General features: G+C 53.0%; 1 protein-coding gene and 1 long non-coding RNA gene across 6 annotated transcripts; one reads left to right on the top strand and one right to left on the bottom strand.

Moving 5' to 3' along the window:
- Positions 1-58,065: 58,065 nt before the first annotated feature.
- LOC125149689 (uncharacterized) lies at positions 58,066-62,147 on the bottom strand. The gene is made up of 2 exons (XR_007146012.1): positions 61,966-62,147; positions 58,066-58,950 (listed from the first exon to the last, which is right to left on the bottom strand). It is a non-coding gene; the product is annotated as an uncharacterized LOC125149689 (long non-coding RNA).
- Positions 62,148-64,985: 2,838 nt separating this feature from the next.
- TBX5 (T-box transcription factor 5) lies at positions 64,986-111,041 on the top strand. Of its 5 annotated transcripts, XM_047828849.1 has the most exons (10): positions 65,647-66,483; positions 66,645-66,745; positions 67,165-67,349; positions 69,020-69,114; positions 71,281-71,400; positions 72,185-72,332; positions 76,021-76,173; positions 84,061-84,152; positions 99,824-100,050; positions 108,856-111,041. In XM_047828849.1, the coding sequence occupies exons 3-10, from the start codon at positions 67,203-67,205 to the stop codon at positions 109,431-109,433; spliced, it is 1,560 nt and encodes a 519-aa protein (XP_047684805.1). In that variant the 5' UTR covers positions 65,647-66,483; positions 66,645-66,745; positions 67,165-67,202; the 3' UTR covers positions 109,434-111,041. The 5 variants fall into 5 exon arrangements, with proteins under 5 accessions (XP_047684808.1, XP_047684807.1, XP_047684803.1 ...); XM_047828852.1 differs by lacking the exons at positions 65,647-66,483; positions 66,645-66,745 and adding an exon at positions 64,986-65,267; XM_047828851.1 differs by lacking the exons at positions 65,647-66,483; positions 66,645-66,745 and adding an exon at positions 65,135-65,473 and having other exon boundaries at positions 108,859-111,041.
- Positions 111,042-140,882: the final 29,841 nt, after the last annotated feature.

Here is a 140,882-nt window from a genome sequence, read left to right as displayed (position 1 = left end):
AGCAGACATTCAGGGGCCATCCCCCACGTCCCAGGTGCCCTGCGGTCCCACCTTTTATTGGGAAATTCTTCATATCCCTCATGGGAACGCCACTAGCCCTGCCTTCCAGAGAGAGGAGTCTCTCTCGCCAGCGGGTTGAGAGAGGCACAGAGTTAAGGGGTCTCCCCATGGAGAAGGTGGGCAACCCCTCGATCCTTGCTACCAATCCATCATTCTTCAGTAGAACCTTCTCGTCAGGTGTGCGGGTGGCCCTCGTGGGCTCAGATCCCAGGAGCCAAGAATCCGCTGAGTCGTGGCCAGCTCTCCCAGGTCCCCCCTGGGGGACGGGGGCTCATCGCACAAGGTTAAGTGCCCAGCGGGACCAGGACCCGGGAGCTGGACAGGCTGGCACAGGCTTTGGGGCCACCATATGGCAGCTCAGCCCCCCAGGATCACCAGGCTGCGGGGGGTGCACGCTCTGGACTCAGGTTGCTGGGTTCTCCACCTGTTTCTGCAGTCCTCTGTGGGTGTCCCTCACTGTCGCGCGCCCTCTCTCTCTGCTTTATCAGCTTCTGGTTCACTATTCACCGTGTCTTCGTTTTCTTTGTCTCTGTCTCTTTCCCTGATGCTCCTCTCTCTCTGTTTCTCTCTCTACATCTCCGCCTTGCACCCTCCACCAGTCCTGAGCTGATAAACCTCTAGTGCCTTTCCCAAAGCCGGCCCCTGGGGGCAGCCGTCCTCAGGGACCCCAGAGCCCCTTCGCCAGCTTTGCCTACCTTCCTCCTGCAGCGTCAGCACCGGGACGCTGGAGAGGAAGGGACAGAGGGAGCTCAGCCGTGCACCGGCTCGACCCAGCAGCCACTTTCTACTGCCCGGCCCCAGGGTCCCTTGCCATCAGGAGATCAAGTCAATTCAAAGCAATTCGAACTAGGCTTTCCACGACTCCTACCCTGTGTATTTCAAGCCTTTTGGTCTTGGTGCAGCCTGAAGAAGGCTGGAAGGTCACGCTATCAACTTAAGGTGCATTTCCCAGGCCTTTCCAGGGGCCAGTCCTCTAAAGAGATACCTTTGTGCGTCAGCCAGAGTCTTTCCCGTTTGATGCCTTATTTAAAGGCAAAGGGAGGGAGATGGGCCAGATTAGAAGCCCCGCTGCCTCAGCACCCCGCGTCGGGAGTGAAGGTCTCCGGGGCCCTAAAGGAAAGGACTAGGAGGCGCCGGGAGCGCCAGGAGGGGGCCTCGCCGGAAGCACCGACGCGGGAGGAGTTTCCAGCGCGCCCCGGGCTTTCCAGCTCGCAGTGTGGGCTGCAGCCGCGTCCCTAGCTAGAAGTCATGCCTGCCAGTTCCTGCCTCCCCCAGAATATGGCTGCATTTTTTTTAATTCCAAATAATACTTTGTAACAGTTAGGTAGAGATTACTCCAGGCAAACCAGACTCGTCCAGATCGTCACTCGGGGAGAGGGTCGAGCTCCAAGGCAAATGGCCCTGCAGAAGGTTTTGCAAAAACTTCCCCAGATTGCTCACAACCGGTGCCACCCGCCCGCCCTCCACCCAAAGTGAATGCAAACGTGGCACGCCCCTAAGAAGCACCGCTTCCAGGGGAGGGGGGGTGTGGGGGGGGGGTGGAGAGGGTCCACGGAGCTCCTCAGCTTTTTTCAAAGAGCCTCGCGGAGCCCACCAGCACCGCTGAAGGGTGAAAAGGTTAAGGATCCTCACAAAGGTGGCCGGCGCTGCGCGCCGGGTCGGAAAGACCCCCTCCCGCTTATTTTTAACTCCCCTCCCTCCCCTCCTCACCCCACCCCCTTTTCCCTTTTGCAACTTTGCTCTGACATTTCAAAGCCCCCTCTCCTGGTTTCGATTTGAAGCTCCCGGATAAAATCGATCAATTTCAAAAAGGGGAAGGAGGCCGGGTCTGGAATTCCAAGCTCCCCGCCTCGGGCGAGGGCGGAGCTGGAGCCAGAGGCAGGAGAGCATCAAAACTTCGCCTCGGCACCTCATTTCCCCGCCGCGTCCCCCCTTCCCCGGCTTGTCTCCCCACCCCACCCCCCTTCTTAAAAAAAGAAAGCGATCAAAGAAAAAGGTTTAAAGTTCTGGACGCGACGGCCCCGCGCACCCGCGGCGCTCCGGGGGTCGGTGCAACATGCCCCCGCCCGCTTGGCCGCGGGAAGCACCCCCCCCCGCCCCCCCCCATCTGTTTACTACCTGTCCCTGCGACCTCAGGTATTTGAGGAAGCCAGCCCGACGACTTTAAAAGGCTGCGAGGTGGCCAAGGTCATAAACTGGAAGACAGGAAGCGATTCTTGGAGCTGGGACCTAATTCCTGTTTTCTGGTTAAGGAGAGGAGCCTACATAGTTTCAAAACAAGATGGAAAAAGCTGGATCGTCCCACCCGAACCCTCCCGCGGGCCTGCAGCGGTCCAAACAGCCTCTGTGTTCTCACCCCGGCTCACCTCTGCCGGGGAAGGGGGTGCCGCAGGCCGGGAAGGTGGAAATTTATGGCTGTGGCCCTTACAGGAAATTCGGGGTGGGGGGGGAGGGGAGGCTGAGAGGGTGGGGGCAGGAGTTAATCTCGTGCCTTTTTCTTACAGTGTGGGCTGCAGGTGAGAGGGGCCATCCCAGTACCCAGTCTCTCTTCTGTTTCAAATGCTGCCTTTTGGCACCTTGGACTTTTTTTTGCATGAATTTTGAGTTTTTAAATATATCGCATAAAAAAAAAAATATATATATATATATATAAATCTTGATCCCTGAGGGTTTTTTTTGGGGGGGGGGCACCTCGCACGTTGTACCTGAAGCCTGGTTGTAGTCCCAGCCTTGGTGGCAGGACAGCTGAAGGGGGTCCGGAAGGTCCAGTCTTGGGGGTTGGGCCACTGCAGAGAGGCATAGGCTTTGGGGATGGGAGGAGACAGTGGGGGGCAGAGAAGGGTTCCAGGGTGCTGAACTTGCTTCCCCGACTGGACCAAACATCTCCCTTCCCGCCCCCCACCCCCACCCCCCAGTCACACGGAGGCAAGAGAGAAATGCCATTTTCTTCCCCTGGGACGCGGCACAGTCCCCTGTAACATCACTGGCTCTGGTGGAGAACGGGGAGCCTCAACCGTCCGATGTGGGGTCGGAGGCCTGGGTTTCGTTTCGAGCCCAGATCCAACTTACTGTGTGGCCTGGGCCTGGCTGGTGTGGAGACTGTGGCCTCCTTGGGGAAATTTTTTTTTTTTTTCTTTAATGGAAAAGACCAGCCAGATACATCCAGAACATGTGAAATAAAACAGTTTTCCAAAATGCTTCTTGGCTCATGAGTGTGTGCCTTTCTTTTTTGTTTTAAATCCCCAGAAAGCCTCTATTTTATTAAAAGGCTTATAATAAAGGCTAGGATTTACGGGGTGTTCACCCCAGGTCGGACACTTTGCCAGCACTTTCGAAGCATTATCTCTTCCAACCCTCGCGAGGAGCCCAAGGAGATAGGATCAATCTTTCAGCTCCACTTGATGAATGAATGTAGGATCAGAGAGGGGAAGTAAGTTGCCTCGGGTCACACAGCAGCTGATTAGTGGGCTTCAGAGACCAGGTGAGTCGCTTCCAAAAGACCCAGTTCTCACGCACTGCACTTAGCTATATTTGCATCTGAGGACATTTAAGGACAAAAGGAGCCAAGAATAGATTCAGAGAGGTGGGGCCACTTGCTGAAAGTCACAAAGCCAAGAGACTCTGCTGCCGCAGATTGGCCTTCGAAGCCGATCCTCGCCTGCCCTGCCCTTGTCCCCCAGAATGGACTAAACCGTGATCCAAACCCAGTTGCTTTGTAGCCAGTAACAACCTAGGCATGTACTCTATGTACCAGAGTCATTTCAATTAAGCCACAGATCCTCCGGCTGACAGAGAAGGCTCTGGAAGTCCGGAGCCAGGGATGGGGGACGAAGCAGACTGAAAACGTGAAAGGAGAGGCGAGGAAGAGAGAACGTCCTGATTCCGCCTCGAGTTCCAGGAAAAGGGGACCCAGTGATTAAAGCAGCGGTTATAAGCAGCGTTCCCTAGAGAGGGAACGAATGATTACTTCTTAATAGCCACTCATGTCTCTAGAGTATTTGTTGCTGAAGAGGAAACAGCTGTGACATTATGAGTGAAGCAACTCTGTGTCCCACAGAAGCTGGGACACATCTCGTTTCATGGGACGTCTGCAGGGCAGAAGCCAAGAAAGCGATTAGACTTTCAGCTTTTCATATAAACCACGAAGGGAAGGCATTCGGGGGGAAGGTCCTAGATTCGGGGGTTCTAATTTTCGGTTCAGAAGACAAGGTCATCAGCGATCAGACGGGCGGCTGGAAATGGATGACCTATTAAAAAAAAATCTGAAACATTTTCCCCTGTTGCTAATGATAGTAATAACTTTGATTCATAGAGCGTTTGCTCTTAAGCACTTTCAAACACGTTTTCCCCTTGTCTTCGCCGCGTAGCTCTCTGTGATGGATTAGTGGGTCCTTTCACCTGGGAAGAAACCAAAGCACAGCAAGGTTAAGTGACTCGCTCAAGGTCACACAGCCAGTACAAGGAAAAGCTTAGATTCAACCAGACTTTTTGTTGAACCCCAGACGCCATGTTAAGTAAGACCCGTGCCAGGAACCTTTCGGCCCCGGGGCAAAGCTGAGGGAACATACCAAACATTTTGCAAGACTGTCCCGGGAGCCTCAGAGATTCCAAACACCAAAGAAATGCCAGACAGAGCTTTTGGAACCAGACTGAGAAAGTTCTCTCTGTCCCTTTTCCTGGACGGGAGGCAAGAGAGGAGGCATGTTCGGGGAGTTGAAAGTTGGGCTGTTCTGAAGCATGGACCCGGGCAAGTGCTGAGGGGTGGACTGAGACTGCCCGAGCGATACTGTCCCCCAAACCAGATGCTGTATGAGATACATGGCCAGGAGAGACACGCTCATTCAATGACTTGTTGGAGCCAGAACTTAACAGGGCAGCCAACATTTGCTGAAAATCTGCGAGCCACGTCCGTATCAACGTGCTAAGAAAACACTTGGCAGGCCGTCTCAAATTTTCGCTTCCCAGCAATACAGGGAAGAATTATCGGGCTGCTATGCACAGTTGTGTAGGTCATGCACTGCACAAAGGAGATGCCGTTCGCAGCCCCGCCTTTACCCGTTTGTATTTATTACAACAGCTTTCCAGCAGGTGGCAGTAAAGCGTCTTGTTTTACTGAAATCGGTATATTAGGACAAATTTCCAACAAGGAAGTACGGTGGCTTGAGGAAGGTGTGCCTTTTTCTAATTTTGTACAGGCACAGTATGAGCCAGAGTGGCCCCGGCTGTGATCAGCCCTTCCCTTCACAGGTGGGTACACTGAGGTTCAGAGGGGTAGAGTCCCCCGCTCGGCCACAGAGGGAGGTAAAGTCAACTTAAACATAGGACCGGCTGTAGTCTGGGCATCAACCACTGCATTCGGGAGGTTGGGAAACAGGCAACCCAACAAGATGGGGAGTTACTTCCTGGGACAGTCTTCTGGTCGTCTTCTGGAAAGGAATGGAAGCCTGGCCAAAGGGTAAACTCCACTTTGGGTCTACAAGCCTGATACCAGAGGCAGCACCAACTCCCCCCATAAGAGATCTTCCAAAAACTCACTTAGGTGCTTCTTTGGGCTGCCTTCCATGTCAACCATGCTGTGCAGGGATGAGCTCTCATCGTGCATCCCTGTGTCAGATTCGCAGGCCTGCCTTCCGGATTTGAAAATCTTTGCAAACCGAGGGACGCAGCCCATCCGGGTCATAGAGCATCGCGGTTAAGGGAACGGGCTCCAGAGGCATCCAGATCCGGGCTGGACCTAACGTCTCCTGCGTAAAGCTGTCGTCGCCTTGAGCGAGCGCTTTATGCCCTCTGAGCCTCCGTTTCCACATCTGTAAGATGGGAGTGATAACAGTCCCTACCACAGGAAAAGCGGGATAATACGAGTGAAGCGCACAGCTCCATATCCCACGTACAAACGTTGGCTGGCGTTACTGTGAATCGTGCCTGGATCCCTCGCTTCGATCTATATGTCGCATGGATCTCAGACCAGACCCAGGTTTGCCCATTCGGGGCGCTTTAACATGCTTTCTGAGTCGTCGGGGCTTCCTGGAAGGGTCTCTTGGTTGGGGACATGCTGTCATTCCTTTTTTTTTTTTTTTCCAGCCCCCTTTCTCTTCCGTCTGCAGTTGGACGTGGAGAAATTATTGGGGGAGGGGGCACTGAGATAATTTGTGCAGCTGTGGTTGCCTTGGGCTCCCTTATGGGGGGAGAAGATGGGGGGGGGGGGAAGGGAGGAAAGAGGGAAGGTGGAAGAGAGAGATGGTCAATCCAGAAACTTCCCTGAACCCCTAAATTTATTTTGCAAGCAAGGACTTTAATAATCCAAGCCCAGCAACCTCAGCTGAGAAAGTCTAACGCCACCTCATTCAGCACCTCGGTGACATTTGGAATTTAGAAGCCTGTCCTCTCCAGCCTGATGATGTCACCAGATGCAGACGATGGAATTTCCACACCCCCCCACCTCACCCCGGCCCTCTCCCCACCGAAAAGACGTTATGGAGGACGCTGGGGAACTTAACAATTTTTAACATTTATTATATAATTGTTATGATTATTACCACTCTAATTTATTTCCCTACTTAAAAACGTTCTGGCAACTATAACTCATTTTAGGCCAGTCCTCACAAACCAGGAGACCTTGGGTTATTTACAGAGAGAGAGAGAGAGAGAGCATTTAGCCAGGTGCACGAGTCTCAGATTTCCTCGAAACTCACCGCACGGCCTCACTCAATAGAGAAATAAGCAAAGAACAGTATGTGCATTATATCAATATTATGATAATGTGCACAGAACGCAGATCATAAGTGATTAATTCGGTCGTTTTCCAAGTTTGTCCCCCCCGGGGGGGGTTTCGATCCCAGCGAGCCCGTGAATGAACGCACGCACACACATAATCCCATCGTCCTAGGGCTCCGTGGAAAAACACCTCGATGCAAACGGGGTAGAGACAGTGAGAAAAACAGCTTGTTCGCTGTGGGCTCAGTCTTGTCTCTCACCTGCATGGGGGAAGGGGGAGAGAGAGGAGAGACTCAGGAGGCACAGAGCCAATAAAAATGGCCAAATCCATTTCAATATGACACACATGAAATGCTCTTGTGGGGGGAAGTTTCCATCTGAGGTGGACCGGGAGTATTGGGTCTGAAAAGCCTCTGAGCAGACAAAGAAATCGGACTCCTTCGTGGACGGTTAAAATACCAGCGGGTGTGTATTTTTGTATGAATTGAGCCATTGAATGCTTTATGTTCAGTAAAGGTGCTACCCTGTTATAATGATGATAATAAGAAGGCGAGTTCACTCAGCATCCTTTGGGGGAGGATGTGGTTGTGTTTGGGACTTTTGCCTGGGGGGGGGGGTCCTACTGGCGTCTAGTGGGTTGAGACCGGGAGGCCGCTAAGAATCTTGCAACACACAGGACGACTCCCCACAGCAAAGAGTTATCCAGCCAGGGCGTCGGTGGTGCCGAGGTGAGGAAGCAGTGGGCTAGGGGCTCCGCGGGTCTGAACCCATTTAATATTGGCGACAATTCTCCAGGCCCAAGTGTGCTCTGTTTACAGATGGGGAAATGGGGTCTGGAGACCTTCCAAGGGCCATCCAAGGTCGCTCGAGGACTTGCTGGAACCGAGAGGCACACTCAGGACACTTACCTCCGGCCATGTGTTGAACCACCTGTCGGCCCGGGTCCCACCACACCCGGTATGTGCGTTTACACGTGTAGCCCGTGCACTGAGCAGATCCCGGAAGGACGGACCCCCGTCTCTCAGTGCTTCTCTCTAGGTTCGGAAGAGAGGACGGGAGACTTTATTTTTCGCTTTATTCGTATACGGTGCTTGTATCAATTCCATGATCGGGACGGAAGGTGACGTTCAAAAATACTATGCGGGAAGTCTGTGTAGCTGTGTGGGAGAGAATCTACCATTTGCTAACTGGAACAAACAGAATAACAAAATGTATCCACCAATGGCTACTCTTGGCTTTGGGAGAATGTGAGCTGGGGATGTGAGCCTAATCACGCTGATGGAGGAAATTTTGGAGCTGGAAACCGCATCTCTGGCGTGAGCTAGGAAACAAACGTTTCCCCCTCTTGTCCACATTGTCTGTTAAATGGTACTGTAGACCCACAGGGGGTTTTAAGTGTTTATTTAGTTATGAGAGAGAGGGACGGAACAGGAGCAGGGAAGGGGCAGAGAGAGAGGGAGCCACAGAATCTGAAGCAGGCTCCAGGCTCCGAGCTGTCAGCGCAGAACCCAAAGCGGGGCTCAAACCCACGAACCCTGAGATCATGACCTGAGCCAAACTCAGATGCTTAACCTACTGAGCCACCCAGGCGCCCCTAATTATTTTTTAACATAAAAGAATGTATGTTTTCCTGACGGGTCTTCATAGCTTTTTATAGATTCTCAAAGAAAATCTCGAAGACGCTGACCACCCAAATAATTACTGCCAGCAGCGAGTATTAAGCACTAAGGTTGTTCCAAGAATTATGCCACATGCTTCACAGACATTAGCTCACTTACTGTCTCAACAACCCTATGAGGTCCATACTATTTTTATTCCTATTTGACAGATAAGAGACACAGGCTCAGAGAGGGTAAGTCACTTCTCTAAGATCCACAGCAGCCGAGGCAGATTTTGAACCCAGATCCACCTGACTCTTAGAGCTTTAATCATGCACCTCTTTAAGTCAAGAAGCAGGGAGCCATGGGTGGCTCAGTTGGTTAAGCGCCCGACTTTGGCTCAGGTCCTGATCTCACGGCTCATGCGTTCAAGCCCCGCGTCAAGCTCTGTGCTGACAGCTCAGAGCCTGGAACCTGCTTCGGATTCTGTGTCTCCCTCTCTCTCTGCCCCTCCCCTGCTTGTTCTCTCTCTCTCTCTCTCTCTCTAAAAAATAAATAAACATTAAAAAATTTTTAAAAAAAGAGTTAAGCACAGGATTCAGTTATTCCTTTAGGGCTCTTGCCAATGTGACATTTTATTCTTTTCCAAGGCGGTCTTAGAAACACGCGGAATCATCACACTTAGGAGGTAGGGACTATCAGTGTGTGCACGGTCAGAAAAAGATGCAAATCTTGTCTCTTTCCTGCTGGGAACCGGGTGGAGAAACAATCCCGGGGGGTCCCTAAGGTGCCCGCCTGGAGCTGGCGGTGGTAACAGAGGAAGGCAGCTTCTATCAGGTTAGAAGGAGGTGGGGAAGGAACTCAAAGAGTAAACAGTGGAGATGAGCATTTGGAACGGCTATGGATATTTTAAAGCTGCTTTAAAAACACTAGCAACACTCAAGGCAGCCTCGAAGTGTGAACCTGTAAATTAAGGCCAGGATTGTAAATAGTGTGTTCCCTGTTGGCGAGACTCCTAATTAACCACAAGCCACCATCTCCTAAATTTGGACCACGTCTTCTACGGTGGCTCCTTGAAGGGGGGAAGAGGGTGTTAAATATGTCGGTGTGGTGAGAGCGGACGGTGGGAAAGCCTTCAGTGGGTTATTAACCTGGAAAATCGTGACCAGCTCTGGTTATCCTGAGGCAGGGTTGACCCCAAGGCAAAGCAGGAAGATGACTGAATTTGGATGTGGTGCCAGGACTAACATTTCACTACCGCAGATTTGGAGGGGAGGCACCACAAAAAACTTCAGTAATCGAGATAAAGAGTCGTTTAATGCCATCTTTTTTTAAAAAAATCAAAATTAATGGAAAGTAATCTATGATTTTATATTTTATTTGAAACGCAAATGAAAACAAGATCTGACAGGTCCAGGATTAAGGTGAGAAGTAAGGGCAGGGCCAGACCCTGATTTTGTTTAAAATCATTGCTGAAGAATTTAAAAGAAACCCCAGCCATCGTGCTATGTTATCCTTACATACTTCTGTGGGCATCTTTAAAGAACATGGACGTTTTTCTTACATAACTTCGACGCTATTATCACATTAACAGACTTTGTTTTTTCAGATTTTATTTTTTTAGGGGTGCCTGCGTGGCTCAGTCGGCTAAGCGTCGGACTTCGGCTCAGGTCATGATCTCACACTCGGTGAGTTCAAGCTTGGCATCGGGCTCTGTGCCCACAGCTCCGAGCCTGGAGCCTGCTTCGGATTCTGTGTCTCCCTCTCTGTCTGTGCTTCTCCCCTGCTCACGCTCTGTCTCTCTCCCTCAAAAATAAATAAACGTTAAAAAACTTTTTTTTTAAGATTTTATTTTTTTTTGAGTAATCTCTACACCCAATGTGGGGCTCATACTCACAACCCTAAGATCAGGAGTCACATGCCTATTGGGGCGCCTGGGTGGCGCAGTCGGTTAAGCATCCGACTTCAGCCAGGTCATGATCTCGCGGTCCGTGAGTTCGAGCCCCGCGTCAGGCTCTGGGCTGATGGCTCAGAGCCTGGAGCCTGTTTCCGATTCTGTGTCTCCCTCTCTCTCTGCCCCTCCCCCGTTCATGCTCTGTCTCTCTGTCCCAAAAATAAATAAACGTTGAAAAAAAAATTTTTTTTAAAAAGAGTCACATGCCTACTGACTAAGCCAGGCAGGTACCCCCACGTTAACAAATTTAACAAAAATTCTTTACTATCATCTAATACAAATTTGAGAATCAAATTTGCCTGGTTGTCTTAAAAGAAGTCTTTTAGAGTTGTTTTGTTCTGATTAGGGTCCAAACAACGCACACATTTACACTTGGTTGATATATACCTTGGGTATCTTTCCTAGATATATATACCTAGAGTACTCTCCGCCCAAGTCATTGGCTCATTGCAATAGTAAGTCAGACAAGATAGACAAGGTCCCACATTCCTGATTTGTCTGGTTTTTTCTTGTGCATCATTTGGTTTCATTTACTTTCTCTGTTGATCTCCTGTTGTGCATTTCACTGAGTATTGCTTTCAGGTTTATTTTTTCTTTCGCTCTAACGACTTTGGAATCATTTTATTCTTCTAGTTTCCTCAGGTGGAAGCTTAGATTGTTGATATTAGATCTTTCTTCTGTTTTAATATATGCATTCAATGCTACAAATTTCCCTCTGAACCTGCTTCCATTGCATCCCCCACAGTTTGGTAAATTCTGCTTAGATTTTCATTTAGTTGAAATATTTCTTAATTCCTCTTGAGACTCCTTTGACTCATGTGTTATTTAGAGGTGCTGTTTAATAGACTCTTAGATTAATCTATTGATCTATTAATGTGCTATTTAGAATGTGTTATTTAATCTCCACGTATTTGGGGATTTTTCCAGCTATCTTTCTATTATTGATTCCATTGTGGTGTAAGAACATTGATCGTATGGTTTCTATTCTTTCATGCATGCTGAGGCGTGTTTTATGGCCCAGAATGTGATTTGTCTTCATGAATGTTCCATGTAAGCTTGAGAAGAATGTGTATTTCACTGTTGCTGGATAAAATAGCCTATGGATGGCAATTATATCCGCTTGGTTGATGTGTTGTTGAGTTCAGCTAAGTCCTTTAAGATTTTCTGCCTGCTGGATCTGATCGAGGGTGCTGAATTCTCCAACTGCAACAGTGGATTTGTCTATTTCTCCCTGCAGTTCTATCATTGTTTGCCTTATGTATTTGGAGTCTCTGTTGTTAGGTGCATACATGTTGAGGATTGCTATGACTTTTTGGAGAATTGACCCCTTTATCATTATGTGATGCCTCTGTGGTGCTATTTAATTTGTTCTCCAGTCCCTTGTGTTCCTGGTAAATATGAGCTCTAGAGACTTGTAGTGGATACTGCCTTGGCCCTATTCGTGTCCTCTTGCCCATATCACTTTAGCATGAACTGGGAGTGCTGGCATTTCTGTGCCTGGAGGCTCTCTCAGCTACCAGAGTCCAGTGGCCAGAAGTGCTGGAGGTTCAAGCCCCCACCCTCAGGAATAGCCTGTAACCAAGGACTTACAGGAATTGCTATGTAAATACTCCAGCTGTGTCATCCTTTTGGTGGGATGACTCTGTGGGGCATAGTTTACTCTGATTCCATGGGCTGGAAGGTGGCAGAGCCCATGTTGAAACCCAACTTGACTTTACCTAACCCTTCTATTCTACTGCCTGCAAGCCCAGATCAGCTTCCCTAGTCTAGGCATGAATTAGGAAGCTTTCAGCACAAGTACCAAAGCCCAGACTGGTGCCAACAATGAAAGTGTTATTTCACCCAGTGAGAAGTCCAAGGTAGGGTGGGTTTCAGGGCTGGTTGATCCAGCAGTGCTCCAAGGCCTTCAATGACTCAAATTCTTTCCTTCTCTTTGTTCTGCCATTCCCAGTGCGTGGAACTTGCCTTCAACAACTAGATCTTTTGTATTCCCAAGTTCTCAAGTCGTTGAGACCTGATGTGTCCAGAGGAAAGAAGGTGTGGGAGGCATCTTTCTCTATATCTCTTTCTTAGAAGTAAGGAGAATTTTCGAGAAGTTTCTCTTTCATGGTTCCTTGAGTTGGCTGGGTTCAACGGGCCAGTTCTCACTTGGGGTCTCTCATGGAGATTGCAGTCAGAGGACCATTGGGGAGGTATCATTTGAGTGCCACTTGCCCTCAGTGTCCAAGATAGTTTCTTGCCTAGTGCTCCGGTCAGGATCGGGGAAGAGCTAGAGGTTGGTCAGGCAGCTCTCTCTCTCTCTCTCTGCACAGCCTCTCCATATGGCTCACTTGGGCTTCCCCACAGCATGGCGGTCCCAGGGAAATCAGACTTCACGTGGCAGCTGGCTTCCCCCGGAATAAGAGACGTGGTTGGGAGCTACAAGGTTGCTTATGACCTAGGCCGTCCCCTCAAGTCACACAGCATCACTGTTGCTGTATCCTATCAGTCAAAATTAAGTCCCAGGGCCAGTCCAGGTTCAAGGAAAGAAGACAACATAAGGGCAATAAACCAGACCTTCCAGACTGGAAGGTCTGGTTTATTGGTGGGGGAGGCATCTTTGGAAACTAGCCCCCTCCCTCCCCAGAAAACTTCTGCTTATATGTCATTGGCCACAATTGTGCCACAGATCCATTCTATGACCACCTATCAGTGGCAAGGACAGTGGATTTGAGGGAAGCACCACGATGAGGGGTCAACATCATTGTATTAGGAGAAATCACCAGGGCAGGCTGACCCTCGCTTACTACCCCTCATTGTTGTGAATTCGTTGTGGTTAGTTCTTACAATGATCCCTTCCCCCAAGGTCCAAACACCTCCTTATCTTCCCCAAGACAGAGCAGAGAGAATCAAGAGCTTAGCCCAGTTCCGGACTGTTGTCAATCCCCTGCTGTAAATCACGTGAAGGCTACAGCGAGGTTCTCTTCGGTGCTTTTTTAAAGTGCAAGGTGTCCTCTAAGTGGCATGGGCCATCTGACCGTCAAGGACCATTTAAAGAAATTCTTTTAATGTTTATTTATTTTTGAGAGAGGGGGAGACTGAGTGTGAGCAGGGGAGGGGCAGAGAGAGAGAGAGAGAGAGAGAGAGAGAGAGAGACAGAATGTGAAGCAGGCTCCAGGCTCCGAGCTGTCAGCACAGAGCCCGACGTGGGGCTGGAACCCACGAACTGTGAGATCGTGACCTGAGCCGAAGCCGGACGCTCAGCTTCCTGAGCCACCCAGGCACCCCTGGCAAGGACTATTTAATAATTTGTTTGGTTCCTGGACCAGAAGTCAGAAGACCCCTTCTTAGCCACGCGATCTTAGCCAAGTGGCCCTGTCTTCATAAACAATAATGATGAGGGCAATCGAATACACAGTCGTTGAGAAGTCTGAACGAGCTATTATCCAGAAAAATATGCAAAGATATATAACCGGGAGCCACTCTTCAGAGATAGCAGATAGTCTCACGGTCTGAGGGCGGGCGGTAGAATCAGCAGCCCAGGATTTGGGCTCTGCCCCTCCCTCGCCGTGTGTGTCCTCGGGCAAATGACACCACCCCGCTCATTCTCAGTTGCCTTATCTGTAGAAGGAAGGGGTGGGGTATGATGTTCGGATCTGTCTCACAGACCTGGGGGGGAGTGCCGACGAGATGAGAGATGTGAAGGAGATTAGAAACCCATCAAATCCTCTGCTGATGGCAGTTGTCCCGCAAGACGAAGCGCACGAGAGCAGCAGAGCCGTTTTTAAAAGGGCGCGCGATGAGGTTGCGGCAGATGTCTTAGGCTGGGTCGCCAGACGCGGAGCCTGAGACAAGGCTTTAAGTGCAAGCCGTTGATCTGGGAGGCGATCCCAGGAAAAGTTGCAGGGAGGGGAGGAGAGCCGGTGGGGAGGGGAGGAAGTCAGTGCCGGGTTCGGAGTCCAGCGGGTTACTCCTATGAGCTCTGGAGCTTGTGGGAATCAGTGTAGACAATACTCCACAGAGGAGCCCGCCCCGGGGGCAAGAAAGCTACGGTATTATATACTGTGTTCCCTTGGTACTTGATTAAGGGCGCCCTGGGGGCGCGGTTGGGGCATGAATTCCCTGGCGATTCCAGTTTGCCTCTGAGCAGCCAGAGCAGACTCCGGAGGCAAGAGAAATCCTTCAGCCAAGAACTTCAGGTCCTGATACTTGGAAATTCAACCAGCAAGCTGAAAATGAACACGGGAACACATACGAAGAGCGCCTTTGTACATAGATGACCACAGCGGCCTCTAAGATCTTCCCTACTGGCAAGACGGTATAGAGAATGTAGCCATGGTCGGTTCCAAGGGTTGTCTACTGCTCAAGGGGTGTTATCTCATTTTATCCTCACAACAACCTGCGAGGTTAAACAAGATAATGTGCAGAGAGTGTTTTGCCCAGGGTATGGCATGGGTAAGCGTTTGAATGCGATTAGACATTCTTCTTGTCATCACAATCACTGCAAATGAAGGGGCTCTCACCTTCGTTTCCCCTGAGTGGGGAAACTCAGACTCTCTCCTCCCTGGTCATAGGTAACCTTTGAGGAGCCTCATTCAACATCTGACCTTCTTCATCCTTGCAAGGGGATGCTGACTGCTTCTCTCCTCTCTCCCTTTTCTCACTGAGCTATTGTCATGAGCGCTGGGCCTTTGGGGTCCCTTGGGAAGGAGGTCCAGGGCAACCACAAAATTCAGAAGTGCATCCGGGGGCGCCTGGGTGGCTCAGTTGGTTGAGCGTCCAACTCTTGATGTCGGCTCAGCTCACGATCTCCCAGTTCGCGAGATCGAGCCCTGCGTCAGGCTCTACGCTGACAGTGGGGAGCTGAAGGAATCCATTCCATGGAGAGAGAAGTAGGGAAAATCATTTTCTTCCTTCCTTCTTTTCTCAAATAGCTACACAAGAACCCCTTCTACGTGCATTTCAGAAACATCAGAAAACATGAACACACCAAAGAGAAAAACTGCAAAAGCATCCACAGACCCAGGGACCCAGAAAGAGCCAATTCATGCATGTTTTTAAAGCAGTGTTCTAAGCAGATTCACAGGTGGTCTTTGACCGTATATATTTTCATGTACTTTCTTTTTTTTTTTTTTTCAACGTTTTTTTTATTTTTGGGACAGAGAGACAGAGCATGAACAGGGGAGGGGCAGAGAGAGAGGGAGACACAGAATCGGAAACAGGCTCCAGGCTCCGAGCCATCAGCCCAGAGCCCGACGCGGGGCTCGAACTCACGGACCGTGAGATCGTGACCTGGCTGAAGTCGGACGCCCAACCGACTGCGCCACCCAGGCGCCCCTTCATGTACTTTCAATAGGAAAACGTTCACATGGCTCCCATATCCGTTGCTACAAAGGCACAGAGAGTAAAAAAAATCGACCTTTGGGGGCTCCCGGGTGGCTCAGTCGGTTGAGAGTCCGACTTCGGCTCAGGTCACGGTCTCGCGGTTAATGAGCTGGAACCCCACATCGGGATCGCTGCTGTCAGCGTGGAGCCTGCTTCGGATCCTCTCTCTGTCTCCCCTCCCCACCCCCTCCTCTGCTCGCACTCTCTCTCTCTCAAAAATAAACATTTAAAAAAAGAAAGAAGGAAAGAAATTGACCTTTGTCTCCTGCAGCACCGTTCCCCAGCCCAGAGCAACATTGTCATCACTTCCTTGGACATTTTTTCTCCTTTTTTTTTTTTTTTTTTACCGGTTTTAAATTTATTTTTGATAGAGAGAGCACAAGTGGGGGAGAGGCAGAGAGAGACGGAGACACAGAATCCGAAGCAGGCTCCGAGCTGTCAGCACAGAGCCCGACCTGGGGCTCGAACTCACAAACCGCGAGATCATGACCTGAGCCAAAGTCGGACGCTTCACCGACTGAGCCACCCAGGCGCCCCTCTTCTCCTTTTTTTTTTTAACACACATTCACACATACTAGACCCACCGCTAAGGGTCTTAGCTTTTTCTTTAGCAACTTGTCTCACACTTTTCCCCCTTTCTCCTTTGAATGGCTACATAGTATTCCTCCACAGGGATTAAACCCTGAGCTATCTGACCAGGTCCCTACAGTTGGTTATTTAAAATGTTTCCAATTTTATCTTATTCTAAACAATGAATGCTGCAGTCACTCTGGGTGTAGATACATCTTTGTGCAAGTTTGCAGGCGGGTCTGGATAGGAAATTGCTGGGTCAGCGTTCGTGTGTGCTGCTTGCTATTGTGCTAGAACATTTGGATACTTTGAAGAAAATACAATCAAACTATTTTGTAAAACCTGTTTGTATTCCCTTTAGGATACTTGTGTATGTATGTATGTATGTATATGAGAGAGAGAGAAGGAGAGAGAGAGGGAGAGAGGGAGACAGAGAATACGGATGAATGATGTTTTACAACATCAGGGGTGTTAGGCATACCCCACTTTGCAGATGTATCATTGTTTATTTAAGCCGCCTTCGTTTTGGGAACGGTAAGCCGGCTTCCAACTTTTACAGAATTAAAAATCACCAGGGAATCGGGGCGCCTGGTTGGCTCAGTCGGTTAAGCATCTGACTTCAGCTCCGGTCATGATCTTGCGGTTCACAAGTTCGAGTCCCTTGTCGGCCTCTGTGCTGACAGCTCAGAGACTGGAGCCTGCTTCAGGTTCTGTGTCTCCCTCTCTCTCTGCCCTTCCCCGCTCACGCTCTCTCTCTCTCTCTCTCTCTCAAAAAGAAACAAACAGAAGACATTTTAAAAATTAAGAACAAATAAATAAAAAGCATCAGGGAATTAAAACTGCCTTGTGGCAAGTGAGAAAGCCATTTCCATTTGCGAGATTCAGTTGGAAATGGAACAATGAATCAGAATGCCTCTAAATCCGGCATTAAGGAGACGGAACAGGAGGAGAAAATCCCACGTACAGGGACTCGAGGTTTTATTTCTGTTTATTTTTAAATCAATAAAGTATGAGAGCCGCTTTCTGGTTCTTGTTTTTCCAGTAAGGACCCCCTGCTTTAGCTCACACCGTGCACATAAATTATTTATAAATTACATCCCCCGCTTTCAAAAATAAACACCGCTCCTCCAGAAATTTAGATAAATAAAACGTCATCTATTTATCAAATTGACTCTTCATGCCTAATAACCCGGGGCCTAGCTAAAGGAATTGTTATCTAACAGCCAGGTCAAAAGTGCGAGTCCGGACTTATTAATTCTAAGCCGAGCCAGGCCATTGATTAGCTCTGTTGAGGGAAGAGTGGGAGAGAGCGGCCCGTGGTCACTTCGGTTCTCTGGGTGTTCTCCCCTCGAAGATGATACCATGGTCGCTGGCCTCGGCTTGGGCGTTTAACAATGTTTGTGTAGTGCTCAGATAAAAGGCGCAGGGTGAGACTTAAGTGGTTGTTAAAATTGTCCGCCCCAAAGTCATCAGAATTCCGATTGATAACCCGCACTTACAGAGAGGGGAATTTGGGGTTTTTGTGTGTGTGTTTTTCTTTTTCTTTTCTTTCTTTCTTTTTTTTTTTTTTTTTTTAAGGAGGCTGATTTTCCCTTTTCAATGGCTGGGAAAATGCCCGAGTCCACTCGCACTTTGGGGAGCTGTTGTCACCAGCACCCTAGATTTTATTAATCTGTTGTTATTCCCTTCTTATGACAAGAACCGAGCCTCTGAGCTCGCAGAAGGGCCTCATAGACCGTCTGAACTGGAAGATTAGGAGAGGTAGGGTTCAGGAACACAGGGTCTCAGAGTGGCGTAGGGTCGTGGAAACTGAGGCCCAGGCGGGGCCCGTGAGTTGGGGTCAGCTCTAGAATCGGGACCTGGTTTCTTCACTCTTGGCCCATCGTTCTGGCCCTTGGTGGTTCCATCAGGGGCCCATGTCACAGATGGATTAACGGAGGAAGAGATAACCTCATAAAAATTCCAGGCAAGCATCCAGAATGCCCAATCTTTGCTCTGTATCACCTCTGCCCCTCAGAAACCTTGCAGCCTATTTCCATATTCCACCAGACCAACGGTCAGTCTAGGGTTTACAACTTTCTAGCTACATAAGAGAGAGTTCTGGGCTATGGCTGGAGAGTGGCCTGATTCCCACATCACATCCCGGAGGCGGTAGAGCTGTGACTTGGGGCCCGATCCTGCTGCCCCGGCTTCTTGGCTCTGTGGCCACGGGAAACGAATCTCCCTGGACCTCAGTTTCCTCATCCATAAAAGGGGGATAATAATGGTGCTTACCTTATCGAGTTGTGGGAATGAAGTTAAATAACCCACGTCAAGTTAAATTACATGGATTCGATTTAAAAAACGTTAAAAATCTACGCTTCGCACGGTGCTTGGCTCCCCGGGTGCCCTGAGTAAATGGGACCTGTTACCGTTAGGGTGGCTGTGGTTGTCATTGTTGTTGAAAGGTGTATGCCTTTGGACAAGTCACAACGCTCCGTTCCCTGGTCAGGTCTACTGCCTCCTGGAAGGGACTGTTTGAGGATGAAATGAGTTAACACACACACATTTCTCGACACCGCGTCTGACACCTAACAAAACTGAAATAAATGGTAAGTGTAATATTTACCTAGGACATCTCCTATACTAAACACAAAATACACTTGACCTTAGCCAAAAGGCCGAGAAGTGATTATAATACACACAAAATAAACGGTGGGAATAATGTTTATGGCGACACGGCTTCGGGCAGCTTGCTTCTCTCTGCCTGCGTCCGGATCTTCTAGAAGCGAGCAACAGTGATGCCTACGGCGGTGTTCTGATTGCGGGGAGCATGAGAGCGACCCGGTGTGAGTGTGAAAATTGCACCGGTGCTGCAGCTCGGAGATCCTGATTCGGAAGTTTGGGGCGGGCCCTAGGAATCAATGTGGCCCACCCATCAGGTGACGGGATCCCAGATGCACACTTGGAGCTACGTGGCAATAAAGGTGGGGCCATTTTGCACAAAGAATAGGGATCAGTATGTTTGTACCTCGAGTAGTTAACTGGCGGCCACATGTTCTAGGCACGAACTAGCCACATAGAACGGGGGGCTTACAGGCTGCCATTCTGGCTGCTGAGCGAACGGGCTCTGTCTCTAGCTGTGAAAATTTCCCCCTTCTCTCCGAACGCCAGCATGCGGGTTCCTGCAGCTAATGGGTGTGAACGTCTGTCTGCGTCTGGTGGTTCCTTTAAGGATGCCGGCAAGAGAGGGCAATAATTAACTTGCTTTAAAATGGCTCAGTGCCTAGAACCTCAGCCCCTTTGTAATGGGACCTCTGCCCCCCCCCTCTCCCATTGCCCCGGGGTCTCAGTGGCCCGACTGTCAGAGCTTTCAAAGACCATTTGGAATTACTTAGCCCCAGGGTCATTGGGCCTCTCTCCAGCCCACTGAGATGTCCAACTTTGCCATTTTCCTGTTTCAGCTTTACTGGGTTTGTTCATTCATAATAGCAACCAAATGTCCCCCGGGCCTAAAAGGCCCTCGACACTCTCCTTGCCACGAGCCTCTCCTAGGTTAACTCCCGGCCTCTCAGAATAACCTTAGTGCAAACCCACCTAATTGACTTTGCCAGACTCTGCCCCTTCTCCAGTCCCCGCTGGGTCGTCCTGGCCCGCTCATTACCGAAGCGCAAGTCTGAGTAGGCGGCTGCCTCCTGCTCCAGCCACGGCCCCGCTCAAGGTTAGCAGGGCGTAATTGGGTTTACGAACCCCCCGAATCCGGAGTCCCGGCTGCCACGGGAAAGGAAGTTCTGGGGAAGTCCTCAAACAAGAGCCCCAGAGGAAAACTGAACTCGAACTACGTCTCTTTCTCGCTTGGCCACACTTAGGGAAAACATTGCATCCCTATCAACACAGAAAGTATCTTATTATGGAAAAACTTCAAACGTATGCAGAAGTAGAAAAGACAGCATTATATAAACCACCATAATTGCATCAGGCAGCCATTTGGAGGCACAAACCCTCCCAAACTCTGTAATCCTACCCCTCACTGTTAAACATCTTGAGGAACACAGGCCACCTTTGTGAAATCGAAGGGTAACTGACACATGCCGAACATTCTGTGTCAGGTGTACAATGTAACGACTTGAAATCTATCTACGCACCGGCAGATGATCGCCCCTGGTAAATCTAGTTACCATCCAGTCACCACACGGAGTCACAAACGTTTTGTTCCCAGGGTAAGAAGTTCAAGATCTCCTCCTGCAACAGTTTGCCGACACGCAAAACAATGCTATCGACTATATTCGCCGCGCTGCACAGAACATCCCCGTGACCTAATTTTTTTATATATATGCAACTGGAAGTTTGTACCGCTTCACCTGGTCACCATTTTACCCACACTCCACTCCCCGACCCTCTGGTGGTCACCAATCTGTTCTCCGTATTTATGAGTTTTCTTTTGTTCGCTTGTTTTGTTCTTCAATCGCACGTTTAAGTGCAATCGTCCATACGCCACCTTCTTAATGCCCGTGTAATTCACACACGCAGATGCACACACACAAAGAAGATGGAATCGTAAAGACACATACGACTCTCCGTCTGTTTTTCTCACTGAAACTTGGATTTTTAGCGACTATGTGGTATTCTATCTATAGATACAACATGATTTTACCCAACTCCTGCTTTTGTGCACCTAAGTTCTTAACTATTTTTGTCGTGACCTATTTCACTGCTATGGACAGTCTTTTTTTTTTTTTTTATTGTTTTCAAGCTTTATTTTTGAAAGAGAGAGAGAGAGAGAGCGAGCAGGGGAGGAACAGAGAAAGAGAGGGAGACTCTGAATCCGAAGCAGGCTCCAGGCTCCGAGCCGTCAGCACAGAGCCCGACGCCAGGCTCGAACCCATGAACCAGGAGATCATGACCTGAGCCGAAGTCGGACGTTCAACCGACTGAGCCACTCAGGCGCCCCTGCTACAGACATTCTTACAGATAGTTGCTCACATTTCTGGTTATTTCTTTAGAAAACATTTCTAGAAATGAAACAGCTATGCATGCACTTTTAAGGTAAACTACAAGCTGCCCACGCCCCTCCACCAGGGCTGTTTCAATTTACAGTCCCCCTCATATGGTGAAAGAGACTCACTGTTTCAGTTAGAATCAGCTCCCCAAAGCCCCTGAGTTGGAAGGCCCCAGAAGCTTGGCATGCATTTCTCATTATAATTCTCCCTCCCCCAAAAAGGGAGCTCTGAGGACGGAAGGAAAGAGGGAATGAGAAAGGGGATGGCTGGACAGGGAAGACAGGATGGCAGGTAGGTGAAGGCAGGAAGGTAGGAAGGGAGGGAGGAGGGAAGGAAGGAGGGAGAAAGGATCACACAGGGGCAGAGAAAGAGACAGTACGAATAAGAGGCGGTAGGGGGCAGAAGAAGGCCAGGAGAAAGGGGACATCACTATTCTTTTTTTCTTTTTTCTTTTAGAGAGAGAGAGAGAGAGAGAGAGAGAGCATGAACGGGGTGCAGGGGCAGAGAGAGAGAGGGAGAGAGAATCTTAAGCAGGTTCCACGCTAAGTGCACAGAGCCCGATGCAGGGCTCGATCTCACAACCCTGGGATCATGACCCGAGCCGAAGTCCCGAGTCAGATGCTCAACCAACTGAGCCACCCAGGCGCCCCCAGGATGTCACTGTGCTTGACTAGCGAGCTACAAACTGTGGGGCAGGAGACAGGGATGGGCAGACAAAACCACAGCTCATTACTAAAGGGACGGGGCGCCCGGGTGGTGGCTCAGTCGGTTGAGCGTCCGACTTCGGCTCAGGTCACGATCTCGTGGTTCGTGGGTTCGAGCCCCCTGTTGGGCTCTGTGCTGACAGCTCGGAGCCTGGAGCCTACTTCCGATTCTGTGTCTCCCTCTCTCTCCGCCCCTCCCCCGCTCACGCTCTGTCTCTCTCTCCTTCAAAAATAAACAAACATTAAAAAACAAATTTACAGATATTGAGGGTCCAGCAACTCTTCACCACGGTGTCACCCTTTGCCTTGTATTCTGGCCACTCCAGCTTCTCCGAATGGGTTCCAGGAAGGCACCGGCCCTTCCTGCCCTCCTGCCGCCTGGGGGACAGCCTGGAGGCGGGCAGCTGGGGCTGCGCGGGTTTGTCAGGAAGATGCTCTGTGTGTATACACCCGGAAGAATGAAAACACAAACACCGTTTGGGGCGATTTGAGCCAAAATGCAGACAAGGGGGATTTATAAAAAAAAAAAAAAAAAAAAAAAGGAGGTGGTGAGCGTGCTGGGGGTGGGCGGGAGGAATGGAATGAACATGCTGAGGATGCCTTAAACTTGCCTGTTCCCAGGCGGGAAGGTCACATGGGAAGCCAGACCCAAATAGGCAAGCCTTATCCCCCCCGCCCCGCGCCTGTCGCCCTGCTGGTCTGAGGGCCCTTAGTCCCTCCACCCAAAACAGACAGTGGATATGGCTCTGCCCTGTCTCTCAGAGACCATTTAAGGCTTTGAAAATCTCCCGCTCTGAGATGCTAGTCCAGTGACACCCCCGTGCCAAGAGCGGATGAGCATATTTTGTTCCTGGGACATCTGCTATCTCCCACTGGAATGTCAGAGATGTCAGAGCGTTCCAGAACCTCCCTCCGGTCTCTCCATTGTCTCCCTCCCTCTCTCCTCCTCTCTCCCTCCCTCCATTTCTGTCCCTAAGCAGCTGAAATGACCCTGAGCAGAACTTGACCCTGCTCTGTCCCCCCAGGAAACCAGCCCCACCAGTGCCCTTTTCCGTCTGCTTGTTTGGAACATTCTCCTTTGATGTGCAGTGATTAGCGATCGGAAGCCCCTACTTTAAAAAAAAAACAAAAAACAAGAAACGCACCCTCAAGTTAACCAGATAATAAAAATACGAAGGGGACAACAGTTTATACTGCGAGGTCCGTTCGCAGTTTACGAAAAGGAGGCAGAATAGAAAAAGGCAAAAACACCCACGTGGGTGTCAGCAGCTGGGAACGGGAGTATTAGTCGTTGATTTTTGCCTCACGTGCATTTATCTCTTAAAACCCAATTACGGGGGTGCCTGGGGGGTGCAGTCGGTGAAGCACCCAACTCTTGATCTCGGCTCAGGTCATGATCTCAAGGTTCGTGGGTTCGAGCCCCACATGGGGCTCTGTGCTGGTGGTGCGGGGCCTGCTTGGGATTCTCCCTCTCTCCCTCTCTCTCTGCCCCTCCCCTGCTTACGCTCTTTCTCTCTCTCCGGATCAATAACCTTAAAAAAAACAAAGTAAAAATCCATTTAGTGTTATTATTGTTATCCTAGTTATTATTTTAAAAGCCTGGGGGATCTGGTCCAAATCCTGCCCTGCCCACTAGCTGCGAGGATATGGGGTACGTGACCTCGGTAGTCCTTGGCTGTGAAATGGGGCGATTGTACTGACCGCCCGGCGGGAGTTGCTGCAAGGAACAGCAGGATGAGTCAGTGCGCCAAACTCTTAGCGCTGTGCGGCGCGTGTAGCCAATAAACGTTCGCCATCGCCATCATCATCATCATTATCCTTAGTGTTAGTGTCTCCGGCTGTTATCCGGCCCCCAAAGAACCTGGCTGATGGTTTGTTTGTCTCCGGAAAGTCAGGGAGCCTCTCCAATATCACCAACTGGCCGTTCTTTGAAGTAGGGCCGCGTCGTCCGCGGGGGAGGGAAGGAGCCATGTGTTAAGGGCCTGAAGCATATACGTCTTCCTCCGCAGATCATTAGGCTCACGTTTGTCACATTTATTTTAAGGAAACTGGTAGGCAGAGGGTGGGTGAGGTTAATGGCTCTGTGGGTCTGGGGCGGCCCTGTTCTCCAGATGGGGGGAGGCTCAGCAGAGCCTCGAGTGACCCCGGAGGCCTGGCTCAGGCCCCAGCCCCTAGGCCTGACCACGCAGGAACCAGACCCAGCCTGGAGCGGGGTGGCCGGGATCTAAGCTTTCACCCCTGGGACACGCGGCTAGCAGGACCCCCCGAATGGTCTGGCCACAGTTTGTTACCAAAGCGTGGGAAAGCACCAGGCTTTCTCCTACCCGGAGCGGGTCAGGCGGGACTCCTGAGCCTCCCTGCCCGGACAAGGCGAGGGCCGTTCCTTCTGGAATTCTTTTCCGGCCTGAATAGCTCAGAGGGCTGGGGGGGGAAAATAGTATGGGGCCTCTGGGGGGGGGGGGTCTGACTGCAGGTCTTTTAGGTGGCAGACGGCTCCCCAAGACAGAGCAGTGAGGGCATCTCTGCCTTCCATCGCCAACGTTCAGACTTCCCACACTTTTTATCCCAGACCTACTGTGCGCCCGGCTGTGGTAGCTGGAAGGCCGTCGGGGGCTGGTTCTCCCACGGCCGGGTGACTCGGGGGGTGACGCCTCACCTCTTCAAACCCCCCGGCTATCCACGACGAGGAAAGGAGCGGTTCCTACCTCACAGGCCTTTCTGAGGGATTCGAGCACAAAAGCACACCATAAATGCTAGCCACGCTAAAAAAACCTAGTACTGAAATCGAGGCCAGCTACTCGGTGAGGATGATGATTAATTTTTCAGACCACGTAAGAGCCAAGATTAGCCTTCTCCTGAGAATCTTTGCGTATCTCTTAAGCCCTCCGTTATCCGAAAGAGAAAACAAACCAATCCATTAAACGGTTTGCCTCGGCCCTCCCAGAAAATCATCAGGAGCACACGGCGACCGTGGCTAAACGGGTGGGAAACTCCCGGTGCGTAGACACAGGCGATATGCCCACTCGATGTTGATTTTCCGACCACCAAAAGATTCCTTTTACGGACCTGCTGGAGTTCGGCGGATTAACAACTCCGGGCGGGGCGCTCAAGGCACTCGAGGCCCCCAGCCCGGCCAAGCTTCCCCAGGCCCGGAGAAGGTGTGATTTCAGACATAATGGTAAGGATGGGGGGGGGGGGGGGCGGGGGCGGAATGCAGGCCTGTGTGTGAGGTGATTGTAACCAGAAACACCTCGGCAGGCATCTCGCTGCTGTCCTGAGTGCTGCTGGCAGGCAGCCGGGCCCCCGGAGCCGGGAGCCGGCCAGAGGTGCCCCGGCTGGCCGCTCACCGCCCCTCCGGGGCCCGGCCCGGGTGATAGCTTATCGGGCGCACTCGGGGTGGGGGTGGGGGGGGGCGCCCAGCGCTACAACCGGAAACGCGGCTCAAGGCCAGTGGATGCCTGATGGAGAGGTTTGCGCCAGGGTGCGCGCAAGCCCGCGCTTAGGCTCCCGGTGCAGGCCTGCGTCCCTGCGCGACCAGGTAAGGCGGCAGGTGGGTGGGGAGCGATGTTCCCTACGGGCCTGGCGAAGGCTGGTATTTTATAAGAACCAGAGGGATGGGGAGGGGCGGGGGGGAGGGGAGGAAAGCAGGGAAGGCAGGGGTCAGGGCTTCAGGGCAGGGATGCGGTGGGGCGCACCCCAAGTTGTCGGTGAGGGGGTGCATCTGCGAGAGGTGTGTCTGACCCCTGATGCCCCTTGTCACCTTCCCACAGCGGGGCTCGACACTCCCGGCCTCCGGCCACGCGTGGGTGCCCTCCGTTCCTCTGAGACGCCAGCACGCATATTGGGGCGTATTGGGAGGGGGGCGAGCGTGTTGGGGTTGAGGGCCCGTAGTCAGAAGGTCGTTGTAGTACATTAGAACATGAGGGGGATTTGGAGCCCGAAGCCCTGAGTTTGACTCCAGGCTTTCCAGGTTTTACTGTGCACTCTTGGGCCAGTAGCTTAACATCTCTGGGCCCAGCCTCCTCATCTTGCAGGGACGAATCCTAATAACAACTCGGCGGGCTGTCGGGCTTCAGTAAGGTGATAATTTGAAAGATCGTTTTAAAATAGAGCCTTATTTTGGGTGGTCTATTATGAGAAAGTTCTGGCACCGTCTAGAGAGAGTCAACCAGCAGCCGACTGGGATGTGCGTTTCCCCTGGAAGGGGACCCGCGTGGGATCAAACAGGTTGAAGCATGGCCTGCGTCTGCCCTGAGCAGGTGTCCCCGGTCCCAGGGAAAGACGTTTGGGAGGAAGAGCACCCGAGGCAGTGACCTGCAGACCGGGTTGCAGAGCTCAAGCCAAGAGTGTTTCCAAGGCCTTTCACTGCAGGGCCCCCAGCGAGATGCTCACTGGGCCCTGGGAGATCGCGGCCAGATCCTGCCCCCCCCCCCCCAGCAGGGCCTCTCCAGGGCGCGCCCTCGAGCTGGTCCAGCCGCACTCCCAGCGCTCTTAACAGCTCACTGGGACAGCCGGGACCCGCGGGCAGACGCGCAGACAGACAGACGCCTCGGTGCCGGTGCCGGCCGGTCTCCGGGTGCGCCCGGGTCTGCGAATCAAAGGAGGAGCCTCCTCCGGTCACCCTCTCCCTCTGCTCCGCTCACCCGGGAGCGCCTAGCGGGTCTCGAACTAGTCAGCTCTGGTGGCCCTAGCCCCTTTCTCAGACACGGGTCAGGGTTTACGCCCCATCTCCTCGCTTTAAGCAGGGGGCCTCCACCTATGCAGCAGGGACTCCGGAAAGTTATATGCAAAATCGACTATTGAAGTGCGTTTTCCCTTCTCTGGTGCAGAGAAGAGCCTTCTTGTTATCATCGTCTCCGTAAGATCTGCATTGCCCCAAAGGCTACCAAGCCTCTTCCCCACCAGGTCCTGGGGGGGGGGGGGGCCTTATCCTTGGTGCAGGGTGGAACGTTCTGGGTTGTGTGTTCTTCTCCTACATCTACCTCGAGGTGGTTGACTGTGCAAGACAGCACGTCAGCGCGTACACATCTCAAAAAGGTTCCTTCCAAAGCTTCAGGGGAAACTGAGGCCCAGAGGCCGAGACAGCCAGTTAGAGGCCGAGGGCAAAGCTCGGGTCCCTGGGCTCTGAATCTAATGCTGGTGAGAATTCCCAAATATCATGAGTCCAAAACGGGGCCCGAGGCAACCTCCAAAAATGCCCTAGGTTAAGGTGGTGGTTACCCTTTAGTGACACACGCTGAGCCGGTCTGAAGGACAAACACTTGTATGGAGTGTGGACCTGCCAACGTGGGAAGGTAAAGGGCCTCGCTTGGCTCTTTGCTAAGTTAGTGGGGTTTTGGCCTTTTAGATGACAAGGTGCCCTCGGAGAAGCTGACGAAAACACGATGCTTTTCTCCACAAAAATTCACCAGCGTCCCCAGTTTTGCAAACAGCATCCAGTGCTCTGCAGGCCCTGGAGGGCCATCCACAGCAATCACGTGAAAGTCACTTCCCTTGGAAGGGAAGATCCAAAACCCCGGCAGAGGCTGGTTTGGGGAACGCCCCCGGGGTACCACGTCCCCGAAGAGGCTTGTCCCCAGGAGTGTGGGCGATTCTCTTGCCCACACCTCCGCCATCATTGGCGTGGCCTCGCATCCGCATCCGCAGCCCGGCTGCGGGGTAGCCGGGAGAAAAGTTCAAGTCTCCAGCCCAGGCTCCGCCGAAATGGTCCTTAACGCCCCAGCCCCTTCGGCCTCATTGTTTATCCATCTGAACGACTCCCCTTCCCCGGCCCACTCCCACCCCCACTTTTCCGAGGTCGACTATAAAAATAAACTATTTTTCCTTGTTAATAAATCTCCGCCCGGCGCCCTCTTTTAAAGAACTCAAAAAAAAAAAAAAAAAAAAAAACCCACTGCGCCCCGCGCGAGCGAGCAGAGAGATTAATCTCGAAGCAGGATTTATGTGGCGCGGGCATCCTCAAACAATTGGAGTCATAAAGTGAAATGAGATTCGGAGGCGGGTGGGGGAGGGGGAGGACCTCGGGAACCACAAACACATTTGTGTAGCTAAACAATGTGGAAACTCTTAAAGACCCTTTTTCTGCAGACATCTTGCAGCAACGACGCTTCCCTGTCAGCCCGCGGGAAAGGGAGAGAGATATATTAACTGAAGACACAATCTAAAATTACTTAGGGGTTTTAAACATGCGGGCAATGGGGGCGGGGGCGCTGATAAACTGTTGTCCATATTTCCTTCTCTCGGTGTATTATTTCCAAGATATTTCACCCCCCCCCACCCCCCCGTCACAGTGTCCCCTCCCTCCCCACTTCTTCTTTTCTCTCTCCATTCATTACGTTGACTAGCGTGCAGGGGCCGAAACCTGGCGGGACTGGAGCCCAGCGGGCAGGATCTTGGTTTGAGCCAACGCGTCCGGGCGCAATTGCGCCAGTGCGTAAAGACGCGGGTGGGGCGCACGGCGCGAAGGCGAAGGCGCAGGGGCTTAGATGGGTCACAGCTGCCTCTGGGTGACCTTTCTCAGAGCCCTTTTCGTTGCTCTCTAGGCTCTTCGGGGCTTTAGAAATTCCAAGCCTTGGGCAGGAATTACGCGCGGCCTTGGGGAGGATGGCAGAAAGCCCTTTTCTTCTGCCCCGAGAGTTAGGGCTCGCGAACACACTAGCCCAAGACGTCAGGGGTCCCCGCCCTGACGTGTAAGTTTAGAGCTGGTTACAGCCTCCTTCAAACGTCTGGGCTTGGGTTTAGGCCGGCTGGACTCCCCGGGCTTGGGAGGACGCGCGTAGAGCTGTCTTAAAAGTCTGGAGAAATGGGGAGCCCCGGGCAGAGCGCTCATCGTACCCTAGATGTGGCATCTAGAGCAGGACTCATAGGGTCAGGATGACTGTTCATCCCCGTGTGAACCGGGTGGTCGAGTTAAGCGCCTGGTTGCTCATCTGTAAAAAGGGACCTACCCCTCCCGATCGTTGGTCGAGTAGAAGAATATAAAGCTTGATGAAAAGCATAGGTGGTCCATGAGTTCCAGATGTTTTTATGGTTATCACTGATTATGACCGAGTTGTGAGAGCCTAGCAGGGGCCACAAGACGGCCCTGTTCCTCTACAGAGGGGACGCAGGCCACAGAGAGACATTCAGTGTCCCAGAGGGGATAAGGATACAGTGAAGATTGAAATCCCGATTTCTGGATCCGTTCATTGGTTCGATAAATACTCCGTTGTTGTCGGGCTCCGTTCTGGGCCCTGGGGACCCAGCGGTGACCAGGACGGTCCTCTGCCCCGTGCAGCCCGCCCATCACTGGGAGAGGCCCGAGGTTGAAACTAACAGCGCCTCGTTCTGGTGCCAAACTCTTGCCTGCGCGATCCCTTAACGCCTTTCTGGTCACAGCCGGGGCGTTGCAGACGGACCCCTGCCCCCAGGGGGGCACACAAATGCGGAAGACAAGGGTAAAAAAAAAAAATAAAGGGCGGGCAACCACGGAGGACGCCACAGCGGCCGCCGCTCAGCGCCAGCCTACGACCAGCGACGCGACCTCGTCCAGGCCGCCGGCTGCGGCTGTCGCCCTTGCGGGGCGGGCGGCCAGCAAAACATTTCCAAACGTGTCTGGACCCGATTCCGGAGTGTGAGGCAATCCCTCTGGCCCAGGCTGCCGGCGGACCCTTTATTTAGGCGCGTTTCAGCCGGGCAGCGCCTCTTAGGTCATCTTTTCTGGGTCTGCGCGGGGAAATCGGCTGTGAGCCCACCCGGCGACCCTCCGCTCTGAGTGGCCCCCACGCCGGCTGTCCCCCCCCCCCTGCCCCCGCGCCGACAGCCAGGGATTTGCTTGGGGGCGGCGGCGGGGGCAGGGGCAGGGGCCGTGCCGCAGGGGTGATGCCGCTCTCGGTGCCTGGCGAGTGTGGCCGTGGCCGAGGTGGAAATTCCAACCCCAGCGCGCATCTTCAAATAAAACAAAACGGAAAAACTGCGCTAGACTTTTTACCAACAATTCCACCTTGTTATAAATCCCCCCCATCAGATGTCGCTCGCCTTATCCGAGTGGAATTGTCACATTCTCCGGACGTTATATGGAATCGTTCAGAATTTCCTGAATTTGCCAGCCGGCCCAAATCTGCTCCAATGGGGACAACTGTCCGGGTTGTATTAGCAAGGGTGAAATGTTCCACCCTCCAGCCTTGACTCTGAAGGATATACCCTCTCCTGAAATTTCCAGATACTTCTGGTGGTTTTTCCTTTGCCAAATGTCCCCATGCCTTGGGATGGAGGGAGAAGAATGGGGTTTGGTGATGCAGGTGGTGTGGGGGACTGTCACCTTGGCCTCCTCTCTGAGGAGATGTTCTCACTTTCCAACTTTTTTTTTTTGGGGGGGGGGACAGAGAGAGACAGAGCATGAATGGGGGAGGGGCAGAGAGAGAGGGAGACACAGAATCGGAAACAGGCTCCAGGCTCTGAGCCATCAGCCCAGAGCCCGACGCGGGGCTCGAACTCACGGACCGCGAGATCGTGACCTGGCTGAAGTCGGACGCTTAACCGACTGCGCCACCCAGGCGCCCCATCACTTTCATAGCCTAGGGAAGAGCCTCAGATTCATCCCCAGGTTTCCCACCTGGAGGCACACACATCCCTCCTACTCGCCCACATACCCACAGAAATAGAAAATTAAAGCACTTTTTCCAATCATCCAGATGCTCGATCTCTAAACGCCCCCCCCCCCCCCCGCCAAAGATCCAGATAATTAAGTATACATGGGAGAGGGGAAGCTAAGCTCCAAATTTCTGGATCATTTTCCAGGTTTTTTTCATCTGCATATTCTCCAGGAAAGTATAGATACACGTTCTATCTCGAAAGGCAAACACAACACGATGAAACAAAAAATCCTGTATTTGTGTGTTCGGTTTGAACAGCCCTCTCCGGGCCCTTAGCAGCTGCACACCCCTCAAACCCAGCGGGGGCAGGGGACAGCCGGGACGGTCCGTTGGCCTGGGTTGCGGACAATCCTGTTGACTTTTTCAGCTTCGGAAATGCCCGTCCGATCTCACCCTCTAGCGGATACCGCTCTGTGCCCGGACGCCAATTTCTGGCCCCCGCGTTTCCTGTAGGGCCGCTCCAGGGGACAGCGCTCCCGGGGACAGCGTCCCTCTGGCATCTCGTGCTTCCGGCAGAGCCCGAGGGTGGGGGTTCAGGCTACACGTCCAAACGCCGGTGACAAAGCTTCCCCAGCAATTTGGGTATCAGCGTGTTTGGAAACAAAGCCCGGTGGCGGAGGGGCCGGGGGTTGGATTAATCCAGGCGGGCTGGGTCTGGATTCTTTCCCTGGCTTTCATTTCCCGGGGTATAGAGCTCCGCCTGGAAGCAGAGAAGTCTGAAAAGCGAGGTGGAAAGTCCCCTCCTCCAGGAGCTGCTGGGAGACGTGGCCTGGCTATTGCCCTCTGGTCTTGGGGGACATTCTGGAGGGCGCAGTGACCCCTTGGCTGTTGCAATTGGAGGGAGGGGATGAATCGGGGTCCTGTGGCTGTATTCCCGTGAGGGCCCCTGCAACTTCACGCAAAAAGGAGGTTAGGATTTGTGAAGGACTCATCCTCTGCTCTTTGGTCTCCCAAGGACGACTGTGGAACTGTACCTGAGTCACCGGCAAGGTCCTGGACCCCACTCACGTTCCCCAAAACTTTCCTTAGCTCCTAGACCTCCTTCCTCTTGGAGAGGACATCCAGAGTTTTTATTACCTCGAACAATCCTCTCACTAAAACCTGTTCTCTACCATTGGCCCCCCACCTACCTTTGGACGTGGATTAAACGGGGATGCCTGGGGAGGGAGGGGGGTTGGGAATGTCGTTATCAAAATCAGAATCGTTCTGGAGTCCGAATGCCTGAGCTGAAACTCTCCCCTCACTTGCCCAGTGGCATTGGGCAAATTATCTAACCTCTCTGAACCCCCTCCTCCTCCTCTGTGAACCGCGATGATAACAATCCTTCCCTCATAGGGTGGTTAGGAGAAGAGAGGCACCTCGGCGCGAGTTCTCAGCCAGAGGGTTGTGGAGCGCAGGCAGCCACGGGGTGCTAATGCAATACATGTACATCCATGCGCCGTGGGTCTAGTCCAGAAAGGGCAGTGTGCATGTAGGATACCTTCCCGTGCAGCGGTGTGGGCAGATGTCCCCTTCTCACCCCTACTGCCAGTTTTCAGGCTCTGGGTTCCAATCCAAGCCCTGCCCCCTTTCTAGCTGGGTAACGCTGGGCAAATGTTTTCCCTCTCTGTACCTCTAGGGCGCAGAGGGAGAAAGGAGTCTGGCCTCCGGGGTCTTTGTGGGGATCAAATAAGCCTGTAGGTGCGCGGCACATGGCAGTGAGATTGAAAGATACAATATCACAGCACGTCGTAACAAACACATAAGCACAGCCTAACACAATATACACATCCTAATGGAAGGTAAACGCGGTATAATATCCGATATTACGATGTGTTATATTGTATTATAATTCTGGGCACACGTGTGCGCACTGGGAGGGACTGACTGCCTTAGCCGGGACGTGCTTCGCCACTGCAGTGCCCGTGGGGGACACAGGGGCTTGCTAACCCACTGTTTCCCCAGTGGTTGCCGACTGGGGTTTCGCAGCGCGCACGAGCCGCTGGCAAAACGCGAGGACTTTCGCTTTCTCCCGGTGGCGCTGCCCCGGGCGGGTCGCACCCGGCCCGGGGAAGGTTTTAGGAGGCTCCCGGGCACTAGAAAGCCCAGGCAGGCTCCGGCGACTCCGTGGCGGCAGCCAGTTAACCCGCGGACACCTAGGAGACGGTGCGTCCGAGGAAACTCGTGACAGCGCAGCGCGGGGCGAGTGCAAAGGCGCGCCGCTTCTGGAGAGCGTCGACCCCGCGGAGCTGGAAGCTTGGGGCAGGCAAAGGGAGGACCTACAAACATCTACCCTCTCTTCTTTCCCTTCCGCACCAGAAGGCAGAGCCGGCAGGGAGAGGGCACGGTGGGAAGCAGGGCAGGTTTTCTTTTACGCGCTGCTTCTCAGGACTTAGGCGGTCCGGACGATGCGACGTCTACCTAACCGCCCAGAAACGATTTTTTGGAGCCCTTTCTTTGGCTCTGTAAAGGCACCACACATCAGCACGATCGTGTGCAGCGGTGGAAATCATTGGCGCGAACCCCAGCTCACTTGCACGCGGAACAACTTGCCCACCGAAGCATATGCACGGAGAGGTACTAGCTGCACCCCCAAGTCGCTGGCACGTCGGCATTATTTGCACACCGATCATCGCTTGCATATGCTGTTTGCAGATCCCGAGCCACGCTTAATTTGCGCATAACCGTCTGCAGACCGGATCGTCTTTGCGCGCGCAGTTATCTGCACGCGCCAGCGAGCGTACACTTCATCGCACGCACGCAGATTAGGGTGCACCGCCGCCATTGCACTTTCGCACGGCCCTAGACACGCACCCACACGCTCGGACCTCGGCGTGTTAACGGGGGGCACGAGGTTGAGATCTCCCGTCTAATCGGGAAAGTTTCGGAGTTTAGAGGGGAAAACTCTCCCTCCAGTCCATGTTGGGTCTTTTTCTTCGTTGTTCGTTTTTTTTTTTTTCCGGACAGAGGTCGGAAGCCAGACAATTTTCCCGCTAGGAGAGACGGCGGGACAAAGGCCAGCCGGTGGGTCCCCGGTTTTGAGTAGTCCAGATACGGTTCCGGGGTTCCAGGCAGCGCTCGGAGCGCAGAGCTCTCGGCACGGCCTCCGCCGCGCCTCCCCCGAGCCCCCGAGCCAGGTGGGGCCGGGAGGGAGACCCAGGGCCTGCGCTCAGAGGCCGGGGAGTTGTGTTTATTTTCCAGTTATTCTTGGCCGCCGTCCACGCGATTATTTGGAGCAGCGCAGGGACCTTCGGGGAGAGCTGGGGCCTTGGGGGGGTGGGGTGGGGGTCCCTTTGCCAGGCCCCACGAGTTTTATGGCGCCGGAGCTCGGAGGGCGAAATTACAGGCGGAATCAAAATGTGTAAATTATAGGTTTGTGTTGTAAAGAGGCCTGAGCGCGCCCGCTGGAGAAAGGCCGTTGTGGGTTCCCGGCGGACCCGCGCCAGCGCCGCGCGCGCCTCTGCGCGCTGAGCTTTTGCCGGCTCCACCCCCAGGCGCGGGGAGCCCGGACCCCGGGGCGCGGGGACACAGGGCCGCCACGCAGGCCCCCGGGCTCCGGCCCGCACCGCGTGGCCTCCCCGGCCGGCCGGAGAGAGAGGCAGCAGGCCGACTCCCGGCCTCCGGCGCGCCAGGCTCGACGACCGGCAGTCAGGACCGCGGGAGCCGGGGCGCTGTCCCTCCTGCCGTCCCCGCCGCGCTGGCCTTTTAGCCGCAGCTCGCCAATTAGCTTTCGTCGGAAATGCCTTTATGTGCCCAGCCGCGAGCGGAGCGAAAGCTCATTGAAGAGTTTAGACGCGTGTGCCTTGGCGGGTCGCCGGAGCGCGTTGGAAAGAATTTCAGAAACATCGCCGTTCAAAGCTCTCCTGACTTAATTTTAAATTATTTGGCTTTTCCTGGGTTTCTTCTGCATTCCCTTCGCCGTCTTATCTCTTCTTTTCCCCCCTTTCAAAAAAAATTTTTCCCCTTACCTTCGCTTCCTTTCCCTTCTCCCCCTCCGGGCTGGCCTCCCGCCTGCCTGCCTGCCTGCCGACCTGCCTTCCCTCCCTCCTGGATCCCGTCTTTCCCATTACATGTTCGATTTTCTGTCTTCTTTCTCTCCTTTTTCTCCTCACAGTGGCAGGATTTCAAAACCCCCTTCTTGCGGGCGTCTTTCCCCTTCTTTATTTACACCATTTTGCATCCCTCGGCACTCCCTTGTTCCTTTCTACTGTGACTCTCTCCACTTCTTGGCCTAGGATGTGTTGCCATTGAACGTCAACGTTCTCCGTTTCGGAAAACCAACTGCAGCCGGTCACACTGGCCTGAAGAAAACCAGAAAGGGGAGGAGAACATTTTAAGAACCTTCCAGAAGTCCTGCGTTGGGTTAGCACCAGCCCTTCCAGGACTGGGTGTGTTGGAGAGGCAGAGGGGCTGGAAGGTTACTAAGAGCTCAGATGTTCCATAGTCAGTGGGACTGTCCATTGGGACGGGTGACATAGCCAGCTACCAGCTGTCCCTCCTATGTGTTACTACTGCCTGCCTGTGCATGCCAGGCTCTGTCCCCCTCGGAGGCCCATTTGATTCCCACCTCGGTTCTGAGAGCCCAGGCAACCGCCTTGCCAAAGGTTGGCGAGAATTTCAAGAAGGCAAAAAACCCATCCGATGTTAAAATCCTTCTCAGACCACCTAGCTCCCTTCCAGGATGACAGATGTCTATTTCCCAGCCCCACCACCCAGCCCACGCCTCCCCCTTCTCAACAGCTGTTCATCCATTGTTATATTTATTAGGTAAATATAAATCCCATAAATACACCTGCATGAAAAGCGTCATGTTCCATAATTTGCTGTTCAGAGCCACCAACATCCATCTTCCCGCCAGTCCCCGTCTTCGGTTTGACAAGGAGGGTCCACACTCTGGCCCCTTTTGCTAAGTGATGAGAATATTAACATCTGACCACGCTGCCCCCGTAAGTAGCCTCTACCCCATCTACCTTTCCAAAGCTTCCTTATTAATAAGAGGTCATTTCCTCCCCAGGCCTTAAACTCAGCCCGCAGCGCGGACCAGACGGGGAGAAAATGTTGACATCTCCCGGCCCTGTGGCGATACCGGGGTGATCATAGCCTCCTTCGGGGAGAGGCTGGCTGGGGACCCATGCTGGGGGCTTCTGGAAGCAGAGAAACAGGTGCTCCTGTGTGGAGATCACCGAGGGGACTTCAGGGACAGAAACACTGGTAGCCGCTTCACAGTTCATTTTCCCGGAGCACATGCTCTTTATGTCTGGCTTTCTGGAATGATCCAAGCAGCTGGCTGATGAGCCCTATTGCTTTCAGTCGTTACTGCCTGGCTCTCTTAAAGCTCAGACACCACTAAGAAGATGGGTAAAGATGGAAATATGTAATTAACACACGGTGCTGGCGAGGGCGTGGGGGACAGGAAGTCCCAGAAGCCATGAGCAGGGAGAAGATAGATGGTTACAGCCAATACGGGGAGGGGGGATTTGATGTACCCGCCAAAACCGGGAAGCGACTCCTCCCCCCACCCCAGATGTTGCCCCTACAGATGTGATCCTACAACCCGCAAATTGCAAATGTGTAAAGATGTTCAATGTGGCACTTCTTTGATAGGAAAAAAAATTGATAGCTTGGTCCGTTTTAATGGGGTTCTGGTTAAATTAACTGTGGGGAAGGAACGCTGCACCCACTGAGCTCCACCCAGGCACGCCAGAAGTCATTTTTAAGTGAACTGGTAAAATACTGGAAAAAGGGTTGTTGTCCTCGTGGTTCTTTTCTTAGGACTCCCCCCTCCCCTGCCCGCCCCCCCCCCCCGTGTCCCCTCATCACCCCCTTCTCTCCCCCAGCTTCAGCATAGCAATCAGCACCTGATGAACGCTCACTGTGGGCAGAGGTTGGGCCAAGCCCTTCCAAAAATATCTCATTTTATCCCCACATCGCTGTGCCAGAGAGGCCCCATTTTACAGGTGGTTAAACGGAGGCTCTAGGAACAAACTTCCTGCCCAGACTCCTGTACTTAGTAGGATGCTCGCCAACCCAGATCATCTGTTTCGGCAGCCTAATAGCTGCCATTGAATTGACCCCTATTTCAGCTTCCTCTTCCTCTTTCTACTTTTTTTTTTCCCTTTTCCCAACCGCGGGAGCCCCTCTCCCACCCTTAATTTCCACCCTACCTCCCCACCACCATTCACAACGAGTAAATGAAAGAAATGCTTGCAAGGGGACAGCTAAGTCCAGACCAAAGTGAGTCAACAGGCTCTGCTCCACAGCCAAAGACAATTGGCCAGGACACACGGTGGCAGATGGCACCGAGGTGGGCCTGACAGAGACCCAAGTGAGCCAGGCGTGCCCCTCAGCCGTTCACAGGAAACTCACCCGTGGTCTCCGTGCTTCCAAAGGATTTGGTCCCAAGCCTGCCCTTCTCCCCTGCAGTTCCCATAAATCCTAGCAGGCCTCCCTTCCCGGAGCCGGCGCTAAGCCCTGAAAGGTAATGGGGTGTGAGAATACGGCTTCGAAAATTGCTCGGTTAAGATCCGGATGTGGGGCTAGGATTCCTGTGGGGATCCCTTAAACATAGGAGCTAGGGCTGTTACCGAAATTCCTCTTATCTGAGGATTGGGCTTCTGCAAGTAATGCCTTCAGACTTCAAATGCATTCCTTGGCTACCAGAGCAACGCCCCAGGAAGATACGAGGAATCCTATTTTTTGGCAGATGGGACTGAGGCATGGCCAGGCCAGCGAATAGCTCCTGAGAACCGAAGATGTCTAAGGCGCTGCGCGACCGTCCGAGATGCTGAAATGTGTGTTCCAGCCACATGTGCTTGTATATTGTAAAGATTACATTTCAGCTCTGTCTAAAAAGTTACATAATGAACCCATGTTTCCTTCTCGTCCCCTCCTGCCACAGTCCTTTTCCTTGTTCCCAGGCAGTTCCAGCTGTGGCCCCTTTCTTGTAGATTTCCTGGACACAGTCTATGCACAATTAATTTCTTCTGATTTGAAGGGTTACCTTTGATATTCAACATATAGCCGTGGCCCGGTGGGTGAGAGCCCGGTGCCTGATCCACATCTGGAGCCGTGACTTTTTAGCTCTGTGTCCTTGGGCAACTTCCTTAACTTCTCTGGCTTGGTGTTCCCACCTTAAAATTTTTTTTTTAATGTTTATTTATTTTTGAGAGACAGCGTGTGAGTGGGGAAGGGGCAGAGAGAGAGAGAGACACACACACACACACAGAATCTGAAGCAGCCTCCAGGCTCTGAGCTGTCAGCACAGAGCCCAACATGGGGCTCAAACCCACAAACTGTGAGATCATGACCTGAGCTGAAGTCGGAGGCTTAATTGACTGAGCCACCCAGGCGCCTCTTGGTTTTCCCATCTTTAAAATGGGATCGATACTATTACCTGCCTTAAAGGTTTCCTATGAGGATCAAATGTGACAAAACATGTCAAGCATCTAGGATTTTGCCTGCCACCAAAAAAAGAAAAAGGCAACAAAAAACCCACCATGCAATGAATATTAGCTTTTAACGTTAATTATACATAGCTAAATAATAAATAATTATGCTCTGTTCCCTCCGTGTTGCTGTCCCTTCCTCCTTTACCAGTTCCTTTCGGATGGAGGTCGTGGTCTCTTAGCCCATTGCCAGAAAAATAACGGAGGAAAGAAGTTTCTATGCAAGTTACAAATGTTACAAGCTGCAACATTTGAAAAAGGAGGAGGAGGCTAAAATTCTGGAATCCTGACTTCCTCCAAATGGAGAGTCCACGGCAGTGGTGTACGAAGTAGAATTCGGATTTCTGTTACTACTCCGTGTGTGTGTGTGTGTGTGTGTGTGTGTGTGTGTGTGAGATATCAGCGGCTGAGGCAAATGCCTGAACCCAGAATCTGGCTACTTTGAATGTGGGCAGACCTCAGTAAGGAAGGAAGTTTGCATTAAACTTGAAAATGTTTGTGGTCATATTAAAAAGTAGGGTGGCATTTACAAATTTAAGGCTGCCGCACAAATAGGAAAGATCTGTTGACTTTTGAAATGAATTCTTCTGGATAAAAATGCATTCCCTTTCCTAAGCGTGTTGGAGCCCTGTTTACTTAAATTAATCCTATCTTTGCACAACATATTGGCGTGGCCTTGGAAGCAAGGGTTTCCTCTGCATTCCTTGGAGAGAGCTTGCTGGTTGGCCAAGGAGGGGCGGCTGTGGTTTAGGGAGTGGCGGAAGGTCTCTGTACCTTATGGAGACAACCGCAAAGGCTGGGTTCTTCCCTGGAGGTGTGTTTTTTTGAAAACGACCTTATAATTCTTTGCAAAGATCATTATACAGTTGGATGGCAAATGATGCTTTTCTTTCTTTCTTTCTTTCTTTCTTTCTTTCTTTCTTTCTTTCATCATTAGCAAGTAAAATCTATCCCTCTCCCCTGCCAGGAAAGAAGCCAAAAAAATAAGAGGGAAGCAAGCAAAATCATAAATATGCTGAGTCTGAGCTTTTCATAGCAACAGGAACAAAGACTTTGTGGGCCTTTTCTTCACGCTTGGAAAAAAAATTCTCGCAGACACAAAAGTACACTGATTATTATATCAAGTGCCTGTGTGCTTAACACCCAGAAAAAACAACAACAACAACAACAACACAGATTAACCTGTGGTCATACCTGCTGCAAAGCTTTTTTTAAATAGCAGAAGCAAAATATTATAAAGGTAAAGTGGTTTCCCCTTTTCTGATACCATACCTCCTGTCTCTTCTTCCCCTCAAATATAACCACTATCAGAATTTTGGCAAATATCTGCCGCCCAGTTTTATACTTTTATGAAAAACACACTTCTCTAGAAGTGATACAAAATATGAGTTTGTGGGGGTCTAAAACTTTTTTTATGTTTATTTATTTTTGGGGGGGAGAGAGAGAGCGCGTGCGTGCGCACACACACACACACACACACACACACACACACACAGGTGGCGGAGGGGGAGAGGGAGAGAGAGAATCCCAAGCAGGCTCTGCACTGTCATGGCAGAGCCTGACACAGGGCTCGATCTCACACACTGTGAGATCTCACGACCTGAGCTGAAATCAAGAGTGGGACACTTGAAAGACTGAACCACCCAGGCGCCCCTGTGGCTTTTTTTGTTTTTTAATTTGCATGAATCTTATACCGTGTATATAGTTCTACGATTTGCTTTTTTCCCCCTCAACATCATCTTTCTGACAGTTGTGTTCAATTTGTTTTGATAAATAGGTATAATTGCAAATATTGTAAATATATTTCACTCATCCTGATTGCTACGCAGCAGTTTATTATATAATAATAATTGTAGCTAATGCATGCATAGCACTTTCCAGGTGCCAAGCAGTCTATTTAATGAACTCAGTAAATGAAATTTTCTCTTAAGATGTATTTATTTTAGAGAGAGAGAGCAAGCAGGGAAGGGGCAGACGGAGGGGGGGGACAGAAGGTCTGAAGTGGGCCCTGTGCTGTCATCACAGAGCCCGACGCGGGGCTCGAACTCACACCCCGTGAGATCACGACCTGAGCTCAAGTGGGACGCTCAACCAACTGAGCCAGCCAGGCGCCCCAATGAATTTTTTTTTCTTTTCAAATTTTTATTTAAATTCTTCAGTTAATATATGGTGGTTTCAGGAGTAGAATTCAGCGTCTTATCAGTTACATGTAGCACCCAGTGCTCATCACAAGTGCCCTCCTTAATGCCCGTCACCCATCTAGCCCATCCCCCACTCATTTCCCTCCATTAACCCTGTTTGTTCTCTCTTGTTAAGAGTCTCCTATGATTTGTTTCCCTGTCTGTTTTCATTAAGTGAATTTATTGAATGAATTCTCCCACCTATAGGTGCTATTGTTGCCTCGTTACTTAGAGAAGAAAACTGAGGCATCCAGATGGAGTGCCTTGGCTGACTCAGTTGGTAAAGCACGACCCTCGATCTCGGGGTCATGAGTTCAAGCCTCACATTGGGTGTAGAGATCACTTTAAAAAAAATCTCCAGGGGCGCCTGGGTGGCGCAGTCGGTTAAGCGTCCGACTTCAGCCAGGTCACCATCTCGCGGTCCGTGAGTTCGAGCCCCGCGTCGGGCTCTGGGCTGATGGCTCAGAGCCTGGAGCCTGCTTCCGATTCTGTGTCTCCCTCTCTCTCTGCCCCTCCCCCGTTCATGCTCTGTCTCTCTCTGTCCCAAAAATAAATAAACGTTGAAAAAAAAATCTCCAAAAAAACCAAACCAAAACAAAAAACAGGCATACGGAATTAAGTAACCAGCCCAAGGTCACTTTCTCTGCTGACGGACATCTAGATTTTTCCCTGTTTTTTTTCACCGTGATAAACAATGATACAGTGAACATCTTTGTGCCTGCTTCGTCACGGATGCTGGTTAGTATTCTCTGGGCAGGAGTTTCCAGCAAGCAGATACCCCAAGGAATTGCTGACCCTGGGAGTAAATAAGTTGCGGATTTTCACTAAACATTTGCGATGTCACATTGGCATGTGTGATCTTGGGCAGCCTTCACCTTGCGGATCCTTGGTTTCTTCCTCTGTAAAATGGGTTTCCTCAGGGCTGGCTTATAAAGGCTGAGGCAGAGATGAAAAAGGGATGTCCAGGGTTCAGCAGGTGGCAGACTGGTAACTGTTACAGTCACTAATAAGAACGTTACGGGCGCCTGGGTGGCTCAGTCGGTTAGGCGGCCGACTTCGGCTCAGGTCACGATCTCACGGTCTGTGAGTTCGAGCCCCGCGTCGGGCTCTGTGCTGACGGCTCAGAGCCTGGAGCCTGTTTCGGATTCTGTGTCTCCCTCTCTCTCTGCCCCTCCCCTGTTCATGCTCTGTCTCTCTCTGTCTCAAAAATAAATAAACGTTAAAAAAAATTAAAAAAAAAAAAAAAAGAACGTTCTGTCGCATCGGGCTGTGGGCTATATGTTGGCTAGGTTCTAACCCAGGGTACATTGGCCAAAGTTGAAAAGTGATCTTTAGGACCGAACTGGAAAACTCTTCTTGGTTGCGGTCTCATTTTAAAGGATTGAAAATAAGGAACAGGAACGTCTGTTAAATGTTTTATTTATTTATTTATTTATTTATCTATTTATTTATTTATCTATTTATTTATTTTGAACATTTGTTCATTTTTGAGAAAGAGAGACAGACTGCGAGCAAGGGAGGGGCAGAGAGAGAGAGAGAAAGAGAGAGAGAGAGAGAGAGAGAGGGAGACACAAAATCCGAAACAGGTTCCAGGAGCTGAGCTGTCAGCAGCAGAGCCTGACGCGGGGCTCGAACTCACCAACTGTGAGGTCATGACCTGAGACGAAGTCGGAGGCTTCACTGATTGAGCCACCCAAGGGCGCCCCAAATGTTTATATCAAACCACACCAAACAACCCAGAGGGGGCACAATGAAGCAGAGACTCAAAGTACAGAACTGGGCCATCCTGGGCCAGCGGATGGCTGCTGTGTGACCTTAGGCAGACCACTCCACCTTTCTGTTTGTGTATTTCTCCAGATCTCAGGAAAAAATAATTCTGCTTTCTTGCCTTGCAACTTAAGGCTGCTATGAGCAAACATAGATGGGCAGGCGGGGGTGGTGGATTGAATGAATCCTTTTTGGATTATTGAAAATAAAAGATCGGGGGTATATTTGATTTTATTTACTTATTTATTTTAGAGAGAGAGGGAGGGAGGGAGGGAGGGGCAGAAGAAGGGGGAGAGAGAGAGAGAGAGAGAGAGAGAGAGAGAATCTTTTTTTATTTTTATTTTTTATTTTTTAAATTTTTTATTTTTTTAACGTTTATTTATTTTTGAGACAGAGAGAGACAGAGCATGAATGGGGGAGGGTCAGAGAGAGGGAGACACAGAATCCGAAGCAGGCTCCAGGCTCTGAGCTGTCAGCACAGAGCCCGACGCGGGGCTCGAACTCGCGGGGCTCGAACTCACGGACCGCGAGATCGTGACCTGAGCCGAAGTCGGCCGCCCAACCGACTGAGCCACCCAGGAGCCCCGAGAATCTTTTTTTTAAAAATATACTTATTTATTTTTGAGAGAGAGAGAGAGAGCACAAGCGGGAAAAGGGCAGAGAGAGAGGGAGACACAGGATATGAAGCAGGCTCCAGGCTCTGGGCTGTCAGCACAGAGCCCGATGCAGGGTTTGAATCCATGAACTGTGAGATTATGATCTGAGAGAGAGAGAGAGAGGATCTTAAGCAGGTTCCACGTCCAGCACAGAGCCCGATGCAGGTCCCGATCCCATGACCCTGGGATCGCGAACTGAGCTGAAATCAAGAGTCGGATGCTAAACGACTAAGCCATCCAGGCATCCCTGGAGTATATTCAAAGACATTCTTTTCTGTACCGTAGGTTTGGCCGGGCCTCCAGAAGCCATTTTCCCGTTGCGTACGTATCTAAAACGTTTCAGAAAATGTTATCTTCACTTCTGAAATTCGTTTTCCTTAGGAGATAGAGAGAACACGTTAGATTAGTGCGCTATGGAGTTCTTTCTCATGGCCGTACCAACCTCTGGCTCAGGAAGACGTTAAGGCTTTGTCTCCCCACTTCCACTGAGGGGGCGGAAAGATGCTGGGGAAGAGAAGGTACCCAGACCGCAGCTCAGTCAGTTGTTTTGCCAACAATTGACGGAATTCAGTTAGTTTTCCAAACCAGGTGGCTGATGGAATTGAGTCCCTTGTCTTCCCGCCCCCTCGGCGAGGACGTTACCCGGCCCTCCCCCCCCCCCACCTCGTTGTGTTTAAGATTTCTCCAATCGGTTATCAGCTAAATTCAGCTTCTTTTTTATGTCAAAAATAGCTCACTGGTAGCTTGAGTAAAGCCAACTGGCACCTCTTCAAACTGGTTTGTCTGAGTCTTCGGGCCACAGGAAACGCTCCGGCCCTGTTCCTAGCTGGGACGGCATTGATGTTGGTTGGAGTGGGGCCATTTTCATTTGCTAATAAAGCCCCAGAAACCACGGTGAAGAACCGGATGAAAGATCCTGGTTGCTGGGAAACGGTACAGCGCACCCCCCTCCCCCCCCCCCCCCCCCCCCCCCGCCCCTGGGGAAGGGAGAGGGTCAGAAGGAAACTCACCCAGAGAGCCAGAGGTGCTCTCCCAGCCAAGGGCGAGTAGTGTGCTGGCTCCCTTGCTCCTCCAGGAGGATGGTGTGGGAAAAACAGGGCTGCAAAGAGACAGGGGGTGGGTGAGAGAGAGAGAGAGAGAGAGATCGAAAGCAAGGAGGACGAGGGAATACAAGTGTTCTGCTTGCGTAAATCAGCTGGGAGAAGAATGGAGAATGGGTGTCCTTGAAACACGAATGACTCTGGGGGGGGCGGGGCGGGGCGGGGCAGGGGGTGGGGCACTACATAGGTTATTGTTATTGTGGTGGGTATTTTTGGAGGATACAATTTCACCCAGAACAGGCTTTTGCTTACTTGTTAAGAACCTCCCCGGCCAGGCACTGATGAGGCAACTGAGGCTCAGAGTGGTTTTAAGATATGTTTTACGGAGATGCACGTATGGGTGTCCAGCTGACAGGGGGTGGCTCTGTGATGTGCTTGTATGAATTTGCAGATCAGGGAAGTCACTCCTTCCCAAAGTTCGGTCATTGTCAAACTCACTCGGGATTTGTGCCATTTTCAAGCACCGTCCATTCAATTTTCTTTCTTTCTTTCTTTCTTTCTTTCTTTCTTTCTTAATTCTTTCTTTCTTCTCCACTTTTCTAAACCTGAATATCCACTTTGGTCTCATCCTAAGCAATCACGAGTTTGGTGGGTTGGTCTATTTTTTTTCAATAATAATCATTTTTTAAAAACGTTGTATTTATTTTTGAGAGAGAGAGAGAGAGTGCAAGTGGGGGAGGGGCAGAGAAAGAGGGGGACAGAGGATCCAAAGCAGGCCCCCCGCTGACAGCGGTGAGCCTGATGCGGGGCTCGAACCCGCGAACCACGAGATTATGACCTGGGATGACCCGTCAGATGCTCAACCGACTGAGCCACCCAGGCGCCTCTTGAATAATCATTAAAGTGAATATATAAGTATTAACCATTTCTCCTGAAGTTCGTCTTTGTTGTACCTAAAGTCACGTCGAGAATGGCCACCAGACATTTTTGGGTCAAGGTGAAAAACCCACGGCTTGGTGACCGCCAGATCGGATTTAAACACCAGCGCTCACGCTGAGCAGCTGTGTAACTTGGTTTGAGTTAGTGAGCCACTCTGAGCCTCAGTTTCCTCGTCAGTAGAATGGGGCTAATGGTGCCATCCTTATGGGGCTATTGGGAAGGATGAAATGAGACAAGGCCTGTAAAGTGTGTGCACAGTGCCTGGCCTTCGAGGTCCTTAACATGCAAGTCAAAACCTGTTAGGTTCATATGCTGGATTTCTAACCCCTGGTAGCTCAGAAGGTGCCTGGATTTGGAGAGAAGCCTTTTTTTTTTTTTTTTTAATGTTTATTTCTTTTTGAAGGAGAGAGAGACAGAGCATGAGCAGGGGAGGGGCAGAGAGAGAGGGAGACGCAGAATCTGAAACAGGCTCCAGGCTCTGAGCCGTCAGCATAGAGCCTGACACAGGGCTCGAACTCACAGAGCTCAAGATCATGACCTGAGCCGAAGTCGGAGGCTTAACCGGCTGCACCGCCCCGGTGCCCCAGAGATAAGTCTTTCAAGGAGGTAATTCAGGTATAATGAGGTTATTCAGGTGGGCCCAGGGCGTGATGCCTGGTGCCCCGGAAGAAGAGGTTAGACATAGGCACAAACACACGGACAGGGGCGACCCCACGACGACCAGGGAGAGGGAGACCCTTGGCCTTGGCCTTCCAGCCTCCAGAGCTGTGGGAAAATAAACTTCTGCCTTTTCGGCCCTACAGTAGGTCGTTAGGGTGGCTCTGGCCTACGAGTCTCAAGCAGACAGCATATAAACGCGCAGAGTACAAATGGTCCCGGTGATTAGCCATCTACACGCATGGACCCAGGCTCTATTTCGATTCAAGGTGATGACGCAAACCACAAGAAATAATAGCGGGAACTAGAGTGAGGCTGCGCCTTCTTGGCACTTTCATCGGAATGCTGTCATCCAGGAATGTGGTTATCGCACGAGGAGGGTGACTAAGCTCCAGGGATTCGAACGCCCTGTGATCTTTAGGTACAGATCCTAGGCCTCGGTGAACCGCAATCATTTTTCATCGGGGTGATGCGTGCTAAGGAGCTTCTGGCCCGGATTTATGGTTCGAGACTCCGTGTGTGTTGTCAGATGTTTCCAATGGTCTCACAGGCCTGCGGAAGGGATGCTCATCTAAGAATGTCTTTCCAGCTATTCTCTCTTGGTGCGCGTCACTCAGCCCCCAGCTCACCACCATATGCCCTTCCCGTCGCCGACGAGACTACTTATATGATTTAATGAAGTCCCAGAACGTTTACTGATGATTATCACATACCAGTGTTAACACACGCCATCCCCCACAAGCTAGGGTATGCAGTTGGCAAGCTAGGGTATGTAGCTGGCGAGCTAGGGTATGCAGCTGGCGAGCTAGGGTATGCAGTTGGCGAGCTAGGGTATGCAATTGGCGAGCTAGGGTGTGCAGTTGGCAAGCTAGGGTATGCAGCTGGCAAGCTAGGGTATGCAGTTGGTGTATACCTTTCCTCACCCAGGTGGATGCGTCCGGGCGTGATCCCCATGGAAACAGTCGCCAATGAAGGAGGGTGCACTTGGCCCCTTCAGGCGACCGTGAGATGAGAATTTGGATGGGAGGAGACGTTGAGAAAAATCAGATGGCATTGTATTGTGACTGTCACCTGTCTGTTTTATTAGACCATCGTGAGACCATTAAGAGTGGGGGCTGGGTCTTACCCCCTGCTGTATACCTGTTGCCCAGCATGGAGCCCGGGACAGAGTGGTCATACGATATAACGTAGCAACAATTGTCGGGACCCGTGTGATTCTCCACTCACTTCGCTTAATGGCTGGCATAAGCAAACACATTTAAAAGGGGCGTATTTCATTGGCGCATTAAACTGGGAAGTTCGAGGGCATGTCGGTTTCAGGCAGATGTGGATCAAGGACCTCAGTAATGCGTCTGTGCTCAAATAGGTTTTGGGATCTCCAACGATGTATTCGTATGTACCTCTATTTACCTCTCCATGTGGGTAGATTCCACCCTTTCCTTTGAAAAGAAGGACCTGCAGGTTCCTTTCCAGACCAGCATTTGAGAGAGAGCTGGTATCACTTCTCGGCCTTTTCGCTAAGATCAAGTGAGAGAGAGCTAGCGATGATGTGGTTGACACTGAGTTGTGCAAGTCCCCCAGTCGTTTGTGGCAGATCGGCATGACAATGAGCTTCTTGAGGACAGAGATGCTTAGGCATTTGGGTCACTGCTGTAACATCAGCTCCAAGAATAGTGCTGGGCACACAGTAGACACTCAGCCAATATTTATTTAAATCACAAGCCCTTGGGGGGCCCTGGGGGGCTCAGTTGGTTAAGCGTCCCACTCTGGATTTCAGTCCAGGTCATGATCTCACAGTTCGTGAGATCGAGTCCCACGTCGGGCTCCGAGCTGGCAGCGCAGAGTCTGCTTGGGATTCTCTCTCCCTGTCTCTGCACTTGCCACCCCCCCCCAAATAAATAAATAAACATTAAAAAAAATTTTGCAAGCCCCTGTTGGGTGGCCTTGGAGGTTGAGTTTAGAATAATGCGGGGTTAGAACTTTAAATGAGTTCCAAGTACAGCTCAGATGTACATCTATGAAATGTCTTTTGGTGGGTCCAGAGAAATGGATGGAAAAGAAAACTCTCAGCCTTACACCTGTGGGACAACAACTGAGTGCCAACCTTTGAGCTAAAGGTGGGGAGGTGTTATGGAAAATAAATTAACTAATTAAAAATGGGGGGGCGAGTGTTAAAGAATAGCCATGAAGTAAGGCTTGGCAAATTCAGTCCCATAGACTCCTTGGTCTGATTCGCCACTTGGGATTTCGATTGTCCCCAATTTTGTAGCAATCGTGCTCATCCGAGATGCCAGGCACTCACAGCCTTACGTGTAACCCCTGCATTAGCCCTACAAGCGGGATATTCCCTGCTTTATCTCAGATAAAGTCGTGGAGGCTGAGGAACAACCTATTCAGTATCGGTTTTCTTTTCCTCTTCGAGGCCAGACCACGTTGTTGTGGGTTAAGGGAAGCGGGTTTTCTCAGTTCTACACATGGACCCCAGAGAGGAAGGACGGTAATTTTGTTATATCTGGTAGCCCTCTGTCAATGGTGTGTTAAGTGTTATACATGAATATCTTATTTAATCCACTTGGCAGTCTTGGAAGGGAGGTATTAGCGTGTCTATTTTGCAGAAGAGGAAACTGAGGCACAGAGAAGTTTAGTCACTTACCCGTGGTCACCCAAGTCGGCCTGTCTATGCTCTGGACCACGGCACACGAATGCCTTTCACAGGGGATCTGACTACTGAGCTCTCTTGCAAACATGCTTTGGCATTAAGAGTCTCTTTCCTGCCCCTGCCGTCCCTCAACAAGCCCTTGGCCAGGAGGTCCTAGGGTTGTTTTCACATCAACCTCTTGCTATCCCTCTTCCTATCCCCCTTCCTTAATGTCCATGAAAGGAGACATTAGGTAGCGTATGGAAGCATTGCCATATTGGAGTCTAAAGAAGTGTCCGCTGAATCCATGAGTGGTCACGTGAATGCGCCTTCCAGGCAACTGTCCAGGGCTACTGAGATGTGGAAATCGGGCTGTGGCTGGTGTGAGCGACTGACTCCCAGCTTGACCCTCTGGCCACCCAGCCCCATTTCAGATTTCCCCACTGTGAAGCGAGCCGCTTTGGCTCTCGGGCCACACTTTGATTTGCCTTCATAATCCGGTGGGAGAAGAATGGTGAAGTCACCTCCGAGCAAGGCTGCCCCCTTCCTGCTTATTAACCTCCTGGGGGCCTCTTGGTCTACTGGACCCCTCTACTGTTTGCTTTCTTTTTACGGGTGTGGAAGAGGATAGAGCGCTTTGATAGAAATAAACAGAGACATTTAATATCTGGGGAAAAGAGGATGCTGTCCTTGTGACCAATGCAGGCTGCACAAACATCTTCTTTCGTTAAAATGTAAGTTGCTCCCAGCGCATTACGGATGTCTCACGGGAGATGGGTCAGCACAGATTCACTCACTGTCTCCTCATATAAATCGAGGCACGGGAATGGGGGGTGGGTGGGTGATAGAACAGCTCAACCGGGGCAGCATATAGCTGTGGTGTCATTAAACAGCACCTAGGTACCTCCGGGTGTTTGTTGAACCCACACCTTCGCTTTTGGGCTTTGACATTTTACACTCTCAGCTTGGTTCACCGCCCCTTTGCAGACACTTCCTTTGGGAATGCTGCACGAGCTGATGTCTCGTCTGGAAGTCGCCTCCTTCCAAAGAAATGTGTCCAACTGTTCCCTCGAGACTGGAGTCGAGCGGCCTGCAACAAATTTTGGGTAATTTGCCCTGCGCAACGGGGCTCTGAGGATGAATGCCATAGTGGACGCGTACATAAGCTGTTGTGCAAAACTGAGATTGAAGGAAGCCTTAAGGGGGAAAAATGGGGCGACAGGAATCACTGACGATTATTGAGCATTCAGTGGGTTGAGGGAATGTAGGTGATATGTATTACTTAGCTGTGTGCAGGTGACACATATTTTTTAAAGTTTATTGTTTGGGGGGGAGGGGCAGGAAGAGAGAGAGAGAGAGAGAGAGAGAGAGAGAATCCCAAGATGGCTCCATGCTGTCAGTGCAGAGCCCTAGGTGGGGCTTGATCTCACAAACTGTGAGATCATGACCTGAGCTGAAATCAAGAGTCAGATGCTTAACTGACCGAGGCACCCTGGTGCCCCTGTAGGTGACACATATTATTTAGATAGTCATTTAACTATCTCCTTAATATGATAAGGTGAATCCTGAAATTACTTTTTTCTAAAATTTTTTAAATGTTTATTTATTTTTGAGAGAGAGAGAGAGAGAGCGCGCGCGCGCGAGCGTGCGCGCGCGCGTGAGCGGGGGAGGGGCAGAGAGAGAGGGAGACACAGACTCCGAAGCAGGCTCCGGGTTCAGAGCTTGTCAGCACAGAGCCGGACGCGGGGAGGGGGGGGGGCGAACCCACAAACCCTGAGATTGTGACCTTGGTTCCCCAACCCCCATTCGGATGCTTAACTGACAGCCACCCAGGAGGCCCTGGAGGGAGGTTTTTATGGTGGTAATTAAGTTAAAAGAGGTCATTAGGGCGGGCCCTAATGCAATATGATTGATATCCATACAAAAAGGGGAAATTTGGACACAGAAACACCACAGAAGGCAAACACCATTGCTGGCACCTTGATTTCAGAGGAGCCTCCAGAACTGGGAAATGATAAATTTCGGTTGTTTGAGCCACTCAGTCCATGGTGCTTTGTTACAGAAGCCGTAGGAAACTAATCCAGCCTTGGAGAAGGGTCGAGGGCAGTGACTCCTTCAGGGACCACATGTGTGCCTTTGGTGGCCGGGGAGAGTTCAGGGTGACTCATTTCAAACTCCCGACCGGAGGGCCAGCCAAAGAACACGCCTGATGAGGGTCGGGGTTCTCTTGGCTTGGAAAGACCGCCTTGCGTTTTTACTGGCGCTTCTGGGAGGAAATGCTGTACAAGACGGTCACCGGCATCCACGTGCGCATGGAAAGCATCACAGAGACACGTCCAGGTATCTGCTCATTTTTCGTTACTGGTTAAATATCAGACACTGATCGGGCCCAGTGACTGCACCAAAGTAATCACAACAGCTAACGTTTCCAGATCCCTCGCCTGGTGCTTTTCATCGAGGATCTCCCTAACCCCTCGCAACAATTCCATGAGGGGACGCAATAATTATCCGCTTTTCACACGCGAGAAAACGGAGGCTCGGAGATGTCAGGGCACTTGCCCCTCTGGGCAGGCTCTTGTCTGGTGGTGATCGCGGGCAGTAGGGTTCCACCCTCGCACCTGCCAGTGGGTAGAAATAGGCCTCTTCCGTGTCTTTCCGGCAAAAGCCCTCTGATTGGATAGAATTTGGACACGTGCCTGTTGCTGAACCAATCATTGTGGTTGACGGCTGGAAGATGCTGATTGGCCGCCTCTGGGGTAAGAGGCGTGAAGAAGGGGCTTATTTCCCAGAGAAAACCAGGGGCCTGGAGCCAGAGGAGGGGGATGCCGCTCTCTGTGGCCCAGCAAGCTGTGCTAGGGAGCACCTGCCTTTGTTTTTCTCCGAAGCAGCTCACGGCTGCTGCCTCACTCAGCCCAGGTCTGTGTGTTTATTTATTTATTTTAAACGTTTATTTATTTTTGAGACAGAGAGAGACAGAGCAAGAACAGGGGAGGGGCAGAGAGAGAGGAGACACAGACTCTGAAACAGGCTCCAGGCTCTGAGCTGTCAGCACAGAGCCCTACGCCGGGCTCGAACTCAGACCGCGAGATCGTGACCTGAGCCGAAGTCGGACGCTTAACTGACCAAGCCACCCAGGCGCCCCAGGTCTGTGTGTTTTTGATGAACCAGGAAGTTGGTTCGATCTCCACCTGGCCTTAAGGAATTCTCCTTCACTCTTTGTCCACACCAGTCTCCCTGGTTTGAAGCCAGAAGCGCCAATCTATTTCTGATGCTTTAAATAACCACCCCTGGGCATTGAACCGGGGACCTGAAACCGGGCAGCCGGAACCTTAAAACTCCTTTCCTGGGCAAAAACGGGAAGGTGGGGATAGTCGGGGCTGGATTCAGATCGGGGCTGTGTATCAGGTACCTATTGCCACGATAATGCCACGTAAGAAGGGAGCACCACGCCGGAGGCTTCTGTGACTCTGGGTTAGCTAGATGGGCCGTCTGCCGGGTGGGGCTCGCGCAGGTGTTTGTGGTCAGTGGCAGCCGACAAGGTGGCTTTCCTGGTCTGGGCTGGGTTGTCTTACTCATGTAGGGCCCCGGCTGGGACAGCTGGCTAACTTAGCGGTGCGTCTCATCCTCCATCAGGCGAGCCCTGCCTTTGCACGGAGATGGCAGGGGAACAAGAGAGCAGAAACCCACAAGGTGTCCATTGTGTTGCTGTGCCATTGGTCTCAGCAGGTTGCAGAGGCCACGTCTGGAGCCGGTGCGGGAGGCAGCCACGCAAAGGTGTGAATACAGGACGGTGCGCTAAATTGGGTCATTAGGGGCGTCTGGGTGGCTCAGTGGGTTGGGCGTCTGACTGCAGCTCGGGTCATGATCTCATGGGTTCGCGGGTTCGAGCCCCGCGTCGGGCTCGGGGCTGACAGCTCAGAGCCTGGAGCCTGCTTCACATTCTGTCTCCCTCTCTCTCTGCCCCTCTGTCCCTCGCGCTCTCTGCAAAATAAACATTAAAAAAAAAAATACGTTGGGTCATTAAATGCAATCAAGCTTCCATAAGCTCCCAATCTCTTCTAGTTTCCTGATGAGGGGGCCCCCAGGAAGCAAGCATTGTACCCCAGCTATCCGAGAAACGGGACACCTTCAATCCCAGCCCCAGGGCCCTGGTCTTCATCGACACCCAAACTAGGACCACAAAGCCAGAGGGTCCGGCTGCATCCAGTCTCTCGGCCGTTCACAGTGGACGTTTCTTCCTGTTCTGGGAGCTGGGGGATGACCAGAAGGGCTCTCTCCTAGGGGAACCGGGCCTGGAAGTCAATGGTTACGACGGGGGTCCTTAGCGGAGTTCCAGGGGGTGCTGGAGTAGCACAGGGAGGGCCCCCGCCTCACGAATACTCAAGTCACCAAAGAACGACCGCTGTCTTTCCCCGCCCCTCCCCCCGGGGACTGAGGCCAGGGCTCTCTGGGCCCTTCAGACCAGGCCCTGAGCCGTCCTTACCTCGTTCCCCTGCCCTGGCCCTGCGTCCTGTGCCCCAGAAACCTCGGTGTCCTCCAGACGTTTCTCTATATCATTTCTTTTTCCCTCAAAACAACCACCGAGGCTGGTAGTCTTATGAGACCCATTGCACAGTCGGAGACACTGAGGCTGGGGGAGGCGAAGAGGCTTGCTCAGTTCACACGACTCCAGAGAGGCAGGGTCGGGACCTCTGGAGGCCTTTTCCACCCCAGATCTTTGCTGTCTCCTCAACTCTAGTCCCTGTTCCTCCTTGTTCTATAACACGAGAAAGTCCTTCTCCGGGAGCCCAAGAGAGAAATGGAGAGATGGGTCTGGAAACACGGGTCTGAGAGAAGCCTGGCATATGTTTCTTTTAAGTGGACATTTCCCTTGGCTTCTTCACTCTGTCCCACGAGGACCCCGGCTCTCCTCCTCCCTGCCCCTGGGAGCCTCCCCACCCCCGTCACTGCCCTGCCCTGAAAAACAGGAGGTCCGAGGGTGGGCGACCGGCCAGCAAGGTCAGCTAGAAACGGTTCTTTCTTTTCTGTCGGTGACGGCCGCACCCTGGCTACATAAATCCTTTCTTTTATTTTTATTATTATTATAGCCCAGGGTCTAGCATGGGCCGTAAACGGATTTAAGAGGCTGCTAGAGTATAGGATTTAATATATTTGGCATCATTAAATAGTGGCATAGCAAACCCACTTGGAGAAGTCCGGACCCCTCCCCCGACAGCATCCCTGGTCCCCATCTCCTCTCGCCCACCCCCTGATCCCACAAAAGTCCTCCTGACAGAGGTCTCCTGTGAGGCATCCCTCACTGAAGGGAAGGGCAGTGGGGAGCGGGGCAGAGGCCAGAAGGCAGGGAGGGTGTCTGCAGCCCCAGTGGGGAGGGCATTGGGGACCAATTAGGGACACTTGGGGAGATGGGACAAAGCTTTCTAGATAAGCCTGGTTTTTATCAGCCTGTAAAAAGACCACTTTCACTCTACTGGCTCCTTCTCCAGGCTCCTGGGAACAGATAGAAGGGTGGACAAAAGGAAGGCCCAGAGGACAAGGGAGGGATGGGTCGGTGTGGGGGGCACTTGGAGCAGGGGGGAGAAGAAGCATTTCGGGGCTTCAAGGCTCAGAAAAAGCCAAGAATATGTTGCAGGCTTTATTCCACCTGTAAACTTGCCACCCTTCAGACACCTATCCTTATTTGAAAAATTTTTTTAACGTTTATTCATTTTTTTGATAGAGACAGAGGGCGAGTGGGGGAGGGGCAGAGAGAGCCGGAGACACAGAATCCCAAGCAGGCTCCAGGCTCCGAGCTGTCAGCCCGGAGCCCGACCCGGGGCTCGAACTCACAGACTGCGAGATCGTGACCTGAGCCGAAGTCGGACGCTCAACCGACTGAGCCACCCAGGCGCCCCATCCTTACTTTATGGCACGGAGCAGACAGTCCTGTGCCCTTCACTGATACCTTGTATATTTTCTGTCTATGCCTCCACATCTTTGACTCTGGGTCTGCTTAATACCTTCGTATACTTTACTCAGCAAGTATTTATGTGGCATCAACTATGTGAGTGGGATGGGCGCCATGATCTCTGTCCTCAGCAGCTTAGAGTCTAAGGTGAAGACAGATAATGAACAGGCACATAACAAAAATGATAGGAGGCGTAACCTTGAGCCAGCTGGGGGCAGAGGGAATAGTATGTGCAAAGGCCCTGAGGGAATAGTATGTGCAAAGGCCCTGCGGTGGAAACAAAGGTTGGTACAAATGAAGAACAAAGAAGAAGGGGGATGGAATGTGGAGAAAGAAAGGGGGCCAGGAGGTGAGGTGAGAGGGGCAGGCAGGGGTAGGCTTGTGCAAGGCCTTAAATATATGAGGAGTTGGTGTTTTATCCTCAGACTTTCTTTTAATGTTTATTTGCTCTTGAGAGAGAGAGCGAGAGCGTGCGTGTGCAAGTAGAGAGGGGCAGAGAGAAAGAGGGGGGCGGACAGAGGATCTGAAGTGGGCTCCGAGCTGCCGGCAGAGAGCCTGATGCGGGGCTCGAACCGTGAGATCGTGACCTGAGCCGAAGTCGGACGCTTAACTGACTGAGCCACCCGGGAGCCCCCGATCCTCGGTTTCCCCACATGTAAAATTAGCACTGGACTAGTTAGCAGGAAGGGCCCACTAGAGAGGGTCCAAAGGGCGGGACCGTGATGGGTCTGTGGCCAAGCCCTTGGGGGCTCAGCGGAGGGTGGCTGAGAAAGAGGCAGGTTGCAGATGGGTTTCTCCCCCCACCCCCAACCCGCCTGCTTCAAGACCTGCCCGTCCTTCCTCCTCCGGAACTGGTGACCGCAGCTTGGGTGGGGCTGTTGGATCAAGGGCTCCCTCCAGTGGAGCCTCCCCAGGCCTCGGAGAATGATCCATGGTGGTGCCCACCCAAGTATGTCTTCCGGCCCGGGGTGGGGGGCGGGGGTGGGGGGCAGCCTCTGAGTGCTCCCGTTTTGGAGACCGAGAATGACCGCAGTAGAGGAGACGCGAGGGTCCAGGCTGCGGGGGGCGGGGGGGGGGGGGCGGGGAGGTGGTGGGGAAAACGGGGTGGGCTGTGGACGTGGGGACCGGGTGCGAATCCTGGGCGAGCGGAGGTAAAATGCGTCTGTGGGTGAGAGCGGGCGCGCCCCGGCCCCGCGGGCTGGTGTGTGTGACTCAGGGGGGAAGGACTGCCATCGCGCGTGTGGCTTTCTGGGCGCGACCGTGGGCCCCGTTTGCCGTCCTACGTGCGGCTGAGTTCACGTCCGCACAGGGGCAGACGTGCGCTCGCGGGGGGTGGCGGGTGACCGACCACGAGTGTGTGTGTGTGCGTGGCAACGAGCGGGAGACTGGGCCCGTGTGACGGAACAGGCATGTGTGTGTGTGTGTGTGTGTGTGTTGTGAGTGACTCCCAAGTGGCCGGGCCTAGGACACTTTACGCGTGACCTCTTGAAGACGGCATACCCTGCCAGTGAGTGGCATCACTGAGGGGCCAGGCCACTGGGCTCGGGGGGGAAAGCTGAATCCCCCCCGGGCACCATGGAGCAGAAGTGGCTTTTAGGGCCAGAAACTACGTTTAGGGTTGGAGGGGGATGGGGCCGTTAGAGGCCTGGCTCAGCAGCCCGGGTGAGCGCTGTGCTCCCACCCCAGGTCCCCAGGCCCCCAGGCCCGGGAGGGTTTGGGCAAGCCACCCTGCCACCCTTCCAGTCCGCCCCGGTGTCCGCAGGGCTATGCCCGGTTCCCAGGAAACGCCTGTGGGATTTGCTTCCAAATATAGACTCTGGTGGCCCAGCCACCTTGTGGCCGGGGCCCCTCTGGCCTCCTGGCTGAATGGCGGAACTTCAGCTGCCTTCCAGGGGGCCCAGGCCCGCAGGCCTCCACTTAGAGCTGTTGGTAAAAATAATAATCATAAAAGTGGTCAATAAAAATGGAGGGGAGCTGAACGTCGCCTGGGTTATGGGCCCAGGACACCACTTGACCCGTCGTGATGTTTGACACAACAGCAGAGAGATACACACGCTTTCCCCTCAAGTGACACACGGTCGTGCAGAGGGACTGGAGGGTGACGTCCTATTCAGTCACACGGAGGGAGACACGCAGCCCGTGCCTCCAGGTGGACCCCCGAACCTCCAGCTTTGCTCCAGGAGGTGGAGCCTGGGAAGGGGGTCCAGAATTCAGGAGGATCCGTCCTGGGTCCTGGGCACTCACCAAGATGCACTGCAAATAGGGCCCCTGGGAAAGCTGTCGGTGGCGAGGACCTGGCCTCCAGAGTGGTCTGGGAGGAACTGGGAACGACCCAGTCTGTCTGCCAGCATCCTGGGGTGGGGGAGACAGGGGGGTCTGGAGAGGTGGCAATCTCCCAGACAGCAAATTGTGCAGGGGGGCGGGAAGACTCAGTCCCTGGACGGCCAAGGGGCCGGCAGGTGCCAGGTGGAGGAAACTGAAGAGTGACAGCTGGAGAGTGGGGACCCCTCGAGCCTCCCTTTGGGGCGCTCCTCTCAGGCTTTGGCTCTCCGAGTCCCTACCTTCTAGAGAAGTCCTTCCCTTCCTAACTTGGGGCAGCCAGCGCTGCACCAGGGGCTTGCCGGGGAGGAGTGGGCACAGGGGCAAGCAGGTGGCAGAAGGAAAAGCGAAAGGCCACCTCTGGGGAGGCCTCAGGACTGACATCAGGTCTCGGGGTCTGGGATCTGGAGCCCCTGAAAGGGCTTGGGACCTTCCTGAGACCCGCCGGTGGGACCCCGGAGGTGCGGGACTCTGTGGACGCCCAGAGGGGCAGCGGGGAAGACGCATAGAGGGAAGGGAGGGCTGAGCGTCTGGGAGGGGAACCCAGGCACCTGCAGTCCCCGCGCCCTTGCCTTCGAGGGGCGCCCTTGGCCGCCCCGCACTCGCGGGCGCCGCTTCGTGTGCACTGGGGAAGCGACTGGGGTTCCCTTTCGGGCTCCAGCTGAAAGCACAGAGCCTAGACACTGGCGAGGAGCTGAGTGCATTTCGGCAAAGGCTGTGTGACCCGAGCGAGCCTTCACCCTCTCTGAACCTAATTCTTCGTTTTCGTGTTTTTTCTTTTAAACGGAGTCGTGCTCATCGCTTCCCCTCCCCACTCCCCCATATCCCGCGCACCCCTATTTCCCTCCAGTGGGTCCTGGCTTGAGGCTACGGGGCCACGGTCTGGGGACAGAACAGGACGGAGGACAGAACGCTGAGGTTTAAGGAGGAGACTGTCCGCACCTCTACGTGCTCTCTCTTCCACCCTGCTCAGTTCTGGGGAATCTGGGTCTGATGCCCACACAGACCCTCTTCTGCTTCCTCCAAGGGAGGGAGGAGAGAGGGTGGAGACGTGCCGGAGATCAGAGCCATTACCCCAAAGGCTAAGCCTTCCGCAGCCGCCTTAGTTTGACTGAATGTGTTTTCAGATGCGTCAAAATGCTCCCACAACGTAACGGGCCTCCTCCCTTCCCCCTGTCTCGTAAGAGAGTTGCTCCCGGTTTCTGGAGTCACACTGCCTGGGTTCAAATCCCACCAGAGGGACGCTGTGGCCAGACCCCCAGAAGTCACCTCCTGACTGAGCTTTTTAGAGATAATGTGTGAGTGAAACCACCTTACGACAGCTCCTGGCCTGCTGTAAATGTTAGCTACTGTCAACACCTCAAATGCTAGATTTTTGAGCCTCAAATACCCACATTTTTCTCATCGTGGCTACGGGACAGGGGCGGGGTGGGGTGAACTCGAGCAGGACTTTTCTGAAAATATTAACACAAGATGCTGGAGAGGAAAGAGAGGCAGCCGCCTGGGGCTCAGCCTGGAAAGGGGCGGATGGGGGCACTGACGAGCCAGCCAGGAGCTTTGGGGGACATTAGATGCCCCCCGTGGAAGCTGAGAGACAGGAGTTAAGTTTTGTCTTTCCTGACCAGCCTGGAGACGGGTGGCGTCCCCTTCAGAGAGCGAATCAAGAAGGGAGGACCCCAGAGGAGGAGTCACGGAGACCCAAACCCACGGCCCTAGGTCTCAGCCCGCCCCCCCCCCCCCCAGGCCTGTAGTGCTTCTCCTTGAGGCCTTCTCTCTCCCTCTAGCTCCCTCCGTGGCCTCCAAGCCGGTCAGTGCCCTGGATCTTTCTCGGAGCTTGCTGCCTGAAAAAATGGAGCCGGAAAAGTCGCCTGTATCGTGCACTGCCCACCCCCAGAAGAAAGATGGGTATTTCCCGCTGCAGGTTCAAGCAGAAAGCAATGCAGGCCAACGTGCTATTTTAATGTTGTTTATATTACACCCACAATGGAAAATGTTCCCTCTAAAAGGAGTATAATGTATTCTTTCTCTCAGTAAGGCCTTGCCCACACGAAAGCCACAAATTTCTAGTTCCTGACTTTCCTCCTTCCACTGAGACGTTAATCCAGGCAGGCGAAAGGGTGGTGTGCATGTATGCGGGGAGCCTCGAAAGCAGAGATCGGGGTGAACAGTATATGTGAAGAGACAGAGACTCAGCACTCCTGGTCGCTGACCCGGTCCCAGGCCGCTGGCTGAAAATCCGGGGTTGCGGGCTTGGGCGAAAGCATCCCTGTACTCGCCCCTCGGAGGTCACAGTCGTCAACTCCAAGTGGGGGCTTTTGCTCCAGACCTGAGCCCACCCGCAGAGACGGCACTAAATCTCGATTTTCTCCTCCGTTTCCAAAAGGGGGTGGTTTTTCAATCCCTGCCGTGTTGAATCTGTGGAGGAGGCTCCGGAAAGCCAAGAGCCCCAGAGTGATGGGTGGGAGAAGAACCTCGAAGACCTCGGAACGTCCCGATGGTCCTGCAGATGCCCCATTGTTGAGAGTGTGTTGGACGGGACTCCTGGGTCGCCATGGCGACCAGGAAGACAAGCCCACCGCGCCAAATGGTCGCCAGGAACTTTTCTTTGCCACCAACCTCTGTCTGTTGCACCCCACGACAAGCCGTGGTCAGTTTCACCCCAGGATTTTCCGGGTGTGATGGCGCGGCAGCAGCTAGGTGTCTGGAGGCCCCTGCTTCCGGATCCTTCTGTCGAGGCTGCCCCCAAAGACCAGAAACCCAGCACCAGGAGGCCAGGGGGGATCCGCTGCGGCGCTCAAGGCCCGGGGCTGAAAGGGAAGAAAAATTAGAGGTCTTGACCAAGCAATCGTTTTGGTGACGGATCCTTCCAGTTTGGGGTCTGGCCCCCCCTTGTCACCCCGCACCCCCACACGCGTCCCTTCACCTCCTCAAGGTCATTACTAGAGTTTTCACTCGCAGCTCCCCGGCGGCGTGGCCGCTCTGTCCTTCACCCCCACCTCCCCTGCACCGGGTGCCGAGCTCCTCCCGGGGCTGGGGCCTGTGGCCGCTGCCCTGGCAAGTTTCTCGGCCAAAGAGAGAAGCAAGGCATGTGAGGTGTCGCCATGCAGATGATCAAACTGGCTGTTCCAGGGTCAGTAAAACAACAGTTTAGGTTCTCTTGACCCAGGTAGGTCCAAGTCTGAAAGCCGGGTCAGACCTCAGGGATTTCCAAAATCACTGGCCTGGCTCATTTTGGCTCTAAAGTCAATGTTGCCTGAATCACTGGCTTGACTAGGAGGTATCTAGCTGAACTTTCTTAAAGGGGTGTGTGTGTGGGGGGGGTGTTAGGGTCCCAACTACTCTCTCCTTTGTTTGCTTTGCGGCGGCTCCGAGTTCTGCCTCTGCAGCGTAGACAGGAACCATGCCCCTTCCCCCTTAAAGAAAGCGCTTTATGAAACATCAGACTGAGTCCTCTCGGCGTGGATGTCTTGCTCTGTGAGGCCCGGGCTGGCTGGAAGGAGGCCCACGGGCAGCCAGCACTGGAGTCGTGGTTTCGTCTCTGGTTTTGAATCCGGCCCTTTGAGCAAGCTTAACACGTGTGGATTTAATTTCCCTTTCTTTCTCGCTTTCTTTCCCCCCCCCCCACCCTTGTGAGGGAACAAGAAAAATAGTCTGCCTTGTCGACAGCACGACACCGTTCCCTTTGCCAAAGAAAATTTGTCTTTCCAGAGCCCTGGAGAGCAGCGGGTTCCCAAGTTTCCACAGCACCCTCCGGTTGAGGGAGGGGGGTATGCAGACAGGCTCCCCGCCAGACCTGGAGGTATTAGCCCGAGTCTCTATCTTACTGGGTCAGAGCCCTGGAATTTAGTATATATTTCCCCCATGGCTTTTGGGGCTGTGGGCACATGCTGACTGCACGGGGTGGGGTGGGGGGCTTTCTACAGGTTCTAGGCTGCAGGGACAGATGGGAGTTCTCAGGCGCAGTGCAGCCCATTGGGATAAGAGGGGGTTCCAGGCCCCCCTCAGTTCGAGACTCACCCTTCTCCTCCACTGAAGACTGCTTAAATTGGAGGGGCCAGAACAAGACGCCCCTTTTACACCCCAATCACCTTCTCTGCTCCTCGGGAGCTTGCAAATCTCTAGCATCGAGATCTCACCTTCTAGATCTCATTTTATTGCCCTGATGGGGTGGGGTGGGGGGCTTCATCCGCCAAATTTGGGGGAGCGGCGGGGGGGGGGGAGAATGTTTCCAAAGCACAGGGAAGAACAACCTGGATAAGAGCGGTGGCAGTAATAATTCTCGGTGAAAATATTGGAGGAGAATATGGGATATTAAAATAATAGCCATAGCCAGTATGCTCCCCAGATGCTTCCGGTCAGAAGGGAAGAAAGGCAGGAATGGGCTAAAACACGGGGAAGGGAGATACGGCGAGGTCCTGGAAAAAATACAGCAGAGCCAGATTTAACTAGGCGAGAGGGGAAATGACCCCCTGAGAAAACGAGGGAATTTCTCCCCTGTAGACCGACTCCCTTTTTTGCAAAATGAGTCGGCCCAGCTTTGGTGTGTCGTTATCTGTCGTTGCTGGAATCCTTCCTCATTGTCCCAGCCTTCTCTGCTCTTCTCCCTCCTGTTTTGACTCCGGTAGAGACGAGACCCGAGTCAGGCAGGGACGCGTTGGAAAAAAAAAAAAAAGCGGAAAAGATGGTGTCTTCGTAAGCCAGGTCATTTTTTTTTGAGAGGAAAGAGACGGTGGTCTGTCTTTCCTTCAGAAACACTCAACTTTCCTAAAACAGAGAGGCAGGAGCCAGAAAAGAGCAACAGCGGTCTCCCCTTGTTGGTTTTGTTTCGGGCTTTTTTTTTTTTTTTTTTAAGTGGGACCCTCTACTCCTCTACCCGCGGTGATATTAAAAACAGGGCCAGAAGTTTGCAAAATTGAGGAAAATGCATTTGGCGGGGTGGGCGCGGGGGGCGGTGGAGACCGTGCTGGGAGCAGGTCGAGGAAGGCGCGGATCCTCCCGAAGGGGGAAGGGAGGCTGCTTGGGGCGGCTGCTCTTTGGAACTTAACTGCCCAACGACCGGGGGAAAGAATGGAGATGCTCAAAACTGGGGGAGGTCTTTAGTGTATGCGGTCCGCGCTCCGGGCCTCCCCGGTGTCTGGGACAGCGGGTCCCGGAAGCCGCGGCTGCGGGATCCTTTGCGAGCGCGTCCGAGGGGCTGCGGGGACCCGCGCCGGGAACGCGGGGGAAGGGAGCCACAAGGAAAGGAGCTCTCGCCCAGCTCAGAGCTTCGCCTTCTCCTTCCAGCTCCGGCGGGGCCCAGGCCTCCGTTTCCGGCCCATCTAAGCCTGGAGATCAAATGGGAACCCATCCGCAGGCCTCGGGCGAAGGGTTTCTTTCGGCTTGCACTCTGGGCAACCGGGAGCAAACGCTTCGCCCCCAAGGGCCTCGGACTGGGGAAAAGATAATAGCTAGTAATCTGGGAAACGAAAGAGAATCTGGGGGAAGTCACCGCGGCCTGGCCCAGAGGAGAGACGCGGGTCCTGCTGGCTGGATACAGCAGAGTCTGCGGCCCGGCCGGCCCCGGGCGCCCGCGTCCAGCGCTGGAAACCGCTGCCCGTTCTCCCCGCGGGCCTGACCTTAGCTCCCGGGGCCGCTCGGTCAGCTGCGTTCCTGACTTTTCGCTGCCGCTCCAGCCCCAGACGGACAGGACCTGGAGACAGGCCGCGCTTCGGAAAGCCAGGGGGGCTAGGGGCCAGCGAAACGCGGGATGGAACCCCCGAAGCTGGGGGCAAGGCCAGATCCCGACATCCGCTTCCCTCTGGGCCCCTTGGCGGGGAGCTTACCCTTGCGGAAGGCCCGACGCTCGCTCGCTCGCTCCCGGGCAGGCCTAGCTCTTCGCTCGGCGCCGCCGGGGGCGTCTACGCAGTACGTTGCCCAACTGCACCCAGCGCGTTTCCAGCTGCGCGCGAAAGCTCGAGCGCATATCCCTCCACGGGGCGCTTAGGGGTTATGCCCATTGAGGAGACCAAGAATAATGATAATCGTTATTCCAGAACAAGACAGAGCGCCTCACCCTTTGCAGGCCCGGTCGCTGTACTTTTTCTGTGCAGAAATCACCCCCTCTACCCCGACCCCTGCACCTACTCGCACCCCGCCCCCGCCGGGCCGCGCTGGGACGAGTTGCGTCCCCGGACCCGGCTGGAGGTGCTCCCGCAGAATGGACTTTTTCTCAGTAAGATACATTTCGGACGACCCTCTTTCTTCCCTCCAACGCCCTGGTCTCATTTCCCCTGCGCGATAACCCGGTAATTACTTGTATGCAGGTCTGCGAGCAGGCACTGAGTTATCGCGTCCCAAACATAACCAGCTAGAGCGGCGCCTGGATATTCGTTTGCCGAGAGCTCCTCCTCGGAAAAAAATGATTTCTAAATAATAAGAGGACTCTCGTGCCTCCTCCAAGGGACTTCGTTCCACCTCGGAACAATTTGATTTCTTCCCAATCGTGGGCTGAGATTGGCTCCCACCTCCCTTCGCCAAGAGCCCCCCTCCCCCTCCCTAAGAAAATCGATCTCGGTTCTATTTGTGCCTGATGTTCGCCACCCCCATTTCCCCCAGAGAGCGCTGGGTTTGTTTATTTCTTTATTTATTCCCGCGGCCCAGGCGTCTGGGACTTGTGGCTGCTCAGACCCGGGGCTGATAGGCGAAGACGGACAGAAATTAACCTCCCGCCGCTGCCCCCCAGTCGAGCGTGACAGCGCGCGCGGGCCGGTTGCGTGACTCGTGACGTCTCCAAGTCCTATAGGTGCAGCGGCTGGTGAGATAGTCCGTATCGCCTGGTTGCCTCTTTATTTTATTGGGGTATGCCTGGTAATAAATAGTAATATTTAATTTGTCGAAGACCACAAACCAGCCTCGAGCTGGGAGGTACCTAGTACTCTTGACAGACGCTGGAAGAAGGCTTGGCCTAAAAGGGGTCTCTTTTGGGGGTCTTTGCAAAGTCTTCACCTGAACCCCCCCACTCCCCAGCAAGGCGCCACTGCTGGCTTCTGCGCTGGAAAGAAGAGGTGGGATTTTTGGAGGTGAGTGTCCCCTTGGACAGCTATGGGGGGGGGGTAGGTTTCTCTCAGCACCTGACCTGCCTCCGGCCCCCTGCCTTCCCGCCCCAACTCAGCCCTGCGGAACCCCCCTCCCAGAGATGCTGTTTTTCACCGTGGAAATGAGAACGCACTCTTTGCATTTTGCCTTGGAGTGTCACCTGGCAAGAACAGATTCCCTTTGGAGGTTTCAAAATCCCAGTTTCTCTTGGTGGCCAGCACAAACTGCACTCCACCGACTAAGTGAGTCTGGCTAGGCAGTTACTTGGGGGAGTTCAGATTTGCCCTCCCGGGAGGGGCCTCCGGATTATTTATGGGAAATTCTTTTATCCGCAAATCTCTGAGAATTTAAAGGGATTGGAGAGGTCTTTCTAGATTTCCCCTTCCTTTTGCCAGAGATGCGGAGATTTAGGCTCATCCTGAAACCACGTTTGTTTTCCATCTTTGGCCAGGGGTCCCCTCCTTAGCAAGCCCAAAGTCCTCTGAGCTGACATTTTGGAAGGGTGAGGGTGTGTTTATAAATAAATAAACCGCCTTGGTGAAAGGTTGTTTGCAAACAAACCTGGAAGGCGGAGTGAGAACCCTAGCAAATGCTGGGCTTGGTCCTTCTCTCCCCCCCCCCCAACCCCTTGTAGCCCCACTTTTAGGGATGGACAGTCCACTTTGTAATTTGGCAACGATGTGTCACACCCAGATGGCCGCTGATCTCTCCAGGGCATTTCTCCCCTCTCGGTGCCTCTCCCCAGACCTTGACCTGCAGGCCCCAGTCTCGAACCAGAGCCCCCAGAAAAGAATAAGGCAAGGGGGTACAGGAGACGAGGGTGGGAAACTAAGGGAACCCTGACATTTATTCGGAGCCTCAATGGTTGGTGCTCCAGACTGGGTCTGCTCAGGCTAAGACCTGCTCGCTGTGTTTACGCTTCTATTGACCTCTTCAACCCTCAAAATAATACATTTCAGAGACGGGGAGGGCAGGGAGAGGGGCCCCAGTGGAGATGAAAACCCCAGCCAGTCTCCAATGACTGTTTGATTATTTTAATAAAACTGGGTACTGCCGCGTACATCTCCAGCCCGGGAGGTCTGGTGGCCCCCGGGGGTGGGAGCCCCAGGCAATTTCTTGGCATCTTTGATCTCAGTCCCCATCCCCAATGCACCTTCACCCTGCCTTCACCCTGGAGTCGCTGAGAGCCCGGGTGGTGAGTGGGGAGGGGGAGAGATGTCAGGGCGGCCGTCGGCGGCCAGCCGGGCCAGGCGGGGTCACGCAGCTCTGTCTTGAGGTCAGCGTTGGAGGGAGAACGCGGGCCAGGCTTCAGAGGAGGCGCAAGGCATGTGTGTGTGTGTGTGTGTGTGTGTGTGTGTGTGTGCAGCGTACCGTTCAGACTCCGTGTTCTCTGCACAGCCGTGTCACTGAGATTACTTCCCGGGCAGAAGCCGACCGGGTTTGCGATGATTTGTGCAGGATTTTTTTGCAGCCACCGAGCCGAGCTCAGAGAAGCAGAGATGGAGGGTGGAGAGGAGGGGTGATCTCGAGGTCTGGGTTTGAGACTAGCGCTGTGATTTGAGTGTTCGGGAAATCTAGTGGAAAAGGTGGTTGGGGGAGGGAGTGGGAAGAGAGAGGGAGGGAGGGAGGGAGAGAGAGAGGGTGGGGGGGGCGGGAAAGAGGCAGAGGCAGGCTGCATGCAATGGGAGCTAGTTGGATAGGCAATTTCAGTACTTTGTAAGCATCAAGGCAGCCCAACGTCACTGAGCTCAGCTGAGTCGGCTTGTATTTCTGAGAGAGAGAGAGAGAGAGGGAGAGAGGCCCTTTTTCTTTGGATTCCAGAACTTTAACCCTGAAAGCGGCGCTCAGAAAGGACCTTGGCCATTCCCAACTTCCCAGCTCCCTCCGGTCTCCCAACTCTCCCTCCCGAGGGGTGCAAGTGAGCAGGGGGCCCTGAGGTTCTACCCTCGAGGGTGCTCCCGGAGGCTGCCGCTTGCGTTCCTTGGAGCCCTTCTGGCGCCGGACAACTTGGAAGTCTTTAGGGAGAGCGAGCGAGCGCAAAGCGGAGGAGGTGTGTGTTGGAGGTGGGCAGGCTCCAGCGGTGGCCGATCCTTTGTAGGCAGCGGTAGCCGCTGGTCTGGGCGAGCCGTCCCCGGCATAGACCCCCACCCCCCACCCCCCACCCGGAGCCACCATGCCCGCGCCCCCGCCTCGCCGCCAGCTTCCCTGCTAGGAGCAAGAAGGGATGTGGTGAATGCACCGGCTTCACCGAGCGAGGTAACCGTCCCTGCAGATGGCCCGGGAGGCTCGGGAGGGAGCCCGCCGGCCGCGCGGGCTCCGGGAGGCGCGAAACGGCGGCGGGACTCCGGCCCCGCCCGGGACTGCGCCGAGCCCGGCGTTGCGGGGGATGTGGCGCGGCCCGGAGCTCCCCGGCGCGTGGAGCCAGGCGGGGAGGCGCGCGGCCCGGCGAGCGGCGGGGAGGTTTGCAGGACGCGCGGCCTGGTTCTGTCACAGCGCATCTAGCTTGCCTCCGCCAGCCCCGAGCTGCCGCCGACCGCGACCGGGGCGCGCGAGGGGACGGTCCCGGCGGCCCCCGGCGGCAGGCAGCGCACGTGGGCGACGCCAGCCCCGCGTTCTTTTGTTGCCAGCCGGCCGCGGGGCTCCCATCACCGCCTCGCCCAAGCCCCAAGGGTGTGGTGAGGGAAGCTGCTGGGGAGTCGGGCCTCGCGAGCCGTCCTCGTCGGCCCCACTCCGGGTCTCCGGCCACCGCAGACCTGGGTGGGACCCAGCCTTTCCCTTCAGCGGCTGCGAAGCTTTGGGGGGGGCGCCATCCTTAGCGCCCCCTTCCCAGTGCAGCCCGGTGTGGGGGGAGGAGATCCCCACTTGGAAACGTGGAGGACATTGGAAAGCGATCAGAGCGGGGAGGCAGGCTCATCCGGGCTTGAACAGTTCTGCAGCTGTTCCTTTACGTGCTGGCAACCCCGGCCCGTTCTCCCCGTTGCGTCGGACCTCCGAGTTGGATCCAGCGCCTGCCGCCCAGGATTTGTCCGGGACCCATTTTGTCCTCCTCGGCCCGAGCTTGGGCCTGCATTTCCAGCGAGCCAGGCCCGGCTGAAGCTCGGAGAAACTCCCCTCGGCCTGGTCGCTCGTCAAAATGCCCGTCCGGGCCGGAGAGCCGAGAAAGCCTGGAGATCGCGCAGCCCCGGCGGCCTGCAGAGCGCTGGCCTGCTGCGCCCAGCAGCGCGCCTCCCTCCCCGCTGCTGCGCGGCCGCTCTCCTGCCTTTTCTGTCCGGCTACTTTTAATTTTTACGGTTGCTGACGGTGGGGGGAAAGGGGAGGACTCTTACTGTTAAGGGACTTTTCATTTTAAGGCCTGTAACTGATAAAGGATGAACGCGAATTCTCCTTGGGGCTGGGTCTCTTGATCTGCGTATCTTTCCCCCTCTAGGTTCTTGGTTTTGCAAGAGGCGGGTTACTGTAGACGTTTTGCCTGCTGCAGGAGAATATGCCTCCTGTGACTTTTAATACACAGAGCCGTGATGTCCTTCTGTAAGTCTGACGGAGAAAAACAGTTCTCCAAAGGACACTAGGTTTTTGTTTTGTTTTTGGTTCGTGCCCAATGGCTTCCAAAAATACCCAGGCCTTATCTTTATTGGCCCTTCCAGAAGTCCAGACAAATTTGACGGGCAGCTGGCTTATCGTGGGGGAGCCTGCGCAGGGGAGATGCGAGCCTCGCCGCCTCCTCTCAGCCTGACCCGGGTCTTTTGCAAGAGGTTGTGCGTGGTCATAGAGTAATAACAACGATAATAATAACGGGACCTTCCACAGCCTCCTTCAGCTGAGAACGGAGGTGCTGGAAGCTGGACACTGGGGCCCAGCTGCGCCCTCCTGTCACTAGAATTGTACTTCCAACCTCTCTCTCTCTCTCTCTCTCTCTCTCTCTCTCTCTCTCTGTTTCCTGGCCTCAGAGCAGGACCCTGCTCGGGCACAGGGCGCCAGGCACACCATGGCCGACGCAGACGAGGGCTTTGGCCTGGCACACACTCCCCTGGAACCTGATTCGAAGGATCTACCCTGTGACTCCAAGCCCGAGAGCACGTTAGGGGCCCCCAACAAGTCTCCGTCATCCCCGCAGGCCGCCTTCACCCAGCAGGTAAGAAGACAGCTAGCCTAGAAGCCCTTTGCAAAAACCGAAGGCCCTCCTGTGGGGGAGGGGAGGAGGGTGGCTTGCCCGTTGCTCATAATTGTCCCCTTTTCCTTTTTATCTCCATTCATTCCACTTTCCTATGCCCTGCATCCCCCCCCCCCATTCCAGTATATTCCATTCCACTTTATTGTGACGATAATCTTTATGGCCAGAGGATTTTGGAAATACATTGAAGTTGTTATAGAGAAGCCTTCATTATCCGGCTGTTTGGGGCCAGCTAACAATAGCCCAGATCATTCCTTTGCTGCCGCACTAGGTATAGGCTCAGCCCTGAGCACCTCATTAAGGGCTGGGTCAGCGGCTGCTTCAGGCCGGCGTGAGCGATGGCTTGACCCTTCTTCAGATCTTCCTTAGCCTTCGCCTCCGCCCGCCTTCCCCGAGCCGCCGCCCAGACCCTCGAGTTGCACTATTTGTCTTGGGCCGGGCTCTGGAGGGCTGGCTCGCTCTGGCCGGTGGAGGGGAGCGCCGGGCCGTGCCAAGAGGTTGCAGGGAGCCGCAGGCTCCCCTGGATGGAAGCTGGGCCCCAGTTAGAGGGGGAGAGGCCTCCTAGGCTGTGTGCTCTGTGCCCCGTTCCCCCCCCAGCGCTCTGGGTGCTCCAGGCGGCCCCTGGAGCCCTCCCATAATTTTAAATAAGGTGTCAGTTGGTGCAAAACGGGGTGACTTGGTCCGAAGAGATATTTGCACGTAGCTAAAGCCCTTCTTTGGGATTTCCATGGATGTTCTTCCTGGCTACCTCACTGACTCTCCTTTTTCCCCTTCCCGGCTCAGGAAAATGCGTGAATAGTTGTAGAGCACAGTGGGTACACGGTTTGGGGGACTTCGATTTTCTTTCCGGAAAAGCAAACCTGCTTATTGAGACGGTTGCGGATTATTGCAGAAACGAAGGTTTCATCTAGAAATTTTTCTGCGTCGCTTCAGTAAAATAACTTTGAGCTGCATAGCGGAAACGTTAACCGGTTTCGGCTGCTCCCGTCATCAAAAAACAGCTCGAAGCGAATGAAGTTGGGTGTGAGAACCTAGGAGGTTTGTTAATAGAGGCATCAGAGGATTAACTTTTCGGACCGTGGGAACCCCTTATACGATCTACACAGTTTTAAGTTTACATTTTCTCTTACGGCCATATTTGCACCACCGCGAGACTCAACACACGTATATGCACTATTTGCACCCCATGGGAGTGGCTACGTGAGAATGTTCTGAGTGGGCCTTTTGAGGTGGAGTGTTTTTGTTTTTGCTTTTGTCTTTTAGTTGCATCTTGGCTAAAAGGGTTTGCGATTGGCCGCAGTTTTTTTGTTATTTTTTTTTGTTTTGTTTTGGTTTTTTAAAGTCTGCTCTCATGGACGCACTAGAGGACCCTGATGGTTGGGGACTTTTCTCTAGCCTTGTGTTGGTGGCGTTAGGAGACAACAGGGCATCGTGGGGAGGTACACGGAGCTTGTACAGGGATTCCTGGGCAGGGCTGCTGGTGCTCCAGGGCTGGCTGGGGGCAGTTCTCAGCCTCAGAGCCCAGAGGCTCCGGAGGGGAGGAGAAGTCTGTGTTTGGGGGACAGCTGGGGGGAAGGGAAGGCCCACTGCTCCTGGGGCCGGTCCGTGTGACTTTTCTCTCCTCTCTCTAGGGCATGGAAGGGATCAAGGTGTTTCTCCACGAAAGAGAACTGTGGCTGAAATTTCACGAAGTCGGCACAGAAATGATCATAACCAAGGCCGGAAGGTGAGCTGGCCACCTCTGCTGGGGTGGGTGGGGTGGGGGGCGCCTGGGCAACTTGTGGGGGAGACAAAGGAGGGAAGGTCTCCGAGATGCGAGAGACAGAGATGGGGGCAGAGAAAAGACTAGAGCAGAGCAGAGCAGAGCAGAGCGAGAGAGAACGAATGTGTTTTGTTTGACCCGATTTTGGATAAAGATGCTTGGAGAATTCCTCCATTGACCTGCATCGCTGGTGGAGGAAACGCCTGTTGGATTCACCTCCGAAACAGGGCATTTCTCCCACTTGGTATAGGAGAAGAATCCAGGGCTTTGGGGGCCATACTAAGTGGACGGGTTGGTCGTGGGAGAAAGTGGGACGGGCAGGGAGAGAGAATGGGGAACCGGGGAGGTGCGGAGTCGGCACGGAGATGAGACCCGCTCTCAGCCTTGACTCCTGGCCCCCACCCTCCGTCCCACCCTCCCTGACCTTGGAGCGGCTCCAGAGTCCCACCCGATTGCCAAACTCCGAATCGCTGAATGTATTCGCTACCTCTTTCATTGTTTATAGAAAGCGGGAGAAGCCTTTGAAACTGAACCGGGGCTCGGCCGGGCTCTATATATACAGACACCGATAAACACGGCAGTTTGGCCAAGACACTCACCCCAGAGTTCCTCTTAAAATCTCGCAGGGTTTTTTTTTTTTTTTGTTTTTTTTTTTTCTAGAAACGCTAAACTTCTGGGGAAAGCTATTTGGAGGGTCATGCAACTCTGTATCCCAGGGGCGACTGTGTGTGCACGAGCCCGGGCCTGGGGACGTCCTCACCACAGGCCTCCCGGTGCCGCAGGGGCCCTCCGTGTCCCAAGGGCAGAAAGTCCGGAGTCCGCCCCGGACAGGCTCGTGAAGCCGGCCACCGAGTGTGTGAAGGGGGGGAGGGGGGAGCCGCCTCACCAGACGCCCCCGGTTCTCCAGCCCGAGCCTCCCGCAATAAACTGACAACAGTGACATTTATTATTATTTGAAATTAAACAACGTTTGCTCCCCCGCTCGGCCTGAGTGAACCAGGAGGCGCGTTCTGTTTACACTGCAGAACTGAGTTCTTCTTCCCAATCTGCTCTGGAAGGAAAGACACCGCCGGGCCCCCTCTCCTCCTCAGCCTGAGCTGAAGGGATTTAACTATAAAAGGCCTGGGAAGCCTCCCTCGAGCTTGCCTGCAGGCGCGGAGCTCAGGCAGATAAACACCACCAGGCTTCGGCTCCAAGGCCTCCCTTCACTCACCCCTTCCTGCCATCCCTGGGTGAGCCAGGATCCAGCAGCCCGTCCTTCTGCCCCGGCCAGCCTCGAACCCGCCTTCTGGCTTTCTGGGGAGCGCTCCATCCCTCTCCGCGGGAAGGCTGGGACTCTGGAGCCCGCCTGTGCGCGCTGAGGGGAGCGGGGGTACAGAGCCTTGCAGACCCCGAAGCACCCGCCTGCCCCTGAGCCCATCCTGGTTCAGGCCCCGGGGTCTCCAAAACCAAACCCGGATGGGTTTTGAGTTTCTTTGCCGAGGGCCGGAGGGCTTAGACTCTCCCAGGAAGGGCACCAGGTGCCTTGGAGAAGTTGGGGGGCGGGAGAGTGGTGGGATTGAGGAACAAATGTCGGCTGGAAGCTCGTGGCAAGGTCACCAGCTGAGCTCTACGCTGGGGGTGGAGGACCGAAGCCAGGACAGAAGGTGCACGGGTGCCCACGGGTGTGCACCCACCTCGGTGCCCGCATGTGGGTGCATAGAGGCCAACGCACCTGCCTGCACGGAGGAGGCCAGCTTTTGGCCTAAGAAGTCTCCTTCTGCCCCTAGATTAAAAAGTAGGTCTCTGGCTCTGAAAAGAGCATTTACAAAGAGCAGAAATGGAGGCCCTGGTTCTCTCTAGAAGCCCTCGCCTCCAGGTTTCTATTTTCCTCCTGGTTACAAATAATCACCAGCCTCCAGCTCACCTCTGGGCCTTTCTCCTCCCCAGAACTTGCAGGGAAACCCGGAGTGGATTTTGGCAGGAGCGGAGCGGGGCTCACTTCTCTCCTGAGCGCTTCTCAAACTGTAGCTTCTCCCGTTAAAATGTGGGGACGCGCTCTTTAAAACGTTGGCATTAATTCTCTCTTTCTCTCTCTCTGTCTCTGTCTCTGTCTCTGACTCTCTGGGTCTCCCTCCTTTTCTCCCCTAGGCGGATGTTTCCCAGTTACAAAGTGAAGGTGACGGGCCTTAACCCCAAAACGAAATACATCCTCCTCATGGACATCGTTCCCGCGGATGATCACAGATACAAGTTCGCAGACAATAAATGGTAGGCACCGGCGTGGGCAGTTGTGGGGGAGCAGGGAGGAAAGGGGGGGGGAAAAACCCTCCTCCCCTCCCCCGCACCGAACGAAGCAACATCTTCTGAACTCCTACTGTGCCTTCGAGGCTCTTGCTGCTATCCCCACGCATCCTCCGGACCACCCCGAGAGGAAGAAACAGCAGCCCTTAGCCCCCATTTTATAGACAAGAAAACTGAGGCTCACGGGAGGTAAAGGGCTTGTTATCTGTTGCTGCAGCCGCGGGTTGTGGATTTTTCAAAAGGGTATTGTTTCCAAGCGCTGGAGGTATTTCTGGGGGCATAAAACCATTTACAGTTATTTTTTATGAGTTACCTGCTTTGAACATGCCTTTTTATGAAATTGCAAAGTCGGGCCGTGGTATTTGAGTCAAACAGGCAGGAGAGGAGAGGCCCATTCCTTGGGTGGATTGCTCCCCGTGGCTGCCCAGCGAACCGAGGCTCCAAGAGGAAGGCCCGTTTGAAAGCCCTCAAGGATTTTTCTTAGACTTTTTTTTTTTTTTTTTGTCCAGAGGCTTCCAGAACCCACCGATTGTTTGAGGGCCTCCAGGCTGCATGCCCCTGGTGCAGGGGAAGGAGCGAGATGGAAGAAAAGAGAGCCGGGTGGGGGCTCGCCTGGCTGCAGGCGTTCTGGGCGCCTGGGCTTGTAGATGCCAGGGGAGGGTCAGGACCTTTCCAGATCGTTCTCTTAGCTGCCCTCGCCAGCACCACGGGGCGCTAAGTCTGGGTGGGTTTCCACCCCATCTCTGTCTAGGTCTGTGACGGGCAAAGCAGAGCCCGCTATGCCGGGCCGCCTTTACGTGCACCCAGACTCGCCGGCCACTGGGGCACACTGGATGCGGCAGCTGGTCTCCTTCCAGAAACTCAAGCTCACCAACAACCACCTGGACCCATTCGGGCACGTAAGTACCAGGAGGGCTCCTCCGGTCCACCCCTGCTCCCAGTCTCTCTCTGTCTGTCTCTCTTGTCCCCGCTTCTCTCCTCCCAGAGTTTCTCTCTCTTCTTGCCTCGTCACACTTCCAGCCTCTCCTTTCCTTGTTCCACTCCACCCGCCTGAGTCTTTTCCTCCAGGCTCCGGCCTTCCCTTCTCTTCCTTTTCTGTTTTTTTTTTTTTTTTTTTTTTTAAACGTTTATTTATTTTTGGGACAGAGAGAGACAGAGCATGAACGGGCGAGGGGCACAGAGAGAGGGAGACACAGAATCGGAAACAGGCTCCAGGCTCTGAGCCATCAGCCCAGAGCCTGACGTGGGGCTCGAACTCACGGACCGCGAGATCGTGACCTGGCTGAAGTCGGATGCTCAACCGACTGCGCCACCCAGGCGCCCCTTCTCTTCCTTTTCTTCTGATTTCTCTCACCTTCTTCCCCTCTGGCTCCACCTCTCTCCTGTGCGGTCCTCTCTGTGGTCGGCTGTCCCATGCTCTGGGGCCACCTTTCCCGGGCAACTGGAGAACCGGGGTCTTGGGGAGAGGGAAGCACGCATCCCTGGCCTGGCCCCCAGTCCCATCTGTGATTAGGGGTGGCGGCTGCGTTTCAGATCTTCAGAAAACACGGTCCTTCTGGCCCAGTGGGTACGAAGCACCCGCTGCCCAAAGGCTGGACCGTGGTGGGAGCCATAGATACCTTCCCTACTTGCTTCCAGATCTTGCCTTATTATTGAGACATTCTGGCTGAGAGGGAGACCCCAGGCCACCTTCTCCCTCTTTTACGGATGGGGAAGCCAAGCTGCCAGAGACCAACCCTGATATCCCTTTTAGCTGATACTTTAGGGTTTATGTCCCCCCCCCCCCTAGACCTGGAGTCTGGTTGGAGAGAGCAGCCTTGGTGAACCCCCTGAATCTGCATGCAGGACATTGCATGTGCTGCCCCCCACCCCACCTTCCAAGAGAATTGTGTAGCTTTTAGTGGATTCTCTAGCTTTGAGTAGATTTCTCTTCACCAACGAAAAGCAAATGAAGAACAAAACGCCGATTTGGGGGGAAATGTCTCTAGGTCTTTTGATTGGCAATAATTAATCACCAAGACAGAACACGGTCTCCGGATTCAGTGTTCAAAACCCTTAGCTTGCTGATTCCACCATAAAGTGGGCTGGTTGGTCTTAGGACACTTGACCCTCATGGCAGCCTAGAAACGAGGACAGAAATATGGGAGGGGAGGGGAGTTGCCCAAGGTCATGCAGCTTGTATGTGGGAGCAGAGATCTGAGGCTTGGTCTAATTCCAAGGGTGGTCTCTGTCCTGCCATGTGGTCTCTTTAGGGAAAATCAACAAACACATGGTGCCCAGTTGAGGGAGCTGGGTTTGCAAGGATTTGATCCAGAGGGGAGACGGTTTGGGAAGGTCCAAATGGGAGACTCTGGTCCCGTGGGGCCTTAGGGCTAAAACACTGAGCCCCCAGGGTCTGGGATGGGGAGGGGACATTGAGTGCTTGCACCTCTGGCTGCTGGCCGCTGGCCGCTGGGGAAGAGAGAAGGCAGGCCCATTCCCTTCCTGTGCGGTGGGAAGGAGCAGGGGGTGCAGAGGGGCGTCTCTAGACAAAACGCCCGGCCTCCTTTCCGTTTCAACCAGGCAGTTTGCCCGCAGCGGCCCGTAGGCCGGAGCGTGCACTGCACAGAAATGCCGTCGAGCGTGCGTGGGCGGTCAGCTGGCCGGGGTGACGCGCACCTGCGGGCACCGGACCGAGACTTTAGCTTAAGCGCTGGGGAGAAGCGGGACGGTTTTGTAAGCGTCCCGCGTGCTACTCCCGCCTGGCTGGCGGCCTCCCGCGGGCTGGGTGCGGGGGACCCTTTTGTGGGGGGTCTCCGTGGAACCCTGGTGCGCGGCTGCGGGACCGTGCTCCGGCCCCCCGTGGGCGCCTAGCTTTTCCCCTGCGGTGCCTTCTGTGGGCGCGATGGGCTGGGCGCCCGGGGAGGGCTCGCAGCCCCGCAGCCAGGCTCCCGCACCCTGGAGCGTTTCTGGTCCTCCCGAGGGCACCGGAGAGGGAGGGTGCTCGGGGCTGCCCTGGACTGCCCTTCGCAGCCCTCCCCCACCCCCCAACTCCGGACTTGGGGTCCAGAGCCGCCCTAATGAAATTAGGAGTCATTAGATCGCCCTCGCGCTGATGTCTCGACACTGTCCCCGGCCGTCAAAGCAATTTGGCTAAGCCGGGACGATGGCCGCGCCGGCCGGGGGCTGCGGCGGCGCGCGGGGCCCCGCTGCGTCTCTCTGTCGCCACGCCACCCCAGCCCGGCGTCGCTATCGGCCAGGGAGGCGGCCGGACCGCGGCGGGCCGGAGATTAGAGCCGCGCGGCCCGGGGTCGGGGAGCCGCGGGGCCCCGGGTTCGCGCCCCTTCTCCGCTTCCCCTCCCCCTCCTCCGGGCGGGTCTCAAGGGTTGGCCCAAGGACCCTGCCCCAGGGTCATCAACGCAAATAATCCAAGACACCGGGACAGCCTCCGGCCGCTCCAGTTGGCTGTCCTGGGGAGAAAGCAGGCCCGAGTTCCATCCTGCCCGTTGAGCGCGGCGATTGGCCGGTTCGGCGGGTTTCTCTCGGAGCGTCCTGATGCGTGTTGGCTTTCACAGCCTCCCGAAATCATCAAAAACCCGGCGTCCTCAAAGCAGCCAGGCCGGTTTTCCAAGTAAAGATGCTCATCTCCTAGGAATAGCCCTGTTCCAGCAGAGCCCCCCCCCCCCCAACCCCATACTGACTGTAGTAGCTGGATTCTCGCTACCGCGGTAAGACCCTGTCTGCCCCGCCACCCCCCGGGGGCGTTCCCCAAACACGCAGAAGGCAGAAAGGAAGGAGAAAGAGCGCATGCCCCCCCAAAAGGCAGATGCAGCCGTTCTGTGTCCCGCCAAATCTGGAGATCAGGCTCGTGGATCCTGAAATGTTGCTGACCTTATAGAAAGGGAACCTGGAAGGAAGCAGGCCCTCCTCTGCTGGGGGTGAGATGGGGGGGTGACAAGGAGATGCTTCCTCCCCCCAATCTCGCCATCCGTGGAGGTCCCCCCCCCCTGTTCCATTATCCTTTTTTTTTTTTTTCATTGACGCTCCTTTGCACAGTCTGCAAACAAAAGGTGATTTTTATTCCAGTTCTGCGAACTCTTGGTCTCTTCTTTTTCCATCTCTCGCAGGTTTATGGGGGGTGGGGCAGGGCGGAGGATGTTTGTTTGTTTGTGTCTTCTCCCCTTTCGCTCCAAAATTGATGCTTAGACATCTCCCCCCACCCCCGCCCCAACTCCAGGCACAAGTTCCCTGCTCCTGACTTGCTTTCCTCCCATTTGGGTGTGGGGGGGGAGGGGGAAGTACCTTATGCAGGAGTTAATTTATTAAGCAAACTTTATTAAGAATTCTGATTTACTGCCGTGTGTGCTTTGGGTAGATTCCTGGAATATTACCGGAGTTTTTTTGGTTGGAAATTGTCATTTTTGAAATGTTTCTTTTTAATGAAATCACTGGCCCCTTTTCAAAACAGGAGGGAAAAAAAATCAGACTTTTTTTTTTTTTTGAGAGCCCGTATAAGGAGGCGAATTTTAGGGGTGGAAAGTGGGGTTTTACCTGGAAACAAAGGGGTTTTGATTGTTCTTACAATTTCGTTTTCTTTATGATTTTTAGATTATTCTAAATTCCATGCACAAATACCAGCCCAGATTACACATCGTGAAAGCAGATGAAAATAATGGATTTGGCTCAAAAAATACTGCGTTCTGCACCCACGTCTTTCCTGAGACCGCCTTTATTGCGGTGACTTCCTACCAGAACCACAAGGTAAGCTGAAACCTGGGAGCTAGCTCTGGGACTGTCTGTTCGTTTGCATGAACACAATTGTGCAGGGGTCTCGTGCTGGAACCTTTAGACTTTAAGGGATTCTTCGTTCCCTCGCTGCGGGCTGAGGCGGGACAAAGCTACAGATGGAGGACTGCAGCTGTTTGTACTATGTTCACGTGTTTTGTATCACTCTCTCTGTCTCTGTCTCTGTCTGTCCCTCTCACACATAGACACACACACACACACGCATGCACACACCAGTCAGACACAAGTTTATCAAACTGCAGGTGCCCATGCGTCCAAATGCAACAAGAAAGCATCTCTCTGGTCTCATGAAGTGATCACCGAGGAGAAAGGTCGCTTTTGTACGTGGCTCCCTGCTCTTGGGTGGGGGCCCGGTGGTACCCTTCATGGAGCTTTTTTTTTTTGGTGGTGGGGGAGGGTTGGGGGTCTCTCCTCCAGTCTGTCTTTTGGATGCATTTCAACTTGAACTGGGACAAAGTTGCCAGAAGCCTTGGGGTTGGGTTTGCAAGATGCCTTCTCTAGTTAGACAAGACCCTCTAGTTAGACAAGACGCTTGGGGAGGGGAGGGATACCTTGTTTTCAGGAAGCCGGCTGCCGTGTGGTGTAGACAAGGAAGGGTGCACATGGGTCCTGTCAACGACAGACCCCACGCTGTTCAAAATCCAGGCCCCGATTCGGGTATTTCCAAGCTGGACAATGATAGGTGAACAGGGCACCCCATAACCGCAGGTTGGGGGAGTATCTTTTATTCTCTCCCAGGGCAAAGGGCTCGTCTTGACTTGTCTTGGGTCATTTCTGTTCTTTAGACACTTGAGTGCCTCTGGATTCATTTTATTGGCCGGAGGGCAGGACTGAATGATTCTTAAACCTACTTATGAAAAGACATAGAATCTGGGGGGGGGAGGCACCGCGGGGGTGCAGGTTGTTAGCATTAAGTAGTGGTTTAATTGGAGGACTGGCAAAGGGGAAATTAGCAGGTCCCATAGAGGATCAGTGAAGGCAGGTCACTGGGGCAACAGGAGGAGATAGTAGATGGGGGCATGGTAATGTCCTCCCTCTCCACAGCTCCTGTCCCCACTTGCCAGGAAGGGTGGCAGGAAGTTACAGGGACTGGGAAGAGGTGGGAGAGGACAGGGCAGGGTGAAGGGTGGGTTTAGCACCCTAAAGCCTCCGGTCACCCCGGGAAGGTCAGTCCAGTACATGCCGGGTGTCAGAAAGTGTCCCCCCACCCGCCCCGGTGAAGCCAGGGCACTTACAAGATAGTAATCTCCAAACTCAGATTGTCAGTCACCAGGCCAAGCTGTGATAGATGGTCCCTTCTAGACCACAAGGCCTGCCTCGGGGCCCCAGGTCTTGAGAGAGCTTCCCTCCAGAAAGAAAACTCACTCTCCCCAGAGTGCAATGACTTTTTAAAGGGGAAGAAGGATTTTTTTCTGGGATCCAAGCCCCGACTCGTCAAACCAGCAAGAGCAAAAACATTAAGGCCAAATACCCTGAAAATTGCAAAAACTATTTCAGGCTAATTTGAGTCTGGCTGTTAGAAACCTGTTTCCTCTATGGCTGCTGTCAATCTATGTTTAACTTTGCGGTGACAGTCACAGGGGAAAAAAATTGGAAAAAATAGTAGCAAGGACGTTCAGTCTCCCTCCCTCCCTCCCTCCCTCCCTCTCATACATATGCACATACAGCCATGTATTACACATACGTATCTACACACACACACACACACACACACACACACACACACACACCTGACAGAGGGTCCAAACATGTATCAGACCTTCTTTTCTTTTGTTTCTTTCTTTTCCTCTAAGAAAGCCCAGGCTCCTACAGAAAGGACAGCAAGTGTTAGGCTCACCCTGCTGGAGAGTAGATCCTGTGGGGGAGATCCCGAAGCTCTGCGTAGTTAGGATCTTAGGGCCCATCCAGCCTGGCTAGATCTGGGGAACATGAGCACACTCTTGTCCCTGTCCTTCTTTCCGTCTCTTTCTTTGCTTTATTGAGGCATAACCGTCCAACAATAAACTGCGATATGTGAAGCATACAGTTTGGCCAATTTGACAGGTATGTTATACCCACAAGACTATCATCGCGACCTCTTGTGAATCTACCTGACACGCTCAGGTTTCTGTTCTTTCTTTCTTTCTTTTCTTTTTTTTTTTTTTTTAAGTCTGTTCATTTATTTTGAGAGAGGGAGAGAGAGCATGAAGAGAGGAGGGGCAGAGAGAGAGAGGGAGAGAGAGAGAGAGAATCCCAAGCATGCTCTGTGCTGACGGTGCGATGCGGGGCTCGAACTCACCAACTGAGATGATGACCCAAGCCGAAACCAAGAGTTGGATGCTGAAACGACTGAGCCACCCAGGCGCCCCCCACCTCCAATTTTTTTTTTTTCCAGATTTCTGTTTTTAAAAAGGTATCTTCCCCAGTGAATATATTTAGTGATCCGTGCGCTTGAAAGAGTGTCTGCCCAACGGGGTGTGTACTTTGTGAGGTTTGAACACAGTCTGGGGGATTGTGTATCTAAATGCTCATGGGTCTAAAAATGTGTGTCTCCAAATATGAATCTGGATGGATAGGGTTCACAGGTGGGAATTTTTAAAAAAAAATTTTAAATGTTTATTGATTTTGAGAGTGGGGGGCACAGCATGAATGGGAGAGGGGCAGAGAGAGAGGAGAGAGAATCCCAGGCAGGCCCCACCCTGTCAGCACAGAGCCTGATGTGGGGCTGGAACTCTCGAAACCGTGAGATCATGACCTGAACCGAGATCAAGAGCCGGACAGTTAACCGGCTGAGCCACTCAGGTGCCCCTGGGTTTTTTTTTTTTTTTTTAATTGGTTGGGCCATAAAGGTTTTTGAGCCCACCTGACATCCAGAAGAGGGATTCCATAGGAGAGAACTTGCAGTCACTCTCTTCCATATGAGGTTTCCCCCACTTTTTAGTGGTAGAGTACCAAAGGCACTCATTTGTATCAGGAGGTAGTCTAAAGCAGTACATTTTTCCAGTCCAGTCCAGGGCCCCTCCAGACGTTCCCTGCGTGGATGTATGACGCGTGACTTGACTAAGAGGGCCAACCCGCGTGTGGTTTGTGGGCTCTGTCTTGTTCCCTTATGGTCCCACCTGGGCGAGGAGTTGAGACCTCTTGGGCAGGAGCCACCTGAGCTGCTGCTGACCGTTGCATAAGGTTAAGGTGGGACTCTGGAGGCGGGCTGCCTGGGTTGAAATCCATTCGATTGGGCATAGTTCCTGGACTCGGTTTTCCTCCTCTGTACAATGGAGATAACACAAGCATTGTTTCTATCACTGTGAGGACCAAACGAGACAATCCTCGGAAAATTCGTAGTGCTGAGCCTGGCAAAGAGTAAGCACGGTTAGTGATGAAGTCACCGACTTACCGCTCAACCGATCTGTTTGCAACAGGGCAGCTCCTTCCAGAACACACGCTCGGAAACCCTTTGCCCTGTCCTGGCTACGTTAGGTTCCGAAAAACTGAGATTTTAAAGAAGTTCCTCTTACTGTGGTTGCACAACAGCTACAAACATTAGTCTTTGTGGTTGAGTCGGTTCGTTCCCCGAACATGCCAGCCATTCAAGGGCTCTTTGCCCCACATTATGCTTTGGAAAAATGAGCAAGGACAGAAAAGCCATCCGCGTGATTAAATCGCCAGGGCAGTTCGGGACACTGACGAGCCGCTGATTTTTGATGTCCACGGCCCGGTGCCTTCACGATGCCCTCTCTCTGCTTGGATGCGGGTACCAGGCGGAGGCAGGTGCGTGGCAGGGTTCGCGCGTTGGGCCGCAGTCACGCACCCGCACGCCGCCGGGCTCCTAATGACACGACGTATTTCCTCAGCCCAGCTGTGATCCCCAAGCTGGATTTGGGAGGTATTTCCCCAGATGGTTGACAGCTTGGAAAAGATATTTAAAAACTCGACTCGTCCAGAACGACGTTTGCTCTGTGAAACACGTTTTTGTAAGGTTTTCACTGAAGCTGTCAGCAGCGTCCAGAACGATCCCTAGAAATATTTAGGTGTTAAAAAAAAGGTCACGTGGGCATTTCATTTCTCTGCTCGCGCAACAATGGCTGTGTTTGCAAGCGGCCGTCCCCCCGATATTAACTTACCTCGCCATTAAGAGGCATTTTTTCTTCCTGCTTAAATCATTGTGTAAGGAGCCTGTATTTATGAGGTACGAGCTTTCTGGTTGGGACCAGGAAATGAACCCCTAATAGAGAGACATAATTAAGATTTTTGGCCCTCGCGAGGGTGTTTTTTTTTTTTTTTTTCAAAAGCAAGAATTCCCAACAATTATTCTCATTAATTTTTACAACCTCTGTCTCACTGGTCCGAGCTGGCATTTATATTTGTTTTTTTTTCCCCCACCGCCCCCCCCCTCCCCCGGATATCCGGTTTTATGCTGACTTTGGAGGGAAGTCAGTTTCAGTGGAGCCTTTTTAGTGGAACTCAGACGTCTGACTCTATCAGCCTGTGTGCCTGTGAGTGAGTGAGCGACAGCACACGGCGGTGTGTCAGGAAGGACGTATCCTAGAGGCGGTTATATGGAACAAGGCGGACTTTGCCACCTTTAGCTAAGCTTGTAGGTTAACGTTTCTCCAGGGTGATAATTCTTAATAACCTACGGGCGTCTGGACTCAGTCTACAAAGCCAGATGTGTGTAAGATCAACCTACCTAGGGGTACGTGTAGCAGATTGTGTTTGTCCTATGCGATCATACTTTTGGAAGCGCAAAAAGTAGGTAAGCAGTAAACCTTTTGGTAAGGAGTGGTGTCAGAGAAAAAGATTTTTGCTGATAAAAGACTTCCTCCCCCCCCCCCCCCCCCCCCCCGCCCCTGCATAATAATTGTTTGTCCTGAGCGCTTGGAGGAACAGTGACATCATGGACCAGGCATTAATTCAGCCCTGATACCACACCCTGACTGTCTTCAATATTTCCAGAAACTGGCTTCAGTCACTTGAAGGGGGGGGGGGATTGGGAGCGTGGAGTGCAGCAAGGATTCCCTCCCTCCCTTCTTAAATGATCAAATATTTACTTAGCATATCGAGAATCTCTCCCCCTCCTTTAAAAAACAAAAACAAAAACATGATTTATGGTCAGTTGGGTTGCATTTTATTTCAACGTTTATTTATTTTTGGGACAGAGACAGAGCATGAACGGGGGAGGGGCAGAGAGAGAGGGAGACACAGAATCGGAAACAGGCTCCAGGCTCTGAGCCATCAGCCCAGAGCCGACGCGGGGCTCGAACTCCCAGACCGCGAGATCGTGACCTGGCTGAAGTCGGACGCTTAACCGACTGCGCCACCCAGGCGCCCCATGGGTTGCATTTTATTGTGACAAAGCCTGAGTGGGAAAAAAAAAAGCTCCAGGAGGGGATGGGTCTTTGGACTCCAAAACAGAAGTGGCTTCGGGAGTGCACATGTTAAAGACTGTTTTCCTAAGAGATTTTATAGACTTTTCTACTCGTTCTGAAGAGTCAAGTCAAGATCAGGAAGTTGTAGGAATGGGCATGGTTTAAAAAAAAAAGAAACGGGGGAAGGAATGTGTATACACATAAATACCCACACCTACTTTAAAAGTTTTAAAATAGATTTTGTTTTTATAAGAGAAGTTTTAGGTTTACAGCAAAGTTAAGTGGAAAGTACAGAGAGTTCCCATAGACCCCTTGCCCCCCACCCTTCCCAAAGGCTCCCTCACCATCAACATCCCCCACCAGAGTGAGACATTATTAGAATCGATGAATGCACATTGACACATCGTTATCACCCGGAGTCTAATTTAGGGTTCACTTGTGGTGTCGTACATCCTGTGGGTTTGGACAAACATATGAGGACGTGTGTCCGCCGTTAAGTATCACACAGAATAGTTTCACTAAATGTCCTCTGGGCTCTGCCTTTTCATCCGTCCCTCCCCACACAACTTCTGGCCACCATTGACCTTTGCCTTTCTAAAATGTCCTATGGTTGGATTCACACACCAGATCTTAAAAACGTTAACTTTATATGTTTCTTTTTTTCATCGCAAATGCACACACATGTACACATACACAATATAGTAATTTTACGCTCATTATAGTGTCTTGGGGTGGGAAGGAAACCTTATAAAGCCATCTCTTCTGGAAAACAGAACATACCAGAATGCCTGCCCCCCCGGATGTGCCACGGATGAATTATGGGTGCATTCACTAATTACTCCTGGTCTCTCAAAGAAACGTGCTCAGTTTCTCAAAGTCTGCAGCGCTACTATGGGGGGTAGATGAGGTGTTTTTCGTGTGTACTTGGCATATGATGTGACCACAAAGAGAAAAGTGTTCTCGCTTTGATTATCTTTCCGTTCATCTATCAGGGAGAGAGTGCAGAACCAATTTGTGTAAGTTCGTCTCGAAAAGTGCCTCGTCTCCCCTCGCAACAAAGTGAGGGCGGGCCTTGGATTTAGAACTTTCTGTGGGTGCCAGCAGAGAGAATTTGATACAATAGTTTTCCTCTTATTGAATAGCTGGTGATTCTGGTTTGACGCGTAGAGAAGGTTACATGTATGAAATAAACGTAAACCAGAAGGGCTTTGACTGAGATCACAATACTAAGCAGACCCGCCTGCCGTATAGATAGGGTACAATCATGATAACGAAGGTGAAGCTAGAGTCACTGAATCTGCCCTGCTGGCTGTAACGGTGATTTGATGAGGGCGCCTGGGTGGCTCAGTCGGTTGAGCGTCCGACTTCAGCTCAGGTCATGATCTAGCAGTTCCTGAGTTCGAGCTCCGCGTCGGGCTCTGTGCTGACAGCTCGGAGCCTGGAGCCTGCTTCGGATTCTGTGTCTCCCTCTCTCTCTGCCCCTCCCCGCTCCTGCTCTCTCTCTCTCTCTCTCTCTCTCTCTCTCAAAAATAAACATAGGGGCGCATGGGTGCGTCAGTTAAGCATCTGATTTTGGCTCAGGTCATGATCTCGCGGTTCTTGGGTTCGAACCCCGCTTTGGGCTCTGCGCTGACAGCTCAGAGCCTGGAGCCTGCTTGGGATTCTGTGTCTCCCTCTCCCGCTCACACTCTGTCTCTCTATCTCAAAAACAAATCAAAACATTTTTCAAAAAGTAAACACATAAACATAAAAAAAAAAGAATCCTTAAAAAAAAAATGATTTGATGCATAAACACGCGACTCACACACAGCTTTTAGGAAATACTTCTAGCAAAGTCCATACGGTTGGACTGTTTCCCCTGTTCTGTTACTGAGTATTGTACATTACAACCGAAATTTCCAAGAACAGGGATCGCGCTTCTTTGTCTAGAAGATTGAAGGGGTTTGGAGCGGTCTGACAGGTATCATGTATGTTACCATTCTGTATTTTGGTATTGATTTAATTAGACACCGTCTTCTACCTGGGCTGGCTATAACCCTTGTCTGTGAAGCTGCATGAACCCGGCATGAGGCAGAGCAGAATTTTGGAAGCAGTCGAGTTTTTCCAAACGGCGATCGCCATGCTGCGGGGGGGGGGGGGAGCGACACCGTGTCAACGCGCAGAACTTTCCAGGCTGGGGGGGGGGGGGTCGGCGCACCGAGTGTCAGGGGCCTAGATCGTGGGTGCGGCACAACATGGCAGGATTAAAAACCAAACGCAGCTGGAGTGATGCGGGGTATGACTCCACTTAATGGGCAAACCGAAACCAGGTTTTTTCCCCTTTTCCAAGCGGTCTGATCTAGGCCATTTTTCAAAGCCTCCTCTCGAATGAAGTGGTGGGTTCCGTTGACGTGACTGGCTTAATTTGCTGCCTTTGGTTGCCAGAGGCTGCGTTTCCAGCCATCAAGTGAAAACCCAAGTTTCTCCCTCCCTCTCTCTCTCTCTCTCCTTCCTTCAGATCACCCAATTAAAGATTGAGAATAATCCCTTTGCCAAAGGATTCCGGGGCAGTGACGACATGGACCTACACAGAATGTCAAGAATGCAAAGGTAAGAAGCTGGAATTCTGGGCTCCTTTGTCCCCACCGAGGAAAGGGAGAAGAGGCCACCCACAGCTTAAACCTTAAAGGATGGGACAGCCTGGGGGGAGGGGCGTGTGCCCCCTTGGGGGGCAGGACGGGGAGGAGGCACGAGGGAACTGGATGTTCTCCATCTACCCTGGGGAGGGGAGGGGGGACAAAAGCGAGAACTTTCTCTCCCCTCTTTCTTTGCTGTCGCCTACCTTCCCGTGAAGTCAGTCCTTTCTCTTTCTTCCCATAAGTCACAGCCGATGAATGATTTTCTTTTTGGCAACAGCTCTCCGTAAATGAAAGGGAAGTTAATGACTTGATTTCCTGGGGGTGAAATACAGACAAACCTGACACCATGTGGTGGTCCGGGGCACTGGGGGGTTTGGAAGCTGGTGATAAAAATTGCTCGGTATTTTTACATATCCTGTGGTCACGGTCGCTGATATGATGAATAGAAGGGGCTATAGCAAATGTACATAGTGGGAATTTGGTCTGATTTGAAAGGGTTGTACAAGCCTTGCCAAGTTTCTCAAACGTTCTCTTACCTCATGATACGCTTCCAAAATAACTTACCATATGGCGAGAGAATTAGAAATACATCTTGATTCCTTTGACCAGGAAGGGGTTTCTGTCCCCGCCCCCCCCCCCCCCCCTGCCGCACCCCTTCTGGTGGGTTTAGTGTTTCAAAATAAAATGAGGTCATTTAGGAAGTTTTTCCTTATCCTCTCTGGAAGACACGAGAAGGGTGAGTCAGGCAGATGGACGGACAAACCCATTCAAAGAAACAGAGGGATCTAAGAAAGGGAGAGGGAAAACCCGCAGCGCTGGGGTTTTAACAGGCGTTTGGAAATACGTGCCGCGGAAACCATGTTTAGCTGGTGGGGTCACCTGCTGTGACTTTGCACGCTTTTAAAAAGTGAGTAACACCGATACCTTCAGACGCGCACACGTCCGCCCCGCTGGACGTGCTTCCGCGTGTATCATTGGGGTCCTTCACGATCGCGGGGGTAGTGAGATATTTTGTGGTCGTGGCTAAGAGAACCCAGTTCTTAAATTGTTAGAAAACGTTGGCGTCGAGTGTCTGCATTTTGAAAATTGGAGTTGGGTGAAGTCCACGGTCAGCGGAAAAGTTGACAGTAAGCACCTCATAAGGCTGGGAGGGGTCAACCTGTTTGTGGCCCTGGGCTCACAGCACCAAGCTGTCGTTTGCACGGCGACCACACTCCCTCGCCATCCTGTTGGCTTCCTTTAAGGCGTTGTAGCCTTTGATGGAGTCTCACCTCAGGCCTGAAGGTGAGGCTCTGGGCCGTGCAGGTAGGGACTGGATGTGAGCCACTCTGCTCCGGCCTGCACACCAAGGGTTTTTTCCTCACGTCTTCCCTCCTTCCCGCAAAGTCAAGAGCAGACGGGATGATGGACTGAAGGTGTTGCAAATCACCCCCTCACGTGCACCCAGTCACCGGGTCCCGTCGATGCAGCCTTCTTAACATGTGTCCGAATTCACCCTCCCCCCCTTTCTCCTGCCAGGCTCTCGGTGCCAGCAGCCACAGCCTCCTGAGTTGTTTAGACCCTTCTAGGACATTCTCCAGGCAGCTGCCAAAGACATCTGTGTAAAACATGAATCAGACGAGGTTACTCCACAGCCTAGAACACTCCCAGGCTTCCTGATGCCCTCAGGATGAGGTCGTCCAGACTCCTCGTGGAGGGCCACGCCCTTCCTGTCCGACCTGGCCACTCCTCCCTAGCTCTGTCCCCCTCCAGTGCCCCCGCTCTGTCTCAATCATGCGGAAGGGGATGCTCGACACCTGTATTCTTCCCATTATTTTTGGCCCCTCGAACAGCACGTCTGGTCTGCCTCAGGCTTTCTCCCTTCCTCCCCGCTTGACCCTCTCCCGCCCATCACTAGGTCTCCTTGGAGCTGTCCCTTCCTCCAAGAGGTGTCCCCTGGCCACAGACCGTGTATGTCTGTCCCCAGGACCCCTGACCGCTTTCCTGTGTCGGACCAGGGCCCTGCGCTTTGGAAGCTGATTGGCTGGATGATAGACATGGAAGGAGAGACAGGTGGGGAAGCACAGATGTCTGAGAGCTTCACTGTCAGTGACCCCAGGGGACTCAGTGACCCCAGGGGACTCTCAGCCTAAGAACCGCGTGCGTCTTTGTGGCCGTGTTAGGAGCCGCACCGGGGAACCAGGCTGGGAGAGTGGACACGGTCATGGGCCCGGTACTGTGGACGTGGTCCCTGAGAAGGAGACAGAGTAGGGCAGAGCGGGTCCAACAGAAGGCTTTGGGAGTCGGACGAACCCGGGTTCGATCCTCGCTCTGCATTTATCAGCATGCGACCTCGGGCGAGTGACTTAACCTCGCAGAGCCTCAGTGTCTTCATCTGTAAAATGGGTGTAAATAAATACAGCTTCCATCTTCCAGGGTTCTTGTAAGTGTTATATGAGAGGCTGTCAACAGGGTACTTGGTTCTTAGTCCACGCTCGATATAACGTATCTGATTTGGGGGAAGACTCGCCATTACTCCCAGTTTTGCCCTCGTTAAGCAGTTATTCTGGGCTGTGGTCCCAACTCCCAGTGACAAGTGGGGAAGATGGCTGTCCGGAGTCGGCTGTGATAATAGCCAGGCCGGAACGGCAGGCTCCCTGTTCGTCTTGTAATCCTGTTTCCTGTCCCCTACACACCCGGTGACAGCTGGCTTGGGGGGGGGGGGGGGAGAAAGCAGGAGGAATGACATTTTCTCTAATTCCAGCAGTTGGAAGAAGGGAGAGGGCCGGACATTGACTCACAGTTAGCCCGCGTAAATATCGTCCGCATTCGCTTGGCAAATATCTGGGCACTCACCCCGCTGTCTCTTCTCACCCAGCTCTCGGTGTTTTTTGAAAACGCAGATGGTCTTAGTTGTTTTGCAACGTCCGTGTACGATTTCTAATTCCAGAAAGAAGACCGCTTACTATAAAAAAATGGGAGAGCTGTGGGAAAAGCACAAAGCGGACGACAAAATTATTTTAAAATCCTGTCTTTTAGCAGGCTGATTAAAATATGCCGAGGTTATTCTGCAAGGTTAATCTGCGGCTTGAACAACATCTTCCCCTAAAAACCAATATTTCCCCAATTGCAGGACCCCTCCCCTGGTGACAGATGGATGATTTTAGAAGGTCTACGGACACAAGCACATCAGGCTGATTTTATAGTTGCTGTTGCTTAGAATGAGGCTGCTTCTAAAGAAGGAGGAAGGGGGGAGGGAAGGGGGACGGCGAAGGCTGATTATTTAAGGGAAAGTATTAACTAAATAGCAGTAGAGCTGGAGTAAACGTTTGTCGAACTTGTCAAGGTCCTATGCAAATGGCCGAAATTTGGGAAATACCCCTAAATGCGCATCCTAACAAGAAAGGTGCGGGAGCTTCACTGCTGTTTGAAATGATCTAGAGCCTGGTTTTCCATAGAACATGGCTTTCTTTGAACTTTGCTCCAGTCTTTAAGATGTGTTCAGGCAGGTTGTGAACTTCCTAAGAGTCAGCAGGTGCTGGGGACCAAGGCCAAGGCCGCTGGGGCAGGAGGTGGCGGCCCTGGGGGGAGGGGAGATGGGGGAAGGAGCGGGTGGGAGTCAGGCTTTGTGGGAAGAGTGGCGTTTGCCCTGTTGGGAACAAGGGTTTTCTGGGTGGGATCAGGGTAGAAGTGGGCAGTGATCTACAAGTCTTGGGGTCTAGAGTAGGGGTCACGTTCTGAAGCTCTCTGAAAGCCAGCCGGGGTGGCCCAGTGACATGGTGGCATTCGGGGGCACAGCTGCTCCAAGAAGCATAGGATGCTCTAGACAGAAGGGACCACAGGAGACAGCCTGTCCCCCAGTGTTCTCCCTTTGGCAGAAGGGGAAACTGAGGACCAGAGACTCATTAATCCATGCAGTTTCTGATCTGTCGATCCGTTATTCAGCGAACACACGTTTGGGAAGGGCTCGCTCGACGCCGGGTCCTGAGGGTGCAAAGGTGGATCTCCCGGGGAACGGGGTCCACTGGGGGAAAGTTCTGGAGTTGGGATCGGGGCCACCCCATGGAGTAGCTCCAGGGCTCCCCTACTCCACTGAGCCTCGGCTGCCTCATCTGTAAAATGGGGGATGACTATAGAACCCACCTCCAGGGCTGTTGCCTGGGTGAATGGATAATGGGCGCATCCTGATTGCTATTGCAAGGTAACAGGTGACGCCCAGGCTTCGCTGGGACGGGCTGGAAGGCTATGCCTTCTGTTCCGTGTGCGTGACTAAATCCGGGACAGCTGGAGCGCTAGACCCCGCTTGCTCTGTGCCACCACGGCCCGCTAAAGGGCCAGGGAAGTGCAGGCGACCTCAGAGTGCCCATCTGCTGGCCCTCGCTCGGTGCTGCTGCTCGTCAGAAGCACTGATGCTGAAAAGACCAGGCGTGGCTGGCCGCCACGTGTGCCAGGTGAAGCAGGAAGTCACCCCGCTCGTCTCGTTCGTGATTTGCGGGTCGGGAACTTGGAAAGGGCTCGTCTGGGCACTTCTCACCTGCAGCCAGGTGTTGGCTGGGGCGGCAGGTAGCTGAAGTCACACGTCCGGGCGTCCGAGATGGCACGCAGCTGTGATCGCCAGCTGGCGCTGCCTTTCGGCTGGGACCTCAGCCGGTGCGTGCGGCCCGCCCCGAGTGGCGGACTCCGAGGAGTCAGACTCCTCCCGGGGCTGCCGGCTGCTCCCAAGAGGACCAGGAGGGAGCCGTGAGACTCTTGCTTACCGGGTCTTGAAAACACGTAGTGTTACTCCTGCCGCATCCCGTGGCTTGCACGGGACTCACTGGGGTGGGGCCCGATCTGAGGCGCAGGGATCCCCCCTCTAGGGAGGAGAGTCGAAGAGGGTGTCCGCGTGTTTTAAGCCCACCCCGACATGCACGGAGGCATCTGGCAGGGGATGGGGCCCAGACTGAGGCTGGACTGATGTCAGGCCGACGTTGAGACGGGGTCCGTGCCCTCGTGAAGCCAGACGCCGGCTTGGCCAGCCCAGGGCCCCGCGGCGAGCCAGGGCGCAGAGGCCTGGCTGTGAGCTCGGCCCTTTGAGGGTGGAGAGACGCCCCCTTGCTCCCCACCGCTTCCCCCACACTTCTTGGGTCACCTTGCACAGAGGGCCATTTATGCAGCGTCATTGGGGTTTGTCACACTCGATGGACAGTGGTGGCTTCAGAGCCTGTCTGGAGCCGGGACACCCTGAGGCTCTGCTTCGCTGGCCTGGATTTGGAGCCCCCCGCCCCCCAGCCAGCCAGCGGCTAGGAAAGCTTAGGGCCCAGGATGTCCCAGCTCCACCCAGGAGGTTCCTGTTGTCTCTCCCAGGCCGGCTCCGCCCACCCACGCTGGAAACCGACGTTTCACCTGCCTCTGCGTTCCTTAGAGTCCCTTCCATCTTTTTCTCCAGGGCTGGGCTTCTTAATCAGGGTCCCTTTTGAAAATCCGATGAAAGCCAGGGACTCTCCGAACAACTCACAAGATACAAATAGGAAAAAAAAAAAAAAAACATTTGCAAACGATTTCGAAGGATTCAGGGGTCCCCCCCCCCCCTCCCCACCGCCGCCCTAAAAGGTTAAAGCCCTTCCGTTGGCACCTTCCCTCCTCCTCCAGCCCCGGCTTCCTGATTTTAAATGAATGTTGAGGCCTTAACCTCAAGCGGTCACTTTTCAAACGGCTTAGCGCTCTTTTGTAGCCCCATGCTTGTGGTTAAAGGTAATCGGAATGCCCGGTTAATGAGGAGTGATTTGCAAGACAACATTCCAGAGATGGCATGAACTCCCCACTCCCGTACTTTTGGCTAGCCAAGCGGCTTCCCCCAGAGAAGTGTGAACTTATGGAAAATAAGAGGGAGTTGTGTTTGGGAAGCCAAGCCGGCCTAAGATGTGAAATTGAGGTTTGTCCCAAGGGGGTTCCATGTTGGCTCCTGGTTGACCGGCAGGGATATGGATGCTGAGAACACCCCCCCTCGACCTTTTCTTGATCATCTGCAGCACTGTCCCCCCCCCCCCCCCCCAGCATACCTTCTCTTCAGGGACAGTGTCTGTGGGCACATCCCTCAGTCACGTGCGAATAGCGCTTCTCAGACTTTTGGCGGACATCAAAATTACCTGGGGGTGGGGAGCTTGTTAAGAAAAGCAGATTTCTGGGTTTCCTCCTCAGAGGTTCTGAATCGGTGGCTCTAGGGAGGGCTCAGAAATGGCCCTTTGGCACGTTTTCTGATGGAGGGGTCCCCTGCTTGCACCTGGGTAATCCCCTGGCTCTACAGAACGGGCACGGGTGTTCAGGTAAATGTGTGAAATAGATCTGGAAATAGATTCCGTGTGCTGGGCTGTTGTGTAAAACCTAACCCTTTGTTGTAAGCGCTCAACTTTGGCTGAAAGTGAGAAGTACCCGCAGTGCTTCCCCAGTGTTTTGTTATGAAAACTGTAAAACATACAGAAAACGTGGAAGAAGGGTACAGTGAGCACCCACAAATCTGCTGCTTACATTCTACAGTTAATATTTTGTTACATATTTGCCCTATCAGCCATCTGACCACCCATCCATCCATCCATCCATCCACCCACCCATCCTCCCATCAATCCATTGACCAGTCCATCTTTCCATCCATCCATCCATCGGCCAGTCCATCTATCCACCTACCCATCCACCCATCCACCCATCCATCCATTGACCAGTCTGTCTTTCCATCCATCCATTCATCCATCCATCCACCCATCCATCCATTGACCAGTCTGTCTTTCCATCCATCCATCCATCCATCCACCCATCTATCCATTGACCAGTCCATCTTTCCATCCATCCATCCATCCATCCATCCATCCATCCATCCATTGACCAGTCCGTCTTTCCACCCATCCATCCACCCATCCACCCATCCACCAGTCCATCTATCCATCCATCCATCCATCCACCCACCAATCTATCTGTCCATCAATCCGCCACCCCATCCATCCATCCATTTTATTTTTTTATGCATTTCATACTGAGTGGCAGCGGCAGACACGAGTATATTCCACTCCTCTATGCTTCATGCGTATCATTAACTAAGACTCCATTTTTGCTCACAAATCTCTATTTTGGGTAAAGTTACATACAGTGAAATGCACAAACCATAAGGGCACCGTTCGCTTTTTGACAAACACACATTCCTGTGAAATGAAACCCAAGCCCCCGTCGTAATATAGAACATTCCCCCACCCCAGAAACTTCCCTCATGCCCCATCCCAATTAATTCCTGCCCCCACGTCCCCACCAGAAGCAATTCGACTTATATTTCCTTTCTACTGTGGGTTTTTTCTGTTACAGAATTTGGTATAAATGGATGCTTATAGCGTGCATTCTTTTTGCATAAGGCTTCTTTCTCCTGGGGAGCTTTTTAAGATCGCCAAGTCCAGGCTGCACCACGGAACAATGACATCAGACTCTTGCGGGGGTAGGGGGTGGGGTGGACTCAGGAGTCAGTATTCCTTTTCTTTGCTGAAATATTTTTTTTAAATTGAAGCATAATTAATACATGGTGTTCTATTAGTTTCAGGTGTACAGGATAGTGATTCAACAATTCGATATATTCAGTGCTCATGAAAATAAGTGCATTCATTTTTTTTTAATGTTTATTTTTATTTTTGAGAGAGACAGAGACAGAATGCGAGTGGGTTAGGGGCAGAGAGAGAGGGAGACACAGAAGCAGGCTCCGGGCTCTGAGCTGTCAGCACAGAGCCCGACGCGGGGCTCGAACCCACGAGCTGCGAGATCATGACCCGAGCCGAAGTCGGACGCTCAACAGACTGAGCCACCCAGGCGCCCCCACAATGAATGCATTCTTAATCTCCTTTAACTATTTCACCCGGAGTGAACATTTGTTTCCCTTTAATTCTCCCAGGTGGTTGTACTGTGCAGCCAAGCTTGAAACCCACTCCAATCTCTAGCCATCCTCACTCTAAGCCCTGTATCTCAGCTGCCCCATCCCAGTCATGTTCTCACATTAGAAGTTAGTCTCCCTGGAGACCCGTTCCCTCATAGGTGTTTGTGTCTGTTTTTAGGGGGAGAGACAGATTTTTTTATTAGTACACAGGCCATTTAGCATTCTTGCAGAAGTGGTTGCTTTTGGGTGGCTTGGCCAAGGTCGTTGTTCGAACTGAAGGTCACCAGCAGCTCCTTGACTTCTTTCTGCATGACCGAGGGGCTCCCGCGTGCGTCCCCTCGGAACAAAAGCCTCAAAACAATCCCCTCTGTATAGGAAGCAGTTTGAGGAAGATCTGTTAGTCCGGGCCCTTCCAGTCTTCCGGCTTCCAGAAAGACTGCGGCTGGACCTCAGAAAGTCCCTTCCACCTTCCCATCCTCCGTCTAAAATCATTAAAAAAAAAAAAAAAAAAGCTAGTAAAACAAAGACATGGTTAAACTTGTTGAAACTGATAGTTTTAGGAGACTGAACCAAGGCGGATTGTACCCTTACCGTGAGCCCCATCGAAAGTTTCGTTTGCACTGACCTCTCCTGTCTGTAGCCTCACATCCTAGCTCTTACTTTGGGGGCTCACAGCTATGCTACGTGACGTGGGCCTTGGTCGGGTCGTCCCGTTCTGTGAGTGGAGAAACTGAGGCAAAGATTGATGTCATCAGCGGTCCATGAAACTATTCAGCGCTTTCTCTGTGATCCCAGAGCTGTCTCTGGACCACTTTTGAGGAGGTGATAACAAGAATGGCCCTCTCCCTGGAAACATTGACAAGTTCTAAATATCTGATGTTTGGGCAGAGTAGGGGGGGGGGGGGGTTCCTAGACCAATCAGAGCCCGGGCGAGGGAGGTATCTCTGCTTCAGAATCGAGTAACGGACGATTTGTAAGCTGGTGCTCATCGAGCTGTGTGTCCCGCCTACGGGCTCAGCCTTTCCACGCATCGTATTGTTTCACAATCCCAAGAGGCAGTGGATTTTTTTTTTTTTTTTAATTTTTTTTTTTCAACGTTTATTTATTTTTGGGACAGAGAGAGACAGAGCACGAACGGGGGAGGGGCAGAGAGAGAGGGAGACACAGGATCGGAAACAGGCTCCAGGCTCCGAGCCATCAGCCCAGAGCCGGACGCGGGGCTCGAACTCACGGACCGCGAGATCGTGACCTGGCTGAAGTCGGACGCTCAACCGACTGCGCCACCCAGGCGCCCCGAGGCAGTGGATTTTACTGTTCCCATTTTACAGACAGAAAACTGAGGCTCAGAGAAAGGTGGAAGCTCGCCAGCTCCACCGTGGCCACGTTTGTGGCTGGTGAGGCACATCCACGAGGCCTGACTTCAGAGCGCCGACTCCACACGACCACCCTGATACTCAGTTACCCGGAGATTCAACCGGGGAGCCCCGAGTTCTCAAACCGAAGTGCCGTAAGGTGGGGGCTCACAGCCACAGAGGGAGAGGCGCCTTTGAATTTCTTGGTGCCCCCTCGAATCCTGCAGCCCCGGTTGTTGAACCAGCGGCGGGAGAGGGGGTCCAACTTCTTAGCGTGCCCGGTTCTCACCGCGCCTTCTGCAGCGTGCTGGTGCGGCATGAACTGAGTCATAAAAACAATGGCAAAGCCCTCTGTGCGCTGAGCTCCGTCCTGCCTGGGCTGAGCTGTCCCCGGTCCCCCCAAGCGTCCACGCACGTGAGATCGGAAGAGCGCCCCTGAGCGTACTAGACAGTGAATAAATCGCCAAGGCCCTTGTGGGATCGTGGGAATTTTAATCACAGATTAAGGTACCAGCAGAGGAGGGATTTGCTCCGCGGGGACAGGGATTTTGCAATCCCAGTCTTGCCCCAGCAAGCTGCTTCGGTTGTTTGAGAAGGGTTCGCTGGGCTTGGCGGGGGTTGGGGGCTGGGGGGGGGCGGGGAGCGACAACACCCCTCCCCCCCAGCACCCAGCACCCCTGCCACCTGCTCCCGTGAAAAGGCCGATTCAGTTGGCTGCAGTGGAAGACCTTCTCGGGGGCGTTCATTAGCTGGCGGCGGGCAGTTTGGCCGCGGATCGCAGTATTCCCTTGTAACGTTTTACAGCCCAGACCCGGCGACAATGGCGTCATTCACTGCACTCGCTCACGTGGAACAGAATGTGAGCGGGGGCCCGAGCCGGGGAGAAGCTGCTCTGCGGGGCGCCGGCACCCAGGGCGAGCGGAGGGGCTGAGGACCCCGGCTTGTGTCGGGCGAGCCCGGACTGAGCACAGCCCGTCCTTGAGGATGTGGCCGCGGCTGGCAGAGAGCAGGGGTGCGGGCGGGGGGTGACCTTCAGTAAACTCAAGGCCGCTCAAACGGTAGGATTGACAGGTTGACCAGTAGAACTTGATGTTGCCCGATGCAGCCCATCTCCAGCTGCTGCCGCCAGGATGCCTTATGCAACAGGGCGGCCGTGTTTCCCAGGCTGTTGTTGTGAAGGCAACAATTCTCTGCGATCAAGTGTAAGTGAGCTGGCAAGAGGTTTGGAATAGCACTGAGCCCGGGCGAAGCTTGGCTTTATCCTCTGCTGTGCCATCTGGGGAAAGTTGCTTGACCTCTCTGAGCCTCAGCTTCTTTACCTCTGAAGTGCATGTAATCCTACCGGTGAGGTGGGCATATCGCCCGGATCCAATGAGGGTAAGGCTTCAGTTCATCGCCCGGAAGGTGAGGGTAAGGCTGGAACAAAACAAAACAAAACAAAACAAAACCCCCAGCACTTTGTTGCTGCCCTCTTCCTAGATGCACAAGGGCTTTTCAGCTTTTACCTTTACCCCCTTTGTGCCCTGGATTCTTTCTTCTTGTTTTTTTTAACGTTTATTCGGTTTTTGAGAGACAGAGACAGAGCGTGAGCGGGGGTGGGGCGGGGAGAGAGGGAGACGCAGAATCCGAGCTGTTGGCCCAGAGCCCGACGCGGGGCTCGAACCCATGGGATCGTGACCTGAGCTGAAGTCAGACGCTCAATGGACTGAGCCGCCCAGGCGCCCCTCCTGATCCTGATTTTTTTTTTCTAATTTTTTTTTTTTTTTTTTTTTTTTTTTTTACATTTTATTTATTTTTGACATACAGAGAGAGAGACAGAGCACAAGTGGGGGTGGGGTGGGGAGAGAGGGAGACGCAGAATCCGAAGCGGGCTCCAGGCTCCGAGCTGTCGGCCCAGAGCCCGCCGTGGGGCTCGAACCCACCAGTGGCGAGATCGTGACCTGAGCCGCAGTCGGAGGCTAACCCAGGCGCCCCACGCGTGCTGGATTCCTCACTGCCGCTCTCGAGCTGTAGAGGAAGACAATTTGTCTTCCCCGTTGCAAGGACGTTAGACGCCGTCTTGTTGCTACTGACCGCGTTCCTTTGGTGCATTGGGGAGCCCGGGGAAAATCCCCCCCCCCCCCGTCCCCGTGTTGGTCGATTGCCGGCGCCTTCCCCCCTTTGTGTCGACCCCGTACCGATGGAGGGGACGCTTCGCCGTTGCACGCTCCTGTTTTGACACCTGTCAGATGGACTTGGGGACGTTGCACGGCAGGCACCGGGAGGGAGGTGTTCCTGATTGACGGTGGGGATGATGTCTCAAGCGCCTTGCAGAGAAACGAGCTGTGAGGGACAAGTGGCTGTGGGGACAATGTGGCTCTCCCACTTCTGGGAGTGTTAGTAATCAAAAGCAGGGTTTGGCCTTTGCAGAGAGTTGTTTTGCGAGTTGGCAGCACTGGAGGGGAGAATTCCACGGAGTCCATTGATACATTCTCTTGTAAAATCCCTCGGCCAACATTTTTTGGGAGTTGTTTTCTTTAATTAAAAAAAAATAACCTTCCCCATTAAGAACATACGACTGAAAGAGATTTCCCCCTTCCTGTCGGAGCTCTGGCAGCCCAGCTCTGGAACTAAGCAGACCCGAACAGAATTGCCAGCAAGAGTTGACAACTTTTGTAATGTTTTATTATTATTCTAATTTTTCTTCTTCTTCTTCTTTTTTTTTTCCATTACGTAGCTGGAACCTCAAAGAGAGGACCGTAAAGCTAATTCTATTCCTTTCAGGCCTCTGGCCCCAGGGGGGAGTTCTGAGTGTTGTGGCTGCTCAGGACGGCTCCAGCTTGGGTTCTGAGATGGCCCATAGCACGGGAAAGCTCCGCCAGGGGACCCCCGGGTGTCGTGAGGGTTCTGTGCCCTCATGGAAACTTGGCGGATGCTCTGCGTCCCCTGTCTGGCTACTCTGACGTGCTTTCGCGTGACAAACAAAGTCCGGGGCCAGGGTGGAGATCATTCCAGCCCCCGAGGGGTGGGAGAAGCCGGAGAGGAATCTTGGGCCCCGGTCCCTGCTCTCCTCAAAGTATACTGTGTTCTGAGAATGGAAAGACACCATCAGGAGCCTGTGGAGAAGTTGTTAGGGGACGCCTGGGGTAGAGTCCTGGTGGTGGGTCTTTCTAGCTCTGTGACCAGGGGCGGCAAGTTGCTTCTTCTCCCAGGGCCTTGGTTTCCTAATCTGTAAAGTGGGGACAAAACCAGTCCCTACTTCCTAAGGGTCACAGAAAGGATGGAGAGGGCCAATGCAGCGCACCCTTCAGAATGTGCTAGACGCAGCGCTCTTTGGACGTGACATGATTTCACGTGCGCTCTTTTCAAACGTAGATTTATTTTTATTTTTTTTTAAGTTTTTTAAAAAAATTTTAATTGTTTTTATTTTATTTTTAATTTTTTTTTAACGTTTATTTATTTTTGAGACAGAGAGAGACAGAGCATGAACGGGGGAGGGGCAGAGAGACAGGGAGACACAGAATCGGAAGCAGGCTCCAGGCTCCGAGCCATCAGCCCAGAGCCTGACGCGGGGCTCGAACCCACAAACCGTGAGATCGTGACCTGAGCCGAAGTCGGACGCTCAACCGACTGAGCCACCCAGGCGCCCCTTTAATTTGTTTTTAAATGTTTGTGTATATTTCAGAGAGACAGTTGTCAGGGGGGGAGGGGGAGAGAGAGCGGGAGACGCAGAGTCGGAAGCAGGCTCCAGGCTCCGAGCTGTCGGCACAGAAGTCGGCCGAAGTCGGCCGCTTAACCGACTGAGCCACCCAGGCGCCCCTCTTTGAGGTCAGTGAGTGTTTATTTCAGTTGCTCTACAGTCGCCGTCGCTTTGCAGATCCCGTCGCTCAGAGTGAGGCTAAACGCACTCGGCGAAAAACGGATTGAAAAACGTGATTCGGACAAGAAGAGTTTGGTTCATGGCAAAAATCACAGCTGAGTTTGGGATTTACTGATACGTTTTTCTTCTCGGGAGGCGGTCGCAGCCTGTTTGGTGGCATGGGCCTCTCTGGTGGCCTCGTGAAACTGACGTGTCGCTTCTCAGAGTAACACGATTCGACGCATCGTAGCAATTGTGTGGATTGCAGAAGAACACCAGTTGTATTAAAATACAGTGATGGAAGTATTTTTATTATTTTTTAGTTCTTTAAGAGAGAGCGTGAGTGAGCGAGGGGCAGAGAGAGAGAGGGGGAGAGAGAGAGAGAATCCCGAAGTGGGGCTTGAGCTCAGCTGAAGCAGGGCTCAAACTCACGGACCGCGAGATCGTGACCTGAGCCCAAAGCCAAAGCCGGACGCTTAACCGACCGAGCCACCCAGGTGCCCCTCCTCAATCTTTTTCAATTCTGTGTAATATTCCATTGCTCGGCTCTGTCAGCGTTTACTTAGCCATTAATGAGGGCATTTCAGCCATTTCTAGTTTTTCCCTGGGCTGCAGGGAAAAGCCTCAGGCTTATGTCTTTGCGCACTGACCTGGTCAACTTCTTAGGGAAATTCGTCGTAATTGGATTGCTGGATCTGCATTATTGTATATTAAAAAAAAAAAAAAAAAAGGGATGCTATCCAGTCGCCTTCCAGTAAGGATAGGATGGATCACCCCTCCATCAGCCTGCACGCTGATTGTGGTTTTCCTGTCCCCGATTTCCTCTCCCCACTCCAGATGTCAGCAGCCCCCTTCCCTGCATGGATGAGCACACGTTGGGGGTCAGACTGTAATCTTCTTATGAGCACAGATGCTCCTCTCAGTTCTCCCTGTTTTGAAAGTAATTATCGGGGCGCCTGGGTGGCTCAGTCGGTTAAGCGTCCGACTTCGGCTCGGGTCACGATCTCGCGGTCGGTGAGTTCGAGCCCCGCATCCGGCTCTGTGCTGACAGCTCGGAGCCTGGGGCCTGCTTTGGATTTTGTGTCTCCCCCTCTCTCTGCCCCTCCCCTGCTCATGCTTTGTCTCTCTCTCTCTCTCAAAAATAAATCAACATTAAAAAATTAAAATTATTTATTTATTAAAATTAAAAAAAGAGTTTTATTTATTTATTTATTTTGAGAGACAGAGAGAGCATGAGCAGGGGAGGGGCAGAGAGAGGGAGAGAGAGAATCCCAAGCAGGCTCGTTGCGGTCAGCATGGACCCCGGGGTGGGGCTCGAACTCACGAACCTTGAGATCGTGAGCTGAGCTGAAAACAGGAGTCGGCCGCTTAACCGACTGAGCCGCCCAGGCGCCCCTCAATTCTCCCTTTTATCGTAGAGCCACCCCTCCTCCCGACTCCTCTGCAGACTCTTCTTCTGACCCTCCTCACCCACCCGGCTTCCTGTGGGGCTCCCTCCTTCCCGGGGGGAGGTTCCTGGTGAAATTCCCAAGCTCTTATGAGGAAAGGAGTGGGAATTCCTGGTGTGAAAGCTGAAGGCAAGGGAATGTGGCGCGTGCGAGCCAGACGAGTGTGAGAAACCAGATTCTGAGCACCTGGGAGGATGCTCTTCGTGGCATGTCACTGGATTTTCTTCTACTCAGTTTCCCCGTGTGACGCCTGAGGCTCAGAGGGGCACACAGTCTATAAGTGATGGGGGGGGGGAGCTGAACCTGGGCCTGCCCAGTCCTAGATCCTGTGCTCTGTTCTCTGTTTCCTTTGGCCCTGTTCTGCCTTCCCTCCTCTCCTTCTCTCTCCTTACTCTCTCAAAACGACCACAGTAAGGATGACGGCCGTCGTTTGTTGAACGCTCGCTCTGTGCCAGCTACTGTTCCGTCTTTCACACGTATGAATTTCTTTTTTTTCCCTCAACGATCCTTTGAACTGGGGATTTTTACTCTCCTTGTTTCACAGATGGGACAACCCAGGCACGGAGGAGAAGTTAAATGTGATGTCAGTGGTGACCAGTAGAACAGCTCAAAAGGAAATTGTGAGGCACAGATTAGGGTAGCCGGGGATCGTTCCTGACTATTCTAGAGGGTCAACTACCTTTTTCCTAATGTTGACCAAAGACCTGAGCGCTGTTTTAAAGATGGAAACCCAGGAGTTAAGCCTAAGTGACCCCGACTACTCAGCTTTTTTAGCTTTTGAATTAGGGAATTCAAAGACGTACGCAGCAGATTGAAGTATTTCCAGACGCTGTGTGTTCATTGATCATGAAGAGGGTTCCTCAGCGGTGGAGCTCTTTTAACTTTCAGTATACATACAGAACTATACGTAAGCCCACTTGCCTAACATATAAGGCATGAAAAATTAGTGCCTAAATATATATGTCTGTTTATTTGATGCACTTGAGTACAAATGGATCGCTTCACTCATGAAAGACGCCTTTGTTTCTTATGCTGTGACACATTCCTGGTGGATTCTCTGATCCCGTGGCTCAGCCAGCGGGGGGCAGCATCTGTATGGGGGGCACTGATCCACAGTATTTCTCACCTTCTCTCTTTCAGTAAAGAATATCCCGTGGTTCCCAGGAGCACAGTAAGACAGAAAGTAGCCTCCAACCACAGTCCTTTCAGCAGTGAGCCTCGAGCTCTGTCCTCCTCGTCCAACTTGGGGTCCCAGTACCAGTGCGAGAATGGTGTATCCGGCCCCTCCCAGGATCTCCTGCCCCCGCCCAACCCATACCCACTGCCCCAGGAGCACAGCCAAATTTATCACTGCACCAAGAGGAAAGGTGAGTGTGATACTCCCTGCCTGCCCACCTTGCCTTTCTGTTGTTCCTTCCTTTCCTTGGGGGAAGCAAAGTACACACAACTACATTTGTTTACTTAAAAAACGTAAGCAATACAAAAACTCACGGAGGTTGTAAGAAACTCAAACCATTATCTGTAGAACTTGACATGTCTCCTCCAGTTCTGGCCCCTTCCTTGGGGAAAATGTATTTGAAACGTCCAGTCTTATTTGATTCGCTTACACCCGCACGCGCGAGCACATAAAAATGGTTTTGTTTTTGCTTCTAACGGCTGATACTATGCCGTCTGAATATCGCAACTTGCATTTCTTAAACTTGAGGCTATGCCGCGGAGGATCTTTTCCCGAGCCTAGAGCCGCCTCGTGCTTTTTAGTTGCCGAAGGGAGAGCGTTGCCCCCAAAGGGTGAAGCCGCGTCTGCTTTCCACCCCCACTGGCGGACACGGTGGTTGCTTCCAGCATTTTCGTTGCCTCCCGCGAGCCATGCTGCAGGGAGCTTTCGTACGGTTGGATGTGCTTTGGTTTATGTGCTACGGTTTCTCTTGGGTGGGTGGATTCCGAGCTTGTTTTCTTGCCTTTCTAGATCCAAACCAACACCCAAAAAAGAAAGAAAGGAGAAAAATCACAACGGGTTGTTTTTCTCTCCTTTGCATTCTGTCTTTAAATCTGGTTTGAACTCTGTCTGAGACGCTGCGTAGTTTTCTTGGCCGAATGAGAAATGGGGACTTTTCCTGAGTCATCTGAGTCTAGGACTATCATACCGAAGGGAATTTCTGGTGGCATATTTTTCGAGCCAGAATCAAAGTGGTTGACCTGGCGGGGGGGGGGGGGGGCGTGCGGCTGAGTTCAGCTTTACTGGAACCGTTGCTTGTGTGAGTGGCAGACAGGCACGGTGGGGGACAGCGTGGGCAACGGGGCTGGAGGACCCAGGCTGGAGTCTCAGCTCTGCCGCCAGCTTCCTGTGTGGCCTTAGCCAGGTGTCCTGGCGTCCCTGTGCCTCAGTTTCTCGCTTTGTAAATGGTGCCGAGTTCCCGAGAACACCTGATACTCAGTGAGCACCCGGCAGGTGTTGGCTCTGGTTACGGCTGTCGCTCTAGGAAGTGTGTCCGTGGAGGGGGAGGTCGTAAGGCTCCCGTCCCAGTGAAGCTTCGAGAAAGATATGGGCCGGAGGGGACCACATACAATTGGGATGAATCCTACCTTTGCCAGTTGCAAATTTTTATGATTAGGGGCAAGTTACTAAACTGTTCTGAGCCTTATTTTTTCTAATCTATAGATTTGGGCTCACGATTAGACCTATAGGCTTGGTGTGAGGATGTCATGAAATTGGGCTTGTCGTATATATATATATATATACATATATATATAGTTTAAGTTTTATTTTATTTATTTGAGAGAGACAGAGACCGTGCAAGTGGGGGAGGGGCAGAGAGAGAGAGGGAGACACAGAACCCGAAGCAGGCTCCAGGCTCCGGGCTGTCAGCACAGAGCCCGACGCGGGGCTCGAACTCACGGACTTCGAGATCGTGACCCGAGCCGAAGTCGGACGCTCAACCGACTGAGCCACCCAGGCGTCCATCGTGCTTGTCATATTTAGCACAAGGTGGACCCAATAAGCAGTCACTGGTTTGCTCCGGCGGGCCCAGTGCGGCCTGATGTGTCTCCCAGCCTCAGTAGCCAACTCAATGCCTTTGGAATTCCAGTGCCCAGTGTCTGGAACATCTTTAAAAAAAAAAAAAAATCAACTCACTAACAACTGATGGAAACAGATGCTTTGGCAGTGTTCTCTGAGCCGAGGTTACTTGAGGAAAGTCGCACGGTTTGACTATTTGACGCGTACCGATCTCACAGTTTGACGGAGAGAAAGGCCATCGTTGGTTCAAGCCCGGGCCTGGGGTGCTGATCCGGGTGAGGCTGTTTTCCAGGCTGAACCTGAAGCCTTTCCGCGCTCCTTGGATCCCAAAGGGTGGAACAGTGATATCACCCCAACAGACCCCCTGGCCTGGCTCCCAGCGTGTCCGCTGCTGCGTGGCCTGGAGACCAGATGCGTGCAAAAATGTCTGCCTCTCCAGGCCCCAGCAGGGGTTGAGGATGTCACCTGGGGCACAGGACCCTGCACGGAGATCCTGTTCTGTGTTCTCTGTAAGGGTGCCCCGCCCAGGCACTCCACCACGACCTTTCAACAACGCTGCTAGGTAGGCGCGGTTATTCACCCACTTTACAGGTGGGGAAACCGAGGCCCGGAAAGGTAAACGCACGTGCCGAAGGCTCCCGGGGGGGCAGAATTTGAACACGTGCCTGGTCAGCAGTATCAGCTACGATCTCAAAACGCCATCCTCCGCTAGAGACCCGTCTCGAGACCGAGACTGGGTCAGACACACGGACGAAGAGCTCACCGGCTTTGAATTAGGGAGTTCTGTCGATTAAATTAATGCCAGACCAGAAGAAGGGGAGGAAGAAGTTAAAAAGAATCAAGGCACTTTTTTAAGGCTCGATATTTACAGCAGCATCTGTGTCAATGCTTTTTCTCCTGGAGGCGGCGGGGGGAGAGTCGGAAGGCTTTGAATGCCCGGGGGAATGGACCCCCTTCCCGTGATGGGAGCAGGTGACCCGCACAGGGCACTCGGCGGGGCCCTCAGGTGAGCTCAGGGTCAGCTTGAGATGGCCACGGGCGAAGCCAGTGGGGTGGCGGCCAGTCTGTGGCAGGAGGTCACAGCAGCTGACGCTTCCTGGCTGCGGGCAAGCCCCCCGCTTTTTCAGCCCTAACTCCCTCTTCTGCAAAACGACGAGTGTGATAACAGCACCTCCCCCGTAGGGTTGCGGTGAGATGGAAGGAGATGGTCTAAGGGCGCAGTGCCCGTTGGCTGGCCGCCGCTCTGCGCTTCTGAAGCTCACGGTGGCGAGGGGGTCGGATGTCGTCCCGCGTGGTGACATAACTGATGACCACGGTGGGCTAATGCTGCAGAGGAGATCTGCAAAGTGCTGGTGCCTGTGAAGCGGGGGGGGGGGGGGGGCGGGAAACCTCTGCCCTTCTCACCCCCCGCCACCCTCCCCCCAAAAGGGAGCTCCCAGGGACAGCATTCCAGCCAAGCTCTGTCTGTCCTGCGTGCCTCGGAGACGACAAAAAGCAATTCATCATCAGCCTCCATTGTAAGGTGATAAGGAATCAGCCAGGTTTCCTTCCAGTTTGGGAGTCCCGCGAAGTGGTGACTCCATGGGTGGCTTTCCCCGCCCCCCCCCCCCCCCCCCCGGCCCCCTGCCTGCCCCACTATCTGACTTCCCCACATTGTCTGTCTCCTTTCCAACGAGCCCAGGAGGCAGGCCCAATGAAATGTCAAAGGGCCAGGCCGGCCGGAGGGCTTCTTGTGTTTGGACCCAGCTGTCTCCCAACTATCTCTCCCGATGGATGGAACCAAAAGAGCTGGGAAGGTCTTTTATCAACGCCACTCAATCAAATCCAGGACCCCAGGGCCTGGGAGAACACTTGTCTGTCTCTTGTTCCCCCTCCCACCCTGACAGCCACCCCCCCCCCCCCCACCGCCTTCCCACATTTAGATATCAGAGGCAACCCAAATAAAGATTTAAAGCAAAGCCATATACTGCCTTGGCCCTTCAAAGGCAAGTCAGAGGTGGGAGGAAGGGCGGGGAACATAGTTTTGCAGGGTGCATTTTGTCGGCGCTGTGTGCTTTTTCGAGGAATTTCACATCGCTTCCTTCCTTGGACCCGCGCTGTAGCCCCTGAGCGGGGAGGGGGCTCAACATTTTGCAGGGTCAACAGGGGACCAAGAGGTTGGGTTTGTTTCCCAAGGTCACGGGGCTGGTGAGTGGCAGATCGGGGACGCATTCGTCAAAGAAATATCGGTTGAGCTCTTACTGTGTCCGGGGCACTGTGCCAAATATGGGGGTAAGCCGGGGAGGGGGGGGCAAGGTGGCCGGGGTCCCTGCTCTCCCGAAACCTGTACTCTGATTGGGGAGACAGATAGCAATCAAGTGGATGAATTTATGATTTTCAGGTGGTGGTTAAGTGAGGGGCAGACTGGGGTCTTTTGGTTCCCAGTTGACGATCTCCCTACAGTACCATTCCGGTCCTTTCCACGTTGGGCTAAGAGCTAACGTTACGGGTACACGCACCATTCTTTATCCATCCATCTGTCCATCCATCCGTCCAACCACCCACCCATCTATACCCATCCATCCAGGTCAAGGTTACCACCCTTTCGTATTTTCTGAACACAGCGGGTTTCGTGAAAGCTGAAAGGCTAGGCCCTCTGTCTGAAAAAGCACGGTTTTGTGACCCGGAGGGACTGAACTATAGTTCCGCTTCTGACTTGCTAAAGGTCACTCAGCCGAGGAGTGGCTGGTCACCATGGTCTTTCGTCTGAGTGAACCCAGTCAGCGAGGGAAGTGACCTGTTTGGGAATAGTGACAAATGTCCTTAACGGGAATAGCGATTTCAAAGCAGGGCTTGTGGGTTTTCTGGCTCGAATCCACCCAGACACCCTCCAGCATGGGACAGCCTTCCCAGGGCCATCTGTCCCATCTTCCAGAGGGAAAGGCGAGTAGACCCGTGGTCCCTGGACAGCTAAGATTTGAACACATGATGGGCAAGGAAGATAGAAACTAAAGCACACTTCTTACGTGCATTCCTACAACAAAGTTAAGTATTAGCCTCCTATATAGTCAAAAACGGAAATTGGAATGGTAAAGTGGTTTGCCCAAGGTCACATAGCCGAGGGAGAGTCAGAGACGTGACCGCGCCCTAAAATCTGTGGTCTGGATTTATCATCAAAGCCACGTGGTCCAGAATCAAAAGCCGCTAGAAAGATGCAAGGGGCCGGGGATTTTCACGGGGCAATGAGGTGACGGGTGCTCAGCATCCCGTAAGAGCTTTCCCGTAATTCAGGAGACACAGTGGGGTTCAGGACAGGTGGACTACGACTGAGCATTCTTGTTCTTCAACTTCCTGAACCTGAGCTGTGGGACCCGTCTCACGGAAGACTTGATGGCTGATTACAGCGCGTTCCCGGGCCGTGGAAAGTAGGCTTGGCTGGGAAAGAGGTCTTTGCAGTTGACCGGTTGGTTATCAGGCTCCCAAGAAAGAGAAGGAAATCAAGCCGCAACCCAAAAGGACACAGGGATCACATCCAAACCATTTATCGCGACCCACTTGAAATCTGGATCCGTGCTTCGGAATTTCTTGACAATGTGATGAGGTCCAAGAGGAATGTGAGAATGTTCAGGACCCGCTTTCATGAACAAGCCAGTGTTTTGCTTTTCCTTAGGACTCTGCATCAGATCTTTGGGTTATTAAAGACTGGAATGTGTAATTTTACGATTTTCCAAAATGCGCCTCGGCCTTTTTCATATTATTCTTCCTTTTTTTTTTACTTGTAACAAATCTGGAAGGGGATCAGAAACTCGGGAATGGTTAGTTTGCCTTGTTTTTTTTTCTCTTGCCAAGGGTACCCTGCAGCTGTACTTTTTATTATTGAAAACGGGAACGCCCTGGTTAAATGGAAAACCCAAAGGTTATGATTCTAGCAACAATGGAAACATTCAGATTTATGGATCCGGCGGCGGGGGTGGGGGTGGGGTTGGAAGGAAGCACGGAGGCACGATGGGACCAAGGGAGGAGGTGGGGAGGACAGAAAAGGTTGCGTGTAACAATGTCTTCAAGATGCCAGAGAGATGCCCCGTGGAAAGGTGAGAAATGTGGCCACCGGCTCATCTGGATGGCTTCGAACATTCGGATGGTTGGCATGATGTAGACGAAGCACCTGGAAGAGCGGCCACATTTTTTCCCTTTCTTTTGGACACAGGCGTGGGCGTCCTCTGGGGCCCAGATGTGTCCCAGAAAGAGTCTAGCTAACAATTAACGCGCTTGCTGTGAGGCGGGTACGATCCCAGTGTAGATGTGTTTTGATTGGGGAGATTTTTTTTTTTTTTTTTTTACTTACCTGTGAGGGTCACTCCCGAGTTTGATACCAGGGCAAGTGTTTGGTGGAACCTAAACTCAGGCCATCCTATCCGAGTTGGGGAGCTGTTTTAAAATCCAGTGCAAAACCAAAGGACTCCCTGTGGGGTGAATGAGTCACTTGGAGCTTTCTAGCAAGGACCACCCCCCGTGCACAGGCTCACAGGCTGTTAGCCTCCCACCTTCGCTGTTCAGGGTGGGCTGGAGAGGGCCCCCCCCCCGCCATGTGCGCTGAGCAGGACCATGACTGTTTATTGACCTCTCTATCCGCCCACCGCCTGGCACTTGGTAGGGGCTCAGTACATCTCTGTTGGATGACTGGGTGAGTGGCCTTGGATATGAGAGATCTGGAGCGCTGGAAGCAAGGTGTGGTTGGCAAAGGAAGCCAGACCTGACCTCGAGTCCAGCCTCTGCCCCTTCCCTGTGTGACCTCGGGAAGGTCACTTCACCAAGCTTCGGTTTCTGCCGCTGAGACAGGCTGGAGAGCAGCCATCTTGAAGAATTACTGAGAGATTAGGGTAAGGTCACTTAGGAGGTGCTACATCAATAATAACTCATATCTCCTCCCATTTTGTTCTTCGCCCTCCCCGCCAGGCCGTCGGCCATCACAGTGAGGGGGAGGAACGTTCCAGTATTTCTCTCTTCTTCACACCCCCCAACGACAGACATATTTCTTTCTTTCTTCCTCTTTCTTTCTTTCTTTCTTTCTTTCTTTTTCTTTCTTTTTTTAACATTTAATTTTGAGAGAGAGAGAGACAGAACACGAGCAAGGAAGGACAGAGAGAGAGAGGGAGACACAGAATCCGAAACAGGCTCCAGGCTCCGAGCTGTGAGCACAGAGCCCGACGCGGGGCTCGAACCCATGAACCGTGAGGTCACGACCTGAGCCGAAGTCGGACGCTCAGCCGACTGAGCCGCCCAGGCGCCCCACGACAGACAGATTTCTTAACATTTATTGATTTGAAAGAGATTGGAAGATGAGGACGGAAAATCTCCGGGCTGGGGGCTGAAATTCCAGCTAAGGAATGAATGAATCTGTGTTGGGGTTTACACCTTGGTAGAAGTTCTCAAATATTGCCTCCCTAAAGGAAACACCTGGAGGCGTGTTAATCTACATCAGGTCTGCCGAGGGACCAACTGGTGGTGTTACCGTTGCAACAAGAGCTGCTCTTGACGAAAGCTATCGGGAGATTTACATGTTTGATTTTACTTAATTCTTAGCTGGTGAGGTAAATAGCATTAACTCGGATTCAGAGACGCTAAAAACGAGTCTCCGAGAGGGCAGACGCCCTGCTGGTGTCACACAGGCATTAAGCAGAAGAACAAGATCGAAACTCACATACGTCTCAGCTCCTTAACTCGGGGTCTGGATTTTAGGGGATCCGTGAGCTCCGCAAACTGCACGCGAAGCTGTGCCAAGCACGTGCCGTTTTCCAAACTTTGTATTTCAGCGGATTTTCCCAGGACACAGCCCCACACTTTTGTTCCCAAACGAGGCAGTGACCCCAGAGTCACGAAGGGAGACCTTCTTCCAGGGACAGAAGTACCTCCACTGCCCTACGCCGGGGACTTGTGTCTGGGGAAGGGAGTGGACTGACGTTACGTTGTACCAGCTCTGCAGATGTTAACTGAGCCTTGCTCACGGAGGCGTCGGGAGAGGAGCTGGGGCGGCGTCCGAGCGCCCAGCCGTGTGTGCACGACGTGTCCGTCTGTCCTTCCCATCTGTCGCACGGGTATTTTAGCGCATGGCTTTTTGGGTAGCGTAGTACCGCGGGGCAGAGACTTGCAGTAAGCCCCCTTGAATTGCAACCCTCGCTCCCCTGTTGATCAGCCACGCGCGTGAGGCCTCGGGCGAGTTTCCGAACCTCTGTGTGCTTCCTTTTTGCCATCTGCAGCATGAGGATAATCCCAGAACCCACGTCATGGGGTACCTTCCGGAGAGACAGCTTGGAACAGCACCAGGCAGGGGAAACGCTGCTGGCGTTTGTTTTTACTGTTGTTGTTGACGGTGTTATTACTGTTTTGCGCACGCAGAATGTACTGGAATCTGGGAATATCGTGATGGGTAGGACGGTGTCCCGCCTTCATGGAACATACGTGCCGGAGCGGAGGGAAGGAAAGAGTGATAGTTGTTACTTACTGGGTGTTTTTTTTTTTTCTTTTTTCTTTCTTGTACCAAGCTCTGGACTAAGTTGCTTAATCTGTATTTTTCCGTCTCCTTCTCAACACCTCCCTTCACCGTGAAAAGTGGAAGCGTGTCGTTACTGTCCTTTCCATGTTATAGATGAAACTGAGCTCAGAAAGGTCAGCCTGTTTGCTCGCGGTCTCTACCCTCTTTATTTTGTTTTATTTTATTTTATTTTATTTTATTTTATTTTATTTTATTTTATCATTCTTATTTACTTAAAACAACTTATTTAATGTTTATTTATTTTTGAGAGGGAGAGAGAGAGAGAGAGAGACGGACTCCAAAGCAGGCTCCAGGCTCCGAGCTGTCAGCCCGGAGCCCAATGCGGGGTTCGAACTCACGGACCGTGAGATCGTGACCCAAGCCGAAGTCGGACGCTTAACCGACTGAGCCACCCAGGCGCCTCCCCTCCCTCTTTTCTTTTTTCTTTCCTTTCCTTTCCTTTCCTTTCCTTTCCTTTTCTTTTCTTTCTTTTCTTTCTTTCTTTTTTTTTTTAATCAGAGAGGAGGTTGGAGCGGAGTCTCCTGGACTTGATTCTTCACGCCTTGGGCCTGAGGTCCCCCTCCGCCTTCAGAACGAGGGGTGGCTGGTCCCGGGGCCTCACTGGTCTCTCTCCTCCTGTCTTAGCAGATGAAGAATGTTCTACCACGGACCACCCGTATAAGAAGCCCTACATGGAGACGTCGCCCAGCCCCGAGGACCCTTTCTACCGCTCCGGCTACCCCCAGCAGCAGGCCCTGAGTGCCTCCTACAGGACAGAGTCGGCCCAGCGGCACGCCTGCATGTATGCCAGCTCCGTGCCCCCCAGCGAGCCGGTGCCCAGCCTGGAGGACATCAGCTGCAACACGTGGTCCAGCATGCCCCCCTACAGCAGCTGCACGGTCACCACGGTGCAGCCCATGGACCGGCTGCCCTACCAGCCCTTCTCCGCTCACTTCACCTCGGGGCCCCTGGTCCCCCGGCTGGCTGGCGTGGCCAACCACGGCTCCCCGCAGCTCGGAGAGGGAATGTTCCAGCACCAGCCCTCCGCGGCCCACCAGCCCGCGGGCAGGCAGTGCGGGCCTCAGACTGGCCTCCAGTCCCCCGGCGGCCTTCAGCCGTCCGAGTTCCTGTATCCTCACGGCGTGCCGAGGACCCTGTCCCCACATCAGTACCACCCTGTGCACGGGGTCGGCATGGTGCCAGAGTGGGGCGAGAACAGCTAAAGGGAGGGCTGCTTCGTCACAGACGTTGGCCGGGGAGAGAGAGAGAGAGAGAGAGAGAAGCGCGGGAGACAGACGGAAGCAGAGAGGACCCCCGCCGGAGGCGTTTCTCCTCCGCAGTGTTCACGTCTGCCCTCGAGAGCCCTGGACGCTGATCTAATCAGTAGCTCGAAACCACAATTCAAAAAAGGTGACTTTGTTGTTTCAACACTTAAAAAAAAAAAAAAAAAAAGACAAAAAAAAAACACAAGATGCACCCCACCTGCCACGACCACTCCACGCGTCGGCCGGCCATGTTCACGCCACCTCCGGGAGTCCTCCGGGATTCCTTCTTTTGGCCTCCAAAAGGCCTTTGCCTTATCGAGGGTTTTAGCCTAAAGGTGTGGCTGGAGTCTTTCCTGTCTCAGTGTTAATGTTGACGTTGTTATATAATAAATAATAATATATTTTTTCTTTCAATTTTCTTAATGGGACCCAGTCCCTTATGGGGGGGGGAGGGGGAGAGGTCTGAGGCAAGTGTGTTTCCTATAAGTACTTGCGGGGGTTCCCCTCACGTACACCACGGCCGGAACCGGAGATTCGCCACCCTGCCCTTGACTAAGAAATTACCTACCTCTGCCACGTGATGTTCTCGAGAAAGTTCCCTACGTCCTGGCCTTTGTCCGACTTTTCCCACCTTGCCGGGCCTCGCGGAGCCCCGCTTGGCCCTTCTTCTTTACCAGCGGGGTCAGCATAGCGTTGCACTCCGTCTGGCCTCCTATCTTACTCAGCCCTCCCGTCGTCCCAGCTCTGTGTCTTTCCAGCCGTCTGTCGCTAAGACGTGGCCTATAGCTTCCCGACCGGAAAGCTTGCTTTGAAAAACTTAAAAAGCCTTGGGTTACACGCGGGCAGAACTGTGATAAGCCAGGAGCAAGCTCTGTGCCGACAAGCGTTGCAAAAAGGCCAAAGCAAATATTCGTCCTGATAAAACACAAAGCCAGCCCCAAGCTTCCAAATGTCCCGTCACCGTCGCCGGCGACCCGGCCCGGACGCCACGCGAGGCCCGCCGTTCCTAGAGAAAGGGCGAGACGTGCTCGCCGATTGGTTTTCTCCAAAGCGATCATACCAACGCCAGATGCCGACACCAAACTGTGGTTATTGAAAGCAGAAAACAGTATTAAAAAAAAAAAAAAATAAGCGTGTAAGTAAAATGTTATTGCAGGGTTCTTCAGATGTAATATTTTACTGGTACTATTTATTTATAAATAGGAATTCTAATTAAGTAATAACATGAAATGAAATCCAGCATGGGAGCTGGCCAAGAGCTTTTAATTTTATGAATACTCAAAACCAAGTTTGCGTTTTTTTTTTCCTTTCGAATGTGCTTTGCTTTCTTGATTAAAAAAAAAAAAATTTTTTTTTTTTTTTTAAACTGACCCTAATAAAGAGAACAGGGTAATATGTGAGGCTAAGTATGTCCAAGTATGAGCGAGTGTGTATGTTTGTACGTGAGTGTCTTCATGCGATCACGTCTTTTGATGTTGCTACGGGGGTGGGGTGAGAATTAAGTAACCATTTCGTGTATTTGTGCGCCAATTAATGCCTAATAAATACCATGTGCTTAAAAAAGTATAAAGGACTTGGATCCCCCCTTTTATTTTCCTTGTTCTTTCTGCTGATTGAATAGAGGGGAAGTTAGGTGGAGGAAATAGGAAGAAGTTCTCTTGCAGGTGCGTTTTTCGTCCCGTTTGCTTTGTCCGAGTGTGGTGGAGCTGTGAATGTATTTATCCACTGGCCTGTGTCCCTGGCATGGAGTTAACTGATTTTCACTGAATTCGTGCCGGCATCGGACAAGAAAACCCGTCAGGAATCTCAACTGATCAAAAGATGTATCGGTCGTACCGCATAGAACACCCCGTGCTGGAGTTTTCTGAAGGATCTCTTTTCTTTGACCTTGACTGTTGGAAGTGAGTGTTCTGGAGGTCCCGATGCAAGCGACCTTGTGGGCCTTCCACGGATATTTATTTTCAACGCACACATTGAGGATTTGTGAGTTCTTCCTGTAGAATACCTATAAGGCAGAACAGAGCTGCAAACTCGTGAGTGAATTCATGGCGCGGTGTTTAAAAACGTTTATAATTTCCGTGCCTGCGCCTTTCAAATGATCAAGAACCATCAAAGAGATCACATCCCTTTGAAACAGGAACAATTACGTTGTTGATTACAAATTATTCATTTAATCATACACCCCGCCCCCAACCTTTCCTAGGCAGAGAACTCCCAAGAAGCGTGAATTAATGATACAGAAATGACAATTCAGCTTCTTTTAGGTACAGTGGAGAAACTAGGTCAGTGGCATTCGTGTCCCTGCAGAGAATGAATTTGTGAAGTTTCGCCGAATAAATTCTGATTGTGCTCTAAATAGGTATTTCTTCTGAAGAAAGAAAGAAAGAAAAAAAAAGGTTGCCTTTGGAAAAATTAGCTTCCCAAACGAATTCCCCAACTGTACAAGGCAGGCAGTCAGTCTTATTTCTTCCCAAGAACGTCACAAGAGTGCTGAATTAACACCACCACCCCCCTCTCTGGGCACAGCACTCAGATAGTTGCTGGCGTTGGAAAATGACTAAAAACATGTTCAGGGCAAGTTTCATAAATCAGAGAAGGGACATCTCATTCCATAACGGATGCGAGTGAACTGCTTTGGGTTCCAAACAATGGTTACCAAGGATCTTCTCACCGAATTGGTAGGGTTAAGGTTGTCCTATCTAAATATTCGTGTAGTTTTATCATTATGTAGATGTCAGGAGACACGATGTAAATTGCTCTGTTCCTGTAATGTATTTGGTGGATATTTGCTCTGGACTGGACATGTGCAATTACTGAGGACACAGTAGTGAACAAGATGATAGAGGTCGTATCCTTCTGGAACTTCCGGTCTAGTGAGAGAAACAGCCCTTAGGTGATCATCTGCAAAATCAGTGGATTGCAGAGGCAAGAAGACTGATGAAGGCAGCATGCGTGAGGTCACAAAAGGGTAAGATGAGGGGTCCTAACTCGGTCTGGAGGAGGTGACTTCTGAGCAGAGCCCTGAACGCCGAGTAGGAATTAACCAGGTAAAAAGTTGGGAGGAGGAGCATTTCAGGCAGAGGGGACTTCTGGCTTGTGCAAAGGTCCTGAGGCAGAAATGGCGATGAAGGAAGGAGCCGTGGGTTCATGAGTGGGTAGTGATGACCTTCTTTATATTCATTAATTCAACAAGCATTTGCTAAGGTCCCACCCTATGTGGTAGACACCCTTCCCCGTTGAGCGCCTACTCATGGTGTTAGGCTCTTTTCCAGCTAGTTCCCAGAGGACAGTCTCGATCTGTGAGCTGGTGGGGCTTCCTTGTACTTGAGAGAGGAGGAGGAGGACAGCGTCCTCCTGGCTTTCTGGTCCAACACGGGGTATGTGAGCGTGGGACTCAAAGTTCTGGGATCACCGGAAGGATCGCCAGGACTTGCAGAGATTCAGAACGTTAGTATTCTTGAGCTCAGAGAGGTTGGGAACACCCCCCAGCCTCACTGCTGGTGTGTGGCCGAGCTCAGCAGGGACCCTCAGTTTACCCGAGCCTCAGCTTCCTCGTTCACTGAAAGGGGATAAGGGCACCTGCCTCAAAGGACTGTTGTGAACTTTAAGTGGTTGGTATCTATGGAAATGTCCAGTAAAGTACTTACTGTAGTAGGTGCTAAATAAATGCCTGGAAAGACAGACTTCCCTCAATGAAATGCAAGTGAGACGTAACTTTTTTTTTTTTAATTTTTTTTCAATGTTTATTTATTTTTGGGACAGAGAGAGACAGAGCATGAACGGGGGAGGGGCAGAGAGAGAGGGAGACACAGAATCAGAAACAGGCTCCAGGCTCCGAGCCATCAGCCCAGAGCCCGACGCGGGGCTCGAACTCACGGACCGCGAGATCGTGACCTGGCTGAAGTCAGACGCTTAACCGACTGCGCCACCCAGGCGCCCCGAGACGTAACTTTTATTCATTGAGTTAGCAAATGTATATTCAGCGAATAATGATACCGATTTTCTAATGAGAAGATAAGAAATCCCAGAAACTGTTGGCTGAAATGAACATGGATAAATCTCTTTTTTTTAAGTTAATTAATTTATTTATTTAGAGAGAGAGAGAGACAGAACCAGTGGGGAAGGGGCAGAGGGACCGAGGAGCTGAAGCAGGCTCAGAGCTGACAGCACAGAGCCGGACGCGGGGCTCGAACTCACAAACCATGAGATCATGACCTGAACCGAAGTCGGATGCTTAACTGAGCCACCCAGGCACCCCCCCCCAAAATAGATACACCTTTTAAGAGGGGAACTTGGAGTTAATCTTCAGTCAGACTAATCAGACTAACTGATTAGTCAGTTAATCTTCAGCCAGGTCACGATCTCGCGGTCCGTGAGTTCGAGCCCCGCGTCGGGCTCTGGGCTGATGGCTCAGAGCCTGGAGCTTGTTTCCGATTCTGTGTCTCCCTCTCTCTCTGCCCCTCCCCCGTTCATGCTCTGTCTCTCTCTGTCCCAAAAATAAATAAACGTTGAAAAAAAAAAAAAAGAGGGGAACTTGGCAAACTATATCAGAAGCCCTAAAATTGTGCCAATCAGTTAATCTGATGATTCCACTTTGAGGAATTTGGTCCTAAAGAATAATCGGGAATGTGCATTGTACTTATCTTCTGGGTCGCTCATCATGATTTTTTAAAATTCTGCAAAACCGGAGGGGCGCCTGGATGGCTCAGTAGGTTGAGGTCTGACTTCGGTTCAGGTCATGATCTCACGGTTGACGAATTCAAGCCCTCTATGGGGCTCTCTGCTGTCAGCACAGAGCCCGCTTCGGATCCTCTGTCCCCTTCTCTGCCCCTCCTCCGCTGGCTCTCTCTCTCTTTCTCTCTCTCTCAAAAGGAAATAAATAAATAAATAATAAATCCTGCAAAACTGGAGACAGCCTTATTATCCACTAATATAGTCAGTGCGGGTTAAATAAATTAGTGTACATCTACACAATGGAATACCACATGACTTATTTAAAAAAAACCACATCTGTCGGGGCGCCTGGGTGGCTCAGTCGGTTGAGCATCCCGCTTTGGCTCAGGTCATGATCTCACGGTTTGTGAGTTCGAGTCCCGCGTCGGGCTCTGTGCTCACAGCTCGGAGCCTGGAGCCTGCTTCGGATTCTGTGTCTCTCTCTCTCTGCCTCAAGGGGTATTTAAGATACATCGTAAGTCAAAGACGCTGACTGACAACTGCCATGCCCGGCGGCTTTTCGGTCGTCTTGAATGCGACAGCCTTCATTCAAGCATAGAGGGGAACGAAAACCACTGTTCGTGTGCACGACACAGGATTGTGAGTGCCTACGTTTTCTTTGTGTTTTCGGATACGTCTCCATTCTCCGGTGTGACGAAGACGAATTATCTTTGCAACTGGGAACAGAACTAGTGAAATAAAATCTAGTTTCTTTGGGGGCGCATTGTCCAATCGAGTTTGTGAGGAAGGCGGGGCACCTGGTGTCTGTGTGCTTCGAGGGCAAAGGGGCTGGAGATCCGTCGAGGAGTGCCCTGGGCCCGGTCGGTGACAGAGCCGGACGCCGGTCCCAGTCGGCCGACTGCTAATCACGGAACATTCTACCTCGGAAACAAGGAGACACCTGGGTGCTTCTCTGTTGCCACTTTCTGGGGTTGGCCCTTGCTGGCTTGTTCCTCTCGGTGGGGTAGGATGTTGTCCTGGTCCGAATTATCATTCGCTTGTTAACAAATACAGCACGCACGCGCACACACACACGCAGACACGCACAACATACACATACACAAACATGTGCGCAACATATACATACGAACACACACAGGCCGTTGGGAGAATCGCACCTTTGTTCCCTACCTGACCTGGCTCGTAAAAGTCACCTTGCCGCTTACTGCTTCCGTGACCTCGCGCAAGTCACTTAACCTCTTTGACCCTCCATTTAATCATCTGCGGCATGAGGTTAAGGGTACGTCCCTCCCCCACCCCCGGGAGGTTCGAGCCAGCGTTCGGTGGGACAGTGGGTATCGAGGGTGCTGGGCACAGAGCCCCGTGTAAGGCAGTGGCTGTCAGCTGATAAAAAGATGAATTACTATTGATTATCCTCATTGCTATTAGCCCCTCTCCTCCCCGTCCTCCCCTCCCCCTCCCACCCCCCCCCCCCCCCCTCCTTCGCTTGGACGAGAATTCACACACAGGTCTTCCACCCAGGCCCCAGCTCAACCCCGGGTCCCCTGCGGCAACCACGAGCGACCAGAAATCTCTACGCCCCAAAAGGCCGACAACCCCACGCCTTCTCTCTTCTGACCTCAGAACTGCATTCTTCTGCCTGTTAATGAAGGAGAGAGAGACCCCATCAAAAGACTGGGGTGCCCCCTCCAAGAAAGGAGTAATGGAGGCAAGGAGGTCGAAAAAACCCGAATACCCATCACACGAGGAATCCAGCACAAATAGGGTTTTGCCCAAGTGTTCATCCCACTACATAGCCCCGTGGCCTTGAGCAAGCCTCCTTGCCTTCCTGGTCTCGCCCACACAGACCGCTGCGCCCCAGTGCTGGTGTCAGGGGCTGCTTTGAGGGAGCCCTAGAGTAAGAGAGTAAAGCTGCTCATCCAACAGCTCCCCAGCCCCTCAGACAAGGGGTAGGAGTGCTTGACCCGAGAAAGGCTCCCTGTCTCTGCCTCTCTGTCTCTCCCAGCGTCGGAATCTGGAGTAGAGAAATAAACAGACTGACGTTGCTCGTGCTCACTCGCTCACTCTGGTCCCGAACCAAACTCTCTTCGAGTTCCTTCCACCTAGATCCCCAAGATTGTCCCTTTCTTATAATTGTGGTTCCCCAATCTTCCCTTCACCTCTGTGAGTTCCCTTTCAGAGCTGTCACCCACACTTGTATAGGTTGAACGTGGCACAACCCTCGGAAGGCAGCTTTCACAGGGGTAGTCTACCTGAGTGGTGCCTCTTGGAGTGGTGCAGTGCACAGCCTGCCCAGCTGTCCCTGGCAGCTCTGTACCACGACTCCTGTCATTACGTTCTTTTCTTTAAGGTGGTACCCTAGCTGATAAAAATCTTGATGTGGAAATTGCGAAGAGATCTTCTGTCCCAGCCCTCTGCCTCCGGAGAAATCAGCGTCTAAAAACCATGGGCATAAGATAGTTGCCGTAGGGTTGAATGCTGCTCACACCCAATTCAGGTATTCTGCGGGTTGAATTTTGTCCCTACGACAAAAATCCAGAGGAGAAAAGAAATCAGCCATCACAAGGGACGCTTGAGGCAGAAAAGCTGACTTGGCTTTCTCAATATCAGTTGTTTGTAGGAGGTGAGCCTTCTTTTCCTGTTCTGTTTATCTGCTTGAAGTAACGTAAGCTGGAAGTCTAGCCGTTGGCAGTGGCCTTGCCTAGCTTTCTCTGCTACCTGCCTTCTTTCCCTGGAGAAAAATGCAGTGGAAGGGAAAAAAGGAGGAGGGAGAGAGAGAGAGAGAGAGAGAGAGAGAGAGAGAAGGAGAGAGAGAGAAACCCCAGGAAAGCTTTTACATTGCTCTAATTTCTGAAACATAAAAGCTATTCTTTTAGAGTAAATCCATTTTTTCCCCGTGGCATTAAGGACAGAGAAATTCCTATGAAAATAATTTGTCAAGTCCCGACTGATCAAAGATACATATGAAAGGACCCCACTTTTTTTCTTCCCAATGCAGAAACCAGCCCCCATCCCAGCTCAGAATGAATTGGCAATTCATTTACTGACTGTCAGTCCAAGTAGCACAATCCCCACCACATCTTTAACTGGGACGGGACCAGAAGGAAGCAATTCTGTGCCCACCGAGTGTACAAGCTGGGGGTATGTTAGTGATTAAGGGATCCTGGCCTGGGGGAGGCAGAGAGATATGACTCAGATTCACAAATGCACCATAAATCTCCCTCTTTTATTCAAAATGTGTGTTTTATAGTCGTTTCCTGGCCAATTGCTGCCTTGAATAAATATATAACATATCTGGACTTAGCTTTTTAGGCCGAGAGCTGGGGTTTGTCTTGAGGGCCAGGCATTCTTGATATTTCCAAGAGCTAGCAAAAGAAGTGAATGGTGAAGCTCTCCTTTCTTCCTGACGCCCCAGCCGCATTCTACGCGGAAGAGAGAAGTGGAGGTGGGCGCTGATCGGGCCGACAGAGACAGGGCAGCATCGGGGTCTGCGGAGCTGAAAAGGCCGCCAGCCCGCCTTCCCACCCGGCGCCCCCTGACCGGGCACCCGCCCGCGAGGCTGCAGCCTCAGAAGGTCATTGGCTGCATCTGTTCAGATCCATTGATGCAGGCACTGGCCAAAGAGCTTGGCTTAAAGGATCAGGGGTTTAGGGGGAAAAAAAAAAAAAAAAAAAAAAAAAGAAAAGAACACGGGAGATTTCTGTTCATTCCGGAAGCATCAGGTCCCCGGCTTGCATCCCATTCCCTCAAGGCTGCCGTTTCCAGAGGTGGGAGAACCGGAGGCCCGATGACTTTTACCCACGCTCCTCCTCCCGCTTGCCATCACCCTGAGGTTGAGGTCAGATCAAGCCCCAGAGAGCACCCGCCGACCCCCAGGCCTGGGGACTGAGGGCTGGTTGTCTGCTGGGCATTCTACGGGATGACGGGGCACAGGCCCCGAACTCGCCTTTGAGCCCCTTAGAAGCCAGCCTTCTAAGTAGGAGAACCTGCTTTGTTACGAGGTTTCTGACACAGCCCTGTGGGGAGTGCCGGGACCAGTCTCACCCACATTTTACAGGTGAGCGAATGGAGGCTCAGAGAGGGGGTCACTCGCCCCAGGCTCCGTTGCTACCGCAGACAGACAAGCGCTTCCCCCTTCTCCCTTGGGGCGCTAGGCGCTCGCAGGGTGCCCAGCGACAAAGCCGCGGCGGCATGGTCCCCGCCCTCGAACGGATCTCAGCCCAGTGTGACGTTCCAGGCCTTGCGTCTGGATTCCTGAGAGTCAGCTCAGGGCCCGGCAGGAAGTGGGTGCTCAGAAACTTTCTGCCAAATCCCCCGACTTCCCACAGGCTGGCTGATCTAAGTTGGAGGGAATGTTAATCTTGATGTATACGCAGGGGTCAGCGAGGACTTTGTTATTTCTCAGAGAGAGTTGCGCGTAAGAACGCTCGGGGGGTCAGGGGAGACATTCGGAGGGGAAGGGAGGGCTAAATCTGGCGTAGCCTGTAGGTTACAACCTCAAGGGCAGGAGCTTGGTGCTGAGTGGGGCTCAAAGGCCGGGAACGAAGGTGCGGGGTGGCTGGGGTGGGGGGCAGGGGGGTGGGTCTCCACCGGGGGCAGAGCTGAATCCGACGGCCCGGGATGGAGTCCCACCTTTGCCACTTCTCCGAGATGCGGGGTCTGGTGACCTTCGTCCGCTTCCTGTGTCTTTACTTGTGCGGTAAAGAAAGATGGGAGGATTGTCTGTGAATGAAAACCGGGAGGGGGAGAAGGAAGGACCTATCTGCATGGTGCCAGGCATGTGAAACACACTCAGAGAGCAGAGCCATTTCAACTACTGTCTCCGAGCCCGCCCGGTCGTGCAAAGAATCTGGGACTGCAAACCTCCGCGTGGTCCGCGGAGGACGATCAATGAGGGGACAGAGGCCGGAACCCCGAGCACACATCAGTGAGCTCTAGCTGGTCCCGTGTGTGCAGGCTGTGTTTTCCCAAAGTGGCCACGGCAGTAACTGCGTCCCCCGGTGGCTTCTAGAACCTTCGCGCTTCTCCCATCAAGAGGGGGAGTCTGCTTCTCCCCCTTGAGTGCGAGCTGGACCTCGTGGTGGCTTCCTTCTGGCAAACGCCGTGTGAGAGGGGGTGATGGTCCCCAGCACCAAGGGCCGAGCTGAAAGCGGGTCAGGCCAAGGGTGGGGGACGGGGAGTGACCTCCTCAGTCGGAGAACCTCCCAAGGCGAGGTCATGAAAAGCGGGTGCCGTTTCTGTCTTACTTGCCCCTGCCCCCGGGAGACTCACTCTCGAAACCCAGCCGGCCTTCTGTGAAGGGACAGCCGCCTACCGGGAGAGCCCCCAAGGGGAGGTCCCGCGTGGAGAGACGTCGAAGCCCCAGCCTGTCAGCACTACCCCCAGACACGTGAATGAAGAGCCTTCAGTTCATCCTGCAACCCCCGTACCCCCCTCCCAACCCCCTCCCACCCTGCCCTTGACCCGGTAGGTGCAGAGGCTCAGGGTTCCGGCCACACACTGTCTGGATCACGTAAGAAAGCGTCGTCCTGCACCACCCCCTTTGGGGATAGTTTGCATCTCAGCCCTCAGAGCTGGAACATCCTGTGTAGTTGGTAGAAACGTACGTGGCTCTGAACTTCCCAGCTGCCAAAACGAGGAGAGAATGAATCGTTTGGGACAATAGTCCGAGAGGTTGTAAGAGACCAACAGATCGCCATGTTTGCTAAAAACCAGGAGAGAGTTTTCTCTTGGGTTCCTGGAAAGATGACGTAGTGGGGGCGCCTGGGTGGCTCAGTCAGTGAAGGGTCCGACTTCGGCTCAGGTCACGGTCTCAGGGTTTGTGAGTTCCAGCCTCGCATCAGGCAGCTCAGAGCCCGGAGCCAGCTTCGGATGCTGTGTCTCCCTCTCTCTCTGCCCCTCCCCTGCTCACGCGCTCTCTCTCTCTCTCTCTCTCTCTTTCAAAAATAAAGAAACATTAAAAATTTTTTTTTAAAGTATTTGTTGAATGCATAAAGAATAAATGGCTGTACAGTCATTCCAACAGGTCCTCCATCAACAGGATCTCTCATAACAAAAGAGGGCAAGGAACACCCTGGTTTAAAGAGGTAAGAAGTCAGCTTGGGAGCTTGAGAGACATCTAGGCTCAAGTCCCATGGATGCCTCTGACTGGCTGTGTGACCCTAGGTGAGTTAGTCAACGTCTCTGGGTCTGCTTGCCTGCTCTCGGAGACAGGGAGACTCCCCGCGGCGGTTTCACGGTGCACGGTGATTTTGAAAGGATCCCGGGGCAGGGCTGAGGTCAGTTGGAGCCCAGACCTTTCCCTTTTCCTCTCACTCTCTTTCCTGTGCTTCACACTCTCCCCCAGCCACTTGAGAAGAACAAGCTTGGGTTTCAAGTGGTTCCCCTGGGAATGGGGCCCCAGGTAGGGGGCGGGGGCGGGACCATCCCCCCCCCCCCCACCGGCACTCAGGGCCGATCTAAAAACAGGCCAGGGGAGGGAAGACCTCCTCCCTCTGCGCACCCTCCCTGCTCTTTGGGGAAGCAGGCCAGCCAGGGCGCCCTGTCCTAAGTGCCTCCCGTTCCCCTCCCCCCTACACCCCCACGTCAAGCTTCTCCTCTCTCGAGGAGGGAACTGTAAGTACTTTAGACAACAGGCTGATAGTGTCAATGAGATGGATGAGACAGGCAGCTTATCTCGCTTAAAGAGACATGACTGGCTGGGCCTGTGGCCTCCCCCCCCGCCCCTTCTCTTCCTTCCCAGCCTGTGAATTTAATTTTCTTTCAGATGCACATTCGCAAGCACGCCTGCACCCAGACCCGGGGAAGCTACTTCAGCTTACGTCTTTCTCCCTCTTGTTCACTCTGCTCATTGCTTGTGAAACTCAGGCAGCCCCCAGGACGCCGATTGGGCCCTTAAGGAGACTGAGAGGACTCTGGAAATTTCAGGTGGGGGGAGGGCAGGATGGAGTATCCTCCCCTCCCCTCAGCAGAATTAACTAAAAGGGAAGGAAAGAAAAAAAAAAAAACAAATAAAACCCCCCAACAAAAAAACAACAAAACCCTTATTTCTACTCCAGACCTTTAGGCTCTCGAGTCTAGATTCTAGAAGCTTGACGTGTATTCCCAGGCATGACAGCGTTCCTGAGCTTTGGGGCTACAGGTGGCAGCGTGAAAATTGGAGGTGCTCAGGGCTGTGGCCCCACTTCTAGATCCAGACACAGGGACAAAGGAGTAAAATGTTTGCCGGAAGGATAGTCCCAGAAAATGAGAGGTTGTGGATCAGTCCCCAAAGGGTGCGCCCCCTCTAATCCAACCACCCTCCTTCTGGGTTCCTATCCCAAAGCAGTTGTTCCTAACCTGGGGTGATTTTGCTCCCCAGAATGCAGCCGTGTCCGGAGACATTTTTTTTTAATTGAAGTGTAGCTGATAGACAATATCCTATCAGTTTGAGGCATGCAACATAGTGATCAATATTTTTGTACATTTCAGAGCGACCCCCACGGGAAGCGTCGGAACCATCTGTCACCACGCGGAGTCATTACATTATCGTGGACTGTATCCCCTGTGCTGTAAGCTACAGCCCCAGGACTTAGTTACTTTATACTCGGAAGTTTGTATCACTTAATCCCCTTTACCTGCCTCTGGAGACATTTCTGGTTGTCGTGACGTGTGTGTGTGTGTGTGTGTGTGTGTATGTTGCTGGACATCCTATAGTGCCCAGGACAGCCCTCCACAAAAAAGGACTTATGAACCCCGAAATGTCGGAGGTAGACCCCCACCCTAGAGAAATATCAGGGCAGAGGCACAAAGAAGAAATGTACAAAGAAATGCTTGGCAGACTTTTTTTGTTTTTTTGTTTTTGTTTTTTTTTTCTTTAACAGAACAGACTTGGAAACAATATGCATTAATAGGAGACTGACTCCATGAATAAGGCTTGACCCTGGCTGCAAGCTATAATCATTCAGAGTTGTAACATCTGCTGCCTAGACCCTGCCCTCAGAGTTCTCATTAGGTTTGTTTGCGGGGGGGGGGGGGGGGGGACCCAGGCATCCCTATTTTAAAAGGGACCTTCCTACACACCTATACTTTGGTGTTTTGTTTGTTTGTTTTTTATTTTTTTAATGTTTATTATTTTATTTTTGAGAGAGAGAGAGTCCAAGTCAGGGAGGAGCAGAGAGAGGGAAACACAGAATGGGAAGCAGGCTCCAGGCTCTGAGCTGTCAGCACAGAGCCCGGCGCGGGGCTCGAACCCACGGACCGCGAGACCATGACCTGAGCCGAAGTCGGACGCTTAACCGACTGAGCCACCCAGGTGCCCCCACTTTGGCGTTTTAATATGCAGCCAGAGTGGAATAAACTCGGTTGTATCTACTTTTAGGAATGCTATGTCGTTATGAAAAAAAACAGGTTGATCTGTGTGCACCTACACGGCAAGACCCCCCCAGACACATCATCGAATGGAAGAAGCCACTTGCCGAATCAGAGATTCGAGGAGATGCCATTTGGAAACAAAACCAACCAACCCCCCCCCCCCCACTTCCCCCCGGGAAAAGTCTACATACCAATAGCTACGCAAAATACGACTACCTAACGCGGGAGGTACATGTGCGTGTCAAGCATGAAACGGGTTCTGGAAAGATACACCCACCCCCCACAGTGCTGTCAGTGGTTAGTTCCTGGGAGACGCTGAAGGGGCCAAGACAGGAGGGGAAGGGGGTCCTTGTGCCTTTATCTGCAAGGCTAATTTTTTTCTGAGCAAGGAGAACTTATTCATGATTTTATAAGTAAACCTTAACTGCTGTAGGCAAACAGGAGAACATTGGGGATACAGTCAGTGAAAATCAGTGGGGTCAGACATGGCTCGGGGCACCAGACCTTTCTCAGCCGAGGCCTGGGCTTTTTTATGCATTTAATATCTGGAGGCAGCGGCTTCTTGCGCCCTCCCCTGCCACAGCTACCCACCCCCCCCCCCCCCGCCCCGGCTTTGGGGCTGCCCCGAGCCTCCACGTGTGCCCCCCAGCAATGGACAGCTGATTGGAGGGGAGGCTGACAGCCGCTCGTTTCATTAATAAGGGTCCTGTCCAGGGAGCTTAAAGCACCAGATTTCTCGCTCCCTCTCTCTTTCTTCCCAGAAGTCTCCTGTTAGTGATCAAAGCCGTTCCGTGTCTCCGGGCGGCGTGGGGGAGAATGGAGGGGCCGGCCCTGGAGGCTGTCCCACCACGAGGGGCTGGAGGTCCCCACCTGCGCTGGAGAAGGGAGAGGGGAAGGGGCTTGGAGCAGGAGGGCCGGGCGGGCGGGGGACTCCCTGGGGAGCCCTCCGACGTGCACGCGCTCCATTATTTCCCATTTGTTGCACACCTATCACACGCCAGGTCCTGTGTCGAGCGGTGACAAGCTCGCTCCGGCTGCAGCGAGGAGGGGCGTGGGGGGTTTCGGTAGGGTACATGCGAAGGTGGGCACGGACAGAGGGCACGCAGCCCCGCCGGAGAAAGCAAGGCATCAGGATCTCCTTTGTCTTCATGCTTGTTCCCTTCCCACCCCTGATTCCTCTGGCCTCTGCACTCCTCTAGCTGCAGCCCAAATATCCGGACCCCGTCAGCGCTCGGGAGCTCTGTTTTTGCCCTGTTGTTGTTGTTGTTGTTGTTTTTGATACGTGCAAAGACAGGTGGCCACGAATTGTTTCATGCACGGCTGTCGTGTCTCTCTGAGATCGGGTGCCCACCTTTGAGGCCTCTGGGACAGATCTCATCAGTCCCTTCCCTCAAAGACGTATCCTTTCCGCCTTGCCCTGATCAAGGCAGCAATATGCCCATGGCGATCGCATTCTTTTTTTTTTTTTTTGGTCAAGTACTTGCTAGCAGCCAGAAGGGTCCCTGTGATTCATGGCCAGCAAATCAGGAGGAATCACGTTGGAGGGGGGCGGTTTCTAGGAAAAGTTCTCCTTTTTGTTAAAAGGGAATACCTTTCGGTTGACCCCTTTCTCCTGGGTTTGGACACTGGAGTGAAGTGCGATATTCGGTGCTCTGGCAGCGCTCAGGGGACCATGAGACAACGAGGACAAGATTGGAAGCCAGCCTGTTAAATATAGTGAGGAGAAAGGATTGAAAAAGTCTGCACATGGATAAACTGGTTGAGGAGGTGCACAAAGCGTCACTTTGGTTAAGTGACTTATTAATGTAGGATATATTTCAATATTGCTATGGTTTACTTGACTCTTACTTGTAGCTGAGCACATCCTAAATGACAGAACATGACAAGGAGGATGGGAGGTCCAGAGACCATCTCATTCAATCCCCGTCTTGGACAGATGACGAAACTGAAGCTCAGAGAGGGAAGGGGCTGGTGCAAGGTCACACAGCAAGTCACTGGCAGAGCTGAAGGCAGGAGTGTTTGCCTCACTGGTCCAAATGGGAACCTAGGATCTCCCAGTCTGGCACTCCTGTTTGTGATTCCATAGGGAGGTCTCAGTGGATGACGGGAACATTCATGAAATGTACGTTTTCACTCCACTTCCCATTTACAGAGATGTCAGGCACATTAGGGAAGAAGTCAGGGAGGCCTCAGATTTCTTGTTGCTATTGACATAAAGGAAATAAAAAGTCCTAAAACAAGCAAGTATATTAGCTTAGGCCTGTGGGCTAGGGTTTGAGAAACTTCAGACCTGGCTTTAAAGGCATCAGTTGGCAAAGAAGGAAGTGTTGTCATACATTGATTCATCCGTCCGTCTGTCCATCCACCTACCTGTCCACCAATCCTTCTGTCATCCATCCATCCATCCATCCATCCACCTATCCATCCACCTATCCATCCACACATACATCTATCCATCCATCCATCCATCCATCCAACCATCCATTTATCCGTCCCTCTGTCCATCCATCATCCATCCACCCATCCATCCATCATCCACCCATCCATCCACACATTCATCCATCCACATATCCATCCACTTATCCATCCATCCATCCATCCATCCATCCATCCATCCAGTCATTCATTAAAAAAATATTTATGAAGTATTACTTTGTGCCAGGCACTGTGCTAGACACAAGGAGTAAATGTTGAGTGGGATACAACAGCAACAGCTATGACCACTATTTGTTGAATGCAAATTCTGCACTAAGCTCATCTGCGCTTGTCTGGATCCTTTGGGAAGACACTAAGATGAGACAGAACCTTCAAGAGGCTTATTGAGGGAAACATCTTGGAGGGCAAATGGGGAGGGAGATGGAGGAGCTGAAGGGTCACTGGATCTGATTCAGGTCTGTCCCCTGTGAGGGAGTAGGGGGAGGGAGGGAAGGAGGGGAGGGAGGAAGGGAGGGGGGGAAGGGAGGGACAGAAAGGAGCGAGGGAGGAAAGAAGGGAGGAAGGGAGGGAGGGGAGGAAGGAGGGAAGAGGGAAGGAAGGAAGCAGGAAGGAAGGAAGGAAGGAAAGAAGGAGGGAGGGAGGGAAGGAGGCAGGAAGGAAGGAGGGAGGGAGGGAAGGAAGGAAGAAGGGAATGGAGCAAGGGAGGAGAATGGAGGGAAGGAAGGAAGGAAGGAAGGAAGGAAGGAAGGGAGGGAGGCTACTTGGTTTGGTAGGAAGAGTCCCAGACTGCAGTGCAGTTCTAAGGAAGGTTCAGCAAGGCCAATGGCAAGTCCTTGTGCCAAAGTCATCCATCAGAGAAATCCCAGGTCTCCCGGGAACACGCCCATCTTAGTATCCCTGCTGTGCTGAGTCCTTAGCTAGAAGCGGCCCAAGGGAAGTGTGGCCCAAACTTGGTGATGGATTGCAAAGTATAGCCCCTGGGACCCTCAGTCAATTACCCCTCCCGTGGCTGGGGGTGGGGGAGTATCCGATGCGCGTCCCAGGTTGGGTTCTCTGAGGAGCAGACCCTGGGACGGAATTTAGGGGGCTGGGGGTTTTTTAGGGAGTGCTCTTGGGATCGACACTTGCGGAAGGGAAGGAAAGGCAGCAAAATGGACAGAGATGAAGCCTCTTAAAATAAAAATGTTTCTATATGTTTGTTTATTTTTGGCAGAGAGAGAGAGAGAGAGAGAGAGACAGTGCACGAGTGGGGGAGGGGCAGAGAGAGGGGGAGACACAAAATTGGAAACAGGCTCCAGGCTCCGAGCCATCAGCCCAGAGCCCGACGCGGGGCTCGAACTCACGGACCGCGAGATCGTGACCCGGCTGAAGTCGGACGCTTAACCGACTGCGCCACCCAGGCGCCCCCAAAGGGTCTATTTCTAAGCCCGTATGGCTGTTGGCAGAATTCCGTTTCGTACAGGTTGTGGGACAGATGACAGTGGTTTCTTGTTGGCTGTTGGCAGGAAGTCACTCTGGTTCTTGGCCCCGCGGCTGGCCCCTGGCTTCATCACAGTCAGCAAGGGACAGAGTGTGACGGCAAGACTGACAGTGAAGTCTTACACGACAGAGCCGCAGAAGCGACGCTCCCTCACCTTTGCCGTGTTCATCTGTTAGAGGCAAGTTACGGCTTCTACCCACGTTCCCGGGGAGGGCACTATACAAGGGCGCAAGACACAAGAGGCGGGGATCATCGGGGGGGTCACCTAAGAGTCTCTGCCCCCCCCCACAACATCCGAAGCTGGGATGACCCTTCGGAGCTGTCTCGAGCCGTGTCACGGGCATCAGGTCTTTACGCCTCGTCATCCACCCATCATTGGATGCGGGTTGTGACCTTGGGTGAGACGGCTCTCTATTGACGAGGCCACGTCTGGCCGCCGAGGAACCACAGTGACCGCAACACGGCCACCAGCGTCTGCTACAAGTCTTATCCCTATTTACAGATGAGACGGTGATGTTCCTTGACCAAGTCCACACAGCGGGATGGGATTAAGTCAAAGTCCGACCCCCGCTGGCCTGACTTCGGCAGCCACGTGCTTCATCATGGCTGTATGAGGCCTTGCCGGAATTGAAAGCCCAATTGGGATACGCTGATTTCCAGCCATCTAGGTATAATCCCCACGGCGGATGGTCCCTGCCACCAGGTTTGCTGCTCAGCACGGCCTCTGCGGCATTTACAAGCGAAGTCGGTCACAGAAGGTGACACGTAAGCAGGCCGCCGTCGTATCTCGCAAGCCGGTAGACTTTTTGGAACCTAGTTGTATTAGTCAGGGTAGGCCAGGTGATGCTGGAGTGACACATCCTTGGAACTCAGTCGCTTGTCACACTCGCTGTCATCACAGGCTCGTGTGCGCTGGGCAGCTGTTTGGACCGTTCTCCAGGTGGTGACTCAGGGCTCCGGGCTCCTTCTGTCTTATGCACGGGGCGCCCTAGATCATCGTGGAAAGAGCAGAAGAAGATTCGAGATGTACAGGGAGTCTCATGGCTGAACCTGGAAGTTGTGGGTATATTTCTGTCCCTCTCTCCTGGGCCAGGATCGGGCCGTATGTCTTCGACAGACGAAATAACCAGGGTTTATAATGGGGTCGACGGGGAATCTTACGAACATCCAGCATTATCTCTGCCACGCCCACCAGTGTGCCCAAAGGTGGGGGGGTGTGCAGGCAGTGTGGGATGACAAGTCTCTAAAACGAACCGATGTTAACAGTTGTGGGTTTTTTAATGTTTATTTTTGAGAGCCAGAGAGAGACAGAGCACGAGTGAGAGGGAGGCAGAGAGAGAGAGGGAGACACGGCATCCGAAGCAGGCTCCGGGCTCCGAGCGGTCCGCACAGAGCCCGACGCGGGGCTCGAACCCACCGACCGCGAGATCATGACCCGAGCCGAAGTCCGACGCTCAACCGGCTGAGCCACCCAGGCCCCCCGCCAATATTAACAACTGTCCTGGGAAGACCACGCTTTCGGCTTCGAGCCCGGGGCTTCGGGGTTCAGATCCCCCATGCGGAATATCTGCTGGCGGAAAAACCTCAAATGGTCCAGATTTACCCAGCCTTCGCGCGTTGAGAAAGACCAGCCTCACGCTCCGGGGTACATCTGACCCTCTCCTGGGTTTCTTGAAGCCGTCTGCAGTCTGTGGATCCTGGGGGTCTCCAGCCTGAGCCTGGAGACCCTGAGAAGGAAGGGAAGCTATCTGGCTTTAAACCGTTCCCAGACGACGGGGCTCTTAGCGCCTAAGCCTCGAGGGGAGAGACGTTTTCTCCTTGAGAGACTGTCTAAGCCAACACCTGGAAGAGATTGATTGAGAGACAGTTAATATGGCTGTGTGATTTATGAGGAGGAGATATTGTAGCCAAGGTGCACGGGGCCGGGGGGCGGGCGGGCAGGGTGAGTGCAGGCGGTGTTAGGTACTTACTGCGGGGCGGGAAACACTGGATAAGTCTGGATAAGTTTCCAGGGCCAGCTCAGTTGCTGGGGGAGGAGGGGGGAAGGGCCAGACAGATGGGGTTGGGGACCGGGGGGGCTTGGGAGATCTGGCTCCAACATCCGGGCGCGGAGGGGGCTGTGGGACGCGGGGTGCGTCTCCCAGGGGTGCCGGTTTCGCGGGGACCCCGGGCTCAGCCTCGCTGCCTCACGTCCATCGCGCGGACGAGGGATCCCGCGTGAAACATCACACGTGTCAGCAGCCCTCCTTGCGGGCGTCCGTGGAGTCCGCTTCGGCTCCCGGCCATCCGGCGCCTGCTCAGTGCCAAGCGCGTCGCCCGGACACAACCAGACATCGCGGGGAGAGCGAGCGTCCCTCGGGCCTGCTGCTTTCGGAACCTCGCTCCCTTTTCCTGCGTTAGCAGGAACCCCCTCTTTCGGGAGCTTAGCGGGTCTTTGTGCCCTCCGTGTGGCCATCCTAGTTACTTCCTGTGACTATTCTATGTACCGTCTGCACCTCCGGCTTCCGCGCTGTGAAGTGGGCATAAGTCGGTCTCCTTTCTTGGCCGGGCTTGTCAGAATGCAAGCGTAATTCTACTCTGATGCTTCCGATCGAGGGTTTTCGAGCCAAGCGGACTCTAAACCCCAGTGGGTTGGAGTCCCGGCCCCACCCCTGCTGGCCGTGCAACCTTAAGCCAGTCACTCTCTTGGAGAGAGACTCAGGGCGCTCACCTATGAAAGAAAATAAGCGACGGCTGCCTCCCAATGTCATAGGCGATCCCCGTGATCCTGTAGGTCAACCGCCAGCCTCGGGGGCTGGTGCACAGCATGAACTCGCAAGCGAGATGCCCAACAATGACTACTGACAGTAATGATACTGAGGACGGATAGAAAGCATGCGCGAGAAAGTGTTTACAAACATCAGCCATTGTTACCATTGATTACCCACCGGGTAACCCTGCCCAGTCCTGTCAAGGAGAGTTCTGGAATCCCCTCCGACCTCTGTCATGCTTCCTGTAGCCCATTTCGCAAGCCTCGGCCAAGCTTTTTTCAGCCAGTCGGAGAACGAGGCTGAATACATTCATAGGCAGTGTCTGCTGTCTGAAGGACATTCTTCCGGAAAGCTCCATCGTGTAGATCTTCATAGGTCAGCGGGGGAGACATTTAACTAAACCAAGAGAGGAAAATATAGTGTGATAAGGACCCCTGGGGGGGGGTGGGGCAGGGCTGAGGTAACCCTGAAGTGAGTGATCCAAAAATCATCTTCTGGAACGGTCCAGGAGAGAATTCCAGGGGGTTGCGACAGGGGCCGTCCCGACGAGGCTGGCAGCTACGGGCCATCAGCCGGCCGCGCTCCCGGCAGGCGGGGGAACGTAGCCTTCTGCCCTAAGGGGGAGTCTGGACATTCCAGCACAGCATCCACTAGAACACGGACTCCACTCTCAACCACTCAGCATCCCAGGTTGTGCCTTTCTCGGGGGATGTGCCCAGCACCCTCGGCTTCGCACGCTCTGTAAATGTCTGCCGCTCGGCGTCGAAGCACGTGGGAGAAGGCAGAGGGCTTGCGGGGGGAATGGAGTCAAGTTCTCAGGCAGGAAAAGGTGCAGCTGGCCGCGCAGAGGCCCCACGAGGGCAAGACTCTGTTCCTCGGCTCACTGAGCTGTCCCCGGTCCCTGGCACATAGTAGGTGCTCAAGAAATATGTGCTGCCTTCCTGAAACTGATGTCACACCGTATGCCCGTTACGCTGGAATTAAAAACAAAGTTACCAAATAAAGAATTCTTCCTTTTTAAAACAGGCAAAGAAACAGATGCCTCCTTGATAAACCTCCTATACCCTCTCACGTTTAGCTCTCCTCGTGGACCTATGAGGGGGCTGGGTTGGCCGGGTCTCATTTTGCAAACAGAGGCTTAGAGAGGCAGGTAGCAGGAGGTCAGGATTCGAACCCTGGTCTGTCTGACTTCAAAGGGCTTCTCGGTGCTGCCCTGTCGTATGGATGCTCACTGTAGACTGTCTACAAGGAAAGGAGCGTGTTTGAGAATAGAAACAGAAATAGAGCCACTGGAGTCCAAGTTCCAGAGTTCAAGTGCTCCGTCTTCAGGGGTAGATGGGGAGCGGTGAGAACGAGACAGAGAGAGAGAAAAGCGTCTATTTTGAACGATGTATTTATTCAGCAAATCTTTGAGAACAATACGTTTAAAATTGAAAGTTCCCAGCCATACATTTTAAACACAAAAGCCATCCATGACAATATCTTTAAAGCATTAAAATACTTAACTGTAAGAATACATCTAGAACATTCAAACGTTTCAAAATAATATATTTAAAGCATTTGCATAATCTTTATACATATTAAGACACTTAGCGATAATACATTTAAGATGTTAAAACGGTTGGCGGTAATAATAATTCGTATTATAATTGTCAGGCTCTGCCTAGACTATGCACAGCTGTCTCATTTAATCCTCGCACTGTTCTATGAAGAAAGTTCTGTTATAATTCATGTTTACTGATGAGGATGCTGAGGTTCAGAGGACACAAGTGAGTTGTCTGAAATCACACATGAGGACGAGGTTTTTTTAAATTTATATTAAAAATTTAAAAAGTTTTTTTTTTTTTTACATTTATTTACTTTGGAGGGACAGAGTGAGACAGAGCATGAGTGGGGGAGGGGCAGAGAGAGCAGGGGACACAGAATCTGAGGAAGGCTCCAGGCTCTGAGCTGTCAGCACAGAGCCCAACGCGGCGCCCGAACCCACGAACCGCGAGATCATGACCCGAGCCAAAGTCGGATGCTCAACCAACTGAGTCACCCAGGCACCCCTAAAATTTTTTTTTAACATTTATTCATTTCTGAGAGACAGAGAGACAGAGGGGTGAGTGTGGGAGGGGCAGAGAGAGAAGGAGACACAGAATCCCAAACAGCATCCAGGCTCTGAGCTGTCAGCACGGAGCCCGATGTGGGGCTCGAACTCACAAACTGAGATCACGACCTGAGCCCAAGTCGGATGCTTCACCGACCGAGCCACCCAGGCGCCCCAAGGATGCGGGACTTAAACCCAGAGAGTCGGGGCACCTGGGTGACTCTGATGGTTGAGCGTCTGACACTTGGTTTCGGCTCAGGTCACGACCTCACGGTTCGTGAGTTCGAGCCCCGTGTCAGGCTCTGTGCTGACAGTGGGGAACCTGCTTGGGATTCTCTCTCCCTACTCCTCTCTGCCCCTCTGCCACTCGCACTGTCTCTGTCTCTCTCAAAATAAATAAACCTAAAACAAATTTAAAGCCAGAGGGTCTGTTGCCCCAGCCTGCTCTCTCCCCGTGAGGAGCCCGGACCTATGAGACCTTGGGGATAAAAAGCCAAATGACACAGGGCACCTTCTCGCCAGGGGCTAAGGGCCTGGCCAGCAGGCACAGAGGAAGGGGCCAGGGGTGGGTGGCAGGAAGCAGGCAGAGTTCTGGAAGCCCACAGGACTGCTGGCTTGTCTATTTGGCTTTGTCTTCACCAGGCCGCCCTCTCCTCGAACGTGGAACATTCTCGAACGTGGAACAGAAACAGGTGTTCGTCCTCCATCTGTCGTCCGGTCAGTTATTCCTCTGTGGAATTCGCTCCTTCATCCAACAAGTTTTGTTTACAAGCCAAGCGTTGGTCTAGATTCTGGAAACGCAGACGAAAACGAGGCAGAAAAAGACCCTGCCCGCTTGTGGCTTATATTCTCGCGAGGGGGCCATCCAACAGCTCGATGCAGAAGGTAATTTCTGCTAGCGAGAAGGAACTCAGTTGGGTGTTGTGGCCGAGCCTACTCTAGGTCACGGCGGTCAGGGAAGGCTTCTCGGAGGAGGGCGCAACTGGGTTGAGATTCGATGGTTGGGAAGAGGCACCCCTGGCAAGGTCTACTGGAGACTTCTGGCTGTAAGACCACCCATTTGCCATGTCTTCCTTGCAGGAGAGACCGATGAAGGCATCAGCTCCCGGCCCCAAGACTTTACTGACCAGCCCAAGAGCCCAAGAGATTGGATCTACCCAGCAGGGGCTCTGGGGAGCTCTTTCCAGCCGGATGTCCGAGGTTTTGTCAGCTGGTTCGTCCGGGGGCCAGCCTGGAGCTTTCCAGAGGGTCTTGGGGACACGTCAGCACTGGATCCAAGATGGAGCCCACCATGCACTGGGCAGGGGGCAGGGGGGAGACTTAACTCCCCCGTTGCTCACCCCGGGGTCTTTCACAGAGGGACGGCCAACCCAGGCCAGGTCCCAAGAGGGCTACCAAAAGCTTTTCCTTGCCTCTAGATAATGAAGACGGCTGCTTGAAACCCGGTTTGGCTCCTCTGTTTTCACAGGGGAATGAGCTGGCACAGAGCTCCCAGGGATCGGAAGGTCACAGAAAGGCACAGACGCTGCATTATGAGCCCTCGGGTGGAGCCGACGATAACGCGCATTGAATCCCGGTCACCGCCTGTTTGGGCTGCGGGGGCTGCTAGTCACCAGGGTAATCTGATCTTACAAAAAAAATAATAGGAGGAAAAGACAAACCCCAGGCCCTCCCACGTGCGCCTATCTTGCTCGATGGGTTGTTTCTCACTGGATTCTCTATCAATATGGGAACAGCTATGAGGGGTGGGTGGTGGGGATGATGAAAGTTTCGAGTTCTTCTTGACTTGAGTCCAGATCCTGGCTCAGGGGCGCCCGGGCGGCTCAGTCGGTTCAGCGTCGGACCCTGGGTTTCAGCCCAGGTCACGATCTCACCGTTTGTGAGTCCGAGCCCCGCGTCGGGCCCTGCGCTTGACAGCGTGGAGCCTGCTTGGGAATTCTCTCTCCCTCTCTCTCTGCCCCTCCCCTGCTCGCTCCCTATCTCTCTCAGAGAAGTAAGGAAATAAACTGAAAAGAAAAACAATCCTGGCTCCGCCTCCTACTACCTTATAACCTTGATTAGGTTTATGTAACCCGTCTGTACCTCAGTTTCCTCGGCTGAGTAATGGCGATGAGCACAATGACCCACATCTCATGGGGTTGGTCGTGGGAGACAGGAACGAGGCAAAACGCCCAGCGTGGTGCCTGGAACATCAGCAATTGGGATGGGTTGTTAGTTGCAGCATTTTTACTAATGGTATTAGGAAGTATTCAGTATCACATAATTAGTAACAGCAGTCATGCCCTAATTCCAGATGGGGACACTGAGCCATTGAACGACAGGGTGACTCCGGGCAAACCTGCCCAACTGCCATGTCAATAATGGGCTTTGCAGACCCAAAGAGTGGGATCTTTAAAAGTCTTCCCCATAAATAAGGGGGCGGAAAGCAGTCTCTCGGCTCTGGAGACAATTTCCTAGCTGAGGATCAGCCAGTAAGATATTTACGACGCAGCCTCAAAAGAAGGATATTGTTTGGGGTGAACTGAGCATCTAAAACGCTTCCACTGGTTTCGTGCGGGGCGGTCTTTTTCATAAAGAAAGATCTCACTGCCTCACGTAGGGGCCACGGGGATCATGCCGGGGGTGGCAGCACTCTGGGAAGACCCCAGGAGAATATTCCAAGTGAGGAAGGATTTGGGAGGGAGCTGGATCAATTACCTACCCTGGTTTGCAAAGAAAGGAGAGGAAAACATAAAAACGGGATCAAGGTCAGCGAGGGAAATCGGCCAAGGTTACGCGTTCGTAACAGGAGCAGCCGGAGGTTTGCAGTCGTGCAGCCCCTACTATGTGCTCTGTGCTCCTGGGCGCTTGATTCTCCCTTTTCCCATTTGCTCCTTAAAACATCCTGGTTGGAAAGAGAGTGATTTTTTTTTTTTTTCCACTTTACAAATGGGCAAAGTCAGGCCTAGCGAAGTAGAGACATGCTCTACTAAGCCCTGGATTCCAGTTCAAGCCTGGCTGGCTGCTCTCAAAGCCCGTTCGCCCCCTTGTTATCAAACTGCCAAACCAGGGTAACGGATGTGGGGTGCGGGGATCCACGCCGAGGAGAGGGAGGCCTGGAGGCTGGTGCGTGCGGGGCTCATCCTTGTTAGCTGGGGAAATTCTGGCCCCTGCAACAGCCCTCCTTCCTTGCCAAGAGCCAGAGGCTGGAGCCCTGCTTGCTCCCACCTCCTGCCGCGCCCCCCCTCGCCCCCCAACCCCGGGTCCCTTCGAAGGGTGGAGAAGCCTTTGAAGTGACCGGTGACGCCGTGGAAAGCAAGGCGTCAGGGACTGAGGAAGAGGTGAACACGGGGCCAGCAGATAAGCAACCTAAACAATCACGAGCGCCCTCCCCGTCACAGAATGAGGGATTTCCGACAGCGGGTCCTTGCCTGGGTTTTGCTTAGTCTAGTTTTTTGGAGCTTTGAAGGATGATGTTCCCAGACTCAGCTAAGCCAGAGACCAAAGGAGCACGAGCTCAGCATTTCGTTCCCACCGGCTTTCTGCAGAGCTGGGGCTCTGGGCTCTGTCGCCCGGAGGTTGGCTCACGCGTGGCTTCGCCTCTCCCTGCCTCCGTGTCCAATGCATCCACCTGGGGCCCACAGAGTTCTGGAAGGTGCACCGGGCGTCAATGTGCATTTTGCGCTTGGGAGCATCCGTTGCCTGTATCAGAGCCTCTGTGATCCCTCCCTGAAAAGACGAACATCTTTCATAATAAATGTGTCAAAAAATGCAAGTAGTTACCGAGTAGGTAAAGAATGACAACTATTTTTTCTTGTTACTAATATTCTATGGTCTTAGGTAGCGATTCCCCTAGAAACAGAGGAGAATCTGGGTGCCTGTAACTTTTCTTTTGTTTTGTTCTGCTTCTGGAGGTGGTCCCAGTAAGCACCCGGAAGGGTGCAGAGGAATTTGAAGGAGAGCAGCCCGCACAGAATGTGACGGGGGCGGCCGGGTGGCCCGGTCGGTGGAGCCTCCGACTTCAGCTCAGGTCAGGATCTCATGGTTTGTGGGTTCGAGCCCCATGTCGGGCTCTGGGCCGGCAGCTCGGAGCCTGGAGCCTGCTTCGGAGTCTGTGTCCCCCTCTCCCCTCTGCTCCTCCCCTGCTCTCACCCCCTCTCTCTCTCTGTCTCTCAAAAATAAATAAACATTTTAAAAAATCAAAAGAAAAACCAGAATGTGTTTGTGAGCAGGTTACTGCTGGAGGAAACTGAGGCTCAGCCCCGCTGGGGACCTCTGAGAGACAATACAGAACACGCTGTGGGGTTCTCCACCCGGGGGACAAAAGCTGGAGTCTGTATCGTCCAAATCCGGTCTGTCACTGCCCGTGACTCCAGGGCTACTGCGGGAGGCGCCAGCTCCCCAGGACTGCTGGTCTACCCCGGGAGCTAAGGCCAAGAGCACCTCTCAGGTGCAGTTGCAAACATTGGCACCAGGAATCCATCAAGGTGCATAGGAAGGATGCGTGCTCGGAGCATAGGGGTGAACTCCCCGCGGTATCTACTGCATCCATAAATTCACATTTCCTGGTTTCATCGCCGAGTGCGCTTTCTCCCCGCGGGAGACCAAGTTCTAAAGATGACAACCTTGGGTTTTGCAGTAAATTAAGAACAGGGCTCATGTAATATTTATAATATAAGTATTTACATAAATGCGGCGGGCTTAGAGGTGAGCTTCTGGGCCAAAGCGTCGTAAAACATGTCACTGCGTCGAAAATACATGTGTGTGAACGTGGCAGAAGGTACCACGGGGAACGTGAGGCGAAGGAACATCGAGGTCAGATGGGACTTCCATAGCTAGCCCCAAGTTTAAGAGCCGGGGTCGGGACTCACAGAGTTCAAGTCCCACCTCTGACTATGACCTCCAGCGACTCGCTTAACCTTTGAGCTTTAGTTTTTGTCTTTATTCCCCCTTGTCCAATGGATGCTCGTCTTGATTTTTTTTTTTAACCTGTCCAATGATATAAATACTGCGCACAGCTGTCGTGAGAAATAAATGAGGGAGGGCACAGAGGCAGTAGCTAGCAACTGTATTATTTGCTTGGAATCCTTTCTTCTCCACCCTTGCTGTGGCTTTCTGCCTCGGGGATATACGTGCCCATTCCATTGACTGTCGGCTTGGCCACGTGGCTTACTTTGGCCACTGGATGGGAGTAGATGTAACACGTATTCCATCGGAGACTTTCAATGTGCTTATATATCGTTCCGGAGCCATGAGAAGAGCAATCCCTGGGTGGTTGATGAGGCTTTAACTGGGGTCCCAGAGTTCTAGACACTATAGAGCAGCATCGAATCGACCCACAGCCAGAAGCAGAGGCATATGAGCGAATCACAGGCCAACGACTGAGAAAGGATGTTATTTGTGTATGCTGGGGAGATTTGGGGGGGGGGATGTTCATTCTGCAGCATTATCCCAATATTAGCTGACTGTTACACAACGTGTACCATTTGGCATAAGACCTAACACATTGTATTGCTATTACTGTCATTGTTCTTATTGTTACTATTAGAAAGAGGGGTTGTTAGGCAAATGCATCCGGGCACACTGTATGTGATACCCCCCCCCCCCCATGGAAGATTTAGAAATATCATTAGCATATTAAAGGCTCTGACAAGTCCCGTAGTTTTTTAAACATTGGAAATTTTTCTGTAATAGACACGCCTTTATGTAGTTTAAAGCATTTGGGGACATTTGGGGCACGCAGGCTTCATGTTCCAGCTCAGGAATTGGTTACTCCCCATCCCTTGTCTGATGGGATCCGAGAAGCCTCAGAGCCTACCGGCTACAGCAGCTGCTCACACTTTCCAGCATCCTGTTAGCCAGCGAGGGGAGCACCTTCTTCCTCACGGCTGTTCGCAGGCTGAGGATCTGGCAGCCACACGTGCTCCTGGCGGGGAGCGGAGATGCTCTCTAACACTCAGAGCTATCATTTCACACGTTCTTGTCGTGTACTAAGCATTTTACGCGTTCCATGCTCCCAGAGCTCCACAAGGCAAGAATTTTGTTCGCCTCCCGTGACAGAGGAGGAAACTGAGGTTCAGAGGAATCGAACAGACTCGCCAAAGGTGACCCCGCTGATAAGGGTGGCGTCCGCAGGCAAATGCAAACCTGTCCGATGCTAACTGGCTGCAAGCCTTCGAGCACACTGTGTGCTGACAGAGAAGGCAGAAGGAGGATGCTTCATTCTCTTTGTCCCATCCCGGCCACACCAAGGGGGTGGACAGTCGCGGAACCAAACTTTCCAGGCATGCGCCAGGACCTGGAAGTCATCGGGCATGAGCTAGATGGACGCGGGGAGGGAAGGTGTGGTGGGAGCCAGAGGATCAACGGTGTGTTGCCCAAGGTCACGTAGCCAACTAGGGTCAAAGTGGAGACGAGAACCTGGGCCTTCTGTCTCTCTCTCTCTCTCTCTTTTTTTAATGTTTATTTTTGAAAGAGACAGAGCACGAGCAGGGGAGGGGCAGAGAGAGAGGGAGACACAGAATCCGAAACGGGCTCCAGGCTCCCAGCCATCAGCACAGAGCCCGATGCGGGACTCGAGCTCACGAACCGCGAGATCGTGACCTGAGCCGAAGTCGGACGCTCAACCGACCGAGCCGCCCCGGCGCCCCATGACCCACGAGTCAGTACTTAACCGAGGAAGAACCAATAAAATAACCACTTTCTCTCTACTGTCTGGTGAAAGTCCCCCGTGTGGCTGGAAGCAGGATTCTTCTGAGTCAAAAAGAAATTAGTCTGCAAGACGCCGGGCAGGTAGGAATGTTAAAGAAGACAGATCTAAGCAGCAACGAGCAGGTGGAGCACCAGAGGAGCTCTTGCCCTGCTTTCTCTCCTCCCCCTTCCCCGGCAGGATGGTTGGGGCTCCAGCGGCCGCCTGTGATCATGGGGACAGCCCGCCGTGAGGACCGTGGCGCAGAAAGACACGAGCCGCCTGCGGTGCCGGTGACATCGCGGGGTCACCTCTCAGCCCTGGTCGCTCAGCTCCAGGGGGCGCCACTCACACTTTCCGCTGTGAACGGTGCTCTCTGCGGTCACGTGACATGGCCGCCCTCGCTGGCCCCTCCCCCCCAGTATTTTTCCGCGAGAGAAGGTAAGAAATGTCTGTCTTGCTCATTCCATGTGTCTCTGACGCGCAGCGGAGTGCCATGCGATTGCATAGGTCCTTCGCCTAGTCTCACCTGCCGGGGGGCAAGTGACTTACCCACGGCCACACGGACGAGGGAGTGGGATAGCTGGGCTTCGAACCCCGGAGTATCCAACTCTGACCTGGTGTGAATGCTCCCCGTGACGCTGTCTTGTCTCCGGCTTGAATGTAAACGTAACCACGACCACAGCTGTCCTGCTTAGCTCATACACCTTAGGACATTCCCAGGCGAGGGTGTCACACGGGCCAGGGTGCAGAGGGGACCAACAGCGTTTCCTCAGGGTGCAGAGGGGCCCTGGCCTCTCTTTCACCCCCAGGTGGGACTACAGATCTGCCAACAGACACCTTGAGGCCCAAACACTCTCACGCACTCTCGTACGCACACCCACACGGGTTCACACTCACACACCCACATGCGTTCATCGAGGCGCACACGCGCTCACGCGCCCACGCACTCGTGCACGGCCTCTCCATGTGCGCGCGGCCCCAGAACCTCCCCGGGCATCCTGGGCGGGGGGAAGACGCCCGAGCTTGATTCTGCGGCAGGTGAGGACATTTCTGCTCGAGGCCCTTTTTGACTTACGACTTAAAAAAAATATCCTCACCAGCTTTAGGCGCCTCGGCTCCACCAGTCTCCCCGAAGTTCACATGTGACGGGGTTCCAAAGAAAATGTCACCGGGGGCCCAGGGAGGCCAGAACACCTGCTCTGCCGACAGAGAGGCCAGTGGAGACGTCCCCCCGGGGTGTTTCGCCGGAACTGCCGTGTCTGGGGCCTTGGCTGGCACCTGCGTGGGTCCCGGGGTCGGCAGGGCTGAGGGGTAGCAGGTCCCTTCTCTTTCCTCAAAGCCGGCTGGGCGTCAGAGTAATGAACCTGTTAACGTGCACAATACGGGGTGGGGCTAAGAGGGGGCTCAGAATCCAAACCAGGGGCAAGCAGACCACGTGTTGCTTCCAAACCCGGGCTTTGAGTCAGATCTGCCTAGAATCAACTCTGGCCCTGACGTTGGCTCCCCTTGGCAGGCCATTGGCCCGCGAAAGCCTCAATTTCCTGGTCAGTTCACGGGCGGGAGGGGGCGGGGAGGTCGTAATAGCAGCTTCTCGCGGTTTCTGAGGGAAGTCACTGAGATAGCGCCCGTGAAAAGCGGGTCCCAGTGTCTGCCACAAGGCTCGTTCTCAGGGGCAGGGGGAAGTTATCTCTCAAAGAGGACAGACGAGAGAGGAACTCGGAATCCTAAGCGCGGGCCCCACGTGGCTTTCACGTCCCCAAGGCCGTGCACAGTTGCTTCGTGAATGCTGCCGGCGGGTCCCCGCGAGGCGGCTGCAGGCGTGGGAAGGACGGATCCCACCAGCCCGTTAACTGGGATGACGGAGGGAAGCGGGTAAGGTGCTCAGACACCACGTTTCAGGATCTCGTACCCACCCCCCACCCTGCTCAGCCTTGGCCGGTTCCGGAACCCCGGCGCCTTCCCCCAGCTCGCGTTTGGCCCGTGTGAACCTCCGTTCAGACGGTTTGCATCCGAATTGCTCGAATGGCGGCGAGATGAGGGCACCCAGCTGGGTTACCTGCCCCCTCTGTGCCTCAGTTTCCTCACCTGTAAAATGGGCGTGACGCTCTTTGCCGGACAGGGTGACAGCACGGTGTCTGTCACGGAATAGGTGCTCCAGGGGTGGGTCCCGGTCGTATAAAAGCGGCTTTGGGTCCCAGGAGACGCTTGGAGAAGGCGTTTGGGTATTATGAAGATTCTCTCTGGAAGTCGGGAGAAGTACGCTCTTCGTGGACTTGGTCAGAGGTCTGCAGACTTTTGCGATTATGCGTTCCCCTCTGTCTGTTGGAGGCTCAACCGACCGAGCCACCCAGGCGCCCCCACAACGAGTATTGAGAGACGTTCTGATGTGTTGTCCCAAATCCCGAAGGATGATTCTAGGCGCCCCCGCTTTGTATCCCACAAAGTCTAGGTCCTTGTATTATTCAAAGTGTGCTTCCGGGACCCACGTAGGGCTTGTGAGAGACAGGGAATGAATGTCACAGCTCACCTCGGACCCGCACCCGCTGAGGCAGAATCTGCCTTTTAACTGGGCGCTGAGGGGACTAGAATGCACCTTCCAGTTTGGGAGCCGCTGGTCTCAGGAACGTAACCGGGGGGAAAGCCCTCCATTTTCACTTTCCTTCTCTGTCTCGTACCTTCTCACCACCTGAGGTTGAACGGCTTCCGTCGACGTCCGGGGAAGAAGCTGGGCCCCCGGGGTTCTGCACCAGGCCCCGCGGATCTGCCTCGGAATAGAATGCCCCAAGCCAGGCTTGCTGAATATTTTCCATTTAGCCTATATTCAGCGGTGCCAGCCAATTTGGAGGCATCCCCAAAGACAGGGCTCCTGGTCTCCATAGTTTGAAATGTAATTGCCGGGCAATTCCATAAATCTGCTTCGAGAAGGCGATTTTTTTTTGGAGGTAAAAAGCTA

The sequence above is a fragment of the Prionailurus viverrinus genome, chromosome D3 (assembly GCF_022837055.1).
Source record: "Prionailurus viverrinus isolate Anna chromosome D3, UM_Priviv_1.0, whole genome shotgun sequence".
Classification (NCBI taxonomy): domain Eukaryota; kingdom Metazoa; phylum Chordata; class Mammalia; order Carnivora; family Felidae; genus Prionailurus; species Prionailurus viverrinus.
Note: the sequence above shows the minus strand (reverse complement) of the source record. Positions and strands in the feature narration are given on the sequence as shown.

Excerpts from the sequence above, each read along its gene's own strand:
- TBX5 (XM_047828852.1), top strand. The coding sequence starts at position 67,203 with ATGGCCGACGCAGACGAGGGCTTTGGCCTGGCACACACTCCCCTGGAA. Across the intron at positions 67,350-69,019 it reads AGGCCGCCTTCACCCAGCAG|GGCATGGAAGGGATCAAGGT; the intron begins GTAAGAAGACAG and ends TCCTCTCTCTAG. Across the intron at positions 69,115-71,280 it reads ATCATAACCAAGGCCGGAAG|GCGGATGTTTCCCAGTTACA; the intron begins GTGAGCTGGCCA and ends TTTCTCCCCTAG.